This window comes from Cibotium barometz, chromosome 47, assembly GCF_041138505.1.
Source record: "Cibotium barometz isolate CiBa-2024 chromosome 47, ASM4113850v1, whole genome shotgun sequence".
Taxonomy (NCBI): Eukaryota; Viridiplantae; Streptophyta; class Polypodiopsida; order Cyatheales; family Cibotiaceae; genus Cibotium; species Cibotium barometz.
In genome coordinates, this window is record NC_141092.1 from 13099185 (window position 1) to 13243363 (window position 144179).

Below are 144179 nucleotides of genomic sequence, written 5' to 3' on the forward strand. Positions count from 1 at the left end.
GTATTTTGGCTACAAAGTACTCAACTCTGATGCTTATGTTGCCAACAGTGGAAATTGCAGTGACTTGATTTGACTTACTGACTCTTGTTTAAGAAAGGTAGCATATGGTACAAAAGATTTACCAAAGAGCTAGACTTGAAGCATGACTTCTCTTTTCTATATGGTCAGCGTTTCAAACTAGGTATAGAAAATTGTGTCGTTAAGTTTCGTAGATTTGGATGACCCTCGTGTCTTGGTGTGATACTCTAGTTGGTGACTAGTAGTGACTAGTAGGGGCATTTTTTGAAGTAGATGCTTGATTTTGTGCTACTATTAGTAGACATGTGGCTACTACCAGTGTTAAAGTTGCTTGGGTCTACGTTGGTTGTGTCCCTTTTTTAGCAGGAGTTAGGATCTGTTGTGGTCTTTGTACTCACTTGTCTCCATTGACATATAATTTATCTTTGATGATTGAGTTTATCCTAGAGGTGGACTTATCACGTTTTGTAGACCTGTTCGTCTTTTAAGCTTGATCTTGTTAAGGTGCGAGAGTTTACCTTAATGACGTAATGTCACTTAATCCAGACAATTTGGCAGTTTGTTCTCTTTATCCAATGCCTGCTTAGGATCACATCTTCAAGAGATTCATTCTTATTAGCAAAATAAAAAAGAGTGTACATTTGTTCATCCTAGACCCGAGTCTTAAAATAAGTACATGCAAGACAGACTGTTTCAGTTTGTGAAAAGCTATGAAAGTTTAACTTTGTTGGACGTAATGATGGTTGGCGTAATGCATTCTAGACACCCCATGAGAGCACATTCAAATCCACTATTAGCGTGTGTGCACTAGATAGACGTAGTCTTCTCGGTTAGTAATTGTAACAGAATATAGAATGGCTCTACAAATTCCTCTTCCTCGTCTAGGCTGCTCATTGAAATAGGCAACATCTTTGCCTTAAGCTTCCTTGAAGAAAATATAGATTTTTTCTTGCGCTTTCTTTTCTTCTTCTTTGGGTTTCCATTTCCATTTTTGTTCAAATTCTGAAACAGTTGGAAGCCATACCTCCATTTCACTTCTTCTTTAATACAATCTTTAGCTTCCACATAGTATAGAAATTCATTTTTTCATTGGAATTCAAGAGGAATTTTGGGAGGGACAAAATGCTCTTTATCAACATCCTTCAATTCCTTATGTTTCTACCACTTTTTCTCCCTAAGAGCTTGCTTCCAAAATTTCCTATGACTTTTGCAGATCTTATGTTTTGGTTTGTCATGAGGAACTTCCAGCAATAACCTCCTCTCTACCACATAGCAACATTTTCACTTTTTCTAGCTCCTCTTCAGAGACTATAGCATCATCCGAGTCATATCCATTTGAGCTATCCAGACAATCATCCTCCTCATCATTACTTGCTGTGTCATAGTCAGAATGAGATATGTCTTTGATAGACACGATATCACCTTGAAACATTTCTTTGTTCTAACTCCTTCATGTTGAAGATACAGGTATTTATAACCCCAATCCTCGATCATCTTGAATTGCCTCATAAAAGGCCGCCCTAGAATCACCTCATAATTGGTGTTTTTCCTAAAGTCCACTATGGCAAAGTTGTAAAAGTACTCAATGCCCACAAGACTTAACTTTTATATTCTCCAATAATCCAAACGGTGCTTCCAAGCTCCCATTTGCCAATTGTAACCTCATTCGGGTTTGCCGAATTGCAAGTTTACCCCATTATTCCCATATCACTTTTGTTGCAATACCCACTCCTGCTCCGCTATCAAGGATAGCTATCGAAGTCACACTATTGATAGTGATTGACAAAGTAGAACATCCTTCATCATCCTCACAGTACTCTCCAACTTTGTTGACTAGGATTGGAACTATCGTGCTTGGCCATGAGGCTATCGTCCTAGGCTTCAACATATATTCTAGCTGGAATTTCTTGTTCCATAGTCCATGGTCACTCAAACATTTGGCAATGCTCTCCCATAAATCAGGTCTAATTGTTAATACTTCAGTTAAAGGGAGTGTGCAAGTTACTAGAGAGCAGAAAACGATGCATGCAAATTAGCTGTGTCCTCTGCTTTGTACACTGAGCTCTCCAAATCGATGGAACTTTCATACAATGAAAGAGTTAGGTTTGTACTCCTTGAGATACAAAGGCATCAGGGTTTGTTTGCTCAAAAATGAGTTCTCTGAACCCCGTTCTTCTATGTAAGGGATAGCTCCAGCTTCAATGGACTGATGTCCACCAGTGAAGTCTACAGTAGAGAATGGTGGGGATCTCGTAAATGAAGCTAAGTCATATGTTTTTTCTATACAGTCTCCCACATTTCTTGAGCTACCATCTCTTCGATCTCTGGGATTTCGTCACTGAAATCCACAGTTGTCAATGGTCGTTCATCCTCATGTTTAGGCTCATTAATCTCATCATAATGTTGAGATATCTCATCTACAAAAGGAACAATAGGTTCACTTCCGCATTCCATACTTGAAGTACCTTCCAAAATTGTCTCAAGTGTAGGTTTTGGAGGAGTGGGTCCATGAGTAAAGGTCTTTGGTGGTCCCTCCAACATTGCTTGGGTATCTCTAATCATCTATTGGTGCTCTTGTAATTTCTTAGGAAACTTAGTTTGAGCCATAATGCAGCTTTTGTATGCTTTTCGTATGGCATCAAAAGGCTTATTGATTTTCTCGACAAGGACAGATCCTCTCGCACTCACGTTTAAGATAGATATGTCATCTTTTACATCAAGAGTGGGTTGGCAATCGACCTTAAGTCTCAAAAACTCTGTAACATTCTTCACAATGGTTAAGAACTTTTTGCAGACTTCTTGCGGTGTGATTTTATACTCCTAGGCCTCCTTCTCCTTGATTTTTGAGAAGATTTCTCTTGTAGTTCTGTTTCTTTTTGCCTAGTGTTGTTTTTTAGTTTCCTCTTGTAAAATTCCTCCCTCCGGCTTTTGAGGTGTGCAGGTGTAAAAACCTCCCCTTCTGATCTTATAATTATTCCCCTCTCTGAAATAAAAGAAAGATCCTGTTTTACCTTGTTTTGGCCTAGAGAGAGAAAATGTCTAGAGGGAGGTAATTCAAAATTGAGATATTTAATTGGAATAAATTGAAATCAAGTAAAAAGGACCTTAGCCTAGGGTCCAGATTTTTTGAAATTTTTGAATTAAGGTTCCTATGGACCAATTAGATTAATCCAAATGTAGGGAGGAGATAAATTGAAGAATAAAAGGAAATCTCCCCAAAAATGAGTAAATACTCACATAAGATGAAGAGTTGACTAAGGACAAGGTTATTAGTTAAAAAAGAAGAGATATTTAGAAGAAATGATGCATTTTTGACACCTCAATGTGGGGGAATTCCCCTCATGAATGAGGCGCCTATTTCACATGTGTGGTTGAGTTTTAAAATCACAAATAATGAGATATTTTTATCTCTCCTCTCTCTTGCTTCAACTAGATCCAAAAAGTAAGCAAAATTGATCTAAAAATGGTCAAAAATTTACCAAACTGATCTGGAAAATTCTAGAATCAGTTTGCTTGGTTAGAGGCTCACTTTTTACTATAAATGAAGCCTACCCCTTTGTAAATGGTTAATAGTGTTTTATGCACTGTTACTCTACTCCTCCCTAGAGCCAAAAACAGTGAATTTATTGATAATTCATTAGTTTTTGACCATTTCCTCTTCAAAAGAACTGGTTGCCACTCTTGTTGCAAACAAGAGTAGATCCCTCAAACCATCAAGCCAAAGGAAAGCTCACAAAAATTCATGTAAGCTAGAAATCCTACTTTTTTTTAATTCCATTAAATGGTTTTCTAATTTTTGTTTTCTTTAAAATGAAAAATGATGCTATGCCTTGTTGGAAAGGCTTTCCCCCTCTCTTCATTCTTGAATTCAGCCTTTCTTTATCCTAGATGTGTAATCAAATTGTTAGAATTAAACTTTTTATATTGTTTATCTTTAAAAAGTGTAATTTGATTAGTTTAGAATGCTTTAAACCATTTGGGATAATTTCTAAGTAACTTGAAAATGAAAAAAATTGAAAAATGGTCAGCCATATAAAGGAGGTTATGGTAAAATTTTCTTAAATTTTATGAAATAAGTTTTATCTTTTATTATTCAAAAAGAGTAATCCCCACCGCTTGTGTATTCTAAAAGTGTTATTTTTATTCTATGCATAGAAAAATGCATATTAGAAATATTTTTATAATAAAAGTGTTATTTTCATTAGAATTAATTTATATGCATAGAAAGATGCATATTGGGAATATTTTGATTATAAAAGTGTTACTTTCATCAAAATTGATTTTTATGCATAAAAGAATTTTTTTATTATAAAAGTGTTACTTTCATCAAAATTGATTTTTATGCATAAAAGAATTTTTTTATTATAAAAGTGTTACTTTCATCAAAATTGATTTTTATGCATAAATAGATGCATAAAAGAATTTTTTTATTATAAAAGTGTTACTTTCATTAAAATTGAATTTATGCATAAACAGATTTTTATAAAAGTGTTATTTCCCACTGAAGTCGTTCTTATGCATAAATAGATGTGTAAAGAATCTTTATATCAAAAATAAGAATTCTCTTACATTCTATAAATAGATGTGATATGAATCAGATAGATGAGAATGAATAGAAATCTTTCCCTAAAGTAGTGAAATTTGTTAGAGGACCAGGTTCCTGGTTTTGAAACCAAGATAAAGCTTTTCCCTTAAGAGTCAAGCCAAATCTCTCTATCTACATGTGTTGGTCAGACACTTGTGGGTCCCCTCGTAAATGTCCCAAAAGACAACTTAGGTCTCTCTCTACCAATGGTCATAGGTTTTGGAGGTATATTATCCCCAAAAAACATTGAATCCTCAGGTTTAATTGTCACTCTTTCGCGAAGCATCCGAGTGAAAGGGTTACCATTATAGGAAAAATTCAAGATCTCGTTCCAATCTAATTTCTTATACTCATTCCTCCTATTGTCTACAATTCTATCCTCAAAGCCCGATCGCCTCTCCATGAAGAGTGCATGCCATTTTGGTAGGGTGAATGGGAATGGTGTGGATGTGGAATAGTAATTCCCCCTAGCATCTATGAATAATTCCTTTGTAGGGTTGTCCTGGGCCACTTTCATAACATATATTTCCATGAAAATTTCCCATGTTGTTTTTTCCGTTTCATGTGCACCATTCATTTCTTGGGCCACTTTCATAACATATATTTCCATGAAAATTTCCCATGTTGTTTTTTCCGTTTCATGTGCACCATTCATTTAAAACTAAATGAATAACCAGGTGCATCATTGTTAATCCCATTTTGGATTAACAACATGATCCTCAATTGAGGACATTAATAAGTGTCATGAAAAGGTACTATAAAGGTTGTACATTATGAGATATTGGCCACCCAAGGCCTAGTAAGTAAGTTTTGGGCGTCCAAGTGTGAATAAGGGCCAAATGTATATAAGGCATTTTCTCATAATGTAAAGACACAATCCCCCTTTGTGTTATTGAGAGCTCTTCCCTTGTGACTTGAGAGAGATTGAAGGAGTGAGAGAATTCTAGCATTGTGCCTCTTTCATGCTTGTGTGTACTTATGCTTGTGTGAGAGAGTGAGAGAGAGAGAGTGATTGGTCTATGTGATGGTGGTGTGAGTGACTCCACGGTGACAGTGTGGAGGTGAAGCTTGGAGCTTGACAAGCGAGCTTGGAGTCCTTAAGGGACTCAAGATCGAAGCATTGGTAAGTACCCTACGATGGTTGTGATCTATTGCTCATCCATTAGGTTAATGTGTAGAGTTCCCTCTTGGAGGTGTGGTAGCCCATAACATTTTTGGTGCCGCTTCTGCTGGGGAAACACCTTTGTTGCTTCCATCCTCTTTGAGTTTCAGCTCTCCCATTGCATAGGATTCATTATTGCCTTTGCATTCTGGTAGTGCATTGTGTGGAAAATGAAGGGATAAGGTATGTGTGGTAGAAAAAAGATATGGTTTATGATGCTGTGTATGTTGTGGTGGAGTAGTTTAGGAAAGGATTCACTGGTTATTCTTGATAATTTTGATTCTCGCATCACTGAAAACACCAACGTGAAGGAGCAGGTTGGGTATGGTTTTCTTCCTTTTTCAAAAAATTCATAAAAATAAAAAACATAAAGGACCATTGATTGAGCTAGGAACTTGCATTTCATTCCTTAGGAAAGGCACAATCTAATTGTCATCATTTGGATAAGTATTATGCACCCAAAATCACAGACTGCTGAGACGAAGCGGGAAGTTCCACGTGAAATTGTAGCAAAGTCGTTCACACCATGAACCATTTTCTATAGTTTCACGTTGCAAATTGCTCACGTAATCAGTGTCGTGATTCTCGTTGGAAATCACGGGATTACCTTCCAAAAATAGAAAACCCTATCCTGACACCCTTAACACGGTGCAATCTATTGAAATTTTGAGCACGTGAAAGTTCAGTAAACCGTTCACAGTGTGAACCATTTTTGAAGCAATTCACAGTCTAAAACACTTACTGTTTCACGATGTGAAATATTTCCTATAGATTCATGTGTAGGACAAACTAACGGATAGACAATACCAAGGCTGCGAGTTCACACTGTGAACCATTTCTTACAGTTTCATGACGTGAAACATTCTCTGCTGTTTCACGGCTCCTGAACAGAGCGATAAAATCAGAAGTGAAATAAATTTGGGTTGATTAATAGCTTATCAAACCGTATATACATGATCGTATATACATGCACTTAAGATCTGGAAACTCATCAGAGACGATCTTACGCCTGACGATAGTGCATCAAACCACCCAAGAACTTCCTACCAAAGAAGTGTGGGATCAGGATATTCCACAAAGCACACACCTGAGTGTTTTGAGAAACCTGACTGCCACTGAAACTAGTAGCGAAGAATCCATGGAAGAAGGGCTGAGGTACGTTGGGTTTGGGGAAGAGGATAAACCACACTCCCCAACCAAGTCCATTGGGATCATTGATATCGCCCAGGGATTTTTTGGTCTCCAAACTAGTCATGATGAAGAAGCACAATCTGCGGGCATGGGTCCATCAACGCTAGCCCGACCATCTACTCTTGATGCATGCTGCAAATTGGCAATCAAATATGAAGATAATATGTTAGAATTGCCACAACCCGAAGATGTTAAAACATCTGCAGCAACCACGACTTCGTGTGTCTCGAGTCACCAAGAAATTGGAGCTCGAAGTAAGCAAGTCAAAAACATGACTGTGGATGAGCTCAGTAATGCCATATTAGAAAAATTAAAAGTCAGGGAGGCAAGAGAAATATCTGGGCATGGGCATAACCACCTTTACCCCTGCAGGGAATTGGTGTGGTGCTCTATGTGCAAATTAAATCATACCACCACTGAATGTCCACAATTAAGGGCAAGGCCATTACTCTATTGTGCTCACTGTGTAAAATTGGAAAATCATGACACTTCAATGTGTAGATATCCAAGGTTTCAAAATGTGGCACAACTACCCGCAATTAGAGCCCCATTGGCTTTGCCGGCACCACCTATGCAGATCATCGCCACTACTGGACAACCCAACTCTTCCTACTTACCTAGGAGGATGTTCCGCGTACAAGACGCTTCGCCCTTGCCACCACCACTTCTACCGCCACAACCACCACATGTGAAGATCAATCAAGTAGTGATTGAAGAGCCATCAGAAGATGTTGACATGATGTGGGAAATAGAACTTAGTGGGGAATACTACGGGGACACGGCTGAGGTTATGCCAAAATACTACGTCCTATAGAATAACACGCCAGTACCTATGTTTCAAACCATGGTACAATGGAAGGGCGAGGACATAAACTCAAATTTGAGAAGAGGACCTTTACAATGCTTTGGTTGTGGAGGGCCACATCGAGTAGCCGAGTGCCCAAACAAGAATATGAATCATACACATTAACCACAACAAGTGGTGGCCTCGCCCTCGCCCAATGGCATGCTAGTGCTCACCTGCACTAAATGTGGAGTTGATCACTTGATCAAGGATTGTCCCTACCGAGCAAGTGGCTCTGCTTCTAGTGCTAATCAAGCCACCATCCGGACCATTAGTGTACAATCTGGGAAGATCACACCGCTCAATGTCCTAAACAAGAGCTCAAGCTCAACTAGGAGAAAAGGGAAGAAAGCGGGAGGATGCGACTATTTCCAGATCTGCTGGCCGCAGGAGAAGAGTGAAGAAAGTAGGTAAGGGGGACACATGGGTTACAATCCAAGACAAATCCGAAGAAGATATAATTGATACCGGATCCACCCAATCAAAGGAAGAGGGGGGTCAAGGGATAAATCTTGGAGGATTAGACCAGGGAAAGCAAGGAGAACAACCAGCAACTCCTAAGGGGGTTGGCGAATATCCCAATGCCGACAAAGAAATAAGAAAGCTCAAAGATGCCAAGGCCTTAGTCGAAGAGTACCACGACTTCATGAAACTAAGCTAAGGCCAGCCGGGTAAGGGATACCATCTATCCACGAGATGAGCCAACCCGGAATAGGGTATTGATCATACCAGCCCCGATTTTAGAAGGAACAAAAGAGGACTCCCAAACAAACAAACACAATGTCTAGATTGTTTGAGGAAAATGAGTTGGGGGGGTCCATCCATTCCTTCCCTATGGAAGAATACAAGACACCTACATGGGAAGAACCCTCTATATCCAAAGAACCAAGGGATATAGGAAGCCTCGCGGCTGTGCTATCCACGCCTGTCCAAATGCCATTGGGGCAACTGTTACACAATTCACCAACCTTATGGACAAATGTAAAAGAATGGGTCGAGGGTAGTCTAAGGCCAACTGAGACTATAAATGAAACTCTGCCACCCTTGGCAGAAAGAACCTTGAAGGATACAAGGGAAATCTGAGTCGTTAAGATACCGGTTAACAAACTGGGATGCTACTATGAAAGCGATGACATGAACGCTACCGTCCCAATTCATCATAATGGATATACCAGGCATTGGCTATCCTGGATGGTGGAGGCGGGGGTTAGCATCATTACCAAATGTTGCTGGGAAAACTGGGGGAAACGTGATCTAAAACAAGTAGATTTAATCGTTCAATTGCTAATGGAACATCTTCAAGACCCATTGGGCTCTTGGAAAATGTTAAATTCAGACTTTTTACGTTTCGCTCTATCGTCATACGTTTGTGGTCATGGACTTCCTGCGCCAACCCGATACATATGACATAATATTGGGAAGACCTTTCATGAGGGAATCCTAATTGGTGCATGATTGGGCCTTGGATCACGTGTATGTATGTAGGGATTCACAAATCTTGAAGATTGATCTGAGAGCATGGAAAGCACACCCCATGGAAGGGCAATTGTTTGGTAATCATATTTGGTTACAACGGAATGAACCACATCCATACAGATATGCCAACCTGTAGAGTGGGAATCCAAGGATGAGGAGGAAACGAGAATGTATACGTCACTACCTCCTCCGGACTTCAGTGAAAAGTGGATGCATGTGTTGGTTACCGTTGATGTAATACAGCCCAGGGGAACCCAGTATTTAGAATCTGGAACCGTCCCCCTACAACCTTTATCTGCATGGTTAATTGGCAGACCATGGATGAGGAATCAGGAGGGGAGACATCAAGTACGGAAGGTACTGTGGCACAAAGCCGTACCAGTGCTTATCGCCTCAGACGATGGCGGAGACAGAAACGGTATATAGCCCGACGAAACATCTTGCTATACGAAGCAGACCTATGGATGCCCAGTGGTTGAGATACCTTGAGGATACTAAGGTACATGATGAATTCTCAAAGGACTGGGGTGAGGAGTTGAGTAAGATATTGTTGGAGGGGAGGCATAAAGAGAAGATTGTCCTTCAAGTGCCAGACGCGCCCAAGCTTACAAAAGTAGGATGTCAAAAATGCAACAAAGCCCTAGCCGAGGCAGAGCGTAAGGCCAAAAAGACCATGGCAAAAGCCAAAAGTGACAATGAAGACAAGCCAGACTTGCTTTCAGTACCCGACCATTTGAAGAACTACACGGTTGATGAACAGAGAGTTTTCCGACTGATAGCTAATAGGGTGAAAAAGGAGGGGCTGTCTGTATCATACGATGGTCTGACAGAAGTCAAGGAGGTTGATATTGCGGGACCAGGGGAAGAAACACGGACTGTATACATTGATAAAGATTTGAGTTCTATAGAGGAAGAGGAGCTCATTGTTCTCCTTAAGGAATATAAGGATTGTTTCGCTTGGAATTACAAGGAAATGAAGGGGGTACCGCTTGAGGTGGTACAACATAGCTTCCAATCATGGAAGGTTTGAGACCAACCAGGCAGAAGCCATACCAGATGAATCCTAAGTATGCAGCAATTGTACACACAGGGAGAAAATTGATAAGCTCATTGGCTACGGACTTTATCTATGAGATCGAACATACGGATTGGTTGTCACCAATTGTGATAGTGCCTAAAAAGAATGGGAAACTGAGAGTATGTGTCGATCTTAAAATAGTAAATCTAGCCACTCGGAGAAGGACCATTACCCACCATTACGAACATGTTTTGGAAAGAGTGGCTGGGAGGGAAGTGTACAGCTTCTTGGATGGTTTCTCCGGTTACAATCAGGTGTCCATAGCACCAGAAGACCAACATAAGATAGCCTTCAACACAATGTGGGGGACATTTGCTTACAAGGTTATGCCGTTTGGTCTCACAGATTTCCCTACAACCTTTCAACGGTTAATGTGCACAGCTTTCAAGGACTACTTACAAAAGTGGTTGGAGGTATTCATTGACGATCTATGTGCGCATTCTCGATGGGAAGATCATTTGCCCTGCTTGAGGAAAGTGTTCGAGCATTGTCAATTATATCGTATATCACTAAACCCCTTGAAGTACCAGTTTTACTGGGTCAAGCATGGTGTGATATTGGGGTACATTGTCTTAAGGAATGATATATCCACTGATGATAACAAGCTGCCACCACACCTACCAACTACAAAGGAGTGCAAAGGTTTATGGGCCATGTGGGGTATTATCGACGCTTCATAATTTTTTATGCTGATATAGCCAGACCCTTGTACAAACTTCTCATTGTCTTTGAGTGGACTGAGGAGTGTCAAGAAGCATATGATCGTCTGAAGCAAGCATTGGCGAGTGCGCCTATTCTACGACCCCCCAATTGGGATCTCATATTTCACGTGCACATCGATGCATCAAATTTTGCTATTGGTTGCGTGCTAGCCCAGCCTAGTGAGTTCAAATTGGACTATCTAGTTTGCTTCGCTAGTCGTCAGTTGAATGATGTAGAGGTGAACTACACCACCACAGAGAGAGAAGGATTAGCCATGGTCCACGCGCTGTCAAGAAATATCGACATTATCTCTTGGCCAACAAATTCATATTTTTTGTAGACCATCAAGCCTTAATATAGCTAGTAAATAAACATTGCACCATGGGGAGAATCACCCGATGGCTACTATTGTTGTTGGAATTTAACTTTACTGTCACAGTAAGGAAGGGAACACAGCATGTGTTGGCCGACCACTTGTCCAGAATTCTAAATGGGGAACCAACAACTGGTGTTGATGATGACCTTCCTGATGCTTGTTTATTCAAGTTGGACATGGTACCTGAGTGGAGCAAAGAAATTTCAGAGTATCTAGCTTATGGTTTTCCGTGGGACATACCTTTGAACAAAGATAAGATGCGGCGGCTTATTAAGCTTGCAGCACCTTATCAATTGATTGTGGGAGAACTATATAGGCTTGGGAAAGACAATGTGCTCAGACGGTGCATAAGAGAGGATGAATTCGTAACCATATTGGAAGAGTCTCATTCACGGATAGCAGGCGGGCATTTTGCTAGAGAAATTACAGCTCGAAAAGTGCTTCAAGCAGGACTATGGTGGCCTACATTATTTGGGGACGCCATGGAGTTTGTCAAAATATGCGAGGAATGTCAACGTTTCGCTATTCCACAACAGAAGGACAAGATGCCACTAAACCCCATCATTGTAAGGCAACCATTTGAGAAATGGGGGATAGATTTTGTGGGACCAATTAGTCCAGCGGCACGTCCATCCCAAGCCTGGTACATAATCGTGGTTCACAACCTATTTCACAAAGTGGGCAGAAGCCAGAGCTTCAAGGAAAGCTGATACGCGAACAACTGCAAAATTTGTATATGAGCAAATCATATCGAGGCTCGGTTGCCCATTAGAATTAGTGAGTGATCGCGGCTCACATTTTATCAATGAGGTGATTAATCATTTACTTGTAGGTGTGAGACCCCTGTCCCCTCCATGCACCAAAATTTGGGGAGCTAGCAACGGAAGTAGCAACCTCTTGCGTAGTGCAGAGCTTCCCACTCGGGGCCTCGCCCACAAATGTCCGGGCAAGGGAAGAGTCCGGCTGTTCCTTAAAAATCGAGACTGGAAAAAACTTTGCTTACCCAGGAAGCACGAGCGGTTCCTCTAGGAAAATATTCTAATGCAGTCAAGAGCCTTAACTTCCCTTTTGCATTCCGACCAAACCCGTGGATAACATGGCTGGATCAAGGGAGGAACTTGCACTTGGATCATAGAGACCAACACTTTTTTCCTCTTCGTCAAGAGGCACATTCGTTGATTCTTTCCATAGAACAAGGATTATCTATGATTTACTTTAACTATCGTGACTTTTAGGAATCCATCAGTCCAGCCTAACCCCATCTAGTCCCATGGGTTAGCCAACCACCCAACCATTGGGTTAGCTCACATAAGATGAAGAGTTGACTACTGAGTACAAGGTTTATTAGTTAAAAATTAAGAGATATTTAGAGAAAATGATGCATTTTTGACACCTCAGAGTGGGGATCTCCCCTCATGAAGGAGGTGCCTATTTCACATGTATGGAGGAGTTTAAAACTAAAAAATAATGAGATATTTTCATCTCTCCTCTCTCCTGTTTCAACTAGATCCAAAAAGTAAGCTAAACTGACCCAAAAATTGAAGATTCCTCCCCAGCCTCTCAAGATATCCAGCATCTTCCCCTGTAATCAATCCCCTCTTCAGAAATATAAAAGATCTTATTTCTAACTGTTTTAACCTAGAGCGAGAAAATATTCTAGAGAGAGAATCTTCAGATTTTGAATATTTTTAGATAGAAAAATTTCTCATATTATTAAAATGAATTCCCCTGAAACAGAAATTCAAAAAGAACTTTCCAATGTGCAATTGGAATAAATTAGAAATGGGTATAAAGGACCTTAGCCTAAGGGTCTATATTTTCAAAAAAAATTGGATTATGGTCCAATTAAGTTTCCTATGGGCCAATAAGATCAATCCATGTGTGGGGAAGAGATAAATCCAATTTGTAAAAGAAATTACCCAAAAATGAGTAAATGCTCACATAAGATGAAGAGTTGAATATGTACAAAGTAAGAAACTATGAGTAATATCAAAAATATGAGATATTTTGGGTATCCAAAAATGAGTAAATGCTCACATAAGATAAAGAGTTGAATATGTACAAGGTTTATTAGTAAAAAACTATGAGTATTACTAAAAAAATGAGATATTTTGGGTATAATCATTCCATTTTGACACATATGTAAGGAAGGGGAGTCCCTTCAAGGAGGTGCATACTTCACATGCTTGAATGAGTTTTAAACTCAAAAATAATGTGATATTCTTATCTCTCCTCTCTCTTGAACCAAACCAAATCAAAAGAGAACCAAACCAAATAAAAAAGGAACCAAACCAAATCAAAAGGGAACCAAACCAAATAAAAAAGGAACCAAACTAGGTCCAAATCTAGTCCAAATTCAACCAAATTGAATCTGGAAAATTCTAAAAATCAGTTAGCCTTGGTTAGAGCCTCCCTCTCCTATAAATAGAACATGAGTCCTTTGAAAAAAAGGAGGAGAATTTTACTATACTAGAACTATGCTGGAATAATGCTAATTTTTACTATTCTCTAAAATTCTCTCCAAATTGAAGAAATTAGAGCTTCCCTCTTTCTTCAATCCCCATTAGTGGCTCCATCAACATACTTAACCAATTGATTGGTTGGGGGCCTCTACCGTGAACAAAGAATCAAGCAATTTGTAAGGTAAATGGTGAATTTTGATCTTTTCTATAATTTCTCAATGTTTCTCTCTTCTCAACCCCTCTCAAGCTTGAGAAGCTTAATTGGAATGGTTTTTGAATGCTATTGAAGTTAATTGATGAATGGTAGTGAAGAGCTACATAATTTGATGAATGCTATTGAAGTTAATTGATTAATGATAGTAAAGAAATACATAAATTTCCATTTATGCTTAATTCTAATGGTTTTTATGTAATTTCTCTCTCTCACTCAAGAAATGGTCATACTCATGACCCATTCTCAATCCAAATGAAGCTTTTCATAAAGCTTTTCCTTAATCTAAGATTAATCTATGCTTGAGGCCAAATTAATGGCTTTTTTCTATGCTTTTAGTTTATGTATTTCATGAATATTGATGATTCAATCCATTATGGATTAATGATCCAATTAGGGATCATTCTAATTATTTCCTTAATGATAAGCTTTATCCCTTAGAATAATTGAGATTTATCAGTCATAGCAGCGGAGCTATGGCAAAAATTTTTAAAAATTACACATAAAATAATTTCATTCAAAGCATGAAAAGAGGACTTCCTACCATATTCTAGGAATTATCATCCTAGATTAATTGAAAGATATTCAGTGTAATCATAGAGAAATTGATTTTTATATTATGCATAATTGATTTTCATGCATAGAGGTATGCATAAAAGATTATTATTTTAATGTAAAAGTGTTACTTTTATCATAATTAGATTTCATGCATAGAGGTATGCATAAAAGATTATTATTTTAATGTAAAAGTGTTACTTTTATCATAATTGGATTTCATACATAGAGGTATGCATAAAAGATTATTATTTTAATGTAAAAGTGTTACTTTTATCATAATTGGATTTCATGCATAGAGGTATGCATAAAAGATTATTATTTTAATGTAAAAGTGTTACTTTTATCATATTTGAATTTCATGCATAGAGGTATGCATAAAAGATATTTTTTTATACTAAAAGTGTGATTTTCATCATAAATGGATTTTATGCATAAATAGGATGCATAAGAAAAAAAAATTTATTCTAAAAGTGTAATTCCTACTAAATTGGATTTATGCATGGATAGATGCATAAAGAATTTAAATTAATCCAAAAAGTGTTATTAATTCTGAATTTATGCATAGGAAGATGCATAAAAGATTGAATTTTAATTCAAAAGTGTCATTCTCATTTAAAATGAGTTTATGCATAAGAAGATGCATAAAAGATTGATTTTTAATTCAAAAGTGTCATTCTCATTTAAAATGAATTTATGCATAGGAAGATGCATAAAAGATTGATTTTATTTTGAAAGTGTTATTCTCCTTAAAATGGAATTTATGCATAAATAGATGTGTAAAGAAATCTTATATCAAATATAAGAATTCTCTTGTATTCTATAAATAGATATTAGGATGTGATAAGATGCATATGAGAAGCGATAGGATATGATAAGATGAGTTAAGATGTGATAAGATACATATGAGATGTGATAGGATGTGATAAGATGTGTATGAGATGTGATAAGATGTGATAAGAGGTGTATGAGATGTGATAAGATGCGATAAGATGCATATGAGATGAGTTAGGATGTGATAAGATGAGTTAAGATGTGATAAGATGTGTATGAGATGTGATAGGATGTGATAAGAGGTGTATGAAATGTGATAAGATGTGATAAGATGCATATGAGATGAGTTAAGATGTGATAAGATGAGTTAAGATGTGATAGGATGTGATAAGAGGTGTATGAGATGTGATAAGATGCATATGAGATGAGTTAAGATGTGATAAGATGAGTTAAGATGTGTAGGGGATGAGGTAAGAAGTGTATGTGATGGGATAAGATGTATATGGGTTGTGATAGGGCGAGAATGGATGTGAGGTAAAAGAATAGATGTGAAGGCGTATGTGGTTATATGAATGGGAATGTGAAAATGGATGTATGAATGTGAATGTGGATGTGGATGTATGAATGTGAATGTGGATGTGGATGTATGAATATGAATGTGGATGTGTGGATGTGAAAATGAAAGTGTGGATGTATGAATGTGGATGTGGATGTATGCATGTAGATGTGTATGTATGAATGTGAATGTGGATGTGGATGTGGATGTATGGATGTAGATACGGATGTGGATGTGGATGTATGAATGAGGATGTGAAAATGGATGTATGCATGTAGATGTGGATGTATGGATGTGAATGTGAATGTGGATGTGGATGTGGATGTAAATGTGAATGTGGATGTGGATGTATGGATGTGAATGTGAATGTGGATGTGGATGTAGATACGGATGTGTATGTATGTATGTATGTGGATGTGGATGTATGAATGAGGATGTAAAAATGGATGTATGCATGTAGATGTGGATGTATGGATGTGAATGTGAATGTGGATGTGGATGTGGATGTATGTATGTGGATGTGGATGTATGAATGAGGATGTAAAAATGGATGTATGCATGTAGATGTGGATGTATGGATGTGAATGTGAATGTGGATGTGGATGTGGATGTATGTATGTGAATGTGGATGTGGATGTATGGATGTAGATACGGATGTGGATGTATGTATGTGAATGTGGATGTATGAATGAGGATGTGAAAATAGATGTATGCATGTAGATGTGGATGTATGGATGTGAATGTGGATGTGGATGTGGATGTGGATGTATGGATGTGAATGTGGATGTGGATGTGGATGTATGGATGTGGATATGGATGTGTATGTATGAATACGGATATGGGATTGGATGTATGATGTGGATGTACGAACATGGATATGTATGTAGAATAATGAATGTGAATGTGTATGTGAAATAATGTGTCGTCGATATGAGTGAATGGATGAGAATGAGTACACATTGAATGGAATGTGGAATAAGTAATGTGGACTGAGGAGGGATAATGTGGAAAGACGAGAGTTCGATATAGAAACTGTATTTTGTGACTGTTTGTAAATGACTGTTTTATGTCAAGAATGCTGGGGAAGCATTTTGACCGTCTTATGGATTAAGATCATGGAGACCTAACTGATAAAGTTGCAACTCTGCTGACGGAGAGTCAATGGAGGACGTCTCGCGTAGCAAGGTCGACCGAGGTCTTCTCCTCGGTTCGATTTAAATGGTGAGCTTCCGGTACAGTGGATGAGGGACCAAGGAAGCGGCCTATGAGTGAAGCGCTAGGTCACCTGCGAAGGATCCTAGAGGGTGCTGACCATACGGTGCTCGGGCTCTGGGTCGCCGAAGATACCCACACGTGCGTCGTGAAAGATATTGGAACAAGGAGTAAGAGTTGTTTTTTTGACACCGGGCATGGATCTGGTCGATTGACCTTGCTGGTCCTCAACGGATGAGTCCATGGCTCTCGTATATGGATCTGTTGATTGATCTTGCTGATCTTCAACGAGAATTTCATCTTGATTTTTATGTGGAAATATTGTCGGGTACTATGAGAGCTAGGAACTATCAAAAAGGCCCCTGGAGTGAACAGGTGGTGAGCATTCTAGTTGCCAGTGATGCCATAAGTACATCGATGAAAGAATAATTGGAAATATGGATTCAACCAGAGAATTCAAGGACTACAGTGGTTGGGCGGTTGGCTAACCCATGGGATCGGATGGACTGATGGATCCGTAAATCGAGACTCAATTTCTGTTATTACAATAGATAAAGTAAATCCCTGATAGAAATTGTTCTATGGATAGGAATCAACGACTGTGCCTCTTGATGGGGAAAAAAGCGTTGATCTCAATGATCCAAGTGCAAGTTTCTTCCTTTTTCTGACCGAGTATCTTTATAGGTGCAGTCGGTTCAACTTGATCAGTAATGGTCTTGACTACGTTAAAGTAATGGAGTTATCCTAGTGGAATTGCCCGTGCTTTCCGGGTAAAGGAAGTTTTTCCGGGTTCGGTTTTGGAAAAACCGACGGATTAGTCTCTTGTCCGAATATCCGTGGGCGAGGCCCCGAGTGTGGGACCCTGGCCCGGGTAGAAGTGCTACTTCCACTGCTAGCACCCCGAATCCATTGCGCGGTGGGAACAGGGATCTCACAAAAATGGTCAAAAATTGACCAAACTGATCTGAAAAATTCTAGAATTAGTTTTCTTGGTTAGAGGCTCACTTTTTCCTATAAATAGAAACCTCCCCCTTTGTAAAAGCTTAATGGTGTTTATGCACTGTTACTCTGCTCCTGTCCTGAGCCATTTACATTGAAATTTTTGATAATTCAATTGTTTTTGGCCTAATCCTCTCCAAAGAGAATTGGTGGCCACTCTTGCTTCAAACAAGAGTAGAACCCTCAATTCCTCAAGCCAAAGGAAAGCTTACAACTCCATGTAAGCTAATTTTTCTAACTTGTTTAATTTTTAAATCTATGGTTTTCTTGATTTTCATGTTTTTCTGTTGATTGAATTAAATTCTAATGTTATGCCTTTGAGGAAAAGGCCATCCCTTCTCTTCTTTACATTCCAGCCTTTCTTAATCCTAGAAATATTAACAAAAAGATTAATTAAACTTTTCTTATTGTTTACTCTCTTGAATTTTGAAAATTGAGTAGATTAGAGTCCTATACATCTAGATTGGGTTAACTTAAGTTGAAAATAGAATGATAAAAATGAGAAATGGTCAGCCATACAAAGGAGGTTATGGTAAAATTTTCTAGAATTTTGTGGAAAAGAAAGTTTATTTTTATGTTATTCCAAAAGAGTAAAATTTTCCATGGAAAAGAAAGTTTATTTTTAGGTTATTCCAAAAGAGTAATTCCCACCGTTTGTGCATTCTAAAAGAAATATTCTAATTACTTCATGTACATATTCACCTATGAATATGCATGGATATCACTGATATTAAATATTAAATTTAATTTCTATTCATAGAAAGATGCATAATGGAAATTTTTTTATTATAAAAGTGTTATTTTCATTAAATTTAATTTCTATGCATAGAAAGATGTATAAAGGAAATTTTTATTATAAAAGCGTTATTCTTGCAAAATTTGATTTTTCTGCATAGAAAGATGCATAAAGGATTTATTTTTATTTCAAAAGTGTTACTCATTAAAATTGATTTTTATGCATAAAGGATTTATTTTTATTTCAAAAGTGTTATTCTCATTAAAATTGATTTTATGCATAGAAAGATGCATAAAGGATTTATTTTTATGTTCTCATTAAATTTGATTTTTATGCATAGAAAGATGCAGAAAGGATTTTTTTTTAATTACAAAAGTGTTATTCTCATTAAATTTGATTTTTATGCATAGAAAGATGCATAAAGAAAAATTTTTTAATTACAAAAGTGTTATTCTCATTAAATTTGATTTTTATGCATAGAAAGATGCATAAAGGAATTTTTTTAATTACAAAAGTGTTATTCTCATTAAATTTAATTTTTATGCATAGAAAGATGCATAAAGGAATTTTTTTAATTACAAAAGTGTTGTTCTCATTAAATTTGTTTTTTATGCATAGAAAGATGCATGAAGGAATTTTTTAATTACAAAAGTGTTATTCTCATTAAATTTGATTTTTATGCATAGAAAAATGCATAAAGGACTTTTTTTAATTACAAAAGTGTTATTCTCATTAAATTTGATTTTTATGCATAGAAAGATGCATAAAGGAATTTTTTTAATTATAAAAGCGTTATTCTTATAAAAATTAATTTTTATGCATAAAGAAATTCTTTTGATTTTAAAAGTGTTATTTCTATTAAATTTGATTCTATGCATAAAAGGATTTTTTTTATAAAAGTGTTTTTTCCACTGAAGTTGAATTTTATGCATAAATAGATGCATAAATTTTTTTTATATCAAAATTAGTTTTCTCTTAAATTCTATGTTTAAATTCTGTGAATAGAGGTGATGAGATGTGATGTGAATGAATGGATGGATGGATGTGATGTGAATAGAGGTGATGAGCTGTGAGGTGAATAGAGGTGATGAGATGTGATGTGAATCAGATAGATGTGAATGAATGGATGGATAGATGTGATGTGAATAGAGGTGATGAGATGTGAGGTGAATAGAGGTGATGAGATGTGAGGTGAATAGAGGTGATGAGATGTGAGGTGAATAGATGTGAAGAGATGTGTATGTGAAGAATGGATGTGAATGTGTATGTGAAGAATGGATGTGAATGAGTATGTGAAAGAATGGATGTGAATGTATGTGATGAAAATTGATGTGAATGTGTATGTGAAGAATGGATGTGAATGAGTATGTGAAAGAATGGATGTGGATGTATGTGAAAGAATGGATATAGATGTGTATGTGAAAGAATGTGATGTGATGTGACATGAATATATGTGGATGTGAAGTGATAGATATGAATGTATGGATAGATGTGAGAAGTCGTACATGTGAACGATTGGATGGATGTGGATGAATAAGATGAGATGTGTATGAATGAGATATGATGTGGATAGAAGTGATGTGATATAATGTGGATAGAATGTATGTGATGGGATGGTTATGAGAATGTATATGGTGGATATGAATAAATGAATGTGATTGGATATGAATGAATGTGATGTGATGTGATATAAATGGAGATAGATGTGATGTGTGATGTGAACGAATATGATGTGATGTGATGTGAACGAATATGATGTGATGTGAAAGAATGGATGTGGATGTATGTGAAAGAATGGATATAGATGTGTATGTGAAAGAATGTGATGTGATGTGACATGAATATATGTGGATGTGAAGTGATAGATATGAATGTATGGATAGATGTGAGAAGTCGTACATGTGAACGATTGGATGGATGTGGATGAATAAGATGAGATGTGTATGAATGAGATATGATGTGGATAGAAGTGATGTGATATAATGTGGATAGAATGTATGTGATGGGATGGTTATGAGAATGTATATGGTGGATATGAATAAATGAATGTGATTGGATATGAATGAATGTGATGTGATGTGATATAAATGGAGATAGATGTGATGTGTGATGTGAACGAATGTGATGTGATGTGAACGAATATGATGTGATGAGATGTGGATACGGGTAGATGCGAGTGGATGAGATCCGATGCAGATAAATGAGAAAAGATGTAATGAGATGGAAAATGATGTGATGAGAATGGGAATATATATGAAATAAATGAGAATTGATATGAATAAATGAATGTGATTGGATATGAATGAATGTGATGTGATGTGATATAAATGGAGATAGATGTGATGTGTGATGTGAACGAATATGATGTGATGAGATGTGGATACGGGTAGATGCGAGTGGATGAGATCCGATGCAGATAAATGAGAAAAGATGTGATGAGATGGAAAATGATGTGATGAGAATGGGAATATATATGAAATAAATGAGAATTGATATGAATAAATGAATGTGATTGGATATGAATGAATGTGATGTGATGTGATATAAATGGAGATAGATGTGATGTGTGATGTGAACGAATATGATGTGATGAGATGTGGATACGGGTAGATGCGAGTGGATGAGATCCGATGATGCAGATAAATGAGAAAAGATGTGATGAGATGGAAAATGATGTGATGAGAATGGGAATATATATGAAATAAATGAGAATTGATATGGAACAATATGGAAAGACGAGAGTTCGTTATAGAAACTGTATTTATGACCTATTTTTAAATGACTGTTTTATGTCAAGAATGCTGGGGAAGCACTTTGACCGTCTTGTGAATGAGGTCGTGGAGACCTAATCTGATAAAGTTGCAAAAGCTGACGGAGAGTCAATGGAGGACGTCTCGCGTAGCAAGGTCGACCGAGGTCTTGACCAGCCTTGGTTCGATTTAAATGGTGAGCTTCCGGTACGGTGGATGAGGGACCAAGGAAGCGGCCTATGAGTAAAGCCCTAGGTGACCTGCAAAGGATCCTAGAGGGTGTTGACCATACAATGCTCGAGCTCTGGGTTGCCGAAGATACCCACACGTACATCGTGGAAGATATTGGAACAAGGAGTAAGAGTTGTTTTCTAAATTCGGGCATGGATCTGGTTGATTGACCTTGCTGGTCCTCAACGGATGATTCCATGGCTCTTTTATATGGATCTGTTGGTTGATCTGCTGATCTTCAACGGAGATTCCATTTTGATTTTTATAAGTGAATATATTGTCGGGTACTATGAGCTAGGAACTATCGAAAAGGCCCCTAAGTGGACAGGTGGTGAGCGTTCTGGTTACCAATGATGCCATAGGTACGCTGATGAAGGAAAAATTGAAAATTAGGATTCAACTGGATATTTTGGAAATTAGGATTCAACCGGATATTTTGGAGGATTATGATCAGTGATACTATAGTTTCATTAAAAGATTATTTTAAAGATAGTTGAATCTGTGAAAAAGGCAATTTCATATTGGGTGTGTAAGTGGTGTGACTAGTTCTAAGTTTGCATGAATATCCGACTAGGGGGCCTAGGAACTCTTTTCCCTGGTACTCGGGACAAAACCTAACCAAATTCTTAATTGGATTCCATCACTACAGTGGTTGGGTGGTTGGCTAACCCATGGGACTGGATGGGGTTAGGTTGGACTGATGGATTCCTAAAATGAGACTCAATTCTGTTATGGTACGATAGATGAAGTAAATCCCGGATGAAAATTTTTCTATGGAAAAGAATCAACGGATGTGTCTCTCAATGAGAAAAAAAAGTGTTGGTCTCTATGATCCAAGTGCAATCTTTTCCTTGATTTGACTATGGAACTTACGGGTTCGGTGTCAGATTAGTTCAGTTAGTTAAGGCTCTTGACTACGTTAGAGTAAAAATATCATGGAGGAATCGCCCGTGTTTTTCGGGTGAGGGAAGTTTTTCCGGGTTTGGTTTTGGAAGAACCGAGGGATTAGTCTCTTGTCCGAATATACGTGGGCGAGGCCCGAGTGAGGGACCCTGCCTCGTGCAAGAAGTGCTACTTCCACTGCTAGCACCCCTGAATTCGTTGCATGGTAGGGACAGGGTTCTTTCAGCTGGTATCAGAGCAAAGTTGGCTAAAGTGGATCAACCGAGAAGCCAAATGTCAAAAATTTATGAAGTAGCAGTAAAAGGTTGTAATTATGTGATGAAATTCATACAAATTAATATTCAGACTGAAATTCATAAATTAGTAATTGGGTCTTCAGATGGAAGTATCGTAATTGCATGGAATCCCTGACTTGCTTGAGGCTTAGACATGATGGTATTTACGTTAAAATTTCAAGGACCGTGACTACCCGTATATACCGAGGGTATAACTGCAGCTCTTTACTTGCAATATATACGAGTAAATCTAAGACTTGAAATTATAAGCAAAAATGCTATCCAGATGATGAATTCGAATGTGGTTGATATGATTTTAAAAACTCTAGTTGAGAACTGATGAGTTGATTTGGATTCTGATTCAAAAAATTATGATTCCTGAGTTTTGGTTGAAAAGCGATAAGCTGAGCAAAACCACAATGAGGATGAATGGGACGAGTCCCTGTGATGATGTTCGTAACTGGAATGACGTTTATGAATTCAGCAAATTACTATGAGATTAGTGGATCGTGCTTTGATTGATTTGCTACTGTTAACACTTGTCCCAGTGGATCAAGTTAAGGGATGTCAAATTAAAAATCTATATAATTGAAAATTTCCATGGAGGACTGTTCAGATGGAAATTTTGGTCTAATGGACCATTATTGTGTTAAGGATATGAATGATATGATCTGAAAGAATTGTTATCTGATGATGAGCTCTATATAAGGGATCTTTATCCCCCAGGATTTTGTTGGGTTCACCAGACTATAAGGAACCCCAGAATCAGCTGGATCTTAAGGGAAAGAGTTGTCCTCTAGTTTTTGCGAGATGAGGACATCTCGCGTTTTTTAAGTGGGGTAGGATGTAAGATTCCTCCCTCCAGCTTTTGAGGTGTGCAGGTGTAAGAACCTCCCCTTCTGATCTTATAATTATTTCCCTCTCTGAAATAAAAGAAAGATCATGTTTTACCATGTTTTGGCCTGGAAAGAGAAAATGTCTAGAGGGAGGTAATTCAAAAATGAGATATTTTTGGATATAAAAATCCTCCTAGTGTCTAAAATGGTTTCCCATCAAACAAAAATTCAAAAACAACTTTCCAATGTGCAATTGGACCTTAGCCTAAGGGTCTAGATTTAAAAAAATATTGGATTATGGTCCAAATTAAGGTTCCGATGGACCAATAAAATTAATCCAAATGTAGGGAGGAGATAAATTGAAGGATAAAAGAAAAACCCCCAAAAATGAGTAAATGCTTACATAAGATGAAGAGTTGACTGAGTGCAAGGTTTATTAGTTAAAAATTAAGAGATATTTAGAGGAAATGATGCATTTTTGACACCTCAGAGTGGGGATCTCCCCTCATGAAGGAGGAGCCTATTTCACATGTGTGGAGGAGTTTTAAACTAAAAAATAATGAGATATTCTCCTCTCTCCTCTCTTCTGTTTTAACTAGATTCAAAAAGTAAGCTAAACTGACCAAAAAATGGTCAAAAATTGACCAAACTGATCTGAAAAATTCTAGAATCAGTTTTCTTGGTTAGAGGCTCACTTTTTCCTATAAATAGAAGCCTCCCCCCTTTTTAAAAGCGTAATGGTGTTTATGCACTGTTACTCTGCTCCTGTCGTCCTGAGTCATTTACATTGAATTTTTTGATAATTCAATTGTTTTTGGCCTAATCCTCTGCAAAGAGAATTGGTGGCCACTCTTGCTTCAAACAAGAGTAGAACCCTCAATAAGGAAAGCTTACAACTCCATGTAAGCTAATTTTTCTAACTTGTTTAATTTTTAAATCTATGGTTTTCTTGATTTTCATGTTTTTCTGTTGTGATTGAATTAAATTCTAATGTTATGCCTTTAAGGAAAATGCCACCCCCTTCTCTTCTTTACATTCCAACCTTTCTTAATCCTAGAAAGATTAACAAAAAGATTAATTAAACTTTTCTTATTGTTTACTCTCTTGAATTCTGAAAATTGAGTAGATTAGAGTCCTATACATCTAGATTGGGTTAATTTAAGTTGAAAATAGAATGATAAAAATGAGAAATGGCCAGCCATACAAAGGAGGTTATGGCAAAATTTTCCAGAATTTTATGGAAAAGAAAGTTTATTTTTATGTTATTCCAAAAGAGTAATTCCCACCCTTTGTGCATTCTAAAAGAAATATTCTAATTACTCCATGTACATATTCACCTAATGAATATGCATGGATATCACTAATATTAATTATTAAATTTAATTTCTACGCATAGAAAGATGCATAATGAAATTTTTTTTATTATAAAAGTGTTATTTTCATTAAATTTAATTTCTATGCATAGAAAGATGCATAAAGAAATTTTTTATTATAAAAGCCTTATTCTTGTAAAAATTGATTTTTATGCATAGAAAGATGCATAAAGGATTTATTTTTATTTCAAAAGTGTTATTCTCATTAAAATTGATTTTTATGCATAGAAAGATGCATAAAGAATTTATTTTTATTTCAAAAGTGTTATTCTCATTAAAATTGATTTTTATGCATAAAGGATTTATTTTATTTCAAAAGTGTTATTCTCATTAAAATTGATTTTTATGCATAGAAAGATGCATAAAGGATTTATTCTTATTACAAAAGTGTTATTCTCATAAAAATTGGTTTTTATGCATAGAAAGATGCATAAAGGATTTTTTTTATTTCAAAAGTGTTATTCTCATTAAATTTGATTTTTATGCATAGAAAGATGCATAAAGGATTTATTTTTATTTCAAAAGTGTTATTCTAATTAAGTTTGATTTTTATGCATAGAAAGATGCATAAAGGAATGTTTTTAATTACAAAAGTGTTATTCTCATTAAATTTGATTTTTATGCATAGAAAGATGCATAAAGGATTTATTTTTATTTCAAAAAGTGTTATTCTCATTAAATTTGATTTTTATGCATAGAAAGATGTATAAAGGAATTTTTTTAATTACAAAAGTGTTATTCTCATTAAATTTGATTTTTATGCATAGAAAGATGCATAAAGGAATTTGTTTTATTACAAAAGTGTTATTCTCATAAAAATTTATTTTTATGCATAGAAAGATGCATAAAGGAATTTTTTTTTATTACAAAAGTGTTATTCTCATTAAAATTAATTTTTATGCATAGAAAGATGCATAAAGGAATTTTTTAATTACAAAAGTGTTATTCTCATTAAATTTGATTTTTATGCATAGAAAGATGCATAAAGGAATTTTTTTATTACAAAAGTGTTATTCTCATTAAATTTGATTTTTATGCATAGAAAGATGCATAAAGGATTTTTTTTATTATAAAGCGTTATTCTTATAAAAATTGATTTTTATGCATAAAGAAATTCTTTTTATTTTAAAGATGTTATTCCTATTAAATTTGATTTTATGCATAAATAGATGCATAAAAGGATTTTTTTAATAAAAGTGTTTTTCCCACTGAAGTTGATTTTTATGCTGCATAAATAGATGCATAAAGAATTTTTATATCAAAATTAGAATTCTCTTAAATTCTATGTTTAAATTCTATGAATAGAGGTGATGAGATGTGATGTGAATCAGATAGATGTGAATGAATGGATGGATGGATGGATGTGAATAGAGGTGAGTAGAGGTGATGAGATGTGATGTGAATCGGATAGATGTGAATGAATAGATGGATAGATGTGATGTGAATAGAGGTGAAGAGATGTGAATAGAGGTGAAGAGATGTGAAGGGATGTGTATGTGAAGAATGGATGTGAATGTGTATGTGAAGAATAGATGTGAATGTGTATGTGAAGAATGGATGTGAATGAGTATGTGAAAGAATAGATGTGAATGTATGTGATGAAAATGGATGTGAATGTGTATGTGAAGAATGGATGTGAATGAGTATGTGAAAGAATGGATGTGGATGTATGTGAAAGAATGGATATAGATGTGTATGTGAAAGAATGTGATGTGATGTAAAGAGATGTGATGTGACATGAATATATGTGGATGTGAAGTGATAGATATGAATGTATGGATAGATGTGAGAAGTCGTACATGTGAACGATTGGATGGATGTGGATGAATGAGATGAGATGTGTATGAATGAGATATGATGTGGATAGAAGTGATGTGATATAATGTGGATAGAATGTATGTGATGGGATGGTTATGAGAATGTATATGGTGGATATGAACGAATGAATGTGATGGATATGAATGAATGTGATGTGATGTAAATGGAGATAGATGTGAATGAATATGATGTGATGAGATGTGGATATGTGTAGATGTGAGTGGATGAGATTTGATGTGGATAAATGAGAAAAGATGTGATGAGATGGAAAATGATGTGATGAAAATGGGAATATATATGAAATAAATGAGAATTGATGTGGAACAATATGGAAGGATGAGAGTTCGTTATAGAAATTGTATTTATGACTTGTTTTTAAATGACTGTTTTATGTCAAGAATGCTGGGGAAGCATTTTGACCGTCTTGTGAATGAGGTCGTGAGGGATTAGTCTCTTGTCCGGATATCCGTGGGACGAGGCCCCGAGTGAGAGGACTTGCCCTGCACAAGAAGTGCTACTTCCACTGCTAGCACCCCGGAATTCGTTGTGTGGAGGGGGCAGGGATCTTTCAGCTGGTATCAGAGTGAATTGGCTAAAGTGGATCAACCGAGAAGCAAGAAATGTCAAAATTTTATGAAGTACTAGTAAAAGATTGTAATTGCGTGATGAAATTCATACAAATTGATATCCAGAATGAAGATTTATAAATTGGAAATTGGGTCTTCAGATGGAAGTTCCGCAATTGTATGGAATCCCTGACACTTGCTTGAGGCCTAGATATGATGGTATTTACCTTATAGCTCCAAGGACCGTTGTGTGGACAAAAAATAGAGACTGATGATGTGTATATACTGTGCAGAATACTAAGAGTTTCAGGAATATGTAAACAGTTTGGGTCAGTTTTGAGTTTTGATTGAAATTAAATTTAATGTACAGAAGGGGGAAAGTAAAGAGAAAAAAATAAAAAGATTTTGGCACAATTTTCAAGGTTTTTGAAGAGGGATTAAGGTAGATTGTGTGATGGATGTTGATAATGTGATTGGGCACCTATGTGTCATGCAGGAGTTGATTTGAATAGGTGGCAGGCATGCAAGCCAATGCCAAGTGTCAGCTCAGGGAGCCTCCTGGAGAACTTGTCCGTTTTTGGAGCCGTGGAGAGTCGATTTGGGAGTTTTTTTTGGGTGGCGACGATGAAGCAGGCGTCTGTGTTTTTTTGAATTTGGAGGTGCTGTAAGCTGTGAACGCAGAAGAGGTCGACAGTGGGCTTGCTACGGATGCCCAAAGAGAAGATGGCGATAGGAGGCTACTGATTTCGCTGTAGGAGGCTAAGGGAAGCAAGAGAGAGCTGGTCGAAGTACTACATCTCCATCGCAAGGGAAAGTGGCTTTCGAAGATTCCAGAGTCAAGAACCTGAAGAAGAAAGGCGACCTGCATGGGCCAGGCTGGAAATTTTCAGAGGCAGTAGAGTTGGTGTGGAAGCTGGAGGGGAAAGAGGACAAGAGAGTGCCCTTCTGTGATATGGTGGTTTGCAGAGTTGGCTGGGAGACACCCTTCTTTAAGCTAGAGCCATGGAGCTTAGGGACTTGCTCGTCTGCTGAAATGGTGAAAGGGTCAACTGTATGAGGTGTTGATGGTTTTTCTTGAGATCGTGATGCTATTGTCAGTGTACCACCAGTGCCCCAAACACTTACCACACAGGCTATTTGCAGTGTCGGGATGTTTCTAGAAGTGGATGTGGTGCTGCAAGGTTTCTTTTTCCCTATGAAGTTGCTGGTTTATTGGAGTTTTTGAAGAAGGTAGCAGCTTAGAAGGCAGTGGCAACTCCCTTGCTTCTTTGAGAGAGAGTATTCGCTAGTCCTTTGGTTTGATACACCCCCTTTGCCTGAATAGAAAACTCTCTCACAACACTACTTCTAGTCATGATCTTATTGATAATTAGCCTCTCACTTCATGTAAAAATCAATGCTAGCCATGAAATCAGAGACTGTGGAGTGCTAAGAGTAGGCCTGCAGTGGTTAAGTTTTGTCTGACTGTGAATGCAAGGGTTGGTTGCCATAGCCCGGGCCTTTGTTAGGACTGTATTGCTGCCCTTGTGGGTTGAGGACCTTGGTGCATTCTATGGCCATGGTGATGATTATGATGATGATGGTTGCTCTGATTTTGTGGAGGTGTTCCCAAGGTGTTGCAGGCCAGGAGCTACAGGAAAAGAGGTGTTTTCTGAATTTTTAAATTGGCTGCAGCAAAACAATAGTAGAAGGAGTTTTGAGAAGCTTAGAGACGGTTATATGCAGGTTTTGTGGACTATTTTGGAGCTGAATTGTATACTGAATGTAATCTCCTGTGTGAGAGCATACTGGACAGGTTTTTTGGGAAGATTTGTGTAAAGAGTCAAAGCTGGAACTGAACTCTTGAATGCATGCTTGTAATAGTTGCTGTCCTGAAATTACGGTTTTGTATACTTGAAGAAAAGCTTTGAGGATAGCCCACCTCAGATATGTATCTTGTCCTGGAGTTTGGTCCAGACATCGAAGAACTGTATCTTGAAGATGCTTCTATGTTTGAGGTTGTTTATTCTGAGAGTGATGCAGGGTACTGGTCAGTCATAGTTCATATCAATGAAGGGGAGTGGGCTGATTATGAATGGGTGCTAGATGAAGATGGTTATGAGGATGTAATGGATGTTCAACTCTATAAAGACGAAGACTTGTATTGAAATAAAGTTTTGTTCATACTCTTGGGTCTGGTGTTCTGGGTGTGTTTGTATCAGTGTGTGGAAGTGTGACACTCTATAAAGGCATATATAGCTATACCGCTTCTGTGTCATCACTTTTTGGTGCCTCCACAGAGGAAGAAATTTCCTTCGGTTTGTGAAAGAAGACAAGGGTTTGTGTGAAGAAAGATTGAAGAGATGGCTCAGGACTTTCCAGAATATTTCTGGAAAAGATGGAATTTATAGCTTTGATGAAAGACAGGGCAACCCCGGAGATCCTCTCTCAGATTTTGACTTATTGCTTACAGGGTGATGCAAAAGCATGGCTATAGATGTTTGTGACTACACACAGGAATGCTCATCAACAAGACCCTAAGTACCGTGTAGCTAGAGCTGCATTTTTGACATAGTTTGCCCGTGTAAGAAGCCCGAATGATGTGTGGAAAGAGTTGTGTAAAATTCAGCAGAAGGATGGATAGGATGTGGATCAGTATTTGATTGAGTTTGGTAGACTGTGGAGTCTATGGTGTGAGGCTTTGATTCTTGAAGTACCCCCGCAGATGATAAAGAGAGACCGGTTTGTGGCTGGTCTGGAGCCTACCCTCCGTCTGAAGGTGGAGCTGAAGAATCTGGATAGCTTTGAGGAGGCTGTCAGAGTTGCTCGAGAGAAGGAGTGGAAGGTGAAACGTTTGAGGCAGTTGGGAATACAGGAAGAGCCAAAGAAGTTTGTGAAGATGCCAGAGATTGAGAGTATGCATCCTGAAAGAGAGGCTGCTGTTGTTCCTGAACAGGAGCATACTTTGAAGAGAGACATTCATGATGCAGTGGAACTCATGAAGTCTTTAAGTTTGAATTGGATGGAAGCAGGTGGAAGGGGAAGAAGCCGATGTCAAATGCTGGAATTGCAGGGAGCGGGGACATATCAGCCCTCAATGTGATAAACCGCCCAGGGTGGGTGGTGAAATGTATCTCGTAATGCAAAGAACTAATGATAGATCAGGAGATCACAGTATTGAGGTAAAAGATCCAAGTCAGCCCTCTACCAGTGGAGTTAAACGAGAAGATAAAGGAAAGGGACCGGCTCTTAGCTTGATAGGAGTGGAGACCATTCTAGAGATCATGCCTGTGGCCAAGAGGACAAGAAGTACAATGGCGAAAGCTGAACCATCTTCTAAGAAAGGAAAACATGTCCAATTTGACATCAGCCCTCAACCAGAGAAGAAGAAAAGGAAGCCAAGAAGACGCTATAAAACTTCGGATTTGCGTATCGGTCAAGGTCAGGAAGAATACACCCTGATGGGAGATTTAAAGGGAAGGGCAGCCAATATAACTTTTGCCCAATTGCTTGGATTGTGTCCGAAGCTCAAGAGAGAGTGGAAGAGGTTGGCAAATCGGAGGAAAGCAAATGAGCAGGAGCCCACACAAGGTGAAATGGAGTTGATGTCTGTGGAAGACCTTCCTGATATCTGTCCATCGATTGATGCTTGGTGTGGAGGTGTGAGTGTTGGAGAGGTATATGTAAATGGCGGTGCACAAATCAGCGTAATGACTCAGTCCTGCATGGAGAGATTGGGGTTAAAGCTGAATGCTAATTCAGATTTTAGACTTTGATTGGCGAATCATGCAAAAGTGAAGTGTCTGGGTATATGTACAGGAGTACCAGTGACTGCTTTTGGTGTGATTTGCAGCATAAATTGCCATATTATGCCGGCTGGTTTGGGAGCTTATCCACTGATTTTAGGTAGGCCTTGGCTCAGACAGGTGGGTGCCATCCAAAATTGGAGGAGGGGTACTATAACTGTACATAATAAGAGAGGAAGAGCCAGGAAGTTCAATATGAGTAGCAAGCTGGAAATGAAGAGTGAGCCTGAAGAAACAAGTGCTGATGAATATACAGATAGTGAAACTGAGGAAGAAAGTTCTACTTCTGATGATGAAGGTCAGGTATAGTGAAAGAAGAAGATGAGTATATAATGCAAGCTGAAGAGATGTTAAAGGAGGAAGAAGAGAGTAGACTTGAAGACATGGACAGTCTGATGCAGCCTCCATCACCCAACCTCCATCACCCACCAGTGCAGAGAAAGAGAAGCTGTTTACAGGGTATGTTGAATCCCAGTTTGCAGCCAGTGGAAAAAGAGGAATATATGAAGGTAATACATAAATTTCCATATTTGTTCATTACCTCATATGAAGAGATCCGAGGATTCAAATGTGAACCAATGCCTATAGTATTGAAAGAGGGTGTGAAGCCAGTATTCCAGAAGCTGAGAAGAATAAATAGAGAGCTATTGCCCGTGTTGAGAGAAGAGTTGAGTAAATTATTGAAGGCAAGATTAATTTATCCAGTAGATCACTCAGATTGGGAAAATCCAGTGGTCATTACTCCAAAGCATACAGGTGGGTGGAGAGTCTGTATTGATTACAAGTCTTTGAATGCTGCAACAAAAAGCAATCACTATCCTCTGCCATTTATTGATGACATTTTAGACAGGGTGGTTGGGTATGAGAGGTATAGTGTATGCGATGGCTTCTCTGGGTATTTTCAGATCTCAATTGCTGAGAAGGACCAAGATAAAACCACTATCATTACACCGTGGGGTTGCTATTGTTATCGAGTAGTACCATTTGGTTTGAAAAATGCACCCTCATGGTATCAGAGGAATACTGATAGAGTACTTGCACCTCTTACAGATGATTTTGTGAGAGCTTTTTTGGATGATATATGTGTATATAGTTCTCAAAAAGAGCATGGCGATAAATTGGAGCAAGTATTTTCTAAAATGGATGATGGAGGTGGACAGTTGAATCCTAAAAAGTGTCATTTAGGATGTTCAAAAGTGAAGCTGTTGGGCCATATGATATCTCAAAATGGAATTGAACCTGATCCAGAGAAAATAAAAGCTCTTATCTTATTATCTGCACCATCAACATCCAAGCAGACTTTTGTCCAGAAGGTAAAGTATATGGCAAGATTTATTCATTTAGTATCTCAATTGCTTTATCCTCTTCAACAGGCCATGAAGAAAGAACCGTTGCAATGGAATGAAGAATGCGAGGAAGTGTTTGAGAAAGTGAAGGAGATATTTCTAGTGTAAAAGCCCCAGATTTCTCCCAGGTCTTTTATGTGAATCCATCTTTTGGTCCGGATGATGTGGTTGGAGCAATTTTAATGCAGAGAGGAGATGAGTCAAGATACATGAAACCTATATATTATGCAAGTAGAGTGAAGACGGAAGCAGAGAGGAAATATACAGAGGCTGAATTGGTTTTGTCAAGTCTGGTATATGCTTACAGGAAGTTCAGGTCATATCTTCTGATGAGACCATTTGTGGTTCTGACGAACTATACTCTTCTCCCTCAGTTGGTGAATGGTACTTCGCTCTCAAAACGTATGATGCGATGGTTGGTGGAGCTTCAAGAATATGATTTCTCATTTTTGATTGAAGATACTTGCAAGGCAACTCTGGCAGATCTTCTGACATATAAGGAAGGCCCGATCCTGGTGAAGGAAGTGGATTCAAAAATAGAAAAAGAGGAACAAATTATCATTCCCGGAGCTCATGTCTTGTTCTTTCATGGTTCGTATAAGAGAAGTATACATCAGGCCACCGGGGGTTATATAATCCACGATTCAGAAGGCGGCGGGCTGATTCTAAAAGATGAAATACGTCTGAAAGCCGAAAGTAATAATGAGGCTGAATACGCAGCATTGTTTAAGGGGCTACAGGCTGCTCTAAGACAGAAAATTCAGAAGCTAATTGTAAAAGGAGATTCCCTATTAGTAGTAAAGCAAGTCTTGGGTAGTTGGCGGGCGAAGAATCCGAGATTAAAGGGATGTCTGGCTGATGTTAGAAGGCTGTTGCTTCAATTTATTGCATGGAGTATTCAACATGTGCGGCGGGAGGACAATCATATTGCACATGAGTGCAAAAATTGAAGAGCCATTATACAGAGGGAGAGAATACCTGTCTAAGGTGGTGGATTACTTACTCTTAGGTCGCTTGCCTGAGGAGCTCAAAAAGGGCCAAAAGTATCATTTTATAAGGAAAAGTAAGCATTATGTCATGATTGGAGATGAATTGTACATGCAAGGAGCTGATCAAGTATTGAGAAGAATTCCCTGGTGGAGGGAAGAAATATATCATATTCTATCTTCAAATCATGAGGGAGCTTGTGGAGGTCATTATGCATTTAAGATCACTTTGCAGAAGATATTACTGGAGGGTTATGTGTGGTCTTCCATCCAGAAGGATATTCAACACTGGTGCAGGTCTTGCCATGAGTGCTAGAGAATGGGGGAAGAGAATCTTAAAAATGGAGCCGAGAAATATCATGCTGGTATATGACATTTTTGAGAGGTGGGGGGTGGATGCAATTGGACCATTTCCCAGGACGGCCAGAGGGAGGTGTTATATGCTTACTGCAGTGGATTACCTATCAAAATGGGCAGAAGTGAAGGCAGTGAAGAGAGTAGATAGTAAGGAAGTGGCTGATTTTGTGTATGAATATATATGCTGCAGATTTGGTATTCCTCTGGAGTTATTATCAAACAACGGTCCTGAATTTCGAGGAGAGGTAGTTGACCACTTATGCAGAAGACTAAACATCAACCACAAGTATACCACTCCTTATCACCCTCAACCACAAGTATACCACTCCTTATCACCCTCAATGCAATGGTTTGAATGAAAAATTCAATGGTGAATTTAAGCTGATGATGATGACTAAAATGACAGAAAGTCATGTCAAAAATCGGGATGTAGAGATGAATCGTGTGTTATGGGCATACAGAGTGGCGGTGAAATCTGGTACACAATTCTCACCATTTCATTTAGTTTATGGGAAAGAAGCACTCATGCCTATTGATGTAGAAATTCCAGCTTTGAAGTTTCTGGTTGAAGAAGGATATGAACCTATCAACTGTTACAAAGAAAGATTATTGGCTTTGCAAACATTCCAATTAGACAGAGAACTAGCTTTTGATCACTATGCCACTATGCAATTGAAGAGACAAGAAAAAGAGAATAAGGAGGTGAAGCAAAAAGAAATTGAAGGTGATCTGGTTCTCAGGTATAATAGCAAGCTGGACAGTATATTTCATACTGCATTTCAGACAAAGTGGGAAGGTCCATACAAAGTTGAGAAAAAATTTGATAATGGAAGCTATCAGCTTACTGATTTAAATGGAAAGAAGCATAAAAGAAGGGTGAATGGTCTGCGATTAAAGAAATATTTTGCTCGGTTGATGTTAGCCTTGAAAGAAGAAGATCAGGAAGCTTGTGATGCATGTCAGGAGGTTGTGGAGAGTACAGAGGAAGATCTGAATATTACATCCCTGTTTGTACAGCTGCTCGACATGAATGTCTTAGCAGAAATAGGGGGTTGCCAAATATGTGTGGACAAAAAACAGAGACTGATGATGTGTATATACTGTGCAGAATACTAAGAGTTTCAGGAATATGTAAACAGTTTGGGTCAGTTTTAAGTTTTGATTGAAATTAAATTTATTGTACAGAAGGGGGAAAGTAAAGAGAAAAAAAAAAGATTTTGGCACAATTTCCAAGGTTTTTGAAGAGGGATTAAGGTAGACTGTGTGATGGATGTTGATAATGTGATTGGGCACCTATGTGTCATGCAGGAGTTGATTTGAATAGGTGGCAGGCATGCAGGCCAATGCCAAGTGTCAGCTCAGGGAGCCTCCTGGAGAACTTGCCCGTTTTTGGAGCCGTGGAGAGTCGATTTGGGAGTTTTTTTTAAGTGGCGACGATGAAGCAGACGCCTGTGTTTTTTTTGAATTTGGAGGTGCTGTAAGCTGTGAACGCAGAAGAGGTCGACAGTGGGCTTGCTACTACGGATGCCCGGAGAGAAGATGGCGATAGGAGGCTGCTGAATTCGCTGTAGGAGGCTAAGGGAAGCAAGAGAGAGCTGGTTGAAGTACTACATCTCCATCGCAAGGGAACTTGAAGATTCCAGAGTCAAGAACCTGAAGAAGAAAGGCGACCTGCATGGGCCACGCTGGAAATTTTCAGAGGCAGTAGAGTTGGTGTGGAAGCTGGAGGGGAAAGAGGACAAGAGAGTGCCCTTCTGTGATATGGTGGTTTGCAGAGTTGGCTGGGAGACACCCTTCTTTAAGCTAGAGCCGTGGAGCTTTGGGACTTGCTCGTTGCTGCTCTGAAACGGTGAAAGGGTCAGCTGTATGAGGTGTTGATGGTTTTTCTTGAGATCGTGGTGCTATTGTCTCAGTGTACCACCAGTGCCCCAAACACTTACCACACAGGCTATTTGCAGTGTCGGGATGTTTCTAGAAGTGGATGTGGTGCTGCAAGGTTTCTTTTTCCCTATGAAGTTGCTGGTTTATTGGAGTTTTTGAAGAAGGTGGCAGCTTAGAAGGCAGTGGCAACTCCTTTGCTTCTTTGAGAGAGAGTATTCGCTAGTCCTTTGGTTTGATACACCCCCGTTGCCTGAATAGAAAACTCTCTCACAACACTACTTCTAGTCATGATCTTATTGATAATTAGCCTCTCACTTCATGTAAAAATCAATGCTAGCCATGAAATCAGAGAGACTGTGGAGTGCTAAGAGTAGGCCTGCAGTGGTCAAGTTTTGTCTGACTGTGAATGCAAGGGTTGGCTGCCATAGGGCCTTTGTTACGACTGTATTGCTGCCCTTGTGGGTTGAGGACCTTGGTGCATTCTATGGCCATGATGATGATTATGATGATGATGGTTGCTCTGATTTTGTGGAGGTGTTCCCAAGGTGTTGCAGGCCAGGAGCTACAGGAAAAGAGGTGTTTTCTGAATTTTTAAATTGGCTGCAGCAAAACAGCATTAGAAGGGGTAAAACAGAAGGAGTTTTGAGAAGCTTAGAGACAGTTATATGCAGGATTTGTGGACTGTTTTGGAGCTGAATTGTATACTGAATGTAATCTCCTGTGTGAGAGCATACTGGACAGGTTTTTTGGGAAGATTTGTGTAAAAAGTCAAAGCTGGAACTGAACTCTTCAATGCATGCTTGTAATAGTTGCTGTCCTGAAATTACGGTTTTGTAAACTTGAAGAAAAGCTTTGAGGATAGCCCACCTCATATATGTATCTTGTCCTGGAGTTTGGTCCAAACATCGAAGAACTGTATCTTGAAGATGCTTCTATGTTTGAGGTTGTTTATTCTGAGAGTGATGCAGGGTACTGGTCAGTCATAGTTCATATCAATGAAGGGGAGTGGGCTGATTATGAATGGGTGCTAGATGAAGATGGTTCTGAGGATGTAATGGATGTTCAACTCTGTAAAGACGAAGACTTGTATTGAAATAAAGTTTTGTTCATACTCTTGGGGCTAGTGTTCTGGGTGTGTTTGTATCAGTGTGTGGAAGTGTGACACTCTATAAAGGCATATATAGCTATACCGCTTCCGTGTCATCACCGTGACTACCCGTATATACCATGGATATATCTACTGACAATATATACAAGTAAATCTAAGACCTTGAAGTTATAAGCAAACATACTATCTAGAGGATGAATTTGAATGCTGGTTGATATGATTTTTGAATTTTGGTTGAGAATTGTTGAATTGATTTGGATTCTGATTGAAAGATGATGATTTCTGAATTCTGGTTGAAAGAAGATAAGTTGAACAAAGCCACAATGAGGATGAATGGGACAAATCCTAGTGATGATGTTAGTAACTGGAAGACGATTATGACTTCAGCAAATCACTATGAGATTAGTGGATTGTGCTGACAGATTGTTGCTGTTTGACCTTTGACCCAGTGGATCTAATTAAGGGATGACAAATTGAGAATTTGCATAACTGAAATTTTCGTGAGGAATGTTCACTGGCAGATGGAATTTCTAGTCTGATGGACCATTATTGTGTTAAGAATATGAATGAATTATTCTCCTGATAATGAGTTCTATATGTTCTTCTTGTAGAAGGGATCTTTATCCCAAGATTCTGTGGGGGGCTGACCAATCTAAAGAACCCCAGAATCAGTTGGATCTAAAGTCAGATTTGAATTATAAATAAAGTGATCCTTTCACCTGAGCGTCTTGGTTAATTTGGGAAAAAGGAACTTAACAAGAATTTTCGTATTGATAGGATCATGGATCGAGGTTGTCGTGGTAGAAATGTTAATCCCCAAATCGATGAGGAAGAGCTTGACCCGGATATTCATAAAACTCTTCATAGATCGCAGCCTAGACCTTTTAAGGGTGAAGGAGAAAACTTGGGTGTGAGGCTATGGAGAAGTGGATCGAAGCAATGGAAGAATACTTCGATGTCACCGGGTACAATGAGAAGAGTAAAATGGCTCTTGCAAGGCTAAAGATAGTAGAAACAGCTAGAGTGGCATGGAGAAACCACTGCGAGACAAACCGTCTGGATCGGAACACCCAAACATGGAATGATCTTAAGATTTACCAAAGGAAGAGATTCTGTCCTCCCGGCTTTTTGGAAACCAAGATGAATGAATTCTTAGAATTAACCCAGGGGAGCAGAACTATTGAAGTGTATCACCAAGCGTTTGCTCTCCTCCTCAAGTACTCGGCCACCGCTGGAACACCTGATGGCCAGGTTCATTCGAGGACTGAATGAACCTTTGAATGTCCTAGTGAAGAATTCCAAGCCAATTTCCATGGCCGAAGCAGTGCGGATGGCGAAGGATTTCACCAAGGCCTTTGATGTCAAGGTCCCGCCAAAGCCAACACCATCAAAAGATTTCTAGCTTCGGAAGGTGATTCCAACTTTCCACCGCCTAAGAGACAACAAGGTCAATCTTAGAAAATGGAGAGTTCCAGAATGGAAGAAAGGTCCTTTTTCCAGAACTCAATCCCCTGGAATTCAACTTCAGAAGTTCCACCCTTGAACAAAGAAGTGAAATGCTATAACTGTCAAGGATTTGGACATCGCAGTATGGATTGCCCAACTCCTTTTGGATCAAGGTTTGTAGGGTAGGACCAAGATTCCAGACTCCAGCTCCTTCCTTCCAGAGTAATCAGGTTCCTTTATGTCAAAATCAGGGAAATCCCAGAGGTAGACCCTCTAACAACCCCTCAGTTTCAATCCAAAGTAATGCAAAATTGTTGGTGGTGCTAATAGATCAAACCAAAGAAGCCTACGATGGCTTTGAAGCAGTGAACCTGAAGTTCGACATGAATCAAGGGCTGTCGGATAGAGGTATCATGCTGTACACTGATACGATGTCTTCCAGCATACATGCATGTTACATTTGAAGACATGGTGGACACTGGATTTTGGACATCACATTCAGCATTTGGAAGCTCCAATCCAGGAAAAATTTCTACCGACCATGAGTTTGTGACTAGGCTTTCCGACCTAGGTAACAGGTTCTGAAGACAGAACTTACATCAGGAAGGGGGGGATGTTAATCCCATTTTGGATTAACAACATCATGCTCAATTGAGGAAATTAATAAATGTCATGAAAAGGCACTATAAAGGTTGTACATTATGAGATATTGGTCACCCAAGGCCTAGTATAAGTAAGTTTTGGGCACCCAAGTGTGAATAAGGGCCAAATGTATATCAGTCATTTTCTCCTCATAATGTAAAGACACAATCCCTTTGTGCTATTGAGAGCTCTTCCCTTGTGACTTGAGAGAGATTGAAGGAGTGAGAGCATTCTAGCATTGTGCCTCTTTCATGCTTGTGTACTTATGCTTGTGTGAGAGAGAGAGAGAGAGAGAATGATTGGCCTATGTGATGGTGTGAGAGACGCCACGATGACAGTGTGGAGATAGAGCTTGACAAGCGAGCTTGGAGGCAAGGGACTCGAGATTGAAGCATTGGTAAGTACCCTATGATGGTTGTGATCTATTGCCCATCCATTAGGTGAATGTGTAGAGTTCCCTCTTGGAGGTGTGGTAGCCCATAACAATCATTCAAATCCAAAAACACTAAATCCTTAATTGCAAGGTTAGTCGCATCTTTTGTTGACAAGTTAGATTCAACTCAGCAATCCATCTTGTCCACACTCCATGGCTCCCTGGTGACCAAGTATCTTGCTCCATCCATGCCCATGTAGGAATCCTCTTGGTGTTGAGAAGTTTGGTGCCATAGAGCACATGTAGTGGCAGGGAGTGAGTAGGTAAGGAGGAACCATATGGCAAAAGTGGATTATCCCACATGCAAGGACTAATCAAAGATGTACTCTACCCATATAAAAGGGGTCATTTTCAAGCAATGGAAGTACAAGCACTTGCACACATCTCAAGCCTCTTTATGAGAGTACAAGTCTTAATCTTGTAACCTAATTGTGCTTGAGTCTAATGCATACACTCATCACTATGAGTGCATTTAGGCACCATCCACTGTAGGTTTAAGTTAATCATGTCTGATTAGTGTGTGCTTAGTGTGTCACTAGACTAATTAGTTTCTTGTAGGAGGTGCCAAAATCTCAACATGGTATTCGAGCCTTCCCTCTCTCCTTGAGCTTCCCATAGCTTAGCCTTAACTCATATTAGTCTAATCTCTTCATTAATCACCTAATTAGCTACTACTCTCATCTTATTCTTTCTTTCTCTTTGTGGCCCAAACTTCAAATCCTTAGCATTTCTTGTCCTCTCAACCGTTAGCCAAGATTTTTTAGGAGAGTGTTGCTCAACCTTAGGCTAATCTATAGCAAGTTTCTCACTCCACAAGCAGAAAACGGTGCAGCTTTGTCGACTGGTTTTTTCCTCAGTTCTCCGTCCGTGCATCAAATTGGGCCAAGCCCTTCTAGCATAAGGTACCTCGTGTTATAAGCTATAGCTTTACCAAAGGGATCTTCAAATGATGTATATCGGTTGGGGCAAGCTAAACTACAGTCTCCCAAAATCAGCGAATTTTGACCGTTTTAAAGGTTGAGTTGAACTTTTCTATACAGGCCTCTTTTACTCTTCAAGTGCAACATCCACATGCAAAAACCACCTTCAATGTTTTCTTGCACAAGTTCAATTGGAAGCTCCAAGATTCAGCTCATTTAATAACTGTGATTAAGACTAATCAAGAAGATTAATATGTAATTAGCAAAAAATAGGTGAAATTAGGGATACAAGTGAGTAAGTAGAGTTGTATTTATTGTGTTTACACATCAAGAGCACTAATTTTCCATTGGGGCTATCATCAAGAAGCTCTAAAATTAAAAAAAATAGAATTTGGAAGCACACGCACTACTTGTATTTCATCCTGTTTAAAGCATCCACATTTGCCAAGTTGTATGAGAATAGACACAGCCAATTGAAGCATCATAAGCATTGGTAAGACCTTCTCATTATGGAAACATCAACAAGCATCACTTCGAATGTAGAGAAGTATTGGTAAGACCTTCTCATTATGGAAACATCAACAAGCATCACTTTGAATGTAGAGAAGTTCAATGGGGAAGGGTTCCACACTTGGGCTACACAAATGAAGTACCTCCTAATGCATAAGAAAATTGTGTGGAAAGTCACTAAGGAAAATATGCCGAAAGTACCGAGTGAAGGGTGGGTTGAAAAAGATGAGCAAGCATTGTTACTCATTGGTTTATATTTGCATGCAAGCCTGCTTAGTTATCACATTGACTCTATGGAACACACAAAAGATGCATGGGATACATTGAATCTCGTGTTTGGAGCTAAGACAAAGAACTAAGAAATTCACTTAAAGATTGAGTTCTATGGTATAGAAATGAGCTTTAATGAATCTTTGGCTCAGTTTTTGTTAGTAAAATGAAAAGCATCATGACCCAGTTAGATGGCATAGATGCTACGATTGAAGATAAAGATGCAGTTACCATAATCTTAAAAAGCATGCCAAAGGAATACAATGCACTTGTCACAACCTTGAAGAATCTACTAGAGCCAACATTTGACGGATGTTTCTCCTCTCTTTTGGATAAGGAGAGAGAATTAAAAGGAAGCAATCATAGCACTGTTGAGCATGCATTGTTCAACAAAATCAATTTAAACTGTCATAATTGTGGCAAGAAAGGGCACTTTCAACATGAATAAGTGTAACTTCTACAACAAGTTTGGGCACAAAGAAGAAGATTGCAAATTGAAGAAAAGCGAAGGCAACTTTATGGGGACTACTTTGACCACCAAGTACGAAGAGACCCCCAAAGATCAGCCCTTCTAAACAGAAAGGAGGCAACCACCACCACTACCCTAGCCATTTGTTGTAAAAGAGAGGTCACCATATGGATAGACACCCATCTTATCACCTTATTTGTTGTGTGTATCTACCCAACCACCTGAGAGTAGCAAGTTGAGCACCCAGGGGGGGTAATGATTGTGGTAACTCATACCCGACCACCTGAGAGTAGCCAGTTGAGCACCCAGGGAGAGTAATGACTATTGTAACTCACATCTGACCACCTTGAGTAGCCCAGAGATATGAAACCAAGGGGGGGTATTGAGAAGTGTGGTGCCATAGAGCACATGTAGTGGTATGGAGTGAGTAGGTGTGAGGAGGAAGCCATATGGCAAAAGTAGATTATCCCACATGCAAGGACCAAGAAAAGATGTACTCTACCCATACAAAAGGGGTCATTTTTAAGAAATGGAAGTACAAGTACTTGCACATATCTCAAGCCTCTTTATGAGTACATGTCTTAATCTTGTAACCTAATTGTGCTTGAGTCTTAATCTTGTAACCTAATTGTGCTTGAGTCTAATGTATACACTCATGACTATGAGTGTACTTAGGCACCATCCACCATAGGTTTGAGTTAATTAGGTGTGATTAGTGTGTGCTTAGTGTGTCATTATACTAGTTAGTTTCTTGTAGGAGGTACCATAATCTCAACACTTGGTAGTTGACACATGGCCTTGGGTCAAAAGGAGTCAATTTTAACGAAGAATCTCCCCATAGGATCCATGTAAATGAGAGCATTATGCACATTAGTTGTTTCAAACTTTAGCCTTACATAAAAATCCATTTCAATAGGTAAATCATTAAATGGATTTTTAGTTGACACACGGCCTTGGGTCAAAAGGTGTCAAATGATCTGCAATTTTAACCAAGAATCTCCCTATAGGATCCATGTAAATGAGAGAATTATGCACATTAGTTGTTTCAAACTTTAGCCTTACATCAAAATCCATTTCAATAGGTGAATCATTAAATGGATTCATATGCTTTTTCCCTAGATTTGACATAGATGGACCATGCATATCTTGAAACTGGGATGGTCTCAAGTCTTGTTGTGTCGTGAGAAATCTCGTGAAGACATCTCACTTCGTGTCAATGTGATTGGGATTCCGAATATTATTCGAAAGACAGGTCCTTGTGAATACTTTCTAAGTTCCCAACTGATCTTGTACTACTGCCCTAATTAGGTACTCTCGATGCAATTATTGATCCCAGATCAGCACCAAGATGCAGTCTAGATCTTAAGTTCATATGTATTATTAGTCCTTTTTTGTTTCTTTTGATTTTTTGGCGTTTTTCCTTGAAAGTGCAAAGTGTTGGGATGCTTTTTAGGTCTTTTTGAGTAACTTTTGTAGGAAAAATGTGGGTTTAAAGTTGGTGCAACTTTTGACAATTTCTGAGCTAAATTTGTGCGGTAGAGGGGCCAAATCTGGAAGTCAATACACTACCGCGGCAACATATAATAGGGCAAGATGCAAATTGCTAGGTAGATTTTCAAAATCGCCATCTTTGAAAATTTGCCATCTTGACACCGCGCTCCGCTACAGCGTTTCTGACACTGGTCAATACCCTATTGGGTTGGCTTGTCCCTTGACACTTCTATTTTAGCTCAATCAGCCCTTCTGTCAAGATGGAAATTTTGAAACTGGGAGGTGCTATGACAGCCCCACACACCGCTCAAAATTGCTCCAACCACAACACATACGGAGCCTCAAGGTCCTTGGAGAATTCACCTCAGCATGGATGAGCTTATGTGCATGCAAATCTTCAAAAAAATAAAATCACAACCCGGCATGGATTCTGCCTTTTCCTACGTGAAGCACAACGGAAAATGGTTCTTCTCTTGCCAAGAAGTGACTCACTTCTTAGAAAAAAATTTACTCACTTCTTAGAACAAATTTTGGACATTTTACGATCCCCCTAATCTACCCAAAATATCATCAATAGCCTTTCAAGGCCTCGGGGCCAAAAATGTCGAATAATAAGAAATAAATGTGGCCTCCAAAGGCCCTTACCTTACCTGCAACATGACCATAAACATGTCAACACACAACCACAAGCACATGTTCTACCTAATCTACTACTAAATGTATAAATGTAAGGATGTGGGAGTAGTCTCACCGCTGCCAAAGAAGTAGAGTGAAATAGATCTCCACACACTTATACTCAACTCAACTCTTTCTTTCTAATCTACCATAATTAGCCTAATCACGGCCCTTGGCCACACGATGCCCTTGGGACCACATACCAAATGCTTGTATCTAAACCTATTTGCCGGTTTTGCAACCAAATGAAGCTAACAAGGAAGGTGAGTAGAAATGATTTGTTGGCACTCGACTAACCATAGGTTATCGTTCCTCGACAGCAATGGAAGACCCTCAAGTCCCTTGCGTTATAATATGAGGAAAGTAAAAACCCAAGTCGACCATAGAGTTTTTCAACTCCTATCGATCCAAGGAACTTTAACCTGGATTAGTGCATGGAGGCTATTTCAAAATGGGAGAATGCGCTACTCAACCTACACACTCAACATGCACACACACATAGGATTCCACAAGGCAAGCACCTCTCAAGCAATGCATACACACAAACAAGTATTTCTCTCTCTCAATCCCTATTCCACACAATCAACCTTATGCTAATCATGCACCACATTAACATCCATTCTTCCATCTTCTTAAGCATACACATAATCACTCAAGCTAAGCAACTAAAGCAAAGAGCAATCCAACATGCTACAACTCTACTTTAAATCTAGCAAGGATTCGTGTACACAATCAACTTCAATGCAAGAAAGCCAAATCAATGTAATGGGCAAGAAAATCAATAGGGTTTCATTGATTTAAGCCAGCACATAAGCGACACATACACATAAATCAAGAAGCTTAAGATAATTCAACAATTCTTAGATTAACATAGAGATTTAAGACAAGAGAGAGTAAGAGACTTCTTTATTTTGCAAGTGTAGCATCAAGCATAGAGAAGCTTGAGCTCATAGGCATCAAGCATAGAGAAGCTTGAGCTCATAGGCATCAATGATAGAGATAGAGTGGCAAGGAGATAGCATGGAGCTCTAGAGTGCTCTCTTTGCAAGGCAAACTCAATAGAATGCTCGCACAAGCTTAAGCTTGGTGCTCTAGAGCACTCTTGCTAGGCTAACTCAATAGAATGCTCACACAAGGTAACCTAATCTCTTATCATTCTTGAGTTATATGGACACTTCACTCTAGGGTTCACATTCTAGTGTCCATGAGCCAGTGAGCCCATAAAAAACGAAGGAAAAATCCAAAATATAGATACAATGCACTTTGCCTTTAATTTGAACTACGAGAATCCTAAGAAAAATAACTTGATAACGATTTTCCATTCCCGCGAGACTGACACTGCACCTGGAGATTTCTCATACTTTTCACTGGAATGTCTATGGTGGCAGGAGGTTAGATACTTAAAACGGAGATGCTAACATAATCTTTACAAATGATCCCATGACCACTCCAATCTAACTCTGTTTGAGGTTAAAAATAGTATATACCCCCATTTTTTGCTATTATGGCACTTGTTCTGCCATTCTCGGAACATCATTCGTCTCTAATATACTAAACTTCTAATTTATTTTTTAGGAATCTAGTGCAACTGGATGTAAAGAGCACAGACCCAAGTTTAACTCGGGTACAATACTCTTCATTTATTTCTTCCGAAATAGCGAAATCAATCATGGATGCTGACAAGTCTGAAGGTATAAAAAGGGATATAATGCAACCAAGTAAATCTTCTTGATATCCAAAAAAATTCAGATGATTGTGGAATAAGTAGAGGAGGTATACACAAATCTATCATGTAATAAGTTCAAAGTTAAAAGGGAAAGAGATTGCATCAAATATACTTCCAAAACCTTTTCACGTAAGAAAAGAAAGGTACAATTTGAACAAGATTGTTGCAGAGATTATAGGAGAGACAGATCATGTGAATGGATGGTTCAAAAGAGGAAGTAGAACCATTTCCTTTAATTATTCTAATAATATCTTCTATAATTTACATACTTTACAAAAAAAATGGTGAAATATGATAATTTCACACCATCAGAGACAAATAGTGTGTTGAAATTGTCATAAAGTTAAATGAGTGCAAGGTGGTGAAGCAGAAAAAAATGGAAAGGGTAACCATTACACTGATGAACCAAGCCTTATCCCCACCACTAACCAAGGAAGGAAACATAAACAAAAGGAGTGAAAGGTACTTCAATGTTCAATCTGAAAATAACATTTGGTGGCTTGGATGCTTCCAGGTTTGTGCCTAGAACTTTTAGACTTAAGCATAAATTGCATGGATCCTTTGGTATATTGGTCACTAGCCCTTTTTTGCAGGTTGACAAAGAGGATCATAATATATTATCATGGATTTTAACCACATAGATATTCCAAGAACCATCCAAAACACAATAAGAAAGTCTTCAGGTTGATGGTATTAGAAGTTTCAAGGTGGAATGGCACATGGCTGGTGACTTGAAGATTCTAGTGCATGTAATATTACAAAGGGCCCAACTAGCAAGACTCCATGCATTTATTTCATGGATCCTGTCGCAACATTAGATAAATCAAATCAGTGTAAGGAACCTAAAAGGGGAGAACAACAGATACAAGCTTAGAGCCCAAACTTGATATACCATTAAGAGTGCATATATGCACACTTGATGCACTTTGTAGGATTATTGAGAAGATCTCTTTGTACATTGAGCTTGCATGGACGGAGAAAGATTTGGATCTATACAAGGAAAATATAACAAAATGAGAGGAGATACTTTCAACCATAGGGCTTCATGGAGGAAATGTAAAGACTGTTGGGCTAGATCAACTGACAGCCACCAGGTACCTTCCAAGCCATCAATTGGAGGAGTGAAAGCACAATGCTTTCTAACTTTCAATGGTACAATAGGAAAAATTAACAAGAAGCATGGCTCTACAATCCAATATGGTGTTTGGAGGCAAATTCACAATGTAAACAAAGATCATGCATCTAGATGAGGGCTATGCAAGAACTAGAAAAGAAGAAGTGTGGAAAGTGTTGGATAAAATCTTCTTCTATTGTGATAAAAAACTTTGGAAACAAGAGTTCAATAATCCTTTGCAAGAGGCACTACTCAACTTTGGAAAAAACATGACAAAGGCATGGATAAGTCAAAGTATCACTCATTACATGGTATGCCCTCTCATTTCAAACTATTTAAACAATGTACTAGTAAAGAGAATGTGGGGGAGAGGGAGAGCTTCAAACACTAGCAAGCAAACACACACACACACACAAGAGAGAACAAGATACAAGAGAGAGATAGCTGAATTTTCTTCTATCTTCTTCTTCTCTACTCAGCCAACATAACATAAAGATACGAGTACACACTATATAGGTTAGTACTCAACTGCTACAACATACAAGGGTCGGTCCATAATGTGAACCCGACTAAATGAGCTGGCGCTATAACTATGCCAGTCTCTAGTAATCCAAAATGGCTGTCACACAGCCTGTCATCCCACTGGCCACATATCACCCATAATCTCACCAATCATGCCAGTGGTGTAAATGCAGAAGTTATCACCCAGGCGGGTCATCAATGTTCACCGTAGCACTAATTGAGCTCGATATCTCAACACTCCCCCTCGAGCTCAACTCCACACCCTACACTCCAAGTAAGCTCCTAAACCTGTGGAGCTTCTCTGTGCCCAATGCCTTCGTGTGAAGATGTCAGCCACCTGATCCTCTGTGCTGACATATACCAGATCTATATCTCCTACTACTACTAGAACCTTCTCCCTCTCACAAAGTGATAATGCACCTCAATGTGCTTCATTCTAGCATGATATACTGGGTTACCAGCCAACTCTATGCTGCTCATGTTATCACAATATATGACAACTTCCCTATCCATGGGCTCTCCCATGTCACCAAGTAGCTTTTGAAACCAAGCTACCTCACAAGCTACCATAGCATCACCCCTGTACTCTGCCTCTATACTCGACAAGACAACTGTTGCTAAATATTGCTCCAACTCACAACAGCACTCCCAAATGAGAACATAAAAACCATTGGTAGATCTCCTGTCTGCAATACGACCATCCCAATCAGCATCTGTGTACCCATGCAATTGTATCTCTGCACCAATCTCATAGAAAAGTCCATAATCAACTGTGGACTTTATGTACCTAAGGATCTAGCTGCATCCAAGTGTGGCTTCCTAGGGGCCTGCATAAATTGACTCAAAAGTCCAACAACATAGCTCAAGTCTGGCCTTGTAATGGTCATGTAGATCAAACTACCACTATGTGTCTGTATGTAGTGGGGTCCTCCAAAAGCTCACCTGTATCTGCGGAAAGCTTTGTGTTTTGCTCCAATGGCACTGAAATAGGCTTACAGCCTGTCATACCATACTTGGATAACATGTCCAAGCCATACTGTCTCTGCAATAACAAAATGCCATGAGGTGATCTCACCACCTCTATGCCCAAGAAATACTGCAGGAGGTCACCCAAATCCTTCATCTCAAACTTCTGCTTCAAAAGCATCCTGGCATCATGTATGTCTGCATCACTATCACCAGTGATAATCAAGTCATCCACATAGATGACTAATAGCATGATCCCTCTATCTGTCTTTTTCACATATAGTGAAAAATCTGCATTGGATATCTGAAATCCAATGGTAACAAGATACTCCTCGATCTTGTTTGACCATGCTCTGGGTGCTTGCTTTGTGTAAACTGCACACAAAATCTGGATGTGCATCACTCTCATAACCTAGTGGCTGCATCATGTACACTTCTTCTTGTAAATCACCATGCAAGAAAGCATTTTATACATCCATTTGATGTAAAGACCAACCCTTCACAGCCATAGCAATGAAAGCTCTCACAGTTGCCATTCTTACAACTAGGCTGAATGTCTCCTCATACTCTATGCCATAAGTCTGCGCATAGCCCTTGGCAACCAATCTTGCCTTGTACCTGCTCACTGAACCATCAGCATTGTGCTTGACTTTATACACCCACTTACATCAAATTTCCTTCTTTTCCTTAGGCAAAGGCACTAACTCCCATGTTGCATTTGCATCCAATGCTGCCATCTCCTCATCCATGGCATCTTCCCATTTCTTATTTCCAAAGCAAGTGGGCTCAACCTCCTGTATTGCTTTTACCATCATGTAAACATAATGATCAGCTATATATCCATCATATCTCAACCTGTAAACATGGTATCTAACCCTCGTAGACCTACGTACACCTGGATCACTGCCAAGTGTCCTCAAAACAGTCCTGGTTCTCCTTACACCAGGAGTAACCACAAACAGAATGCTAAGCTCCTCATCAAGGCTCTGCTTAGAGCCATTAGAGTCACCATCCACATATGAGTGACCTGCTGACAGATTAGGCACAAAAGGTTGATCTACCTTTTCCTTCCCATTCCCTGATACATGTGTATCTGCATCATTCCTCAACCTGCCTGACCATGGGCTAACATTGGATCCACTGCTCGAGGACTCCCTAGGTCCACTCAGCACCTGTGGTGGTTGTTGCTCTACATGTGGTGCAACATCAGCACTTCTTACATCTGCATCTTCTGTTGCCTTCACTACTAGTGTGTACCAGCTACTCATCTCATCGCTCGAAGACAACATCTCTGCTTACTCGCATCTCACGAGTGGTAGGGTTATAGCATCTATAACCTTTTTGCTCCATATCATAACCAATGAAGATGCATTTCTTTGCCTTTGGATCCAACTTTGTTCTCACTTCATCTCAGGAACATGTACATATGCAATATTAGAATATAGGCATTGTAACCATTAGTCTCGGGCACAATATTGGATGGTTGAAATTAAGGTTGTGTGTAAAGACACCCCAAAGGGGTGGCCTCCTCCTATTTAAAGGATGGGAACTCTTCACAATTGGTGTGAGAGTAGAGCCCAATTGCATTTGTAAGCAATTTAATAAGCAAGAGATTTCTTGTATGACTGTGTCTTCTCTCTCCTCCACTTGTGTCACCTAGCATGAGCACCACAAATTCTTAAGATGGTATCTAGAGCTTAGGTTTACTCTTGTGGTGTAGAATAGGTCGACTTCAAGCCAATCTGTGGGAGATTTGGGCCAGATTTGGACATTTAATGCCATTTTTGCTTTTTTCACTAGCTTTCGAACTGGCCAGCCCATACCACAGCTCATTGGAGGGCTCATAGCATGCATTGTAGGGCTCATACCACAGCTCATTGGAGGGCTCATAGCACGCATTGTAGGGCTCATACCACAGCTCATATAGCACGCATTGTAGGCGTTTTTGGCTTGAGGTTTGCTCTAGAGTTTTGTAAATTAGGTCATTGCTAAGCCCATGGCCCATCAATGCCTCTGATTAGCCCAGTGAAAAGCCAATCCTCCAGGCGTTTCCGGGCATGTACACAAAGGCACAAGTCCCAGCGGAAAGCCAAGTCCTCCAGATATTCCGGGCATGATAACATCAAGTCCCAGTGGAATATCATATCCAACTATACAGCATAGGCACATTCCATAAGCCATGGACACCAATCCAATATGCACATAGTGTGAAAGCAAGAGTGAACCATTCGGGTGGCCAAATGGTGACATCCCCCTCCCCCGCTTCTAAACAGTTGTCCGCAACTGAAATGCATCCAAATATGTCTGAAGCACATGCGGGCAATCTTTGAAGAACTCTTCATCTACCCATTTAGCATCAATGGGAAGATAGTTCCTAAACTTCACAAGGTAACGCCTCACAACTTTGCCTGCAGCAAGCTTGCGTTCCTTGTGATACACAATCTACTCTGGTTGCAAGATCTCCTCAAGCTCATCCACTTGTGGTGGATCCTCAATGACCATTTCAATGGGCTCCGGCCCTACATACTTGCGAAGGAGACTCACATGAAAAGCATTGTGTATGTGCCAAGGACTAGGTAATGCCAATCTGAAAGCCACTTCATTGATCTTCTCGATCACTCGAAAAGGTCCATAGTACCTGGTTGCAAGCTTAGGATATGCACCCTCTTTGCCATGCCTCTTTGCAAGTCTTGCTTTCTCAAATTTCAGCAATACCCAATCATTCTCTTTAACATCCAATTGTCTTCTATGCTTGTCGGCAGCCTTTTTATGCTAGTCTTGTGACCTTGCAATGGCTGTCCGCACCTGAGCAAAAGCAATATCCAAGTCTCTTACATACTCATCAACTGCAAATATCTCATCCTTTGTGCGAAGGATGGGTGGCAAAACCACCTTACCATAAACAATCTCAAACGGGTCCTTTCCCGTAGATGCATGCATTGTGTTGTTGTATGCGAATTCCACAAGGGGTAAGTACTTCTCCCAAGAAGACTTCTGATCCGCCACATAACATTTCAAGAGATCCAACACAGCTGAATTTGCAGCCTCACTTTGCCCATCCATTTGAGGGTGATAAGCTGATGAGAAGTCCAATTTGGTACCAATGTTATCAAATAAGACCCGCCAAAAGAGACTTGTAGTCCTGGGATCTCTATCCCCCACAATGGACTTCGGCATTCCATGATGAACACTTGTGCAAGATATATTTTAACCATATGCTCAGCTTTGATGGTCTTTTTGACCGGCAAGAAATGAGCTTGCTTGCTAAACCTATCCACAATTGTCCAAATTGCATCATTACCCTGTTGGGTACGTGGCAAGTCCATAATGAAATCCATTGTAATACTTTCCCATGGCTGCGTGGGAATAGGCAATGGCTGAAGCAAACCTGGTGCCTTTTTCCTATCAAATTTGACCTTTTGACAAGTAATACATGCACGTACATGTGCCTCTATGTCCTTCCGCATACCTAGCCAAAAGAAATACCGCTCAATCATGTGCGTAGTAGGCATTATGCCTCTATGACCAGCATATGGAGGAGCATGGCACTCATCCAAAACCTTTTGCCTCATGTCAGACACCACACATAGGCAATTATCTTTCATGAGATAACCCTCTTTGATCACATATGAGGCATGTGCATGACCAGCCATCAAATCAGCCCAAATAGTGGCAAAATCAGCATCCGTATGATACAAATCACGCATGGTAGACAAGTCCCCATGAGAGGCAACCGAGATAGCTGCTACATACGGCTTTCGTGACAATGCATCGGCCACTACATTCTTCTTTCCCGGGGTGTGCAAGATCTGAAAATGAAACATAGAGAGGAAATTGGCCATCCTCATATGCTTCTCTGATAACTTAGTTTGAGTAAGAAAATACCTCAAACTCTGGTGATCTGTCTTCACAGTGAAATCAGCCCCAAGAAGGTAATGTTTCCATATAGTAAGTGCATGAATTACAGCCAAGAGCTCTTTCTCATAAATGCCAAGAGATAGCTCTGCATCATGCAATCTACGACTCTCATAAGCCGCGGCATGTCCCTCTTGATTAAGGACAACTCCTATGCAATTTCCAGATGCATCACATTCCACACAAAAAGGCTTTTGCGAATCCGGAATGATCAACACTAGACCATGAGTAGTTGCATCTTTCAATTTGAGGAATGCATCTCTCTCTACATTAGTCCATTTGAACACGGCCTTCTTCTTTGTCAAATCATGCAAAGGAGAAGCAATCCATGCAAAGTGCCGAATGAACCTGCGGTAGTAAGAGCATAATCCAAGAAAACTACGGATCTCATGAACCGAACTCAATTCGGGCCAATTCCGAATTGCATCAATCTTTGCAAGATCCATCCGCACTCCATCTTTGGACACAATATGCCCAAGATAATGTATCTCTAACAAGAAGAACTCACTCTTCTTTGCATTTATGAAGAGTTTATGCTTATGGAGCTCTTCAAAAACAATAGCCAAATGAGCTTTATACTCTTCTTCGGTCTTCGAGAAGACTAGGATGTCATCAAAGAAGACACCTGTAAATTTCTTGTACCCACGGAATATGCGATCCATCATTCTATTGAATGTAGCCGGGGCATTTGTAAGACCAAAAGGCATAACAAGATACTCATAAAGCCCAAATGCTGTCCTGAAAGCAGTTTTGTGTACATCCTCAGGCACTACACGCACTTGATGATATCCACTCTTGAGATCGATTCGGCTAAAGCATGCCGATCCATCCAACTTGTCAAGGATGTCGTCTATGCGTGGAATCAGAAACCGATTCTTGATGGTAAGCTTATTCAAAGCTCTATAATCCACACACATACGAAAGGATCCATCCTTCTTTTGAACTAAGAGGACGGGTGAACAATATGGGGAAGAGCTTGGCTGAACCAAACCCTTCTCAAGAAGCTCATTTAGTTGCTTCATGATCTCCTCTTTTTGGGATGCACTTACACGATAGGCTGGCCTATTAGGTGGTGAGCTACCCGGCACAAGATCAATGCGATGATCTTCCAGTCGTACAGGTGGTAACTCATCAGCAAAACAATCATTGTGCTCTTGCAAAAATTTCAGCCTATCATTACAAAGAGTGTTTACATGTACATCATTTTCCTCAACAGGATCTCGTACAAAAATCAAGTACGCAAAAATACTCTTTTTCATTACTTTCTTAATTTGTACATGAGATACAAGGGGAATGGTATCACCCTCTTCACCAGCATCAATTACATGTTCTCAGCCTTTATGCATGAAGGTGATCCTGTTAGTCTTGTAAGCCTTGCACACGGATCAATACGTGTATGCCAAGGCTTTCCAAGCAATACATCACAGCCATTCAAAGGCGCCACAAGAAAATCCTCATGATCCACATAGCCTTGAATGTGTATGCGCAACTTGCCAAAAATAGGCATGACCTGCACTTCTCTACCAACAAAGACAGCCCCTGCTTCAATTTGAGGACGCATGTCCTCCACTTCAATACCCAAAGCAGCTGCCATCTGAGTGGATATGAAATTCTCCGTTGCACAATCATCAAACATAAACAAAGCGGGCTGATTCTTGAGTTGTCCCCAAGCTTTGCATACAACCCTATCTTTGCTATCATGTGAAGTGTTGCCCTGCACATCCGGAACCATATGCACATTAGGCTTCGGTACATTAGCATTTTCAACTTTGTTCTTCTTATCTGGGCATGCTCTTGCCATGTGCTCAATGCACATCCGGAACCATATGCACATTAGGCTTCGGTACATTAGCATTTTCAGCTTTGTTCTTCTTATTTGGGCATGCTCTTGCCATGTGCTCAGTGCTGCCACAAGTAAAGCATTTGCCTTCACGCATATATTGCTCCTTCTTCACAGCACTAAGACCAAAGTTTGCCGGCTTATAAGGGCGCTTTTTAGCAAACTTATTTTCAGCTTTTGGACCTAATTTGGCTTGGTTTTGGTCCCTTTTAAGTGGCTGTCCATCATTTTGCAGGTTTTGGACAGCCCTCTCTTTGTCTTGAAATGAGGGTTTAGCCTTATTGGTGTAACGGGAGGCGGACGCGTGTATTGGAATGTATAAATGTGAACTAGATTCTGAGCACTTAACACTTGAGCATTACAACCACAAAACTGAAAATGACAGTACACCACATAAAGGGGCCGATGATAGGCTGACCCCCCCCCTTTAGGTTATATTACCAAAAGAGTCTGCAAAGTACAAGATTACGGGTGCCTGGGGATTCACCACCAGCCTGCACCTGATTCTTCCAAATACATCATGAATGAATACATTTCAAACAAGAGAATCTGTAGGTACATCCGCCCTACACACAGGTACATCCGCCCTGCACAAGCCTCTTCACAGGTACATCCGCCCTGCACAAGAGTATCACAATCCTCACAGGTACTCCGCCCTGCACAAGATGTAAATGGATCTTTAGGCCCTGTTTCCACGCGAGAAACTGATCCAGAAACCTGTGTTCTCCGCGAGCAAGTGTCCCCAATGCTTGCCCTAAACACCTGTTACACAAGGAATCCTTGAGACACATCCATGCTCACATATTCCATTGCTGTCCAGCCTGTTTTATGCAATAACCAGTCCAAAACAGCAGCTTTCCATCGCGAGAAATCCACCTGTAAAGGGTCCTATAGCCCTGTGGAGGTCCCTAGAGCTGTCCTGTATTGTCCAAGTTGACTTTGGACACCTGTAACCAGCCCAAAACTCGCAATAACCAGAAAATACAGGTCTGAAATTTACCAACCAGCCCTTTAGAAGAGTGTGGGGATCGATATCCAAGCTTGTGTGAGTCCGGGAAGCAAGCAACCAGCCCTGTAGCAACTCCCAAAGCTTCAACCAGCTCTCCAATGTGTTGAGTTATGAATAAAACAGCCCAAATGGCCTCTTGAAGGAGGCGCCTTTCTCCAGTGCCACCTATGGGGCTTGGTGGGTGCACAAACTGGCTGACATGTGTCCCCCATAAGGTGTCCAGGTAGGTGTCCAGCCCATAGTGCTCCATTTGTCCTGTTTGTATAAGTTTAGGTCCAACCAAATGGGAAATGGCCATAAGTTGTCCGGACTTCATTAATTTTGGTCCAACCAAATGCGAACGCATTATAAGTTGTCCGGCCACTTATTAATGAGTGTGGACCTGCAAACCAATAAACCTTGGTAGTAAATGAAATAAGCTGTAAATTGAGTGTGGACGCACTTACCACCTGCAAAACTCATAAGCCCACAGTTTTAGGCCCAAACAGGTGTGCACACACGCGTCCACAAGGTGCCCGGGCGTCCCCGGTCCCTCGGACTTCACAAGCCAAAATAACAAGCATTGTCCAGGCAGCAAGACAATGTCACGCAAAGTAAAATAAAGTTATGGCATGCATCATTTATGCAATGTGCACATGTAAACTTGGAGAACCACCTATCATCATTCTTGTACTTGAAAATATTCCGCCTGCCATCATAACACACCATGTGTGCATGGCCGGAATCCACACGGGCACCGCCCGAAAGTCCACAAATGTCCTGCCATGTCCTTGGACTCATATGCATCCACTCATATGATCCATACACATGCCCAGGTATAATACATACATGCATCCGCATGTTTCTAGGCCTGACACGCATCCGCATGTCCCTAGAATATAGGGGTTTGTGACAATTGGATCGACTCAATTTGAGTTCCAATTGCTCGGTGGCGGTGGCGGCTGCGATTAATTGGTGTAAGGTATGACGAGGATACATTTGTAATCCCGCTTTGTACACGGGTTGTAATCCCGATTGAAACCTTCTCTTCCTTTCCGTCTCGGTGACATGCATAAATGGAGACACCTCCAAGAGCACTTTCCAAAACTTTTGTACATATGCATTTACCGATTCCCCCTCATTTTGCTTTACCCAATCCCACTTCATTGTTATCTCATTCAATGCATTGGGAGGCAAGAATTGAGCATAGAACCTCTCCTTGAACTCTTCCCATGATCTAATAGGATTCGGTGAGAGCTTCTCCGTGAGCCACCAATGGGCAGCAGTGCCTTTCATGAACATGCTTACATGCCGGATCATGGATTTCTGAGTGAAATCCTCATCACTGAAAGCAATATCAAACTGGGCAATAAAAGCAAGTGCCTATCATGACCCTGTGAAAATGGAACAGCACAAGTGTGGGCATGGTGGTTGCTGAGCAAAATAAATATTAAATGATTTATATTTGGGGTGTCCGGACAAATGTGATGAGGTGTGGACATCTTCAAATGTGAAGGGGGACCATAACATTAATATTTTTAATGTTTTATCCATGGGTGGCCCCTAGGCATAAGTGGCCCCTAGGAACTTTAATGAATATTAAAGTAAGGGGCCTAGGATATTTTTGGAGAGAGGGGCAACTCCACTTTTGGAGTTACACACCTCTCTCATCTCTCCCCCTCTCTCTCTCTTGCTTTTTGGGAGGCGTGTAAGCAAACCTGCGTGGAGGAGAAGAGGGCCTGGTCGACTAGCTGCGTTGAAGAGTGTGGGCTGCTGGTTTTGCTGTCAAGAGTCCAAGCTCTACTAAATACAGGTCGTACAGACCACGTGGCTGCAGGCCGTACAGTCAGGCGGCTGCAGTACTATTAGTTACTGGCTCAGGCGGCGTTTGCAAGTACAGACAGCAGGCTGAAAACAATACAGACAGTACTGTACGAACAGAGCAGGTGGCTGCAGTTCCGTACAGCCAGTACAGGCGGCATCTGTTGTACAACAGCAGGTACAGTCTACTGGGCATCATCTGGTTCAGGTGGCGCAGGCGACCAGAGTCCAGACAGCAGGCGGGCAGATTCAGGCGACTGAAAGGTACAGTCCGTACAGTCCTGTAGGGACAGGTACAGTCAAGTACTGCTGACCTGTACGAACAGGTATAGGCAGGAACAGTTCTGTTTAGTCTTGAACATTAACAGGCGTTGAATCTCCAACTACAGGTGGTGCTTTATCAGAGCTTAGTTGGTGCATTAGTCAAGTGGTTGCAGGGAGGAAAGTACAGACAGTTTTTGGCAAGCACAGACTGGTACAATCGGTCCCACGGGTGCAGAACCACGCACTGAATTGGTAAGCTCTGAACTTGTCCATCTTTCTTTCTTTCCATTGGCTTATGTCTGCTGCAGAGTTGTGTCATCTGGCCCCTTGTGAGAGGAGGGGTATGGCAGTTTGAAGGGTGGAAACAGAGACTGGACAGTGGATGTATATGTGTGAACTGAGTTGTGAGACCATGTTCATAGAATATGCCAGATGTGTGCTCGAGGCTGCCCTGCTGAATGGTCATGGTTGATCAGAGGGAAGCACAGTGTGTTGCTTTTGTGGGACACAGATCTGTGTGTGAATCCTCTATGCTAAGAGGTCTTGAGGGCTGCCAGATTGGACATACAGGTTTATTCTCCTAGCTGGTTTTGTTGTACTCAGTTTTACATCTCATTGAATTTGAATAAAGAAATACCGAAAGGGGCACCAAGCTTTGGGGCCAACAGGTGTCGATATCATTTCAGTTTTGGGGCATTCTAGCTCCAGTTAAATTTGTTATTTATTTCGACTACAAGTGGAAGGGTGACTGCTAGTCTACCGCACTTTGGTTTCTACCAAAGGCCGGTTTCAAGGTTCCGTTGCCGGGACCCATCATCAACTTTCTTAAGGGGGTGAGCTCGTGGTTGACTCGAGGAAAGTCATTGCTGAAAAATTCAGCAACATGTCTGATACAGAAGATGAATATTTTTATCATGAAGAGGAAGAACAAGAGACCTCTCCTGAGAGAAATGAATCTGAGGATATTCTTGCAGGAGAAAGAGGCTGCAGATGATGAACAATAAGAGGATGTAACACAGCCAGAAGATATGCCTAGTAAAGAGGAAGATGATGCTCAGTTTAAAAATCGTTTGGCCGGTGTAATGGATGTGTTTATGCAGCTCACACAAAGTGAGAAGTTTGCTAAATTTATGAGATCCCGTTCTGAGCCTGAAAAGAAGAAGAAGAAGGTGCGTTCTAAGAACCTACCTCAGGGTCATAGTGGTGCCTTCCCACGGGATCCATCTTTTGGACAGTTTCCGAACATGCAACATGCTTTTGGTGCTAACTCACAGAGTTCGTTTTCTGGACAGCCATCTATTCCTCAGCAGTCTATGCATCCAGGTTATTTTGGTGGTGGCTCTGTGTTCCAATTTATGACTGGGGGTTATCCTCAGGGAGGCATGGGTATGCCAGGGACTTTTGGGAGCTAATTTTCAGCCTGGTATGCAAGGGAATATGTATGGTGGTATGCAGTCCGGAATGCAAGGAAACATGTTTGGGGGCATGCAACCTGGAATGCAAGGAAATAAGTATGGGGGCATGCAGCCCGGTATGCATAATGGTATGTTTGGAAACATGGCTGGAATGTATGGCATGCCAGGTGTTGGAATTGGTAATGTTGACCCTATGATGGGCATGAATGCTGGGGGTAGCAATCTTGTGAAGCCACTTCCTTACAATAATCTAACGCCTATGGGTAAGGCGAAGGATTATAAGGAAATGGGAGCTGCTGTGAAATTTGATACATTCAGTGGGGCCAAAGATAAGTTAAAGGCACTTACCTTCTTACAACAGTTTGATGCTGCTTTTTCTAGTGGTAATTACACGGAGTTCTCTAAGGTGAGAAAAGCTGCAACTTTTGTCAAAGGCAATGCTTTGCAGTGGTGGTCTACTCTTCTTTTGCAGGGCATAGCACCATCTACTTGGGTACAGTTTAAACAGGTGTTCTCTTCCGTATGGCTCACATCTGTTAGAAATCTAGCATGGTATCATACTAAACTAAAACATGAGGAAGACTGCAAAGGAATGAAGCCAAACTGAGAGATACTTTCCATTGATGTGACCCCTGAATAAATAGAGCCAAGTACAAGACCATGAGCGAGAGTGCTTATGGGATAAATGTAGAGGTGCCACATGGCACACACTCAAGACTCAAGACAAAACTGAAACTAGACAAATGTAGACTAGAGAAATAGTACACCTAGTGTGCACTTATTTCCAACACCCTCCTTAAGTGGACACTAGGAGGAAGACAAAAGACAAGACTGAAAGACAGACAAGACAAGACCAAGACTGAAAGACAAGATAGAAGACAAGATAGAAAAGATCCTGAGACACCCCTCCTCAAGTGATATCCTCATATGGGTCCACAAGGGTAGGGACAAGAGTGGATCATAGACAGACAGAGAGAGAGGCAATCAGCCAGTAGAGTGGTCCCACAGAGAGAGAGAGAGACTGTCAGATAGACATGAGAGAGTCTGACAGATAGAAGATAAATGGGGACATAGACAGAAAATGCCAAGAGAATGTGGGTAGCTAATCCACAAAAGAGAAGCATATAGACTGATAGACAGAGTGTCAGAGACATATGACTGTAAGATCACACAAGATAGACACATAGACAGAGAGACTGACTAATTGTAGATAGACAGAGAGATGGACCTTGATAGATAATCCCTCCTCAAGGGCAATCCTCCTGCTAGAGTGGGTAATGCAGGGGTGCCTCTTGGATAGGGACAAAGATAAGTCCATGTAGACAAATAGACATGACATTACCCCATGACATACATCATTGGTGATCAATGGTGGTAGATAGCATGAAAGCATAGACAATTATGAGAGAGATGGGAAGGTCTTACCATATTTGGCAGTGTCTAATCCCGTACAAGATAGAGAAGTAAATGAAATTCAGAACTGAGATTTTTGATTTTTCAAGAAATAGAGAGTAGGCTGAAAATACTTCTTAGATGGAGAGTGCCTTGAGCTGCTGCTGTAGAGGTTGCTGGACTAGAAGATGGAGACATGGAAGTTGGAGTGGAGGCCGGAGGAGAAGATGATGAGGCACAAACTGACTGAACAGCAGCACCCGGCCTGGTATAGACAGCAGCTCCACGAACACGCAGCAACGAGAGAATGGCGGGGCAGACAGGAGCGGCCAGAGGCTGAGGAGACAAGCGGGTAGTTCCAGCAGGAGATGGCGGGGCAGATGCAGCGCAGGCCTTGCTGGAGATGAAGAGGCAGAGGCGTAGAAGGGGGCGCGGTCCAGGGGAAGATGGCGCAGATTTGCAGCAGGCTGGAGCTGAATCATGGCGACAGAAATATGGCGGGGCAGAGATTGCGCAGGAGCAAGAGCAGCACGAACTGCAGCTGAAGAGGTGCGGCCAGATGTAGAGGCCAACAGGAGCAGCCAACAGGAGCAGCCGGTGGGCAGAAACAGGAAATGGCACGCAGATTTTTGGGGCAGATGTCGGAGAAGGATAGCGGGGCAGAGGTAGAGGATATCTGGGAGAGGTAAACTGAAAGGAGAAGATGGAAATGACGCAGCTATGGTTGCACCCTGCCCTTCTACTGAATAAGTAATGACAACACATTGTCTAATTAGCTTACCAGTCTTCATAGAAGTTGTTGCAAGCGGAAGCCTTCGCGTTGGAAGCATTAGAAGTGTTGATATCTTCGATTTGCCGCAATCCTTCGCGACAAAAGTCTTCAAGAGGATGAAGGGAACCCTGGGAAAGCTTCCCCTATGGTTCAACTTGAGAAAGGAAGGCTGAAATTAGGGTTTTCTGCAAAAAGACCAGAAATTACAGCAAAAATGAGAGCTGTTTTGCTGAATTTCAGTCATTGGGAGTGAGTAGGAGAGTGATTAGCACTTGGAAACACTCATGGAAGCTTGGAAAACACCCTAGCAAGTTGGGTATGGCTATGGAGAGCTTGGAAATGGAGAAAAATGGTGGAAAAACAGAGTTTTCAGCCTCCAAAAAATCCTCATGAAGAGAAAACACGAATTTTCTCTTAATAAGTAAGTGAATTGGGGTCCAATCAGGTGAGGGGACATGGGGAGATGCCCATTTATGAGTAAAAAGGGAGGATCAGGTCCTGAACATTGAGGCTTGCCCACCTCGGGACTTCAGTGAGTGTGAACTTGGAAGCGGTCATAATTTATAAGTGACTTTTGGGCGCCCAAACTTTAATGAAGTGGGAACGCACTCACTTATAAATATTGGCCAAGTCCTAAGGGCTATTTGAGCCTAGATTGGGTAATACTTACCACCTGTTCACATGCCACACAACCATGTCAACAGACAGTTTCACACGCACGGTTCACGGGCAGGTGTCCCCTTACCCGAAACTACACATTGGTCAAGCAAGCATGAAAACAGCATGCAATTTCAATTGCAAGCAAGCACATAAAGATGCTATGCAATGCAGCATTGGCATGAGCAATTTCCGTTCATGAAACCATATAAGACCAACCTGCTCAGCCCACCAATCGGCCAGCTACTCCCAGTCCGCCGCCAGCACACAAGTCAAATCGGCCAACTACAGGGGACAGCTGGGGGGCAGCAGAGTCAGTCGGCCATTATCTAGATGAGCCAACAACCACAGGACAGCCTCCCACACCTAAGGAAGAATAGGGAAAAAATAGAGAAAAATATGGAGAGTGGGGAAAAATGAGAAAACACCTAAATCGGACGGGCACACCCACAACAGAGGCCTTGGTGTAAATATACTAACAGGAGATGACTGCTAACACCCCCTCTCAACTCCTGGATGTGGAACCAACCCCAGTGAGCTGGAGTGCCGCCAGATTAAAGCTTGAGATAGAGACTTCGTGAAGAGGTCCACTGTACTGTTCTCCGCCGAACAGAACTCTAGCAAGATGTCATCAGCAACAATCTTTTCACGAACAAACTGCCTCTGGATGACCGTGGGTTCCACCAGTGGAAACCCAATCCCGCCAAGTAACCTTTGCCATCTCACCACCTCGCAAGCAGCACCACAAGCAGCCCGGTACTCTACCTCTGTCGACAAGGCAATAGATGGCTGCCTCTTACTGCATGAAATTGCTCCTGAGCCGAGGGAAAAACTGTAGCCTCATGTCAAGGTCCTCGTGTCTGGCTCTCCTCTGCTGCAGAAACCACAAGATATGCAATCCTGCCTCCAAAGAGTCCTTTGCAAACATGAGCTCAACAACCTCATTAGGAAGCTCCCATCCAATCTGGTATGCATCAACCAAATCAATGAACCATTCTGCTTCCAAGTCAAGGAGGCACCATACTGCTCACAAGGATCAACAACTGTTACGGTGGGATGCCAAGTTCTGGAAACCTGTTGAAGACCACTCAAGGCCTTCAGAAACATGTAAACCACCCCCTCTGAATCCGGAACCACAAAGCCTGGAGAATGTGCAACATCCACCTCCTTCTGCAAGTAATCAACTGCCACCTACCTAGGCTTCCAATAGGCCCCCGTGGAAAGAACTTCCTCAACTACAGGAGTTTCTTAGTCCTGAATGCTACGAGACATCAGAGCATAGGTTACTTGTAAAATTTCCTCTGACTGACAAACACAAGAACTACCAACATCTCTACTGGAAAGTTCCTGCCAACTACTGCCATCATCTGGCAAGCCATCCACCATCTAGTCCGGGAAAGCCTGCACCTGCAGCGTATCCACACTTAAGTGACCATTACCAGACTGCCACTAATCACTAAACTGAGGACCTGGGTGAGAGAGTGCTGAAAGTTTGTAAACTCCATTCTCCACTCCGCCTTCCAAAACTACATGGCCTGTTACTTTGTCCCGGAGAGCAACAAAATGCTCATCAAACTCCACCCATATGCCAGTCTTGCAAACCTGATGCACTAACAACAGAGGAAAACCAAGTGATGGAACGTACAACACCTGGGAGGAATACTTCCCCCCTCTGCCATCGGGAACTATCACCAACCTGCCCTCACTTTGAACTTGGATAGTGGATGTATCCCCAATAAGGATGTGACCAGAATACCTGCAAAGATCCTGTAAAGCCGAACGGGAAGGAGTCATGTGCCTGGAAGCACCACTGTCTAGAATCCACTCCCGAGTATCCATAGCGGAGTGTCCTCCAACCTCCTCCCTACACGAAGAAAATGAAACATCAATGTCCATTACCTCCACGTGCACAAAAGCTGTAGTCTTCACGATTGCTGCTGAGCATTCTGCACCCTTCTCGGTGCTCCGCTTGGGACACCGCCTCCAACAGTGGCCTTTCTCGCCACAATCATTATTGTTGGTCATGTCCACTCCCGGCTAGTCTAGATGTGAACCCAGCTTACTCACGGGCATTTCTTCCCTGTGCCTGGACACAGGCTTTTTCCCCGTGTGAACATACTTATGTGTGTTGGGCACTTTAACCTAGGTCTTTTAGTACTCACTTGTACTTTCATTTCATATCATTATTGAGTACATCTTTTCCAGCACTCTCACGTTTCTCTGTGCTTGAGGTTGTGTGTGTGTGTGTGTGTGTGTGTGTGTGTGTGTGTGTGTGTGTGCAGGCTAGCTTCCCTCCTACCCAACATTGGTATCAAAGCTTGGTTAGGGTTAGCATTAGGGTTTTCCCCCTGCTGCCCTTCAAAGCTTGAGCCTATTGCACACATCAGGGCATTAGGGTTTTGCTGCATTAGGTTAGGGTTAGGGTTTTGCCTTCAGCCACCCTGGCGCCGCCCTCAGCCGCTTCTGCAGGTCGCCAATCGCATTAGTAGATTTACAGGATTTGCGCACTTGCAGCTCTTACAGGTGTCAGCGGACTGTGTTTTTCACGGCACATGTATACATTTGTGCTTTGCTGCAGTATATGTATGCCATTGTGGACACTTTGACAGATTTGGATCATCGTGCAGTACACCTGCAGATTTGGGACGTTCATATGTATTTCTTGTGGTGAAAGAGTTCCCTTTCAGTCTATTCGTTATCCTGCTATTTATCTCCCGCATTCTTACGGTTTTGCTGGGCATTGCCTACTCTTGGTGACTTGTGACAGATTTGTTGTGCTATCATGGCCAACAGTAATAATGACCTCTTTGGAATGCTATCTCAAGACGACAAGCTCAATGGGGACAACTACCCTATGTGGGCTTATATGATGCATCATGTTTTGGTTGCCAAAAATGTATGGTTGTATGTGGATGGCACTGAGAAGCGTCCTCTTGCACCTGCTCCAGTGGAAGGTGAAGTGATTCCCGCTCACCCTCATGCAAGTCCACCTCCTTGTCTTCCTCCTACTCAGCAGCAGCGTACTTGGGATGCTAGGGATGCTCAGACCCATGCATTGATTGCTCTCCCGTGCCGCAGGCATATCATTCCGCAGATTTGTTCTTGCACCACTGTAAAGGGTGCTTGGGATACCTTGGCGGCATTGTATTCAGGTCGCAACAATGAGGCTCATGTAGCTTACCTTCCGGGCAAGCTTGAGACAGACCACATGCTTGAAGGTGACTCTATCGATCAGTACCTTACGCATGTGAAGGACCTACGAGAGCAGCTCATTAACATTGATGAGGTCTTGATAGATAGCTATCTTGTTCAGACAGTTTTGCGCAACTTGCTTAACTCTTATCAGACATTTGGCACCACTTTGCGGTTGTTGGCTGGCAATGCACCTAATGCCGTCACTTTTGACAACCTTGTGACACTCTTGCTCAGTGAAGAGCAATCTCGTTCCAACAGGAACAACATGATGTCTACTGAGTCAGCAATGGTTGCTCCCTTTCGTGGGAATAGATCTGGGCCTCAACCTAGCCCATCGAATCCTCCCAAGACAGAGGACAAGCCTGAAAAGAAAAAGCGTTGTAACTATTGCAAGAAAACAGGGCACACCATAGAAGAGTGCAAGAAGCATATTGAGAGTGAAAAAAAAAAAGAATTGGTAGGCTTAACCTGTCACGCTCGCTGAAGCTTCCGCTCCCCCCCCTGCTCGCGCTGCTGCCTGCACGCCCTCCCCCCTTCCCGCCCTCGCGTCTGTTCCCCCCCCCCCCCCCCCCCCCCGCCTGCCCTGTGTTTCTGCCGCCCTCGCGTTCCCCCCCCGGCCTGGTTTTCTTGCGCCCCCCGCCCCAGCGCTGTAGCGCCCGCCGCCACTTGCTCCTCTCCTTCGCGCCCCCCTCCCTTCTTCAGCGCCCCGCCCTCCCTCCGCCAGCCTCCGCCCTCTCTTCCCCCCCACCCCCCTTTCGCGTTGCTTCCGCCCCCCCCTGGTTTTTTCTTCGCCGCCGCCTTACCCCCCCCTCCCCTTCTTTCTGCTTTTTTCCCTGGGGGTTTTTTGCCTTCCGCCTTCCCCCTCCGCCCTTTGTGTGCAGCTCGGTTCTTGCAGGACTCTCCGCATTCGCTCCGCCTTCGACATAGCTTCAGACTCTGATGGAGGCTCCTCCCACCCCACCTCAGAGGGACTCTTCCGCAGCCCCCTCGCCCGCCCCTAAGGATACCCCCATCAGGCTTTCTCTTTCGCCAGAAGAGGAAGCGAGCCTCGCCACAGAGGTGGAATGCCTCCAGGCACATTCCACCATCTGCCCGTATAGTCGGCACTCGCCCCAGCAGAGGGGAGATCCGGGATCTTCTCCATGCCCGCCTTCTTGCAGATGTGGGCAAGATCCTGGACGTTCAGTTACAGGGCCATGGACACTACCAGATTGAGTTCGAGACAGCCCAGAGCGTGGCCCAAGTCCTAGCCATGAGTCCCCTTGACATCAAGGGCGCTTGGGCATTCTTCAGACCTTGGCAGCATGGCTTTGACCCAGCAGCGGCCGAGCAAGGAGAGCGCCTATTTCATGTTACAATTTGCTTCCCTGGACTCCGCCGTGAGTACCTTCCGCTCCTTTCTAGGCTAGGAGCATTGGTGGGCTCGGTGCTTGAGACTGGCCCCACAGATGCGGCTCAGCCGACAGCTCCGGGACACCTGCTCAGCCCACAGAGACCTCGGAGTAGCAGCCTGGACAGGGGCGCCGTTTACTACTTTGACCATGACCTTGCAGAACCTCACTTATGAGGTCTATCTCCAGAAATTTAGGGACTTGCATGTGAAAGCTACGAAGATGGATTCCACAACTCTTTTGGGTTTCTTCGTAGCCGGTTTACTCGACTCATACCGTTTACAGGTTAAAAACAACAAATGCAAAACTTTGCACGAAGCCATTCATTCCGCTCGTATCTATGATGATACAATGGTCTCTTCCAAGTCTAAACCCGTTACCGAGCAGGGGAACGGGGAACAAGCACAAAAGGAAGTTCTCCGCACCAATGGCTAGCACGACTGAAGGAAACTCTTCGGACCAACCTTCGAAGAATTCAACTTCGATACCAACGAAGAAGAAACGTCTCCTTAAGGCTTTGAAGCTCAAGAAGGAGGGACGTTGCTTCACCTGCGGAAAAAAAGGACATATGCGTAACGAGTGCCCGAAGCAAAAGGGTACAAAGACCAACGCAAGACCCAAGCCAAAGGCAGCTAGCTAATTGTCTTTTGACACATACGTCAGTTACTGTACTTTCTCGCCCTAGTTCATGTTCTGATTGTCTGTTCAACTCTAAAGTTTTTGGCTTGCATGATCTTCTCCGAGTTTATGGAGAAGTGAATGGCCATAGAATCCACATTGTTCTAGACCCTGGCAGCTCACACAATTTTGTTAATTACAAACTTGTGCAGAAATTGAGTCTTGACACAACACCCAGCGATCATACCTATGAGATACGCCCACCTGCGGGTCGGCAAGTATGGGATGGAAAGGTGGAGACGCTACCGATCCGGATTCAGGACTACAAAGATACTCTAGAATACTATATTATGCACCTAGAACATGTAGACTAGTTATTAGGGATTGAGTGGTTTAAGACTCTTCAAGTCCAGATAGATTGGTCTAGTCATATTTTTGCTTTTCAACATAGGAACACCCAATATAGTATCTTAGGTGATTGTATACATTCCTCTCAGGGACCTCTTGTAAATACAGTTAATTTTGGTAAGATAATGGATTCTTCTTTGTATACTGCTTTCCATTGTGTATTGATTCCACTTTCTTCATTTCTCATACCTTCTATGGATGTCAATGAATTAAGTGTATTTGAAAGCAAAGAATTACAGAAGATACTTGATTCCTTTCAAGATGTATTTCCTAAAGAACTGCCATCGAGCTTACCACCTGAAAGGGCAGTAGATCATCGTATTGACCTGATACCTGGTGCTCACCCTGTTAGTATTCCACCGTACAGGATGAGTCAAGTTGAGGAAGATGAGTTGGCCAAACAACTCGAAGATTATTTGAGGATGGGACAGATCCGTCCAAGTAAATCACCTTGGGGTGCACCTGTGTTGCTTTGGAGAAAGAAGGACAACACCTGGAGAATGTGTATAGATTACAAGAGATTGAACAAGCTGACAATTAAGAACCGTTATCCTCTCCCTAGATCATGACCTGATTGACCGGTTAGCAGGAGCGAAATATTTCACGAAGATAGATTTACGAACTGGCTATCACCAGATATGTATCCATAAAAGGCATGTCGAAAGAACCGCCTTTCGGACTAGTTATGGCCATTACGAAGTTCTCGTATTACCTTTTGGGTTAACCAATGCTCCAGCCACTTTCCAGCAAATCATGAACGATCTTTTTCGTGAAGATTTGGGAAAATTTGTGGTTGTGTTCCTGGATGATATTTCGATATATAGTCGTACTCTTGAGGATCACGTTAGACAGCTCACGATTGTCTTAACTATTTTAAGACAGAATCGACTACATGCTCAATTAAGTAAATGTGAGTTTTTCATGACAGACATCATTTACTTGCGACACAAGATCATTAGAGATGGATTGAGCATTGACTATGACCGAGTTCAGGAGGTTCTAGCCTGGCCTATACCGCGAACAGTGAAACAACTTCCTTCTTTTCTCGGTTTGGTTGTTTTTCTTCGGAAACCTGTGCAGGAGTACTCTCAGCTCACACTACCGATGACCGACTTGTTGAAAGGTCGTGGACGTAAGTCAAATCAGCCCATCAATTGGAATAATGATCTGGATATGGCCTTCAGACTTTTGAAAGATAAAGTCAAGGAAGCACCTATCTTAGCATTACCCGATCCTAGTCGGCCTTATGCTCTTGAAACTGATGCCAGTGACTATGCCAACGGGGCTGCTTTATTTCAAGATGGTAGACCTGTCGCTTTTGAAAGTAAAAAGCTAGACGACACTCAATCTCGTTGGCCAACCCTTGAGAAGGAGCTTTATGCTGTGATTCATGCTCTCAATGTTTGGAGACATTATTTATATGGCTCTAAGTTTGTGGTATTGACTGATCATCAATCAATCAAGTATGTGTGTGATGCGGATGATTTGAGAGGAAGGAAAGCTCGTTGGACTGAGTTAATGCAAGATTTTGATTTTGAGATTCGTTATAGAAAAGGGTCCATGAATAGTGTTGCAGATCCGCTTAGTCGAATAAACACAAAAGCAAAAGCTCAAGTTGCTTTTGGGGAATCTTATAGAAACCCCTTAAGTGGGCTTCTTGCCACACATCTCTTAAGTTTTCAAGCTCTCAAGCTCTCAAGTTCTCTAGCACTTTTCTTGTGCAAGATCGAATTTTCTCTCCGCTTGCTCTCTTCACGATGTCGACCCAAGAATCCGAGTTGGAGCCCCTTATCGAACGCGAAGGCTTGCCGGCTACAGAAGATACCGATGCCGATCTTTTTGACGATTATGTGTCAAAATCAGATTTCCAAGAGTTCAAAGTTGCTCTCGAAGCTTCTTATTCGGAACGTCAGGCACAAATCGCCGCGCAGATGCAAGCTTTGCAGAACTCCATCTCTCTTTTGACCACTACCCTATCTACTAGCATATGTATCCAAAAGACAGAGTTCATGGGAGGATTATCTTCCTATGTTAGAATTTGCATATAACAGTACTAAGCATGCGAGTACAAGTTTTAGTCCTTTCATGCTTATGTATGGTTTTCAACCTCGATCACCTGTTACAGTGGGATTCTCAGGACTTCAGCATGATGCAGCACGCAATTTTTTGCAAGATATGCAAGAAATGTTACAAGTTGCGAAGGAATCTATTAGAAGTGCTCAAGACCGAGACAGATTTTATTCTAATAGACATCGTTCACCTAGAGAGTTCTTTGAAGGAACGATGGTGTATTTGCGAGTTTCGAAAGATTCTGAGACTTTACGGACAGGTCGATCTCCGAAATTATCCCCTAGATACTGTGGACCATTTCGTATTACACGACGGATTGATTCAGTTCCATATGAATTGGATTTGCCTTCTCATGTGAAAGTTCATCCTGTATTTCATGTCAGTAGACTTAAGGAAGTACTGGGTGGAACAGACCAGTTAGTTACTCCTCAAGAAATCATAGATGTCGAGGACATGACATTTGTTTCACACGAACCTGAAAAGATTCTTGGATTTCGTGAAAGAATATTGCGTAATACGCTTATCACGGAATGCAAGATCAAGTGGAAGGATCGTGTTGAGGAGGCTACATGGGAGACATTGACTACTCTTTAGAGAGATTACCCTGGCTTTTTAGTGAGCTCAGGAGTGAGCTCTTAGAGGAAGGGGAGTATGTCATGTGCACAGTGTGTATCTAGCGTGTGCTACATGCACACAAGACTAGCTTCGAGGTTTGGGGAAGCTTGGAGCTAGGCAGGCTGATTGGCGAGCTGAGTTAGGGATAGACTAACAGGCGGGCGCCCAAGTGTGGACGCCCGATGACCGGCCAAGAGCCTATAAAAGGGTGGCCTAGGTTAGTCATTAGATATATAGAGTCTTGCGTGATTTGTGAGAGCTCTATGGTCTGGAGCCTGGATCTAGTGTAGACGTGCACCTGCTTTATGCAGCCGAGGTCGGTAGTAGTCTCGAGGCCCGCAAGGGTAGCTTCGTGGCGGTATGGGACGTCACGAGGTAGAGATTGGTCGGTACGTCCATCTAGTTAGCTCAGCTCGTGGCTCGGTGGGGACAGCCAAGTCTGTGGACCCCACGGCTGTCGTGGTTGGGAGGTGAGTCAGGCTTGCACCCCCTTCTTGTTTGTTTGGTTTGTTTGCAGGTTTCGAGTCTCGTACCAAGAACGTTCCACGAGGAGATTCTTTGAGGTTTTGACAACACCTCAATTGCTTCTTGTTCCTGGCTGACTACTTCTTGTCCTTTGTGTCTTTTCTCCTGAGCTTCATCTTTAGCTTTTGCTCTTCACCTCATATAGGCAAAGACACACAATCTTGTACTGTCTCCTGTACTTCCTTTCCACTTTCCTCGTGTAGAAGCTTTCGATGTGACAACCACGAGCTCACCTTCTTGAGAAAGTCGACGATATCCCGGCGATGGAACCATGTAACCGGCCTTCAAAAACTTGACGGGCGGTGGAACAAACACTTGCACACAAAACACTTCATCACCCATGAGAACCTGGAAAAGGAAAACAAACAGGGGAGCTAGAATGCTCCTGCAAATAGTACAAGGACACCGATTGGCCCCAAAACGCAGTGGTGCCCCTTGCAGTATTTCTTTACTGGAACAAAATTTGAGTACAAAGTACAACTTGTCGAATCCTTTACCATTAGGATCCCTTTATAGCTTTTCACCGAGGACTTTCCAAAGAAGATCTCTCGCTTAGTACAGCAAAGCATTCTATAGAGAAGGCACACCTGTACGACACCTCCCTTCTTGAAAAGGTCCTCTCCATCTCAACCATGGATTCCCACAACCCTTTCCCAAACAGCAGTAGGGCTGTACCAAACCATATGTCCTTCCTATAGTCACAGCTTGCATGTAACCTCGAGAAACTACAACCTGTTCACATGAATCCAAAGACATGTTCTCCACATGAAACCAAAGACGTGTATGTGATAAACCATAGACCTATATCCATAAACCATAGTCTTGTATCCTCAATACCAAACTCCTGTTTCTTCACGAAAGACCAATGTCCCGTTTCTTCACGAAAGACCAATGTCCTGTTTTCCATGACAGATAAATCCACATATGCACCATTGTGATATGCAACGGAAGTCTTTGTATTGGAAGATCCTGTCACACAAATGCTCACACCGTCTTCTGTATCCTGAGTTTCGTGAGTTTAGCAATCCATTTTAATACTTCAAACTTTAAAGAGATGAGAGAGAGATATATGAGAACTGCACACCAGATTGGGCCCCCTATCCCGATAACGAGATAGTATTTGCTTTATTTCTTTAGAGAGAATGATTGTGGACTGTAGATAAGCCAAATGCAAGATCTCGGAGGATCGGAAGCCTGGCTGAACTGTACACGGCTGTAGAAACACCTCGATGAACTGATCTGGAGTCTATGCACTCTTCCCAAGGGCATGAGGAAGGGCTGCACACCTGAGGCTGAGAAAAGGAGATGGTGGACTGTTCTAAGCTATGTTAGAATGCTGTAAATGCTTATGAATGCTTGGTTACCTTTACCAGAGGGCTGGTGTATGCCTGGATGATGTACTGAAGGCTGGTTACTGATGTAAACTACTGTAGGACTGAAAAACGCATGGAAGAACTGCTGGAAATCTGCAAACGCAGGGCTGTAGAGCTGTTTTCTGGCGCAGGACTGATGCTGGACTGAAACGCAAGCTGCAGGGGCTGCTGCTGGACAGAAACGCAGACTTGAAGGGGCTGAAGATCTGTAAACGCAGCCTGTAGGGGACTGAACTGCAGGCGGCTGTTTCACATTCAGAAAACGCAAGTGTATATGCTGATTTGGGGCTGTAAAGGTACTGTATGGCTGCGCTTATTGCTGTAGGAACTACTGAATTGCATGCGTTGGAGAACCAAGGTTGGCTGAAGCAAACTCTAGCACTCCAAGGGCTGGATGAGACTAGTCTAGTGCTGACGGCAAGGGAACTCCTAGGGCTGAGGAGGAAAGCTCTTAGCACACTGAAGACTGAAGGAGAAACTAAGCCCTATGAAATCCTATTTATACTAACTAGAGGTTGGTCAAGTTGGCTGGTCATTTATTTAATAAAGTTTATATTTATAAATGACAATAAATGCTAAATAAATACCAGAAAATATGGGAAAAATACCAGATAAATCCTAGTAAATTCCCTAAGGCTTCTGGGATGTTCTAAACGATGCAGAGGCACATGAATGCATATTATGCAGAATGCAGAGTGCTTTTTGATGCAAACCCTAAGGCTTCTACTGACTCTACATGCATGAATGATTCTCTCCAAGTGGGTTAAGGGACTTGACTGATTGACTGACCCGCTTGGGTGGTCTTAGGAATGTCCCAATCTAAGATCTCCTGAACCTTTGATGGATCCAGTCTAATCCCATTGGAACTGATGATGTAGCCCAAATACTGAACTTCCTTAACACCAAAGATAGACTTTTTGGCGTTTATGTAGAGCTGATTATCTCGCAAAAGTTGCAAGACTTTCTCCACATCTTTCTCATGCTGCTCCAAAGTGGCTGAGAAGACTAGTATGTCATCAAGGAATATGATAACACACTTCCCAATGTGGAATGCGAAAATCCTAGACATCATCTTATTGAACGTTGCGCGTGCATTTGTAAGCCCAAAAGGCATGACTACGAACTCGTAGTGATCACGCTCTGTCCGAAAAGCTGTTTTTGGAATGTCAGCTTAAAAAATGCGGACCTGATGGTAACCACTCTTGCGATCGATCTTAGTGAAAAACTTAGCACCGTCTAAACGCTCCAAAATGTACTCTATCCTTGGCATAGGAAACTTATTCTTGATTGTGAGTTTGTTTAATGCTCTGTAGTCTACACAAAGGCGTGAAGACTTGTCCTTCTTTTGGACAAATAGGATAGGTGCAGCAAATGGGGAGGAAGAAGGCCGAATGAATCCGGCTCGGAGAAGCTCAGATAACTGCTTTTCTAACTCGCCCTCTAAAGTCTTGGAAAGACTTTAGAGTTTAGGGTTTAGGGTTTAGGGTTTAGGTCGATTGTCCTGCTGGAGGACTGCACCTATGGCTACATTGCTGGCATCGGTGATGACCTCGAAAGGTTCATCCCATGATACTAACTTTAATACAGGTGCTTCTGAGGCAGCTTTCTGGAGTGCACGGAATGCATCAAGTGCCTTGCCTGTAACTGAGACTTTCTGCTTGCGAGTCTTCACCCCCTTGAGCAAGTCGGTAAGAGGTGCTGCAAGGTTGGAAAACTGATGGACATGGGTACTATAGGCCTGACAAAGACCTACGAATGAATGGATTTCTTGGGCGGTCTTAGGAATGTCCCAATCTAAGATCTCCTGAACCTTTGATGGATCCAGTCTAATCCCATCGGAACCGATGATGTAGCCCAAATACTGAACTTCCTTAACACCAAAGACAGACTTTTTGGCGTTTATGTAGAGCTGATTATCTCGCAAAAGTTGCAAGACTTTCTCCACATCTTTCTCATGCTGCTCCGCAGTGGCTGAGAAGACTAGTATGTCATCAAGGAATATGATAACACACTTCCCAATGTGGACTGCGAAAATCCTAGACATCATCTTATTGAACGTTGCGGGTGCATTTGTAAGCCCAAAAGGCATGACTACGAACTCGTAGTGACCACGCTCTGTCCGAAAAGCTGTTTTTGGAATGTCAGCTTAAAAAGTGCGGACCTGATGGTAACCACTCTTGAGGTCGATCTTAGTGAAAAACTTAGCACCGTCTAAACGCTCCAAAATGTACTCTATCCTTGGCATAGGAAACTTATTCTTGATTGTGAGTTTGTTTAATGCCCTGTAGTCTACACAAAGGTGTGAAGACTTGTCCTTCTTTTGGACAAATAGGATAGGTGCAGCAAATGGGGAGGAAGAAGGCCGAATGATTCCGGCTCGGAGAAGCTCAGATAACTGCTTTTCTAACTCGCCCTCTAAAGTCTTGGAAAGACTTTAGGGTTTAGGGTTTAGGTCGATTGTCCTGCTGGAGGACTGCACCTATGGCTACATTGCTGGCATCGGTGATGACCTCAAAAGGTTCATCCCATGATGCTAACTTTAATACAGGTGCTTTTGAGGCAGCTTTCTGGAGTGCACGGAATGCATCAAGTGCCTTGCCTGTAACTGAGACTTTCTGCTTGCGAGTCTTCACCCGCTTGAGCAAGTCGGTAAGAGGTGCTGCAAGGTTGGAAAACTGATGGACATGGGTACTATAGGCCTGACAAAGACCTACGAATGAACGGATTTCTTGGGCGGTGTTAGGAATGTCCCAATCTAAGATCTCCTGAACTTTTGATGGATCCAGTCTAATCCCATCGGAACCGATGATGTAGCCCAAATATTGAACTTCCTTAACACCAAAGACAGACTTTTTGGCGTTTATGTAGAGCTGATTATCTCGCAAAAGTTGCAAGACTTTCTCCACATCTTTCTCATGCTGCTCCGCAGTGGCTGAGAAGACTAGTATGTCATCAAGGAATACGATAACACACTTCCCAATTTGGACTGCGAAAATCCTAGACATCATCTTATTGAACGTTGTGGGTGCATTTGTAAGCCCAAAAGGCATGACTACAAACTCGTAGTGACCACGCTCTGTCCGAAAAGCTGTTTTTGGAATGTCAGCTTAAAAAATGCGGACCTGATGGTAACCACTCTTGAGGTCGATCTTAGTGAAAAACTTAGCACCGTCTAAACGCTCCAAAATGTACTCTATCCTTGGCATAGGAAACTTATTCTTGATTGTGAGTTTGTTTAATGCCCTGTAGTCTACACAAAGGCGTGAAGACTTGTCTTTCTTTTGGACAAATAGGATAGGTGCAGCAAATGGGGAGGAAGAAGGTCGAATGAATCCGGCTCGGAGAAGCTCAGATAACTGCTTTTGTAACTCGCCCTCTAAAGTCTTGGAAGGACTATAGGGTTTAGGGTTTTGGGTTTTGGGTTTAGGTCGATTGTCCTGCTCGTGGATTGCACCTATGGCTACATTGCTGGCATCGGTGATGGCCTCGAAAGGTTCACCCCATGATGCTAACTTTAATACAGGTGCTTTTGAGGCAGCTTTCTGGAGTGCACGGAATGCATCAAGTGCCTTGCCTGGAACTGAGACTTTGTGCTTGCGAGTCTTCACTCCCTTGAGCAAGTCGGTAGTAAGAGGTGCTGCAAGGTTGGAAAATTGATGGACATGGGTGCTATAGGCCTGACAAAGACCTACGAATGAACGGATTTCTTGGGCGGTCTTAGGAATGTCCCAATCTAAGATCTCCTGAAACTTTGATGGATCCAGTCCAATCGCATCGGAACCGATGATGTAGCCCAAATACTGAACTTCCTTAACACCAAAGACAGACTTTTTGGCGTTTATGTAGAGTTGATTATCTCGCAAAAGTTGCAAGACTTTCTCCACATCTTTCTCATACTGCTCCGCAGTGGCTCAGAAGACTAGTATGTCATCAAGGAATATGATAACACACTTCCCAATGTGGACTGCGAAAATCCTAGACATCATCTTATTGAACGTTGCGGGTGCATTTGTAAGCCCAAAAGGCATGACTACGAACTCGTAGTGACCACACTCTGTCCGAAAAGCTGTTTTTGGAATGTCAGCTTAAAAAATGCGCGCCTGATGGTAACCACTCTTGAGGTCGATCTTAGTGAAAAACTTAGCACCGTCTAAACGCTCCAAAATGTACTCTATCCTTGGCATAGGAAACTTATTCTTGATTGTGAGTTTGTTTAATGCCCTGTAGTCTACACAAAGGCGTGAAGACTTGTCCTTCTTTTGGACAAATAGGATAGGTGCAGCAAATGGGGAGGAAGAAGGCCGAATGAATCCGGCTCGGAGAAGCTCAGATAACTGCTTTTGTAACTCGCCCTCTAAAGTCTTGGAAAGACTTTAGGGTTTAGGGTTTAGGTCGATTGTCCTGCTGGAGGACTGCACCTATGGCTGCATTGCTGGCATTGGTGATGACCTCGAAAGGTTCATCCCATGATGCTAACTTTAATACACGTGCTTCTGAGGCAGCTTTCTGGAGTGCACGGAATGCATCAAGTGCCTTGCCTGTAACTGAGACTTTCTTCTTGCGAGTCTTCACCCCCTTGAGCAAGTCGGTAAGAGGTGCTGCAAGGTTGGAAAATTGATGGACATGGGTACTCTAGGCCTGACAAAGACCTACGAATGAACAGTTAGAAGTCATCTCCTGTCCAGTTTTATACACCAGGGCCTTTGTTGTGGGTGTGCCCGCCCTTATCAGGTGTTTTATCATTTTTCCTCACTCCCCGCATTTTTTCCCCTATTTTTCCCATTTTTTTGTGGGTTGGGAGGCAGTTCTGAGTTGGCAAAAGCAGTGAGTAGCTGGCCGACTGACCCAACAGCAGTGGTGGACCCTTGTGTTGCTTGTCGACTGGGCATATTCAGTCGCGTGGGCTTCATTCAGTGCTGGCCGACTGATGCTACAGTCGTGGAGGCCTCTTCAGCAGGCCGACTGCCTATCTGGGGGCATTTAAATAGTCCCCCAGCCCCCATACCACATTTGTATCATATTCGGGATCTTCTTGTGTATATCAGAGCAGAGTTACACGCCTACTTCTCTCTCTCTCTTGTGCTATTTTTCTGCATGCGTTTTTTGCCCTTGTGTTCCTAGATCTGGTCATCATCTCCGCTGCATATTCTGACATGGTATCAGAGCCCTAGGCTCTAGATAGGTCTTGGGATTTGTGTGAGCAAGAGGGGGACTGCTTTGTGGCTGATTGGTGGACTGTTTTGGGCTGATTGGGAAGAGAAGATGCAAGAGGAAGGCGGGCTGATTTGTTGGACAGCCACTTGCAGGTATTAGTTCTTCTTTGTTCCCACCCACCCACCCTTTTCAGAGTACATCCCCGCAATGGCAGACTTGTTTGAGATGGCCGAGAGACATGTGAAGATCCCGACACTCCCCACGTTCCCGGTGGACCGTCAGTTGGACGGGAGTAACTACGGCATATGGAAGGCTATGATGGAATCTGTTCTGGAGTCTTACGACCTCGCCGATTTCGTCGTTGTTGGTGTTCCACGGTCGGAAGTAGAGGAAGGGGAGTTACCGTCGACCCGAAAGGACCGGGAGGCTCAGACACAGATGTGGGATCGTGTCAACGCCAGGGTCCATTCGTTTATTTTCCTCAACTGCACACCGCAGGTAATCAATCATATAAAGCATATGACGCTGGCCAGAGGTATATGGCAGCATTTGGCCTCACTTTACAACAGGGTATCGCCCATGAAGAGGATTTCTGTAACGGGAGGCGGACGCGTGTATTGGAATCGTATAAATGTGAACAAGATTCTGAGCACTTAACACTTGAGCATTACAACCACAAAGCTGAAAAATGACAGTACACCACATAAAGAGGCCGATGATAGGCTGACCCCCCCCCCTTTAGGTTATATTACCAAAAGAGTCTGCAAAGTACAAGATTACGGGTGCCTGGGGATTCACCACCAGCCTGCACCTGATTCTTCCAAATACATTATGAATGAATACATTTCAAACAAGAGAATCTGTAGGTACATCCGCCCTACACACAGGTACATCCGCCCTGCACAAGCCTCTTCACAGGTACATCCGCCCTGCACAAGAGTATCACAATCCTCATAGGTACTCCGCCCTGCACAAGATGTAAATGGATCTTTAGGCCCTGTTTCCACGCGAGAAACTGATCCAGAAACCTGTGTTCTCCGCGAGCAAGTGTCCCCAATGCTTGCCCTAAGCACCTGCTATACCAAGAATCCTTGAGACACATCCATGCTCACATATTCCATTGCTGTCTGGCCTGTTTTGTGCAATAACCAGTCCAAAACAGCAACTTTCTGTCGCGAGAAATCCACCTGTAAAGGGTCCTACAGCCCTGTGGAGGTCCCTAGAGATGTCCTGTACTGTCCAAGTTGACTTTGGACACCTGTAACCAGCCCAAAACTCGCAATAACCAGAAATTGCAGGTCTGAAATTTACCAACCAGCCCTTTAGAAGAGTGTGGGGATCGTTGTCCAAGCTTGTGTGAGTCCGGGAAGCAAGCAACCAGCCCTGTAGCAACTCCCAAAGCTCCAACCAGCTCTCCAATATGTTGAATAATGAGTAAAACAGCCCAAAAGAACCTCTTGAGGGAGGCGCCTTTTTCAGGTGCCACCTCAGGGGCCTGGTGGGTACACATGCTGGCTGACATGTGTCCCCATAAGGTGTCCAGCCCATAGTGCTCCATTTGTCCTGTTTGTATAAGTTTAGGTCCAACCAAATGGGAAATGGCCGTAAGCTGTCCGGACTTCATTAATTTTGGTCCAACCAAATGCGAACGCATTATAAGTTGTCCGGCCACTTATTAATGAGTGTGGACCTGCAAACCAATAAACCTTAGTAGTAAATGAAGTAAGCTGTAAATTGAGTGTGGACGCACTTACCTGCAAAACCCATAAGCCCACAGTTTTAGGCCCAAACAGGAGTGCACACACGTGTCCACAAGGTGCTCGGGTGTCCCCGGTCCCTTGGACTTCACAAGCCAAAATAACAAGCATTGTCCAGGCAGCAAGACAATGTCACACAAAGTAAAATAAAGTTATGGCATGCATCATTTATGCATTGTGCACATGTAAACTTGGAGAACCACCTATCATCATTCTTGTACTTGAAAATATTCCGCCTGCCATCATAACACACCATGTGTGCATGGCCGGAATCCACACGAGCACGGCTCGAAAGTCCACAAATGTCCTACCATGTCCTTGGACTCATATGCATTCACTCATATAATCCATACACATGCCCAGGTATAATACATACGTGCATCCGCATGTTTCTAGGCCTGACACGCATCCGCATGTCCCTAGAATATAGGGGTTTGTGACATTCCCCCCAGCTTCTAATCAGTTGACCGCAACTGAAAAGCCTCCAGATAGGCCTTCAAAAGATCTGGGTAATCCTCGAAGTAGGCCTCATCCATCCATTTCGCATCCAAAGCTGAATAATTCTTGAACTTCACAAGGCACCTATGAACAAGTTTGCCTCCCACAAGCTTTCGTTCCTTGTGAAAAACAATCTGTTCAGGATGAAGAATCTCTTCCAGCTCATCCACCTCGGGTGGGTCTTCCAAACGGTGTCGGTTCCACATAAGGCCTCAATAGGCTCACATGAAAAGGATTATGCATGTTCCAATGATCTGGGAGTACAAGCCGAAATGCAACATCATTGATCTTCTCCAAGATCTGAAAAGGTCCATAGTACCTGTTGGAAAGTTTAGGGTACTTTCCCTCTTTCCCTGGCCTCTTCCGAAGGCGTGCCTTTTCAAATTTCAGCAAGACCCAATCACCTTGTTTGAATTGTACATCCCTTCTATGCTTATCAGTTGCCTTTTTATTCTTGGTTTGAGACCTCTCTATGGCTGTCCGTACCTGTGCAAATGCAGTATCCAAGTCTCTGACATACTCATCTGCTGCAAAAATCTCATCCTTTGTACGAAGGATGGGTGGTAGTACCACCTTGCCATAGATAATCTCAAAGGGCGCCTTGCCCGTAGAAGTATGTACCGTATTGTTGTAGGCAAACTCCACAAGTGGTAAATACTTCTCCCAATCCGATTTGTGGTCGGATACATAAGATTTCAGCAAGTCGAGGACGGCTGAATTTGCTATTTCACTTTGCCCATTTGTCTGTGGGGATGGTGGTAAGCTGATGAGAAGTTCAGCTTTGTACCCATATTGTCAAACAATGCGCGCCAAAATAAGCTTGTGGTTCTAGGATCTCTATCCCCCACAATAGATTTAGGCATGCCATGGTGTTTGAATATCTGTGCCAAAAACATCCTAGCTATATGATCTGGCTTTATTGTCTTGCGCACGGGAATGAAATGTGCCTGCTTGCTAAACCTGTCAATGATGGTCCAAATAGCATCATTTCCCTGTGGCGTCCTTGGCAAATCCATAATGAAATCCATAGCAATGCTTTCCCATGGTTCATTTGGTATAGGTAAAGGCTGAAGCAATCCAGGTGCTTTATGTCGGTCAAACTTGACCTTTTGACATACCATACATTCACGTACATATGCTTCAATATCCTTGCGAATATCTGGCCAAAAGAAATACCTCTCCAAAACTTGTGCTGTGGCCAAAATGCCTCTATGACCTGCATATGGAGGAGCATGGCACTCATCCATAACCTTATGGCGAAGGTTCTTTACCACACACATACGATTTTGCATCATGAGATATCCATCTCTTATGACATAAGATGGGACAGCAATACCCTCTTGCAAATCAGCCCATACATGTGCAAAATCCTCATCCAGATGATAAGTATTACGCATATCCGATAAGTCCTCATGGTATGCAACTGTAATAGCATGAACTTGTGGTTGTCTAGATAAGGCATCTGCCACCACATTCTTTTTCCCTGGAGTGTGTAAAATCTGAAAATGAAACATTGAGAGGAAATTTGCCCATCTCATATGCTTCTCTGAGAGCTTACTTTGAGTCAAAAAGTATCTCAAACTTTGATGATCAGTTTTGACCATAAAATCAGCCCCTAAAAGACAGTGTTTCCAAATAGTAAGGGCATGAATTACAGCCAACAACTCCTTCTCATAAACCTGTAAGTGAAGCTCTGCATGTTGCAAGCGTCTGCTCTCATAGGCAATGGCATGTCCTTCTTGGTTCAAAACAGCCCCTATGCAGTCCCCACGTGCATCACATTCCACCACAAAAGGTTTGTGCAAATCCGGAATAATGAGTACCGATCCCGAGATGATTGCACTCTTCAACTTTTGAAAGGCATCTCTCTCTTCTTGTGTCCATTTAAAGATTGCTTTCTTCTTCGTTAACTCATGTAACGGAGCGGCAATGAAAGCAAAATGCTTGACGAACCTCCTGTAGTAAGCACATAAACCAAGGAAGCTCCTCACTTCATGGATTGATTTCAGCTCTGGCCATTCTTGCATGGCTTGTATCTTTGCGTGATCCATGCGCACACCATCCTTTAATACAATGTGACCAAGATAGTGAATCTCTGGGAGGAAGAATTCACTCTTTTTTGCATTTATGTAGAGCTGATTTTCCTTAAGCTCTTTAAACACAATAGCCAGGTGCTCACGATGTTGGGCTTCATTCTTTGAGAATACAATAATATCATCAAAGAATATATCCGTGAACTTTCTATGCTTTCTGAACACCCTGTCCATCATCCTGTTGAAGGTAGCGGGTGCATTTGTAAGGCCAAAAGGCACCACCAAAAACTCATAAAGACCAAAGGCTGTCCTAAATGCAGTCTTGCGTACATCTTGAGGTGCCACTCTCACTTGATGATACCCACTCTCGAGGTCTATTCGGCTGAAACATGCCGAACCTTCAAGCTTGTCCAAGATGTCATCAATGCGCGAAATCGGAAACCGATTCTTGATGGTTATCTTATGGAGGGCACGGTAATCAACACACATCCTGTAAGTACCATCCTTCTTTTGAACAAGGAGTACCGGCGAGCAATATGGCGAGGAACTAGGCCGAATCAAACCCTTTTCCAAAAGTTCATTCACCTGTGCCATAATCTCTTCTTGTTGACTAGCACTCACCCTGTATGGTGGCCTATTAGGTGGAGAGCTACTGGGAATTGGATCTATGCAATGATCTTCCGGCCTCTCGGTTGCTGGCAAAGCATTCGCAAAACAATTTTTGAACTCATTCAAAAAGTTAAGCTTGTCTTGATCTAATGCAGTAACATCAACACTAGAATGTTCAATGGTATCACGTACAAAAGCCAAGTAAGAACAAGCTGATTTCTTTATTGCCTTATTAATTTGTACATGGCTTACAAGAGGTATGGTACTTCCAGTAGTACCAGCATCTATAGAGTGCTCACGGCCTCTATGTACAAAGCTGATTTTCTTCTCTTTGTAAGCCTTAATAGGCTCTAAACAGTGATGCCAGGGCATCCCCAACAAAACATCACAACCTGCAAGAGGAGCCACTAAAAAGCTCTCATGGTCGAGGTAGTCCTGTATATGTACACGAAGCTTACCAATGACCGGAGTTACATCAACTTGTTTGCCCTCAAAGGCAGCATCTGCATTCATTTGCATTCCCATGTCTTCCACATTGAGACCTATGGCAGCAGCCATTTGTACGGATATAAAGTTATCTGTGGAAGCATCATCAAAAAGAAACAAAGCGGGCTGATCCTTCAATTTGCCCCAAGCCTTGCATATGACTCTACTCTTGGGCTCATGCCCTGTATTACCCTGCACATCGGGTACAACATTCACAAGAGGCTTTTCCACATTAGGCTCAGCATTCTTAGGATTCTGTGGGCATTTAGGATATATATGATCTTTACTACCACACTTAAAGCATTTTCCAGCCTTCCTGTACTCTTCCAATTGCTGTTTTGAGAGCCCAAAATTGTGACGTTTACCCCCCGGCTTCTTTTCGGAGTCATCCTTTGCATCTCGGCCATCTTTGGGAGCATTCTTAGGTGACTGTCCACCCTTTTTCTGGTCATAACCAACCCTGAATTTGCTCTTGTTTTGACCTGCAAATGGCTTATTTGTGGGTGCTTTCATGTGCAAGTTCTCCGCAATCATGGCCGAGTGTATAAGCTCTTGTATGGTCTTATTTGGGTACACTCCCAAGCTTTGTTGGATGATGTGATGGAGCCCCGATTCAAACTTTCTCTTCTTCTCGTCCTCTCCAATCTTCATGAAGGGAGTAACCTTGAGAAGGACTTTCCAAAACTTTGCTATGTATGAAGCAACGGACTCTCCCTCATCTTGGGACAACCAATCCCACTCTTTGCGTACATCCTTTGCAAAGTTTGGTGGTAAGAATTGATCATAAAACTGAATTTTGAAAGAAGACCAAGTTGGGGCAGCACTTCCATCAAGTATTTTTGCAAGCCACCAATCACTTGCCGTATCCTTGAGATGCATTCCCACATGCCTGAGCATAGACTTTTCCGAAAAGTCTTCATTGCAAAAAGCTATCTCAAACTGTCTAATGAAAGCAAGTGTTTTGGTAGGGTCCATCCGTCCCTGAAAGTTTTCAAACTTTACATCCTTGTCACCGGACTTGAACTCTCGAGGCTTCTTCCTTCTATGTGCATCCCTATGTACATCCTGTTCATCTCCATGGTGATGATGCCGCGATGAAGATTCACGATCCCTCTTCGTTCTCTCTTGAGCCACACTCTCCGAATGAGTGGAAAGCTCAACACGAGAACGGATATGTCCTCTTGGAGCAAAGCGGGAATGAGTAGAGGATCCCTCATCCTTACTCTTCTCTTGACCTGCATCAAGCCTAGCACCAGGGACTCTTGTCCTTTCAGCATTTGGCACTTGTTGTGCTCTTCCTGCTCGTTGTGCATCATGTGCACCACCACGGGCAGCCATGAGGGGTTGCTTCTTGAAAGCCAATCTACCATCTGCTTCCGTGTATACATCACCCTTAACCATTAGGTATGCAAGTGCAAGCTCTCGGGGTTTCTCAACATCCATTTCCTTTGCAATTGCTTCAAAAGTGACTTCATGGACCGAAGCCTTTGCCTTCGCAGCCAACACCCTTTGTACATCCGGGTCATTTTTCAATGACCTGAGCTCTTCGGTTTCAGCCCTATAACGTCGCACTTGACGCCTCAAAGATTCCAAATCAGAATGCACAGTGTCATGAGTACCTGCATCTCCATAGACATCATTGCCTGCAACATCTCTTGCATCCCTTGTACCATGAAATTCACGGTCCTTTGTGTTCTCCACACTGTCAGAAATGTGGCTGTCCATGACACTCAAATCAGGTCACCAGTTATGATTCCAAGCCTCGGACCGTTTTCCAATGAGGGGAAAAATTGAGCTCTGATACCAATGTAACGGGAGGCGGACGCGTGTATTGGAATCGTATAAATGTGAACAAGATTCTGAGCACTTAACACTTGAGCATTACAACCACAAAGCTGAAAATGACAGTACACCACATAAAGGGGCCGATGACCCCCCCCCCCCCCCTTTAGGTTATATTACCAAAAGAGTCTGCAAACTACAAGATTACGGGTGCCTGGGGATTCACCACCAGCCTGCACCTGATTCTTCCAAATACATTATGAATGAATACATTTCAAACAAGAGAATCTGTAGGTACATCCGCCCTACACACAGGTACATCCGCCCTGCACAAGCCTCTTCACAGGTACATCCGCCGTGCACAAGAGTATCACAATCCTCACAGGTACTCCGCACTGCACAAGATGTAAATGGATCTTTAGGCCCTGTTTCCACGCGAGAAACTGATCCAGAAACCTGTGTTCTCCGCGAGCAAGTGTCCCCAATGCTTGCCCTAAGCACCTGCTATACCAGGAATCCTTGAGACACATCCATGCTCACATATTCCATTGCTGTCCGGCCTGTTTTGTGCAATAACCAGTCCAAAACAGCAACTTTCTCTCGCGAGAAATCCACCTGTAAAGGGTCCTACAGCCCTGTGGAGGTCCCTAGAGCTGTCCTGTACTGTCCAAGTTGACTTTGGACACCTGTAACCAGCCCAAAACTCGCAATGACCAGAAATTGCAGGTCTGAAATTTACCAACCAGCCCTTTAGAAGAGTGTGGGGATCGTTGTCCAAGCTTGTGTGAGTCCGGGAAGCAAGCAACCAGCCCTGTAGCAACTCCCAAATCTCCAACCAGCTCTCCAATATGTTGAATAATGAGTAAAACAGTTTAATGTTCTAGTTCCCCCCTTCACACCTAGGGATGTCCACACATCATTAACTCTGTCCGGGCACCCCACATGTGAATCATTCAATATTTTGTCTCAACAACCACCATGCCCACACTTGTGCTGTTCCATTTTCACAGGGCCATGACATACCCCCCTCGTGAAAATTGGCAAGCGTCCTCGATTGCATTCTGGTGATACAGCAAAATATCCAAAGTGAAATATACAATATGGCAAGATCAGCGTCCCAATCTCTCTAAGCCATGCTCATGTATCAACATTCACTGCAAACCAATAGCATAGTAATAGTCCAAGTTGTATACCATTGTGAACCATACATATCCACAAAATCCCATGTGACTAGTACACATATATCATAGAAGTCCCATAAACAGATGTACTATCAGCCATCAGTACCTTCGGGTGAGATAAAAACTGCACCAAGCGACCTCTAGATGCCATCTGAGCCTGTCTGTATCAAGGGAGTGGAGGTGCTACCCCCCTCTTGAGCATCAGGTAATGCTCCAAACCCCTGCTCTGCTGAACCTGAATGAGCCACAACAAGAGTCGACTCTAACTCAAAGGCATCGAGATAAAGCTGCAAAACCTGAGGTGAATCTGTTAAGTCACCTTCCTCCATCCACTTCGCATCCATCGGTGAATAGTTCTTGAACTTCACAAGAAAGCGACGGGAAACTTTACCTCGTACCTTTCTTTTCTTGTGTGCCAGTATCTGCTCTGGAATCAGAACCTCATCAAGTTCCTCAACTTTCGGCTGAGCCTCATCTGATACATCCTCAGGCACATCCGCACGGAAAGGTCTAAGGAGACTCACGTGAAAAGCATTGTGAATCCTCCAGTGATCTGGTAGCTTCAAGCGATAGGCTACCTCACCAATCTTTTCCAATACCTGAAAAAGGCCCATAATATCGCATGCTCAACTTAGGGAATAAGCGCTCTTTACCCTTCATCTTCTTGAGTCTAGCCTTTTCAAAGCGCAAAAGAACCCAATCACCCAATGCAAACTCTAAAGCACGTCTGTGACGGTCTGCGGCTTTCTTTTGCTTCTGCTGAGTTTTCTGGAGTGCCAACTTAACTCTCCGATAAGCTTCATCCATACTCTCCACATACTGATCAGCCTCAAAGATCTTGTCCTTTGTATGCAAAATGGGTGGTACCTTCTTCCCTCCTTCCACAATCTCAAAAGGCGCCTTGCCTGTCGAGGCATGTATAGTGTTGTTATATGTAAACTCCACCAAAGGAAGATACTTTTCCCATTGTTGCTTGTGCTCTGACACATAACATTTGAGAAGATCCAACACTGTCGAGTTAGCCTCTTCTGACTGACCATCTGTTTGTGGATGAAATGACGATGAAAACTTGAGAGTTGTACCCATGTTGTCAAACAACCCTCTCCAGAACAAACTCGTCATCCGTGGATCACGGTCACTAATGATAGACGTAGGCAAGCCATGATACTTGAAGATGTTCGCCATGAACAACTTCACCATATGATCCACTTTGATCGTCTTACGCACGGGAATGAAATGAGCCTGCTTACTGAACATGCATATGATAGTCCAAATGCCATCATTGCCCGTTTGTGTCCGTGGAAGATCAAATATAAAATCCATGGCAATGCTCTCCCAAGGTCTATCTGGAATAGGTAAAGGCTGTAATAACCCTGGCGTCTTCTGACGGTCAAACTTTACCTTCTGACATACGATGCATTGCCTGACAAAGGCATCAACATCTCTTCTCAAGGTTGGCCAATACAAGAAAGTCTCCACTGCTTTTACCGTGGCTCAATACCTCTATGACCTGCATACGGTGGAGCATGACTTTCAATCATAACCTTGAGTCGCAATGGCCTGGTAACACACAGTCTGCCATGCATCAATAAAAATCCATCTCTGAGAGTGTAGTGCTCATGCCGCTGACCCTCAGACATCTGATCATACAACTTTTCAAAGTCCTCATCATGGGCATACTGCTCTTTCATTTCATCAAGCTCATGATGATAAGCAAGTGAAACTGCAGAGACCTGTGGCTTGCGTAACAAAGCATCTGCCACTACATTCTTTTTGCCTTCCACATGCACAATCTGGAAGTGAAACATAGACAAAAAGTTTGCCCAACGCATATGCTTCTCTGAAAGCTTAGTCTGCGTGAGGAAATAGCGCAAGGTCTGATGATCTATCTGCACAGTGAAATCAGCCCCAAGCAAGTAGTGTTTCCATGTAGAAAGAGCGTGAATTACAGCCAACATCTCTTTCTCATAAACCTGTAAATGCTTCTCGGCATCTTGCAATATTCTACTCTCATAAGCTATCACATGTCCCTCTTGCATGAGAACTGCACCAATGCTACTTCCACATGCATCACACTGGACAACAAAAGCCTTTCGGAGGTCCGATAACACCAATACTAGGTCCGAAGTAAGATTTTCTTTGAGCCTAAACAGAGTTGCCTTCTTTGTCAAGGCATGAAGAGGCGAAGCAATTTCAGCAAAGTACCGTATGTAACGCCTGTAATAGGAACACAATCCTAGAAAGCTGCGTACATCATGCATGGTCCTCAAATCTGGCCAATTTAGAATTGCTTCCACCTTTGCTGGATCCATACGGACTCCATGCTCAGACACAATATGCCCCAAGAAATGTATCTCCTGCAAAAAGAACTCACTCTTCTTGCCATTAACAACCAGCCTATGGTTTCTGAGTTCTGCAAACACAATGGCCAAATGCCTTCTATGCTCTTCCTCAGTTTGTGAATGCACAATCATATCATCAAAGAATGTGCCCACAAACTCTCTATGAGGTCTGAAAATCATGTCCATCATTCTGTTAAATGTGGCAGGTGCATTTGTCAAACCAAAGGGCATAACCAAGAACACATACAACCCAAACGTGGTTCGGAATGCTGTCTTATGCACATCCTCAGGTCTAATTTGTATCTGATGATACCCGCTTTTCAAGTCAATACGACTAAAGACTATGGAGCCCTGTAAGCGGTCCAAAATGTCATCGATCCTCGGTATGGGGAATCGATTCTTGATGGTGTTCTTGTTCAGCGCCCTGTAGTCAATACACATGCGCCAAGAACCATCCTTCTTTTGCACCAAGAGTACAGGTGAGCAAAAGGGTGATGAGCTAGGCTGTATCAACCCCTTATTCAAAAGCTCCTTCACCTGACTCATAATCTCTTCCTGTTGGGCTGCACTAACACGGTACAGCGGTCTATTCGGTGGAGTACTACCAGGAATTAGATTAATGGCATGATCTTCTGACCTCTCAGGAGGAAGTTCTCCTGGCAATGACTCGGAAAAACAATCTTGAAACCCACATAAGAAATCAGTCCTGTCCTTATCTAACATAGACAAATTAGACTTAGACTCATCATCTTGTGCATCCTTTACATAAATCAAGTACGCGGAAAGATGCTTTTTCATTACTGATGAAATCGCCGAAGCGGATACAATAGGAACAGATTCCCCTTTGAGTTTCACATCCAATACATGTTCTTTCCCTCTATGAGTCGGAGTAATTTTCCTATTGTAAGTGTCCACCACCGCATGTACTCTATGGCACCATGGCATCCCCAACAAAACATCACAGCCATCAAGTGGCATGATGAAGAACTCTTCGCTGTCCACATAACCCTGCAAATGAAGCCGAAGCTTCCCAATGATAGGAGTAACGGGTTCTGCATACCCTGGACAAGCCATATTAGCCTCATGTAACGGCCCCATCTCCTCTGCACGAATCCCCAATCGACCAGCCAAATCAGGTGAAATGAAGTTGGCTCTAGCACCTGTGTCAAAGAATATCAAGGCATTCTGATCTCTCACTTTGCCCCATGTCCTGCACAACTCTGTCTCTTCACCACCTGGCTGTTCCCCCACAAGATCAGGAACTAACCCTGCAGAAGGTTTTGGTTTCTTTGACTTGGGCTCTCCTTTATTGTCAGAGTCCTTTTGGGACTTTCTCTTGGGACAATTAAATGACATATGTCCCTCTTCAGTACAGTAAAAACATTTACGAGCATCTCTCAAAGCCTGTCTTTCCTCAGAAGTCCTCTTGGGCATTGGCAACTTCTTATACTTCGTCTTTGAAGACCCTTTAGCATCACGAGAAGCATGCCCAGATTTTTCAGCTTTCTTGCTCAAGTTCTTACTGCCTTTAAACCCAGATGATCCTCCAGTGAGTAACGCATTAGCTGTCATAGCATTTTCAATCATCTGTGACATGTTCGTTACTCTCGTCTTGATACAATAATCTCGCACCTCTTTGGGCAGCCCACAACAATACTTCTCTACCTGCTCAGACAATGGCACTGCACGGTAAGAAGTCACTGGGAGTAAAGCTTCCCAAAACTTCTTGTTATAATCCTCCAAATTCTCACACTTTGAAGCATCCAATTTGTGCCATGCGGTCATAACATCCACCTCAAATGTAGATGTGAGCCATACGGAAGAGAAAACCTGTTTAAATTGTACCCAAGTGGTGGGTGCTATGCCCTACAAAAGAAGAGTAGACCACCACTGCAAAGCATTGCCCTTGAGAAAAGTGGCAGCTTTCCTCACCTTAGAGGACTTTGTGTAATTCCCACCAAAAAAAGCAGCATCAAACTGCTGTAAAAAGGTAAGTGCTTTCAATTTATCTTTGGCCCCACTGAATGTATCAAACTTCACTGCAGCTCCCCCTTCCTTGTAATCCTTCGCCTTTCCCATAGGCGTTAGATTATCATATGGAAGTGGTTTCGCAAGATTGCTGCCCCCAACATTCATGCCGATCATTGGGTCAACATTTCCCATTCCCACACCTAGCATACCATACATTCCAGCCATGTTTCCAAACATTCCATTATGCACACCTGGCTGCATGCCACCATACATATTGCGTTGCATTCCAGGTTGCATGCCTCCAAACATATTTCCTTGCATACCGGACTGCATACCACCATACATATTCCCCTGCATACCAGGCTGAAAATTAGCTCCAAAAGTCCCTGGCATACCCATGCCTCCCTGAGGGTAACCCCCAGTCATAGATTGGAACACCGAGCCACCACCAAAATAACCTGGATGCATATTCTGCTGAGGAATTGATGGCTGTCCAAAGAAGGAACTCTGTAGTTTGCTCCATAAGCATGCTGCATGTTCGGAAACTGGCCAAAAGATGGATCCTGTGGGATGGCACCACTATGACCCTGAGGAAGATTCTTAGAACGAACCTTCTTCTTCTTCTTTTCGGGCTCTGTACGGGATCTCATAAATTCAGCAAATCTCTCACTCTGAGTGAGCTACATAAATACATCCATAACACCAGCCAAACGATCTTTAAACCGAGCATCATCATCCTCTTTACCAAGCACATCTTCTGGCTGTGTTACATCCTCATATTGCTCAACATCTGCAGCCTGTTCTCTTGCATGAATATCCTCATATACATCTCTCTCCGGAGAAGTCTCTTGCTCTTCCTCTTCATGATAGAAGTACTCATCCTCTGTATCAGACATGTTTGCTGAATTTTTCAGCAATGGCTTTCTTCGAGGCAACCACGAGCTCACCCCCTCTAGAAAGTTGATGATTGGTCCCGAGGATGGAACCTTGAAACCGGCCTCTGATAGAAACCAGAGTGCGGTGGACTAGCAGTCACCCGTCCACTTGTAGTCTAGATATGAAAACAAAACAGATTGGAGCTAGAGTGCCCAAATCTGAAAACAAAGCGACACTTGTTGGCCCCAAAGCTTGGCGCCCCTTGCAGTACTTCTTTATTCAATTTCAAAAGTATGAAAGGCTGAGTACAACAAAATCAGCCAAGAGATTACACCTGTATGTCCAATCTGACAGCCCACAATACCTCTTAGCACAGAGGATTCACACACACAGATCTGTGTCTCAAGCAACACACTATGCCTCCCTCTGATCAACCAAGGCCACTAAGCAGGGCAGCCATGAGCGTACATCTGGCATATCTCAAGCACATGATTCAACATCTCAGCTCATACGTGTAAAAGTTTTCCATGCAACCTAACATGTGTAATCTTTTTCTACTTTGAACTAAGAAAGCTTTTTAGAAAGGAATTCACCTGTAAAAGGAGGTGATTCCCTTCATTTTGGAGGAAGAGAGTTCATGTAAACTTGTGCATTTTTGAGAGCAGGAAGGCAAGAAGACTAGCTTCTTCTCTACCATGTGTAGAGAACCATTTTTCAAGAGAGAAGGCTATCATGTGAAGACGGAGATGCTACTCAAGAAGAGGCTTTGAAGAGTTGAAGAAGAGCTTGCTAATTATCTTCATCAAAGGACTTCACTCTTGTGGGCATCCTTGCCACAAGAGAACCGGTTGTGTGACCCGTTGGTAGGCCATCGGGGTGGCACACAGACGGTGAGTTTTTCCAACACGTGTGTGGTAGGCTGTCACCAGCCTGGACATTTCCCAGTCTGAAAGGGGTCTGGTGGACTCCAGGATGTTTAAATATTTGGAAAGTACAAGCTTTGGGAATGGGGGATTATCCTAGAATACAAAGGACCACACTCCTAAAATTTAGGAGAGTTGCTATTTTTGGCCCGACTCCGATGGAAATTCTGTTCGCGTCATTACATCTGGAATTGAGCAGATACCAAGAGTTGGCAAAGTGCCTATGACAGAATGTCTACTAGTTGGGATATTTTTAGAGCTAAAGATTATGGGAGAATCCATCTCTTAGATTGGGACATGTGGCAAGAAAGTGGATCAAAGTGAGACAAGTGGCCTGACACTTGTTAGAAAATGGATCAAAGTGAGACAAGTGGCCTCACACTTGTCACTTCGGCTATTGTGTGGCTCTCCACTTGTCATCGTAGCCTTCTCTTGCCATTTTAGCTCATGGGAGGCCCAAATCTATAAATTGGAGCCCTCTCTCTTCATTAAAAAAGGCTCTCTTGCTGCACACTAGCCTCTACCACCGTTGAAGGCTTCTCTAATGATGGCTACTCTCTTTCTCTCTCACTTTAAGGCTGCCCATGAAGAACACCGGCTGTATGGGACTGTTTTGGAGGCTTCCATCCGAAGAAATACTGAAGGCAAGGGTATTCAATCATTTATTATGATTTCTAGCCATTGTATGTGTTGTACCAGCATTTGTGCTTGCTATACCTGCTGTACCAGCCACCGTACCGGCTGTACCAACCACTGTACTTGCTGTACCAGCCACTGTACTTGTTGTACCTGCTGTACCAACCACCGTACCGGCTGTACCAGCCACTGTACCTGCTGTACCAACCACTGTACCGGCTGTACCAGCCATTGTACCTGCTGTACCGGCTGAATGGAGAGTTGTACTTGTTGTACCCTCTCTATTGCATGAAGACCCGTGGTTTTTGGGGAAGAATCAGTACCCACACGGAGGTATATGGATTATATTGTTGGCTCGACATTTCTACAGCCTATGTTCCGGCTCAGTTGCCTTGTGTTGGGCTGTGTTATGGCATTTGTATATGGATAATCCGGCATCTCCCGTGGGGAGAGTAAGGCCCTCAAAGCTTGTACATGATATTATTCTCCTTGGGTAATAAAATACTCCAAGGGGGGGGTCGGCCCATTCCGGCCTCTATGTGGTGTCACATGTGCAAGATCCATTTTCAGCATTTGTGGATGTTTTGTCCAGCTTTATATTTTATGCAAAGTGATGATGGATATGTGTTAAGGCTGTGGCCATGTTTAAATGTTTTAATATGCATTGATGGTATCAACAAGTGTGTCAAAGGCCCTAGTCCCCCGGGCACCGCCGCCGCGAGTTACATTGGTATCAGAGCATAGGCTTTCTTGGAAGCGGAGGCTTCCTTCTATCAATAAGGAAGAGAAAAGATCTCGAGTGGGGACCACACTTACTATCATTGCTATTAAGCATGGCCAGCCACTTCAGAGCCTATGAAGCAAGAGCATGAGCAATAGACAGCTTGGTCTAAGGATTTATGAATTCACAAAATTTATCTTGGAAGTATGGAGTTGGCTTTATGTGCACACGTTTAGCACTCTTTCCATATGGATATTGTGGATTATATTATCAAGCTTACAGGCAAGCTATATGGAGATATATCTCAAGATATCTTAAGGATATGGTGACGAGATATTTCTTTTGGCTTCATGACCAACCTGGCAAAGAAAAGCTAAGTATACTTTGAGTTTGCAAAGTTGGTGCTTTGGCTATTTACTATGAAGTGTTTTTGATGTTCACTAACCCTTGTATAGTTATGCAAGGAGAAAGGTGTTGTTGTTTGCCTTGAGATGGTTTCAGGGAAGCATTGTTTATCGCTCCCTTTAATGGGATGAATTCTTTTCATGGCTCCCTTTATTGGGATGGATTATATCTATGGAGATTTCTTTCTTGGACGAGATTTATATAGATATTGGGCTTCACAAGCAATTTCTATGGACGAATCTGTCCGAGTTTATAGAGAAGAAATCTTTGGTTATCTCATGGATATGATGCTTTTATGGATAAAGTCCACCTCTACTCCAAGGTGTGTGGTTAGCACGGAGTATGTGGTAAGAGTTTTGGTATACAAAGATTATGGTATACAGGTGTATGGATTCCTGGACTTCTTTTCTAGGAATTTGAATCCATCCTCAGGTTTATGGATTATGTTTATGGCTCCCTTTACTGGGATGGATTATTCTTTTTGGCTCCCTTTATTTGGGATGCATTGGACTTATGGAATGTTGGGGTAAAGGCGTTATGCCCACCCTTATAGTGTGTACAAGCCCATAAGTTATAGTACATAGTACACTTAGTACTTTTAATGTACTAAGTGCACTATGTGTGTAACACGCGGAAGCTCTGGGTAGTCTTCTTTCAGCCCTAAACACTCTTGAAGACCTCCTGATGCAAAAACGCACCATGATGCAAAAAACGCAGGTAGAGAGAGAGTAGAGAGAGAGTAGAGAGAGAAGTGCTGGAATTTCAGTATATACTATGTACAAAAAAGGTACAAATCTGTACAGCACTTGGCTGCCCTCTTGAAAAGGTGATAAACCCTAATTCTGGCCCCCTATGGGACCCTCCTACTGACTCACACCCCTAGTGGGTGGAATCACTCAAACATTGAGCAAAGGGGCTATTTATAGCCCCTTGGATTAAATGATGAACTGGCCGACTGCTGGTCGGCCAGTTACAGCTTCATTAAATGCCCTTAAATGCAGCCGACTGGATGTACTTGTTGTCCTGGCTGCGCCTGCTGCTGCCACTCCTTCCTGGCCTTGCTGATGTCAGCCGACATGTCTTCTGGTACAGCCGACAGCTCCTAAACTCAGCCGACTGCTCCCTGGTGCTTCTCCAAGTCCAACCTGTCCACTACTGCATCTTGTGCTCCACAGTCTGACTCTATCTGGTTCCTAGTCTTTATCTGCTTGCCTCTTCTGGATCTAGCCCTAGAAATGTCCATGGCATCTGTGATGCACATGACATCCCCCTCTGCTAAACTTGATGACGGGAATCCAATCTGCTCTTGGATGACTGGCATCATCCCAATCCTGTTCCGAAGTCCCTCTGTCATCATCCATCCCTGGCAAACCTTTTTCTCTGAAAATCCAATCTGTTCTCCAAACCACTCTGTCTCTGATGAAGATCTATGCATCTGGTCTTCCTCTAGTCCACAATCCATTCCTGCCCTGGCTCTGAACACCGTCTTGGTCTTCGTTCCTGGAACTGAGTCTGGCACTCTCACATCACCCTTGGAGGATCAACCTCCCTTGGGACCGTTCCCTTAGAACCCATCTGGCTCACGGAACTGCCATCCCCATCTGGCACTGTGGAACACCACCAACAAACCTCCTGGGAGTTCTTCCCGATCTGTGTTCCCGCCTTGGGCTTCGAATCCGTGTACTTTCCTGTACCTTGGACCTGTACACCATCATATGGGACTGAATCAGCGTTTAGCTTTGCTGAGCCTGATGCTCTGATACCAATGTAACACGCGGAAGCTCTGGGTAGTCTTCTTTCAGCCCTAAACACTCTTGAAGACCTCCTGATGCAAAAACGCACCATGATGCAAAAAACGCAGGTAGAGAGAGAGTAGAGAGAGAGAGAGAGAAGTGCTGGAATTTCAGTATATACTATGTACAAAAAAGGTACAAATCTGTACAGCACTTGGCTGCCCTCTTGAAAAGGTGATAAACCCTAATTCTGGCCCCCTATGGGACCCTCCTACTGACTCACACCCCTAGTGGGTGGAATCACTCAAACATTGAGCAAAGGGGCTATTTATAGCCCCTTGGATTAAATGATGAACTGGCCGACTGCTGGTCGGCCAGTTACAGCTTCATTAAATGCCCTTAAATGCAGCCGACTGGATGTACTTGTTGTCCTGGCTGCGCCTGCTGCTGCCACTCCTTCCTGGCCTTGCTGATGTCAGCCGACATGTCTTCTGGTACAGCCGACAGCTCCTAAACTCAGCCGACTGCTCCCTGGTGCTTCTCCAAGTCCAACCTGTCCACTACTGCATCTTGTGCTCCACAGTCTGACTCTATCTGGTTCCTAGTCTTTATCTGCTTGCCTCTTCTGGATCTAGCCCTAGAAATGTCCATGGCATCTGTGATGCACATGACAATGTGTACTAGTGCAATATACATGTGTGATAGGGGAGTCACACACTCATGCCTCATGAGTTGACTTATCCCCACAACTCTCTCTCTCTCTCTCTCCCTTGCTTCTCTGTGTATGTCTCCCATGAATGAACTCTAACCCTAATTCTGTTCCTTCTCCCATCAACTGGTATCAGAGCCCTTAGTGATCCCTCCCTTCCTCTTCTCCTTGATGGTAGCAAGGAGTCAGGCGCAGCAAGGCAGTGCAACAGGTTGCAACAGGCAGCAACTTCAGGCGTGTAGAAGGCACTTCAGCGTGAACGAAGGCAGCAGCAAAGCGAAGCACAAGGTGGCGAGCTTTAACACAAAAGCGTCGACTTCAAGCGTGAGCGAGTGCTGGGCGTAATAGGCGACAGTGGAGAGGCTGGTGTCGTCGATATCAAAGACCCAAATGTATTTGCCACCATTGCTCGTCTTGTTGTAGGCTTTGGCGTAAGCTATGGCCTGCTGTGTGGCACCTTCAGAGTCGTCAAGGTAGGCGGAGCCCGTCATGTAGGCTGGCGCTGGGTGTAGACTGGTGCTAGGCGAGCGAAGAAGTTGACGGGCGACAGCCGATGGTGCGCTCAGCAGCGAGCGAACACAAGCGAAGGCAGGCGGACACGCGTAAGACTGTAAGAGCGCTGCGATTCAAATCGTAGGCTTTTTCAACACCTGCCCGACTAGCGATTCAAAAAAGTCGCCTAGTCGACTTGCTCAAGCCCTACTGGCAAAGCGGCCATCCAACATCAGCTTCAGCACAGCACCCGGCAGCACCAGCCCAGAAGCTAAGCGTAGGCAGCCAGCAGCGTGGGTGTGCAGCACAGCAGGCGCATCTCCATCAACATCAGCAAGAAGCCCCCCCCCCCTTTCTGCAACAGCATCAACACAAAATTCAGCCTGCAAATTGCAACAGAAATTTAAAAAAAAATCAGAGGTATTTTGCTTCAATTTTGCGAATTTCTTATCAATTAAATCAATTGAGCAGGTACAGGTGCTCAATTGCTCAATTTTTGAGCAAAATTGGCAAAATTGGGTGACATTGGTCACAATCAGGATAAATTTGCAGGAAATTGGTCAAATCAGGATCAATTTGCAGGAAATTGGATGTCGAAATTTGGGGCTTTTGATGTAATTGTGCAATTAAGCACTCATACATGCTGTATGATGTGAAAAATCGCACATTTGGGCAAAATTGCAGCAAATTGCAGTGCAAATCAAGGGGCTTTTGTGCCGATTTGGTTGATTTGCATGCAGGCAATCGCATTTGATGCTGTGGATAATGTGCTGATGCCTTACAAGCACTCAATGTGCCTGTAAATCAAGGGGCTTTCATGTATTTGATGTATATGTGGCCAGGGGGAAGCATCGTGAACACTCTGAATGCCTTCATGTGCGCCAATGTACCATGCATGATCAGAAATTGATCTCAAATCAAGGGGCTTTTCAAGTTTTCATGCTTGTTGAGCTTGGCAAAGCAGTAGGCAAGACATTTATGCCTTGAATCCTCAAAAATCAGCTTGCAGTCAAGGGGCTTTTGCCCAATTTCTGTTCAGAACTGTTGTATGCAGTGTACAGGACTGTAAAAGTCTGATTTTCACTCATTTGGACAGCCAGGAGAGCATTTATTGCTATTGTACCTGCTGGTACAGATTTGGCACAGCTTTGTGCAAGTTTTGGCATGGCTGTACACTGTTTTGAGTGACCAAAAGGTTCAATTTCAGCTGTTGTACTTGCCGGTACAGGTTTGGTACATTACACGTGAGCACTTAGTACTGCTGTACAGTACTTTGGAAGGGCAAAAGAGTACATTTAAGGTGCTGTCCAAAATCTGCAGCAACCAGATTTTGGTGTTTTCATCACATAAAGTGGGAGAAAAGTTGCATTCTTGCTTCCGCAGTGGGAGATAAAGCTTGGGAGCAAAACATTTGTGAGCACTTTGTGTGCTTTGGGTGCAGTGTTTGCACATTTGCAGGGAGTCAGACATTGACAGGTTGCATTTTGCTATGGCAACCACAGGTGAGAGCTCTTCATTGCTTCACATCAAGAAGCTTGAAGGCTCGCATAACTATGATATTTGGCAAACCCAGTGCTACAATGTGTTGCTCCAGAAAAAACAGCACAAGCCTATCAAAGAAAGGGGTGTGATGCCCGCTTCTCTTACGGCTGAAGAGTGGGAAGATATGGATGAGCTGGCAAGATCTACTATCATGTTGTCTGTGTCAGACTCTTTACTTTTCAGCATTCGTGAAGAGAAGACAGCTTGGGGAATGTGGCAGAGATTGCAGGACTTGTATGCCCAACAAAGTGCCTCAAGCAAAGTGTATTGGTTGAAGAAACTCATAGGTCTTCAGATGAAGGAAGGGGCATCTATGACAGCCCATCTCAATGAGTTTAATGGTATTGTCAGCCAAGTCATTAATCAAAAGTTGGCAATGGACGATGAGTTCAAAGCCACTTTTCTGTTATGCACTTTGCCAGAGAGTTGGGACACATTCAGGACAGCCACTAGCAATTCGCATGCTATGCTGTCATATGCAGATGTTGAGGGTGCTCTTCTTCAAGAAGAGATGAACAGGAAGAACAACTCTGTTGGAAAGTCCAATGCAATGAATGCACGTGGGAGATCCCAGCAAAGGGGGAAAAGCCAAGAAAGGGGAAGGAGCAAGTCTCGCTCCAAAAAGGATTTGGAATGCCATTATTGTGGCAAGAAGGGACACATCAAAAAGCAATGCTACAAATGGAAAAATGATCAAAAGGAAAAGGGAAAAGGCAAAGACAAAGAGAAAGATGAAGCCAAAGATGTAAAGCCAAAGGGCAAAAGTGGAGTCAAAATTGAAGAAATCAATGTGTCACATGCAGGTGGCAGTGAGGATGAGGTCCTCTTTACGTCTTCACTTGATGCCCATTCACTTCTTACAGGTGGTCATGGTATGCACTCATGGATCATTGATTGAGGTGCCTCCTTTCATGTCACAGGTTGCAGAGACTTGTTTGTCAGGTACACTGTTGGCAATGAAGGAGTGGTTTATTTGGGTGATAACCATCCATGCAAGATATATGGCAGAGGTGATGTAAGGCTTGTATTTTCAGATGGCTCACAGCTTATGCTCCATGATGTCAGGCATGTGCCTGAGATCAAGAAGAATCTGCTTTCTACTGGACAGCTTGATGATGCTGATTATGTTACCACATTTGGTAGTGGAAAGTGGAAAATTAGTAAGGGCTCACTGGTTGTTGCCAGAGGCTCTAAGGTGGACACTCTTTATTTTATGCATGCAGGTGTTTGTCACCATGCTAATGTAAATGCAACCGAGCTGCCGGAAATCTCTATGTGGCATAGCCGGTTGGGACACATGAGTGTCAAGGGAATGGAGCAATTGTCTCGTTTGGGTTACTTGCCTTCTTTAAAGTTTTCAAGTTTTCAGTTTTGTGAGCATTGTATATATGGTAGGCAACTACAGTGCCCCCACAAGAAAGCTCTTGGACAGAAAGATGCTCAGTTAGAGCTTGTGCATACAGATGTATGTGAGATGCCTCAGCTTTCTTTGGGAGGGGCAAAATATTTTGTCTTTTATAGATGATGCCACACGCAAGGTGTGGGTCTATCCTCTTCGTTTGAAGAGTGATACATTCTCAGTGTTTCAGAAGTTTGTTGCTCTTGTTGAGAATCAAACTGGCAAAACACTGAAGGTTTTGCGTTCCGACAATGGTGGAGAATATATGTCCAAACAGTTTCAGGACTTTTGTGATGCTAAAGGCATCAAGAGGGAGCTCTCTACTCCTTATGATCCTCCACAAAACGGGACAACAGAGAGGATGAACAGGACCATACAGGAGAAGGTCCGTTCTATGTTGTCACATGCTGCATTACCTCATGGTTTTTGGGCTGAAGCTGTTATGACAGCCGTTCATCTTATAAACAGGTCACCTAACACGAGGCTTGGTGGGAAAGTGCCAGAAGAAGTATGGACAGGGAAGCCTCCGTCATACAAGCACTTGAGAGTGTTTGGTTGCGTTGCGTACGTGCACATACGCAGGGAAATGCGCACCAAACTTGATCCTAAGTCTCACAAATGCATATTCCTAGGATATGGTGACAGAGGTGAAATGGGGTATAGACTTTGGGATCCCACAAATAGAAAGATCATACGCAGCAATGATGTCATTTTTGATGAAACATGCATGTATAAGGAGCCTGCAAGGCAACAGGAGCCTGGCAGAGTCATCTTTGATGATGATGGACATCATGGACAACAACAAAGGGCTGTAAATCAGCCATTACAGCAGGAAAACCAGCCCTTAAATGGTGCTGAAAATGGTCCAAATGGACAGCCAGAGATGGCAGAAGATATCCCTATGGATATACCACAGTTGGAGGAAATACCGGGCATGATTTTTCAGCCTTATGGCATGGAACAGGAGCCACCAATGGGTGATATGCAGGCTGGACAGCAACCTGCAAATGATGGTCATTGGGTACGGAGGTCCACAAGACCCTCCAGAGCCCCTGACAGGTTTGTTCCAGGGGTTGACTATTTGATGCTTACTGACTGTGGGGAGCCCTCATGTTATAAAGAGGCTTTACAGAGGGCAGACAAGGCTCTTTGGGAGCGTGCCATGAAGTCAGAGATGGATTCTCTGCATAAAAATGGAACTTGGAAGTTGGTGCCTTTGCCTGCAGGCAAGAAGGTTTTGCCATGCAAGTGGATATACAGGCTCAAAGTTGCATCAGATGCTAAGCCAAGATACAAAGCCAGGTTAGTGGCTAAGGGCTTCAAGCAGGAATATGGTGTGGACTTTGATGAGATCTTCTCTCCAGTGGTCAAAATGACCACACTTAGAGCTGTGTTGGCTTTGGTTGCGCATGATGATCTGCACTTGATTCAGATGGATGTGAAGACTGCTTTTCTTCACGGTGATCTCCATGAGGAGATATATATGCAGCAGCCAGAGGGTTATGCAGTGAGTGGAAAGGAGAAGCTTGTATGCAAGCTGAAAAAGAGTCTTTATGGGCTCAAACAGGCACCAAGAGAATGGTATCATAAATTTGATACATTCATGAAATCTCAGAAATTCAGGAGAAGTGACATAGATCACTGCTTGTACACCAAGAAAGCTTTGGATGGCAGTCTATTGATTCTCATTTTGTATGTTGATGATATGTTGATTGCCGGGAAATCTCATAAAGAGATGGATGCTTTGAAGCAGAGGCTGCATCAAACCTTTGATATGAAGGATTTGGGTGATGCTAATCACATCTTGGGTATGCGGATACTTCGGGACAGAAATCAGCATGTGTTGTATTTGTCTCAGAAGGAATACATTGGCAAAGTCTTACAGAGGTTCAATATGGACGGGGGGAAGAAAGCTAGTACTCCTTTGCCTCCATATGTGAAACTCAGTGCTATGGACAGCCCACAGTCAGATAGAGACAGGGCTGATATGGCCAAGATTCCGTATGCTTCAGCTTGTGGCAGTCTCATGTATGCCATGGTTGCTACTAGGCCGGACATTGCATTTGCAGTGGGAGTGGTTTCTAGATACATGGCCAACCCTGGCAAGAAGCATTGGGAAGCAGTGAAAGGTGTCATGAGATACCTGAAGGGCACACAGGATTTGTGCATTTGCTTTGGCAAACAGGATGCATTAGTGCATGGTTACACGGATTCGGATTATGCCGGTCATCCAGATAACCGGAAGTCTACTACCGGTTATGTATTTACATTCACAGGAGGTGCTGTGTCATGGATATCCAGGATGCAGAAGTGCACAGCCTTATCTACTACAGAGGCCGAGTATATTGCAGCCACAGAGGCTTGCAAGGAGGCATTATGGCTATCTCGGTTAGTGGTTGATTTGGGCTATACAGGGGATATTCCATTGTTGCATTGTGACAGTCAGAGTGCCATCCAGTTGGCAAAGAACCCTGTCTTTCATGCAAAGACGAAGCATGTGGATGTGAAGTATCACTTCATCAGAGAGGTGATAGAGAACAAGCAAATTCAGCTTGTTAAGATTCACACGGATGACAACCCGGCTGATCTGTTGACAAAGAGTTTGCCTCCGGAGCGGTTTGCTCATTGCAGACACTTGATGGGCATTGGATGAGGCCAGTTTCAGCCTTGATATGGCCTTGTATATTATCATGTACATGCTGATTTTTTCTTTTCCTTTACTTAAGGGCACTTTGCCTTTAAGTGGGAGGTTGTTGGGGTAAAGGCGTTATGCCCACCCTTATAGTGTGTACAAGCCCATAAGTTATAGTACATAGTACACTTAGTACTTTTAATGTACTAAGTGCACTATGTGTACTAGTGCAATATACATGTGTGATAGGGGAGTCACACACTCATGCCTCATGAGTTGACTTATCCCCACAACTCTCTCTCTCTCTCTCTCCCTTGCTTCTCTGTGTATGTCTCCCATGAATGAACTCTAACCCTAATTCTGTTCCTTCTCCCATCATGGAACTCATGATTCACATACCCTGTGTAGTGTTCTCTTGTCCTACGTGCTCTCTTGAAGATTGTTTCTACCATGTGAGGGTGGAACAATAGAGAGCATATGGAAGGGAACCATGGGCACTTCAAAGGGTAGTGACAAGCACAACATACCCTGTGTAGTGTTCTCTTGTCCTACGTGCTCTCTTGAAGATTGTTTCTACCATGTGTGGGTGGAACAATAGAGAGCAGATGGAAGGGAACATGGGCACGTGAGAGGGTAGTGTGAGTTGGTGGCCGAAATGCCTATAAACTATGTGTAGCAGAAATGCGTATGGAACACCAGGTTATCTATGCCTGCGAGTGATTGTTTTCAGGACTCCTTGTTTAGCCGCCCTGTGTAGTATTTCTCTTGTCCTAAGTGCTCTTCAAGATGTTGCTACCTTGCTTGGTAGAACATAGAGCCAATGGTAGAGAATATGGGCACTGAAGTCGGGCCGGGCGTCAAGGCAGCTCCTTGGTGATCTACATCGACGTACCATTGTTTTCTAAATGCTGAATTTCATATGCATTGGCATGGAGGATTTGGCAATGGATGCCCGTGAAGCTATGTATTGAATTTCTCCAATAGTAATACAATTTACTCAAGGGAGGGGTCGGTCGTTCCGGCTCATTGTGTGTCTCTTGTAAGCCCACCTCTCGATGTGTGGTCAGAGTACCAACACGGAGTGCAAGTGGTAAAGTGGACATGACAGGACTTATGTCTATGCCAAGGGTCATGTGGACCGATGTCTTGTTCGCAGGAGACTTATTTTGTCTCGCCCATTTACTTGGGACATGGATTATGATATCTGGACTTATGGGACTGTTTTGTCTCGCCCATTTACTTGGGACATGGATTATGATATCTGGACTTATGGGACTGTTTTGTCTCGCCCATTTATCTTGGGACATGATTATGATATCTGGACTTATGGGACTGTTTCTGTCTCGCCCATTTATCTTGGGACATGATTTTGATATTGGTATTATGGAGACTTATTTAGTCTCGCCCATTTCTTTGGGACATGGATTCTTCAATTATATTGGATTTTTGAGACTGTCTCGTCTCGCCCAATCGATGGGACATGATTATATCTTGAATATATGGCTTGAAGCTTAAAGTTGCGGACAACTTTTAAGAAGTTGGGGAGGATGTCACCAGCCTGGACATTTCCCAGTCTGAAAGGGGTCTGGTGGACTCCAGGATGTTTAAATATTTGGAAAGTACAAGCTTTGGGAATGGGGGATTATCCTAGAATACAAAGGACCACACTCCTAAAATTTAGGAGAGTTGCTATTTTTGGCCCGACTCCGATGGAAATTCTGTTCGCGTCATTACATCTGGAATTGAGCAGATACCAAGAGTTGGCAAAGTGCCTATGACAGAATGTCTACTAGTTGGGATATTTTTAGAGCTAAAGATTATGGGAGAATCCATCTCTTAGATTGGGACATGTGGCAAGAAAGTGGATCAAAGTGAGACAAGTGGCCTGACACTTGTTAGAAAATGGATCAAAGTGAGACAAGTGGCCTCACACTTGTCACTTCGGCTATTGTGTGGCTCTCCACTTGTCATCGTAGCCTTCTCTTGCCATTTTAGCTCATGGGAGGCCCAAATCTATAAATTGGAGCCCTCTCTCTTCATTAAAAAAGGCTCTCTTGCTGCACACTAGCCTCTACCACCGTTGAAGGCTTCTCTAATGATGGCTACTCTCTTTCTCTCTCACTTTAAGGCTGCCCATGAAGAATACCGGCTGTATGGGACTGTTTTGGAGGCTTCCATCGCGAAGAAATACTGAAGGCAAGGGTATTCAATCATTTATTATGATTTCTAGCCATTGTATGTGTTGTACCAGCATTTGTGCTTGCTATACCTGCTGTACCAGCCACCGTACCGGCTGTACCAGCCACTGTACTTGCTGTACCAGCCACTGTACTTGTTGTACCTGCTGTACCAGCCACCGTACCGGCTGTACCAGCCACTGTACCTGCTGTACCAGCCACTGTACCGGCTGTACCAGCCATTGTACCTACTGTACCGACTGAATGGAGAGTTGTACTTGCTGTACCCTCTCTATTGCATGAAGACCCGTGGTTTTTGGGGAAGAATCAGTACCCACACGGAGGTATATGGATTATATTGTTGGCTCGACATTTCTATAGCGTATGTTCCGGCTCAGTTGCCTTGTGTTGGGCTGTGTTATGGCATTTGTATATGGATAATCCGGCATCTCCCGTGGGGAGAGTAAGGCCCTCAAAGCTTGTACATGATATTATTCTCCTTGGGTAATAAAATACTCCAAGGGGGGGGTCGGCCCATTCCGGCCTCTATGTGGTGTCACATGTGCAAGATCCATTTTCAGCATTTGTGGATGTTTTGTCCAGCTTTATATTTTATGCAAAGTGATGATGGATATGTGTTAAGGCTGTGGCCATGTTTAAATGTTTTAATATGCATTGATGGTATCAACAAGTGTGTCAAAGGCCCTAGTCCCCCGGGCACCGCCGCCGCGAGTTACATTGGTATCAGAGCATAGGCTTTCTTGGAAGCGGAGGCTTCCTTCTATCAATAAGGAAGAGAAAAGATCTCGAGTGGGGACCACACTTACTATCATTGCTATTAAGCATGGCCAGCCACTTCAGAGCCTATGAAGCAAGAGCATGAGCAATAGACAGCTTGGTCTAAGGATTTATGAATTCACAAAATTTATCTTGGAAGTATGGAGTTGGCTTTATGTGCACACGTTTAGCACACTTTCCATATGGATATTGTGGATTATATTATCAAGCTTACAGGCAAGCTATATGGAGATATATCTCAAGATATCTTAAGGATATGGTGACGAGATATTTCTTTTGGCTTCATGACCAACCTGGCAAAGAAAAGCTAAGTATACTTTGAGTTTGCAAAGTTGGTGCTTTGGCTATTTACTATGAAGTGTTTTTGATGTTCACTAACCCTTGTATAGTTATGCAAGGAGAAAGGTGTTGTTGTTTGCCTTGAGATGGTTTCAGGGAAGCATTGTTTATCGCTCCCTTTAATGGGATGAATTCTTTTCATGGCTCCCTTTATTGGGATGGATTATATCTATGGAGATTTCTTTCTTGGACGAGATTTATATAGATATTGGGCTTCACAAGCAATTTCTATGGACGAATCTGTCCGAGTTTATAGAGAAAAAATCTTTGGTTATCTCATGGATATGATGCTTTTATGGATAAAGTCCACCTCTACTCCAAGGTGTGTGGTTAGCACGGAGTATGTGGTAAGAGTTTTGGTATACAAAGATTATGGTATACAGGTGTATGGATTCCTGGACTTCTTTTCTAGGAATTTGAATCCATCCTCAGGTTTATGGATTATGTTTATGGCTCCCTTTACTGGGATGGATTATTCTTTTTGGCTCCCTTTATTTGGGATGCATTGGACTTATGGAACTCATGATTCACATACCCTGTGTAGTGTTCTCTTGTCCTACGTGCTCTCTTGAAGATTGTTTCTACCATGTGAGGGTGGAACAATAGAGAGCAGATGGAAGGGAACCATGGGCACTTCAAAGGGTAGTGACAAGCACAACATACCCTGTGTAGTGTTCTCTTGTCCTACGTGCTCTCTTGAATATTGTTTCTACCATGTGTGGGTGGAACAATAGAGAGCAGATGGAAGGGAACATGGGCACGTGAGAGGGTAGTGTGAGTTGGTGGCCGAAATGCCTATAAACTATGTGTAGCAGAAATGCGTATGGAACACCAGGTTATCTATGCCTGCGAGTGATTGTTTTCAGGACTCCTTGTTTAGCCGCTCTGTGTAGTATTTCTCTTGTCCTAAGTGCTCTTCAAGATGTTGCTACCTTGCTTGGTAGAACATAGAGCCAATGGTAGAGAATATGGGCACTGAAGTCGGGCCGGGCGTCAAGGCAGCTCCTTGGTGATCTACATCGACGTACCATTGTTTTCTAAATGCTGAATTTCATATGCATTGGCATGGAGGATTTGGCAATGGATGCCCGTGAAGCTATGTATTGAATTTCTCCAATAGTAATACAATTTACTCAAGGGAGGGGTCGGTCGTTCCGGCTCATTGTGTGTCTCTTGTAAGCCCACCTCTCGATGTGTGGTCAGAGTACCAACACGGAGTGCAAGTGGTAAAGTGGACATGACAGGACTTATGTCTATGCCAAGGGTCATGTGGACCGATGTCTTGTTCGCAGGAGACTTATTTTGTCTCGCCCATTTACTTGGGACATGGATTATGATATCTGGACTTATGGGACTGTTTTGTCTCGCCCATTTACTTGGGACATGGATTATGATATCTGGACTTATGGGACTGTTTTGTCTCGCCCATTTATCTTGGGACATGATTATGATATCTGGACTTATGGGACTGTTTCTGTCTCGCCCATTTATCTTGGGACATGATTTTGATATTGGTATTATGGAGACTTATTTAGTCTCGCCCATTTCTTTGGGACATGGATTCTTCAATTATATTGGATTTTTGAGACTGTCTCGTCTCGCCCAATCGATGGGACATGATTATATCTTGAATATATGGCTTGAAGCTTAAAGTTGCGGACAACTTTTAAGAAGTTGGGGAGGATGTCACCAGCCTGGACATTTCCCAGTCTGAAAGGGGTCTGGTGGACTCCAGGATGTTTAAATATTTGGAAAGTACAAGCTTTGGGAATGGGGGATTATCCTAGAATACAAAGGACCACACTCCTAAAATTTAGGAGAGTTGCTATTTTTGGCCCGACTCCGATGGAAATTCTGTTCGCGTCATTACATCTGGAATTGAGCAGATACCAAGAGTTGGCAAAGTGCCTATGACAGAATGTCTACTAGTTGGGATATTTTTAGAGCTAAAGATTATGGGAGAATCCATCTCTTAGATTGGGACATGTGGCAAGAAAGTGGATCAAAGTGAGACAAGTGGCCTGACACTTGTTAGAAAATGGATCAAAGTGAGACAAGTGGCCTCACACTTGTCACTTCGGCTATTGTGTGGCTCTCCACTTGTCATCGTAGCCTTCTCTTGCCATTTTAGCTCATGGGAGGCCCAAATCTATAAATTGGAGCCCTCTCTCTTCATTAAAAAAGGCTCTCTTGCTGCACACTAGCCTCTACCACCGTTGAAGGCTTCTCTAATGATGGCTACTCTCTTTCTCTCTCACTTTAAGGCTGCCCATGAAGAATACCGGCTGTATGGGACTGTTTTGGAGGCTTCCATCGCGAAGAAATACTGAAGGCAAGGGTATTCAATCATTTATTATGATTTCTAGCCATTGTATGTGTTGTACCAGCATTTGTGCTTGCTATACCTGCTGTACCAGCCACCGTACCGGCTGTACCAGCCACTGTACTTGCTGTACCAACCACTGTACTTGCTGTACCAACTTCTGTACTTGTTGTACCTGCTGTACCAGCCACCGTACCGGCTGTACCAGCCATTGTACCTGCTGTACCGGCTGAATGGAGAGTTGTACTTGCTGTACCCTCTCTATTGCATGAAGACCCGTGGTTTTTGGGGAAGAATCAGTACCCACACGGAGGTATATGGATTATATTGTTGGCTCGACATTTCTACAGCCTATGTTCCGGCTCAGTTGCCTTGTGTTGGGCTGTGTTATGGCATTTGTATATGGATAATCCGGCATCTCCCGTGGGGAGAGTAAGGCCCTCAAAGCTTGTACATGATATTATTCTCCTTGGGTAATAAAATACTCCAAGGGGGGGGTCGGCCCATTCCGGCCTCTATGTGGTGTCACATGTGCAAGATCCATTTTCAGCATTTGTGGATGTTTTGTCCAGCTTTATATTTTATGCAAAGTGATGATGGATATGTGTTAAGGCTGTGGCCATGTTTAAATGTTTTAATATGCATTGATGGTATCAACAAGTGTGTCAAAGGCCCTAGTCCCCCGGGCACCGCCGCCGCGAGTTACATAGGCCACCACATACAAACTAGGAGATTCCAAAGGCTTTGTTTTCTATCTTGTTTGATGGCGGTACCATGCTGATTCAAATCAGCCCATACACTTGTAAAATTCTGGAGAAATAATTCATATTCCTGTGAAGGGGCCCGGCCGTTCCAAGTCTATGCTGTGCCGTCTCCCTCTCTCATTTATTCTTCCATCTATTTAGCTCAAGTATTGTTGGCTGAAAATTCACAAGTTTTACTTCAATTTTCAGCCATGGTTAAAAGTGGATTAATGTGATTTGGCAGTGACAAGCTTGTTACGCAACCTCAGCGAGTTTCAATGCACTTGTGGATGTTGCTCAAGGAGATAAGCAATGTTGGTGGAGGTTTTCTTTTTGTACTTCACATGGATTATGCACCTATTGTTATGTGCATGAAAATGCCATGGACAAGCGCACGACTGCTGCACGACTTCGCCTGCGAGCTCCGCCTCTCCCCCCCCCGCTGCTTCTCGCCGTCGCGCCCCCCTCTCCCCCCCCGCCAGTCCCCCGCATTCTCCTCCGTCCTCTCCCCCGCCTCCTTCATTGCGCCCTTCCTCGCCTTTTCTCCCCCGCCTTCTGCCTCGCATCCTCCCCCGCCTTCGCTCCCCCGCCTCCTTCCTCGTTACCTCCCCCGCCTTCTTTCCCCCCCGCCTTATCCTCCTCCGCCTCCTTCCTCGCTGCCTCTCTCGCCATCCCCCCCCCCCCCCCCCCCCCCCCCGCTTGCTTCCTTCCCCCGACTTCTCTTCCCCCGCCTCTCTACCCCCCTCGCCTTCGTCTCCTCCGCCTCTCTTCTCTCCCCCGCCACCTCTCCCCCCTCCGCTGCGCGCTGCTTCCCCCCCCCCCCCCCCCTCCGCCTTCTCCCTCTCCTCCCCTTCCGTCTCGCCCCTCCCCCCACCGCTAGCTCCCTCCCGCCTCAGCTCCCCCCTCCCCCCCCCGCCCCGCCCCCACTATCTTGTAGCCCTCCGCCTCTCCTTTTCCTCGCAGGGCTGTGTCCCTCCCGTTGGTGACCCCGGTTTCTGGCCTTTTCCCTCTGGAGGACTCCATGGAAGCCGCTCCGACTACCCCTGCCGATTCCGGTCTCCGTCTGGAGTTCACAGCTGAAGATCTTCAGTTGTTTGTTTCCACAGTATTCGCTCTTGAGGCCTCCTCCTTGGTCTGCAAGATAGTGGGTAGCCGTCCGATGCGGAGAGAGCTTCGTGACCTTCTGCAAGGCAGCCTTGTTGGCGTGCCCACCAAGATCGTCAGCGTATATTTTTTGGGACGTGGCTACTACCAGGTGGATTTCGAGTCCCCCCAGGCAGCTCAGATGGTGCTGGCTCGGAGCCCCATTGCCCTCCGCTCATCCCGGGCGTTCTTGGCGCGATGGACTCATGGTTTCGACCCCGCTTCTGACCCGCTAGCAGGCGACAGGTTTCCCCGTCACTATCTGCTTTCCTGGACTCCGTAGGGAGTACTTGCCCCTCTTGTCATCCATTGGCAAGGCGTTCGGGCAGGTGGTGGAGACGCCTCAGACAGCGGCTTCAGTGATTGCTCGGGCAGCAGGACTCCCGGCCATTCGTGTTGTGGTTCCGTCACCGGAGTCCCTCCCGAAGACGATCCTCCTCCCTTGCGAGGACATCTGATACAACGCGTGGAGTATTCGGGCCTCCCCGGCCAGTGTTACACATGTCGGGAGATGGGCCATCTCGCACGCGCCTGTCCCCGCAAGGGGGTTCATCCTTCACGCTATGCCGCCTCTGGACCCCCTGCAGGAGACCCGAGTGGTGGCCATCCACCTCAGAGACCGGACATCCCTGGCTCGCCACAGCAGGCGCCATCATCTGACGAGCAGGCCCCGGCGGAGGATGCCGCGCAGACCCAGGAGGCTGGCGGATGGCAGGAGGTTCGCCGGCGGAAACGCCCGGCCCGCAGGGACCGTCGCAGACGCCAGCAGGCAGCACAGGCTGGCGGACAGGCGACTCCGGCTGGCGTACAGGCACCTACCCGCACTTATGCTCCAGTCAGGGATAGGCGGCCAGCAGGTCCCACCCCGATGGACGAGGATTCAGACTCAGTGCGCGTTGAGGCCGCTGGTGGAGCCTCCCACGTGGAGACCTCGCTCCCGCCTCCCCCCACGGGGGGCCCCGCCCCCTCCTTGGAGCAGATTCCTGAGGATCCCGGGCCGCACTCTGCGACCCCCGGCTCCCCTTCCCCTCACCCGGAGAGCACTCCTCCCACCCCCCCCTCTCCCCCCCCAGCCCCCCCCCCTCCCGCCTCCCCCGGCGGCCCCCCCTGACACCTATCCTCTCGCAGATGCCTCTCCATCCTCTCCTCGCTCTCCCCCCTCCTCGCCGCGAGCCCCCATCCCCACCTCGGCCTCTCCAGGATACTTCGCCAGACCACCCACTGCCCCGGGGCAGCGCAGCTGGGTAGGCCAGAGTTCAGTCCAGCGGCTGTTCCACCGCCACTCCGGGCCAGTGGAGATGGCGATCCTAGCTTCGCCCGCCACAGAGTTCTCTCCAGCCTCCCCTGGGGGGCCCCTGCGAGTGATGGGACTACCAGTGGATTACGGTTTTTTCAGGTGCCTCCAGCTGGATGCTGGCCCGTTCGAGACACTGGTCGCGCCCTTGCGAGTTTGCGTGGTGTGCCATCCCTCTCGTTCTCCTTCAGTGGTGAGCAGCATGGTGGCCTTCTCCTTTCCTCTCAGTGTTGCCCCAGACACAGCATGGGATTGCAACTCTGTAGAGGAAGTTTTGCGTGATCAGATACTGGAGTTTTCTTACCACTTCAGCGACTTGGGGCTCACGGACCTACTGCAGACCCGATTACACTCAGCCCGCATGAGCTTGTTTGGTATAGGAGATTGGCGGGCGGATCCGGTCCACACCTCAGTTGAGGCGGTGCTACTGATTCTCCTCCATGCCGCCCCGAGGGTGCAGCCGACCTTTAGATACATATATGCAGAGGATTGGTCTCACGCCTATGCCCTGGACAGGGCGAAGGCGGAGTGGGGCTGGACACAGAGACAGGTCACCCTCTTTTTGGAGAGACTCCGCACCCGGACAGACAGTGACTATTCTCCCTCCAAGCCGGCGCCCAAGACTCACAGAGTGGAGGGCAGATCATCCGGGCCGGCTGAGAGGGGTGAGCCAGTGGGTGGCGGCTGCTTCACTTGCCATAGCTCATCCATGAGGATCCTCTCATGGAACATCCAGGGTCTCGATGGACATCGCTGCTACATTGGTCGGGGCAGACTTCGCCAGGAGATCCAGAGGGCTCTCGTTGGAGGACCCATAGATATCCTTTTCATCCAGGAGCACCACCTTTCTGCCGGGCGTACCCGCACCTGCGGGAAGATCTTGCCAGGCAGGAGTCACTTTTTGGTCACCGGCATATGGCTCCAAGGGGAACCAGGGTGGAGTATGCATCTCAGTCAGCGAGCAGCTTCTATCCGAGGTTGTGGACTCTGGCACTCTGGTCCAGGGTCGAGCGCAGTGGATCATCCTTCGGGTTGGGGAAGACCGCATTGGCTTCCTCAACTTCTACGCCCCTAATGGGGCGACCGGGAGAGCCGAGTTCTGTAGCACCATTAGGAAGTCCCTCCCCTTGGCAGACCACTGGTGCCTAGGAGGGGATTGCAACATGCTGGAGGATGCAGAGGACAGGATGGGGGGCAGCCAGGAGACCATTCATGGGCCGGAGCTCGCTGCCTGGGAGGAGCTAGTGCTGCAGGTGAGAGGCCAGGATCCGTGGACTCTCCCGGAGTTTGGCAGGTTGCAGGGGAGTCTATCTTTTTCGCGCTCGGATAGACGGGCCACAGGAGTTAACCTTTCCCGCATCGACAGGTTTTACATTGATGAGTGGGCTTGTGATAGAGGTGGCACTGTGGGCATACTTGCAGGCTCCTCGTTTTCAGACCACTTTCCAGTGCTTCTCCAGATCGAGGACCCTACGAGAGGAGAGCGGGGCCAGAGCGTCCGGATTCCAGATTGTCTCGTAGAGGAGCCCGAGATTGTGATCAGAGTTGAGCAGGTCTGGCAGGAGCTGCAGTTCAGGAGAGGAACGGCAGCCAGCGATCTTGCTAGTGGCTTGCAGGAGATCAGTCGGATGCTCAGACAGGCTGCCTTGGACCGTCTGGAGGCCTTCAGAGAGCAGGAGAGGAGCCTACGGAGGAGTCTAGCGTCCCTCCAGAGACTCCAGGAGAGGGATCTTACGAGCCCTTGGATCTCAGAGCAGATGGAGTCAGCTCGCATTGAGATCAGATCCATCGAGGAGAGGAGGGTGGAGTTCCGATTCCATGCTCGGGCTTCTTTTTGGACACAGGCTGGAGACAGAGTGACTCGAGATTTCTTTGAGGCGACAGGGCCTCGCTTCAGACGAGAGGGTCTCAGGCGTCTTCGGCAGGCTGATGGCCAGGTTGTGGTGGATCCCCCCAGGGTTCGGGCGATAGCCACAGATTTTTACAGGGATCTTCTCTCTGCTGAGCCAGCAGATGACAGGGTGAGAGAGGCTCGGGAGGCAGTCTGGAGCTTCACGAGACCGGTTGTGCCGGCCCATTTGCAGCACTCCCTTCTCTCCCCCTTCTCGGATACGGAACTGGAGGAGGCTCTTCAGGCATTACCTCGGGGCAAATGCCCAGGAGAGGACGGTCTCTAAGTGGCTTTCTTCCAGAGGTATTGGGGCCTATTACATAGGGGCTTCAGATTGGCATTCCAGGAGATTATGGAGTCGGGAGTCATGCCGGACAGCATGGCAGAGGGGTTGATTCACTTGATCCCCAAAGAGGGAGGAGACAGACTGGAGATTAGACAGTGGAGACCGATCACCTTGCTAGGCACGGCCTACAAGGTCCTAGCTAAGGCTATCAGCAGGCGACTTCAGCCTCACCTTTCGGACATCATCCACTCCACGCAGACAGGCTTCATCCAGGATAGGAGCATTCTGGATAACATTTTCTCTTTCTGGGAGGCTACGGCTTTGGCTAGATTTCGGCAGGAGGATCTGGCAGTGCTCCTTCTCGACTTCGAGAAGGCATATGATCGGGTGGACTAGGCCTTCTTGGAAGGCACTATGGAGAGGATGGGCTTCCCCCCTCAGTGGATCCGTGGGGTCTCTGCACTCTACACATCGGCTCATAGCCAGGTGCTGATACAGGGCGTGCGCGGAGAGAGGTTCCAGCTCTCGCGCTCGGTGCGGCAGGGGTGCCCCTTGGCGCCCTTTCTTTTTTTTTTTGTGGCGGAGGCCATGATCACTTTTTTGACGGCACAGGATACAGGTTTGGGGGGCCTCCAGCTTCCCATCCGCACCTCGGAGGAGCTCCTAGACTCGGAGTTTGCGGATGACACTGCTGTCTATCTTCAGGGAGGTGAGGAGAACCTCCGCCGCTTCGCCTCAGCCATGGACAGGTTTTGCAGAGCTTCGGGTGCTTTGATCAACTGGCACAAGTCGTGTGGGTTGTGGGTCGGTTCTATGCCCCCCCCGACTTGGAGGCCAATTGATGGTTTTCAGTGGCTGCCCCCCGGCACTACAGTGCGTTATTTGGGATGCTACGTGGGCATTGACATATCTCCGGAGCAACAGATAGCCCCCCTTCTTCTGAGCATTCGGAAGAAGCTTCTGTATTGGAGTACCGCTCGTTTATCTCTGGCTGGCCGAGTAGTTGTGGCCAACCAAGTTCTGCTTGCTACCATGTGGTACATCACTTCTTGCTGGGCCTTCTCGCGGGCGTGCATTGGCCAGGTGCAGAGGCTCATCAGGAACTTTCTTTGGTCCGGTGGCGACGGGCGGCCCGCCAGGGCCAAGGTGGCTTGGGCTGTGATCACTCAGCCGAGGGAGAGAGGCGGCCTGGGCATTGTTGATCCTATCTGCCAAAGCCGAGCTTTGCTTGGCAAGTTGGTAGTTCGTGGCCTCCTGCCAGGCGCTGAGCCGTGGAAGGAGTTTCTTGTTTCCAGGATGCTCAGCCGCACTCCTTCTCTTAGCGGCCCCTGGACCCCCAGCATCAAGTGGATCTTTACATAGCAGCGATCCAGAGGAGTAGGCCTTGGCTTTGAGGAGCGTTTTGCAGCTAGCCTTCTGAGGGCCTGGGCGCATCTGAGGCCGTCACTCTTCCAGACTCCCCCGGGCACCGATGAGGAGCGCCTGAGGCAGCCATTGATCTGGAACCCCTTGATTCGACTTCCCAGCGGCCATATGGTTGGATCGCGGCCTCACGTGTCGTGGGGCCTGTTGAGCTCCGGCCCAGCCCAGTCCCTAGACGACTGGATATGTTTTCAGCAGCTGCCTCTAGAGGCTCAGGAGAGGAGACTCAATGGGATGAGGGGCAGAGAATCGATGAGACAGGACATTGAGGCGGCCATCCCCCGGGAGTGGCGGACCCCAGTACAGGACCCTCCACCTCCACAGTGGATGGGTGTCTTTACTCGGCATGAGATCCTTCTAGCGGTCTGCGGCACAGCGGAGAGAGTCGCCCCACTCACTTCCGAGGTGGGAGAGGGTGGCCAGCTTCAGAGGACACGACTGGATTTGGATGGGCTCCAGGGTTGTATTCTTCAGAGGGTGCGGGTGGTCGGCTTTCATCAGAGACAGTGGCATGTAGACCCCTCACCGGCCTCGATAGGGGAGGACTGTTCTTGGAGATTATGGGCTTGGGACAGCAGGCCTCTTATTCGCCTTCAGTGGGATCCAGGTGAGTGGTTTTGGCGAGATCCCTACTCGGCCCCCACCAGCCCAGGCATCCCCTTTTTTCAGTACACAGCGCGGCTGGGGCGGCGGATTCAGGCACAGGATAGCGAGCACCCCGGCGGCGGCCGAGCATTGGCGGCTCTCCCCTGCCTTTCTTAGGGACTTCTGGCAGCGCCTTTGGGCCAGCTTCCGGCCCCGGAAGGTGACGCTTTTTCTCTGGCTCACAGCGCATCGAGGACTGGCTGTGGGGGCTTGGCTAGCTTTTGGCAGACACCCAGCGTCCTGTCCTCGGTGCGGCCATGCACAGGAGTCGCAGCGGCACTGCTTATGGGATTGCCCACAGGCACAGCAGGTCTGGCAGTGCGCTCTCAAGATGGTTTTTGCAGGCTCACCAGGTGAGATGCTGGTGACGTGGGGTGCGGTGGCTTGGGCCACGGACAGCGGCCCGGCCCTTGGATATGAGGACGTCCCTGGCAGTGCGACCATCCATGTCTCTGACAGGGCGATGGCGGTGGTTCCGACGCCAGACTTCTCTTCGGCAGCCCCTCAGGAGGGGGTCGGGCACAGATGGGAGATGATCAGCAGCATGACGGCTTGGCACATATGGAGAGCCCGATGCAGGGAGGCCATTGACCGTCAGGCGACTCCACCGGCGGAGGTCATACAGGCCCTCTGGGACATCATTCACACCTTGAGAGGACACTGGGGGAAACTCCAGGGCGACTCGGACCGCATGAGAGGGCGCCGCAAGGCTTTCCTCCGCACGTGGCAGCCTGGCCCTTTCCTCACCGCGAGGGGCGAGGATGTCACTTGGCACTATAGGCCTCCAGTTTGGCTTTTCTCACCTCCCACATGTACTACTAGGTAGCACGGGGGTGGAGCTCAGGTGTTCACTGTGTTTTTATCCCTCCTTGCGAGGTGAGCTTTGTAGCCTTATGGCGTTTTCTCATTAACTAATAGAAGGATCGTTTTTCCGGAAACAAAAAAAAAATGCCATGGACATTCTCCGGAGCTAGTCCAGAAGGGCAGCCAGAAAAAGATCAGAAGAAGACCAGAGTTAGGAGCAAGCTTCAATTTGGAGCCAGTGTTGGACTTGGAGCAAGGCATGGAAAGGATGAAGGCTCTGTCGGCTGCACAGGAGGCAGTTAGCTGCAAGACAGTTGTCGGCTGCACACAAGAGAGGGCGGCTGGACCAGATACAGCAAATCGCTTCAGCGTTTATGGAGAACAGGTTTAGTCGGCTGCCCGACCGCCTTCATGGAGAAGATGCCAAGTTGGCTGGCCGACCAGCAGTCAGCCAGTTCTCCTTGTGTCCAAAGGGGCTATAAATAGCATATGTGCTCATTGCATAGATCATTCGTTCCCTTAAGGAATGGGTCCTTAGAGTAGGACAGATTTTGGTGTGTTACACCTTTTTTACAAGGCAGCCTAGGGCTGTAGACTGAGTACCTTTTTGTACCATAAGAATAAACTGAATTTCCAGCATCTCTCTCTCTCTCTCTCTCTCTCTCTCTCTCTCTCTCTCTTTCTCTCTCTCTCCCTTCTGTCTGCATTTTTTGCATCAGCATGTTCTCAGTAGTGTTTAGGGCTGAAAGAAGACCCCAGAGCTTCCGCGTGTTACACCTATGTTGGTTCTCATGAGAAACCACTTATTAAGATGCACCCTCAAATGGATGGAGACATTAAAGGCAAAGCATGTAGATCGGGAGATCAATAACCATACTGATGGTCTCATGGAAACCTCAAGATAGAGGTACATGGAGAACAATTAGGAAGCTAGAGAACTGAAGGCATCAATGAAAGTTGTACAAGCAAGTACCTCTGGCTACAAGCATAACTTAAACTTAGACAAACTTAAAAATATTGTAATAGAGAAGACAAGTTCTTGGATATGGTAATAATAGAGTAGTAGCCTAATGAAGAAGGTTAAGGGAAGAGCTTGTGCTGCAATAGGCAACTAGTGAAAGAAGATGCTCAGCCCATATAGCATTTTTATCATGGTCAGCACAGAAGAGTAGAAGATGCTCAGCCCATATAGCGGTTAATTAAGCCAATTAGCTCAGAAACCTATAGAGACTACCATGGCAACAACTAATAAAAGGTTGAAGCATGGAGGTGGAGCCATGGCAATGGTCATAGCAGAGGAAGAGGCTCAAGAGGAAGTCGATTAGTGTGGGACCGGGGATGCAGAGCAGCAAAATTGAAGGAGCGCACCTGTTGCAAAGCATAGAAAACTTCAGCCATGGCATTGAAGCTCACAGGTGCACAGTAATTTGATAGAAGAAGAGTAGCATGTGAAAGCTTTTAGTTGAACAAGGTCAGACCTAGAGATGAGAAATCAAATAAAAAGGCTCGACCCTCATTGTATATAAGGGTCTTCACACACAGATCCATCAAGTTATAAATCCTTGTTTACACACACAAGGAATTTGGTTTATATCCCTTAAGAGCTAGTTCTTGTGGACCTAGAACAATGATTTGAAAGCTATGTTCACACACACACACACTTGTTGGCCTTGAGAGAAATTTCACACCTTCTATGGTTTTGATGCTTAGGACTTGTTCACATGTGGCCATCGTCACAAGTTGGATGTAGTCTTTACTCTTTGTGCACTCATGCATAGCTAGCATGATAATAATCCTGGCCACCATCTCCCCCCTAATACCTTCATGCACCAAGCCATCTAGGCAAACCTCCGTCAGCTTGTCTAGAAAATCACCCAGAAACTTATCATTCTCGGCATGCAGCAACTTAGCAGCACCAGCAGCAAGAGCTGGCTCCACAGCCCACTGCCATGTAGACTCTTCGACTGTCCTCTGTTATCTTCACGATAGTTCTGATGTGCTTTGCCACAAGTTGCTGTGGAAGAGTCCCCACACAACCACATCTAATCCCACAATACAGGCAAAAACAGCTATTGCTATGTCCCGAGTCACCCAGCCTGGCTTTGTGATATCAATGTTCTTCCCAAGCAACTTCATCTATGCCAACAAAATGGTTGCGCCCAGCTTGTCAGTTGTGGTGTCGACTGAATCATAGTATGCTGCCCAGAGTGGCCTCCCATATCGTATCACATGTGTTGCATCTGTGCTTACGTCAATCTCACTGCTGCTGCTTGTGCTGGTCTCACTGCTGCTAGCCATATCACTCTTTCCAATCAAATAAATGGGATGGTAAACAGTGAAAGGGTGAGCCAATCTCACAGGCGCACTTGCATCTTCCTCTGTTGCTGCTGCTGCTGCTAGGTCTGCCACTTTTCTATCAGTGCCCAGCACTAGACTGAAAAAGCTGCTACCTCTCGGGATACTTCTTAATGACCTCCTAAACTTCGTAAAATTGTCACCTAGCTCTTCTGCTTCGTCTACACACAAAAGAAGCCTCTTATTCTCCAGCTTCTTTATGTCTTCCTTGAAGAACTGCTCATACTTTTCTTCATCCCATTCCGGAAATTCTAAAGATCTGAGAATTTGCTGGAACTGATTAAATATTTCAGTTTGGAGGGACTGTCCTTTCTCCTGTGCCTGTATCCATGCTTCACATGTCATGTCAGTATGCTGATTGAGGACTGCCATGATGCTAGCAACAAGTGCCACAAAGGTTTTCTCACTGGATTGTGGGTTCTGCATAATGTCTGCTAGCTGCTCAGTGCGTCTGGGGAACCCAGTCTGCTCCTTTCCCATGTGAGATTTAAGCACAGATCCAACACATGTGATACGATATGGGAAAAAAAACCCACGCCATCCGCTGCTTTGAACCAAAGCAACCAGCGGCGCCATGAACTGGCATAATTCTGATGAGTACTGAATATCCCAGGCACGCTTTGCAGTCTCCATGTCCTGATCCCAGATCTATCCTTATCCTTTCGCTTGACAGACGTAGATTTTAGATCGCTGCAGTCGACAGACTCCAAGTCAAGTCTTATACCAGTGCAAGAACTTCGCAAACCTCTCCTGATCTCTGGTTCCCTGGGTGAAGGGTCGCCATGGCTTCAGAACCCTAGAACGGCAGACAAAGGGCGATTTAACCCACAAGATTAAGCATAACCTCACACAGCATGAATGGCTTGGTCGGTTGTTCCTTTGACTTGTTCACAGCCACTCAAATAGAATCCCCTTACAAATTTGCTACAAACGTTTGTTTTTTTATAAGGTCCAAATTTCAAAATGTAAATGTGGTGTTTAGATGCTTTCTATTTATGTAAACCTCCATTACTTTCTATTTAGGCAACATCAACACTTGTCCGTTGTTTCTGCCTCACTCTGCCTTGCATGCTCTCGGATTTATTATAGTCTAATTCCTTTCCCCCATCGTGCATGCCAACCCATAGAAGGTTCTCTCTTTCTCTCTCGCATCGTGGAGGCTCCTCGTAGCCTCGGATTTCCTCTTCTGTAATTACGAAGGGTTGCTTATAAGCGACCCAATAATTAAGGTTTCGCAGATCCAATAAATCCCAAGCTTGGGTTTGATCGATGGATGGCATAAGATGCTGAGCTGTGATGGAAGAGTCAACGTTGTGTGCATCCTCGTGGTTCTCGTTCTTTCAAAATTTCAGCTTGTTGTAAAATTGTTGTGATTATAAAAACTTTAAGTTTGTGTAAATTTCTAGATTTCCAGCTTACTATAATCTTTCTGATTTTTTTGCTTTATGTATTTTTTGGTTCCGAGTTTGTTATATGCATTCTCTGGTTTTCAGTATGTTCAATTTTTAAAAAAATATAGTTTCCAATACGATTATTTCTTCCTATGTCTTGCTGGTGGTTTTTCTTTTAGCTAGAAGGATTAAAATTTGAAGTTCTATTTAGAACATTTGAAAGACTGGAAAAAACAAACAATAAAAGGTATTAAATGAACCTTACACCTTAGTCTTAGAATATATTTTAGGATACACGTGAGGTTACTCTAAGGTTACCAACTTTGGAAAACGTAAAGGTTCAAAAAAAATCAAAAGATACCCGAAAAATAATAATTAATGTTGAAGAGTGAATAAGACACCCGAAAAAAATAATAATTTGTTTTGTTCAAGGTGGCTTACATAGATTAGGGCATGTGGCTAGTTTTATCAAAACTTTGACCTTTTCATGAATCTTAGGTCGGTAGGTCGGTACTGATTTTAGAGCTTCTACACGAGGTATTGGGACCACTGCCACACCAGTGTTAGAAAGGATTAACAAGGATCACTCTAGTTCCAAATCTGAGATGTTTACGCTGATGAGGACGCACTCAAAAGCTAGTTTACATAGAGAAGATCTCCCTAACAAGACACAATAGGATCCTATGGCCATTGCAAGAATGCACGTTTCCTCACCTCAACAAAGGGAAAATATTACTTGTGTTTAAGGTAGTAAATGACTATGAAGCTAGCATTTTCATAAGTTGTGACCATAAACACTATAGGTCTTCGAAGAGTTTCTTGGTTAGATTTCTAGGGTCAAGCAAAGCTACATGGTCAATATGCTAGATGAGGATAAACGTTGCATAGCTGATGGTGGAACCCCGTTCACCCATATGACACAACTAGCACAATTCAACCCATGTAGCAAGTTGGTGGGCCCACATGAAGCCTCTTTCTCAAACTGGCAAGCCGACATGTCAAGTACAGTGAGAACGAGAAGGAGCAACAAGATGGACAACCAAGATGCAATGAAAAGGAGGCTAACTATGCTACAATGCTAGGTACAACCTAACCATGTACTTCCTTGTTCTATATTTTTGGAAGGGCTTCAACTCGGGGAGTGCACTATATAGAAGTCGTAGATACAACATGCGTTCAAGAGGTATTTGAAAACCCCCTTGCTTGTAAATCTGAAGTAGATAAAACTAACCCATTTCTATTAAGGAACTTATGGATTTTTTTCAAATTTAAATTTAAATATCCCTCGTGTAAATAAATTTCTAAACAATTATCTTAATTTTTCAATTTAAAATGTTGGAATTGTTACCATATTATAGTAGTGATGTGTGTGAACACACTTAGGACCGCCGGGGCACTTTTTCCCTCACTAGGAGGTTTTTTCCCCCGTGCATTGTATATACGCCCATTATCTTCTAGGGCTTGTTATCTTTCATTTTTGGCACTCATAATACACTATTGTGTTGTGCTCAAGCTTCCTCATCTTCTTGAAGTTGTGTGTGCATTCCTGCAACCCTAATTCCAACAATTGGTATCAGAGCAGGCTTCCTCCTCCCGGGCAGCATCACCGGCACCTGCCGCTTCATCTCCTCCGATTGCGACGAGGTTTCACGAGCGTCTGCAGGTTAGTATATGCTTTGGGCGAGCCCGTAGGGCTCGGTCGTTTCAGAATTTTGATCTGAGGTCATTTCGCCCTCCGTTTTTGCATTCCAAGTACTGCGCAGGCAAAATCGTCCTACTGTGCAGATTTTCTGTCAAGATTAAAATCTGCAGGACAGGTGCCCATTCGTCTGTTTTGGGCTGTGCTACATAGCACAGGTCGATTTTATACAGGTTTTCCTCTTACAGACAGCATTTACATCTAGTAATACAGTCATTGGCCATGGCTGACAACAATGATGTATTCCGCATGTTGGCTGCTGAGGATAAGTTGGATGGCACCAACTATCCATTGTGGGCATATATGATGCGACATGTATTGGTAGCAAAGGGGTTATGGAACATTGTGCAGGGTATTGATGCACGTCCTATTGTGGCTGGGAATGCTGCAAACACATCAGAAACAGGTACTGTTGATGATGGTGCAGGCACAAGTGCTGTAGCAGCTGTTCGAGAACCACCACTTTCAGCAGAGCAGATTCGTTGGGATGGTAGAGATGCGCAGGCTCATGCCTTAATTGCGCTGTCTGTCAAACGTACCATTATCCCACATATTCGCTCCTGCAGGACTTCTAAGGATGCTTGGGATGTACTTGCCACATTGTATCAGGCAAGAAATGAGGCTCGTGTTGCTTATCTCCGAAAACAGTTGGAGAGTGAGCATATGAACGAAGGTGATTCTATGGATAGCTTTTTGACAAAGATCAAGGATTTCAAAGAGCAGCTCATTTCTGCAGATGAAATCCTATCAGACAGTTCACTTGTGCAGACTGTTTTGAATGGTCTACCAGATTCTTATCAGGGTTTTGCTTCCACTCTTCGCTTGATGATGAAAGGCAATCCCAATGCCTTATCATTTGAGGAGTTAGTTTCTGTTTTGCTGCAAGAAGACCAGTCAAGGCAAAACAGGAATATTATGCGTGTCGCAGATCAAGCTTTCGTTGCTAGTCAGAGAAGCGGGAAAGGTAAAGCAGGCTTTTCTTCTAGTAAGCAGAAATCTGCAAATGCTGCGCAACCAAAGAAGGAAGACAAAGATGAGAAGAAGGGTGACAAACAGAAGACATTTTGCAAGTACTGTAAGGGAAATGATCATGTCATCAAAGCGTGTCCTAAGCTGGCTGCGAAAGAGGCTAAGAAGAAAGAGGCTGGTATGGCTGTTGCAGATGCCTCTCCTTCTAACAATGAATCTGCTAATGTTGTGCTAGATACAGAATGGGCATTCAATGCGCAGTGCAGTTATGACCCATCTTTGCATGACACATGTATGTCTGCAGTAGATTCAGATGTATGGTACTTTGACAGTGGTGCCACTAAGCATATCACCTCGCAGCGCAGTTTATTCACTTTCCTTGAGTCTGCTCCCACAGGGAATACTGTCACTTGTGCCAATAACTCCTCTTATCCCGTTGAAGGAGTTGGACAGATTGTGCTGAATGTTGCAAATGGCAACACCTTTACACTTTTTGATGCATTGTATGTGCCAGGGATCAAAAAGAATCTGCTGTCAGTCTCCGCATTTGCCAAAACAGGTTTGGTTATAAAATTTGTGGATGACAGATGTACTGTTCATGATCTCTCTTGTGGTGACATCATTGTAGCATCTGGTTCACTATGTCGAGGGCTGTATAAGCTCAATATGGATGGCAAATGTGTAGAGGATTCAGCATGTGCTATTATGGATACGCAGGCTATTTCAAATGCAAAACTGTGGCATGCACGTTTTGGTCATCTGAATTTTGCAAGTTTGCTGCGCCTGCAGAAATCTGAAATGGTGTCTTCCTTGCCTAAGCTTGAGGCACCTGTCAAGCATGTTTGTGAGGGCTGCATATTGGGTAAAATGCAGCGTGCTTCCTTTCCCAAAGATGGATCAGTGAGAGCTGAACGCAGATTGCAGCTTGTTCACAGTGATGTTTGTGGTCCCATGCAAACTCCATCATTTGGAAACTACCTTTACTTCGTGACTTTCATTGATGATTTTACCAGGCATGCATGGGTATATCCTTTGAAGGCAAAGTCCGAAGTGTTTTTGTGCTTCAAACAGTTTTTGGTTATGGCTGAAAATGTGTCAGAAAGTAAGATGGGCACCCTCCGTTCAGATCGAGGGGGGGAGTATATGTCTTCAGAATTTAATGCATTTCTGGCTGAGCGTGGGATAAAACACCAATGTACAGTGCCGTATACACCACAGCAAAATGGTGTGGCTGAGAGAAAAAACAGGTCTCTCATGGAAATGGCAAGATGTATGGTTAAGAGTCAAAGTCTACCACATGGTTTTTGGCTTGAGGCTGTCATGTGTGCCACTTATGTACTAAACAGGTGTCCCACCAAAGCATTACAGGTTGTCACTCCATATGAGGCTTGGCATGGCCGCAAGCCATCTGTTGGCCATTTACGTGTTTTTGGTTGCCTGGCATATGCATTAGTGCCTGTGCAACATCGCAGAAAATTGGATGACAAAGCTGTCAAATGTATTTTTGTTGGATATAGTGCTGAGAGCAAAGGCTATCGTTTGTATCATCCACAGACAAAGCGCATTTTGGTTAGCCGTGATGTTGTATTTGTGGAAGATGCAGTTCAGCCTTTGGTTTCATGTACTAAGGAGACAGATATCAGCTCACGTGATGTCTATGATACATTGTTGCCTCTTTTCAGTGGTGCACAGTCAAGTGCAATACCTCATGAGGCAGTTTTTCAGCCTATGCAGGTTTTAAATGATGGCACAGATCAGCCTATATCTGATGCAGATGTGCATGATGCACTTGAGGATGAGAGACAAGAGATTGAGGGCTCTAAGAATATGCCTAGATGGCTGGTGCAGACTTTGCGTGACAGCAAGTTGGATGCCCCTTTGTCTAGTCGCACTCGTTCTGGCTCTCATGGTGCCTCTTATGCGTCAGATTGTTATGCATTGGCTGTTTCTAGTATGTGCGATGAAAGTGAGCCTGTTTCATTTGATGAGGCACAAAGTTCAGAAAATTGGATGGCTGCTATGCAAGCAGAATACGATGCTATTATGAAGAATGGTACATGGTCTTTATGTGACTTGCCCCCTGGCAAGAAGGCCATTGGCACTAAGTGGGTTTACAAATTGAAGTGTAAGCCTGATGGCACAGTGGATCGCCATAAGGCTAGGCTTGTTGCAAAAGGTTATGCTCAAGAGAAGGGCATTGATTTTGATGAGACTTTTGCTCCCACATGTCGTATGACCACTGTTCGTAGCATCTGTGCATTAGCAGCTCATAATGGTTGGAATGTACATCAGCTGGACATAAAGACTGCGTTCTTAAATGGAGATTTGCATGAGGAGGTGTATGTATCGCAGCCTCGTGGTTTTGTTCAAAGAGGGCAGGAAAACAAAGTGTGCAGGTTAAAAAAGGCTTTATATGGTTTAAAGCAAGCTCCACGAGCTTGGTATGAAAAAATACATGCATATTTGACTGCACATGGGTTTCAGAATAGTCCAACAGAAAGCACTTTGTATGTTAAACGTGTGGATGGTGTACATCTAATCATTGCTCTCTATGTCGATGACATGCTGCTCACAGGACCAAATGAGAGTCATATTGCTGATTTTAAGGCTGATTTGAATGCCTCTTTTGAGATGTCAGATTTGGGGCATTTGCATCATTATTTGGGGATACAATTTAAGCAGTGTGATGGAGGTATTGCTTTGTGTCAGACAAAGTATATTGAAACATTGTTGCGGAGATTTGGCCTTGAAGACTGCAAGCCTATTGCTACTCCAATGGAGACAGGTTTGAAGTTGAGTCTTCATGATGCTGGAGATCACTTTGATGTCACACTCTATCAGACAGCTGTTGGTTGCCTCATTTATGTATGCATTACGAGGCCAGACATTCAGTTTGCAGTCTCACAGGTGAGCAGATTTATGCATAGCCCAGGCATTAAGCATTGGCAGGCAGTGAAGCGTATCTTTCGCTATTTGAGTGGTACTCGGCATCTTGGGTTGTTTTATCCCAAGGGGGGATCATTGCCGCCAGATTTACATGCTTTTTCAGATTCTGACTGGGCTGGTTGTTATGACACACGCGTGTCCACGAGTGGTTTTTGCTTCATGCTTGGAAGCTCATGCATATCATGGTTGAGCAAGAAGCAGCCTACTGTGGCCACTTCTAGTTGTGAAGCTGAGTACAGGGCAGCTTTCACAGCTACGGTTGAGTGTGTGTGGCTCAGACGCCTTATGGCTGATTTGGGTGTTGGGCAGCCATCTGCCACCACCATCTTCACTGACAGTCAGAGCGCATTGGCAGTTGCGCGGAACCCAGTGTTCCATGCTCGTACGAAGCACATTGAGGTGCACTACCATTATGTCAGGGAGAGACTCTCTGCAGGAGAGATCAGTTTGGCTTATGTGCCAACACAGGATAACCTTGCAGACCTTTTCACAAAGGCTCTGCCTCGTGAGAAGTTCGAAGCTTTTCGCAAAGCTTTGGGCTTACTCCCTTTTGTGGATTCGTCCACATAGCTAGGCACTTCCCTATACATGAGTGCTAGCTCTTGTTCACCGCATCACTCCAGGGGGGATTTGTTACCATATTATAGTAGTGATGTGTGTGAACACACTTAGGACCGCCGGGGCACTTTTTCCCTCACTAGGAGGTTTTTTCCCCCGTGCATTGTATATACGCCCATTATCTTCTAGGGCTTGTTATCTTTCATTTTTGGCACTCATAATACACTATTGTGTTGTGCTCAAGCTTCCTCATCTTCTTGAAGTTGTGTGTGCATTCCTGCAACCCTAATTCCAACAGGAATATTGATGTTTAACATGCCTATGATGTGTTAATGAGCACTAGTGCTTAAGTGAATTCAAAGAGAAAATGAATAATTGTAAAGGGGGTCTAATAGCATTGCAAGGGAATGGACAAACCAATGAGGGAAAGGTTAGAGTCTAAGTGGCACCAATGGGTGTAAGCTATATTGTAAGCAAAGGCCTATTTAATAAGGCAAGTGAATGAATGACAATCAAGTTCCGTAAAATCTGAGCTCTCAACTTGCATAACTTGTGCATCTCTCTTAACCTAACAATGAATGCTACTCTTTCTCTTCCTCCATAGCTATCTCCTACATCATCTACTTGCTCATCAAGCTTCCATGAAAGCTTTCATGGTATCAGACCAAATGGAGCTCTTAGCAAACACCTAGCCTAACTCTGTTTTATTTCCATTAACAATAAGAGAGCAATAATAATCTCATTACCTACATTAACCATCACCCTATCCATTCAACCCACTTTGTGGCCGTAATTTTCAAAGCTTGGTGTGGCTCATAGGCACAACCCATTTGCCACCAAACTTTGGAAGCATGTAGCCATAGCCATATCCCACCAGAGAAATTGGTCAATTTTGACCTGAAAGGCTTGAATTTGTGCCACAATCCTGACTGCGTTACACAGCCCTTTTAGCCAAAGGTTTCTCATAATACAAGGTACTTCCAGCTCAAATCTCAAATCATATGGTGGTGCACTAGGCAAGCCGAGAGTAGCTATTCAACAGTCGGGTTTTTCAAAAAATTTGCACCATTTTGAGAGGGGTGGAGATAGAGTTTTTGGCTTAAGAAGTGTCAATACCATCGAAGCCAAGAAGGCTATATAAAAACTCCCATCAAATTTTCTAAATTTCACCCTCGCACTAATCACTATCATTAAAGAGTGTTTTAAAAAAATCAAATTATTTAAAACTCCAAATTGGGAACAATTGTGTGTTGGGTAGGGAAATCCTCATCTTGATTGTTCTCCACATTTCCCTTGCCACCATTAGCACTCACTTCCTCCTCACTTCTCACCTTCTTAGTTTCCTACTAGTTTGGGAAATCTCATTAAAGAGCTTAATTTGAGTGAAGCGTTAATCTCTAGCTACCTCATTATAGTTTTAAGCAACTCTTTAAGAATTTCATCACTTGCATTATCACAAAGCTTAGCGCTCACTTTGAATCTTGAATTTTATGCAAAATTTGTAAAGCAATAAACACTCCCTCGAGAGTCTCAAGGTAAGACTTTGCCATGTGCAATCTTAACTATGGCACCCACCATGGAGGTAGAAAAGTTCAATGGCTTTGGATTTCATAAGCTCATGTACCTACTCATGAGGAAAAACCTTTGGGGGCTAGTGAAGGGAAGGCATAGTCAAGAGAGTCTAGGAGAAAGATGGGTTGAATTGAATGAGAAAGCACTTGGCACTATTGCCTTTGCCCTAGGAGATGAGATCATACACAATATTACTGGGATTACCAATGCTAAAGAAGCATGGGATGAGTTAGAAAAAATATTTGGCACTAAGTATAAGGAGAGTATAAGCACTCAAAGGTTAAATTGCTTCTGCAATGATATAGTCTTAAGTTGAAGCCTAATGATTATATGATGAGGCATATTAATAAGTTTAAGAGCATTAAGCAACAGCTTATTTTCAATAGAAAAGAAGCTTGAGGATGATGAAGCTAAAGCTATACTTTTAGCTAGTTGTGATATTGAGGGCTATAGTGATCTTGTTGAATGTTCATCAAGTATGGATAACCTTTCAATGAATGATATAGAAACTTCACTCCTAGAAAAAGAATCAAAGCTAAAGAATGCACTTAAAGCTTCTACACCAAATGTTGGTCAAGCCTTCTATTCAAGAGAAGGTAGAGCATCAGCACCAAGAGGACAAGCACAAGGAAGAGGACAAGCACATCAAGGCTCACTTGTGACTATTGTGGCATGCAAGGCCACATAAAGATAAGTTTTTTCGGAACAAGGGTAAGCCCCAATGTAAGAATTGTAACAAATTTGGTCATGATGAATCAAATTGTTAGTATGCAAACTATGTAAATGCCCGATCTGATGATGTAATTGATGTACCCCAAGATATTTTTTTTAAAAGCTTATGAGCTAAGAGACTTATGAGTCTATTTTCTTTTGTTGTAAGAATCCTACACCCAAAAGTGACACCATAGTGCTAAAGGCCTAAATGGGCACTATGGAGGGGATTTTCACCTCTCAAATATGGTGATGACCATGCACACACATCAAGGGGGGGTGTTGGAATATTGATTTTTAGCATGCCTAGGATGTGCTAATGAGCACTAGTGCATGAGTGAATTCAAAGAGAAAAGGAATGGTTATAAAAGGTTAGGTCCTCGTTAGGTCCAAGCGTCACAAATGGGTGCAAGCTATGTTGTAAGCAAAGGCCTATTTAATAAGCAAGAGAATGAATGACAATCAAGCTCCCTTGTGCAAAAGATGAGCTCTCAACTTTCATAACTTGTGCATATTTCTTAACCAGCAAAATGAATGCTACTCTTTCTCTTCCTCCATAGCTATCTCCTCCATCATCTTCTCGTTCACCAAGCTTCCATGAAAGCTTTCATAAAAACCCCTTCTATTTAATGCACGTGGTATGCTTACATATTTATAGGTGGATTCGCTGGGGGGCTTCAAAACAAAATGCTCCACATCACATCTATGTGCTAGAAGGCCTAAAAGTTTTAACAAATGTTGTCTTAATGCTATGGATTTTTATGACAACTTTGAGTGCATAGAGCACAAGTATAATCCAAAATCTGTGTAATTAGACACCTCTGAGAGAAACTTAGAAGCAAGACATTCAGTCACAAGGCAACCCTTAGGTCAACATTATCTTCAAAAGGGTATAAGGACTTTTGAAAATATTTAAACCACCTTCGACCATGACATGTGGCATCTATGCAAAATCACATCCAACAAAATACTGCTCAATTAGAAGGCCTAGAGAGGACAACCCCAAGTGGTGTAACTTTTTCCACTATTACATCATGAATCATGTAGAGGAAAAGTGTTCTTTTAAGCAAAGACAGTTTGGAAGAAAAGGTCACCTTGCACTTCCACCTTCAAATGAGTGATCAATGGTTTCTTACCATGCCATAGAGAAAACCACATAACAACTAACTCTGGTGTTGGGAACATAACCCCATGCATCTTGGATGCAATTCATAGGTACCAAGAGAGAAAGTCCGCATGTGAATATGGATACTATGTTGAGGAAAGTTAAGACTTAAGATACTCTTTTGAGTAATCATGCGGACTATGGATACTATGTTGAGGAAAGTTAAGACTTAAGATACTCTTTTGAGTAATCAACAACAATCCTCAACTCGTACCATAGCCATGAATGCGAAGACGTTCTGGCATATTCAAGCTGGAGCCACAGGCAGGGAACCTTTATACACAAATATACATACAAAAGCCTATGACAAGAGAGAGGTTCATTCTATCAATGTGGTGGATCACATCAAATAGCAGAGTGCACTATGCAAGAAGCTTTAATGAGAGACAAGGGAAGGTATATACCCTTAATAAACATTGCATAGTGCATAGTGCACTATGCACTATGCAAGAAGCTTTAATGAGAGACAAGGGAAGGTATATACCCTTAATAAACATTGTAAAATATGTGCCATTGATCACATAGACAAGAGGTTCATGCTATCAATGTGGCGGATTGCATCAAATAATAGAACGCACTATGAAAGAACCTTTAATCAGAGACAAGGGAAGGTATATACCCTTAATAGACATTGCAGAATATGTGTCATTGATCAACTTGTGAGAAATTACCTAGATAAACCACAAGAAGAAAGTTGAGCCCCCTTAGGTAAGCTTTTTGTACCTAAATGTAATTCCATCACCATCATCTTCAAATGGGGAGGGAAAAAATCATTCCCTTGAGAGTACTTATAATAATGCAAGCATGGTGCATGATTGATGAAGTGGCTTCTTTACATAGTAACAAGACTAAGAGCACATCATGCAGTAGCCAAGCTAGTGGATCTAGAAGCCAAAAGAACACTAAAGATTGATCATTCTACTAGAAAAATAGAACAAAAAAGCCAAGAGAAAGAATTCAAAAAATAATGGAAGCTGAGTTTCTAGTAAAACCACCTCAAGTAGGTTAGATACACTAAATCCTATTGTTCTAAATGCACCAAAAATTCCTATCCCAAGAGACATAGTCACTATAGAGGACATAGTAGAGCCCAACCCACACCTCGCAATCTCAGATGATGAAGTCCTACAAGGCTCAATGCTTGTCAAGTGCGCTAATAAAACTCTAGAGCAACCTTGCAAGATTTTGAGAGATGTATCACTAGGATATTGCAAGATTTTGAGAGATGTATCACTAGGGTATTGCAATTCCAATAACTGTTTAGAATACTTGAACCCAAGGGAGGAAAATGAGTGGCTTAGGGAAATGAAAAATATGATGAGGGACACACAAACAATGCTAGAAGGACCCCCTCCCAAAATAACTGTTTAGAATACTTGAACCCAAGGGAGGAAAATGAGTGGCTTAGGGAAATGAAAAATATGATGAGGGACACACAAACAATGCTAGAAGGACCCCCTCCCAAAATAGTGGTCATGCCTTTTGAAGCACGCCCACATTAGAGACAATTCTAGAGGAACATGGAATCTGTAGCGCTAACAAATCCCAAGAGGGAAACACATAGTCAAATCAAGTACAAGGATTCTATAAACATGACACAACTCGAGTGTAAAGAAGAGCATAATGGAACGCAAGGAGTACAACAATGACATCCCTATAGAGGATGAGAACATGGGCAATTGAGATGATATTATGAGATTCCAAACGTTTGATGAAAGAGACATATTCATTGAACCTCTTTTCTCAAAAATCAACCTAGACAAAGAAGAAAAACACAAAGATGTTGTAGAGACCGAGACCATAGTGTTGAGTGACGACAATGAGTCCTTACACACATTGCGCTTATACTTTCACATGGATGAGAAAGTAAAATCACTAGTGTCTGAGAAAAGTGTATCCCAAATTTAAATTTTAAATGATCATTTGAATTTTTGATGGAACATTAGAAAACACATTTGCAAGCGATAAATTGACATTTAGATTGTAGATCTTTTTCCCCTTGTAGCATTGCTCAAGATCATGACTTTTAGGTTTTCATTAGAAGAGAAAGACATAAGATTTATAAGCAATTAAGAGGACATAGTAGCACAAGAGAGTAGAGAGACTCTGGAGAGAATTTAAAAAATTCTGATTTATAAGCAATTAAGAGGAAATAGTAGCACAAGAGAGTAAAGAGACAATGAAAATAGAGATTATAGAAAATTTAACAAATTTTGATTATACCAACAAGTAGCAAGGTAAAATGTGATGGCGTTGTCCACCTGTGCGCTTTGAACTAGAGCTTAGATGGTAATCTAGATAAACTCTGGATGGAGGATGTACTTTAGGTAGAAGGGATATGTGCTCACTTGCACTGGACCATCTTAAATAGGCAAGATATGGATGATTCCACCTTCCTAAAAGTTGATCCTATATTCTCTCCAAAGAATATATTGACTTTGAAAGTAGAGCCTATATTCTCTCCTTGATTATAGGCAAGATATGGATGATTCCACCTTCCTAAAAGTTGATCCTATATTCTCTCCTTGATTATAGGCAAGATATGGATGATTCCACCTTCCTAAAAGTTGATCCTATATTCTCTCCAAAGAATATATTGACTTTGAAAGTAGAGCCTATATTCTCTCCTTGATTATAGGCTAGATTCTATCCAAGAATCTTGGCCTTAATTGTGGGCTAGATTCTCTCCATAAATCCAGACCTTACGTATGGGCTAGATTCTCTCCATGAATCCAGGATCTGATTGTGGGCTAGATTCTCTCCAAGAATCCAAGATCTGATTGTGGGCTAGATTCTCTCCAAGAATCTAGGCCTTAAGTATGGGCTAGATTCTCTCCTAGGATCTAGGCCTTAAGTATGGGCTAGATTCTCTCCTAGGATCTGATTGTGGGCTAGATTCTCTCCAAGAATCTAGGCCTTAAGTATGGGCTAGATTCTCTCCATGAATCTAGGCTTTGATTGTGGGCTAGATTCTCTCCAAGAATCTAGGCCTTCACATGGGTTAGCTAATACTCTTTAGCTAACATTCACTCCCTCATCATCTCTTAACCATAAATGGTCCCAATATGACCCCTTCCACAGTGTCTAAGATGGGGTGCCCACCAAGGTCATATGCACAATGGCTTCTCCTCATATGGGGGCCTTACAAGTGTGCAACACATAACCAAAGTAGAACAATGCTAAGAGGTGGGCATTGAGTGTATACTAACACCCCCCCTCAATGTTCACGTGAAGATGAACTATGCTGATCTTGGCCCAACGCCAAGCTGCTGAAGATGTTGAGTAAGCAGATCCTTTGGAAGAGCCTTGGTGAAGATGTCGGCACAGTTCTCATGTGTAGGGCAGTAGTCCAGCTCCATAATCTCATCCTCAATGAGCTCCTGCACATAATGGTAGTGTATCTCGATATGCTTTGGAAATAAATATAATTATGAACCCGTAACAATGAAACGGCACAATGTGACGCCAATGGTCATGACCTCATGTAAAAATAACCCAATTCGGGTTTGATTAATATAATAGAATTAAAAGGTGTCTATGCGTACTGTAAGTTTATGATAATCAATGAAATACAGGGTTCTTGGCTATGGCCATGCAAGTTTGGTTGTCGCACTTCAAGGTTGTAGCCCCTCCAAGTTAAACTCACATATCAGCTAGAATCCTCCTCAACCATACTGCTTCACAAGTAGCAAAACATGTTGCTTTATACTCAGCCTCAATAGAAGATAGTGCCACAGTTGGCTGCTTCTTTCTAGCCAGTGAAAATGCTCCTAAACCTAGTGAAAAGCAATATCCAGAAACTGATTTTTTTGGGCTCACAATCTTCAGCCCAATCCGAGTTGCAATAACATGTCAAGGCATCACCTGAGCCATATGTGATGCCATTCTCTAAAGTCCCTCTGATATACCTAAGTATGCGCATCCCTGCCTTGACTCTCATGTGGTTTGTTGGCAAACCTTCTTATCACTCCAACAGCAAAACAAATGTCAAGCTGAGAGTTGGTGAGAAAAATGAGACTTCCCACCAACTTCCTATATTTTTTGATGTCCAAACTAAAGGTGAAGCATCCTCAACCATAAGCTTCTAGTTAACCTCCATAGGTGTACTAGTTGGCTTACACTCTGTCTTGCCAAATGCCTTGTGAAATGAAGATTTTACCTGCCTGCTGTGCCAGACTTCGATTCCCAAATAGAAGTGCATGAGACCCAGGCCTGTCATTTCAAACTCTGCTCCTAGCCTTTCACATGTTTGTTGAATTAAATCTTCATGATCACTAGTGATGATCAAATCATCTACATATAAGACGATCACCACATACTTCCATCCTTCTTGAGAACATAAAGGTTAGCAGCATCAGACACAGTGCTCTTAAGACTAAGTTTTTGAAAAAACTTATCTATCCTCTGGTACCATGCCCTTGGGACCTGTTTCAGCCCATATAATGCTTTAATCAGCTTGCATACCTTGTTCTTTGAATTGGGAAGCTCAAACCCTGGAGGTTGTGCAACATATACCTCCTCCTTGAGATTTCCATTCAAGAACGCTGATTTGACATCCATCTGGAATACTAGCCACTTTTGTGAGCAGCCAGTACCGAGCGAATAGTGGTCATCCTAGCTGTTGGAGCAAATGTCTCGCTCACATCAAGCCCTTGAACCTGTGAAAAAACAGGTGCAACAAACCTAGCTTTGTACTTTTCGAATGAACCATCAGCTTTATACTTAGCTTTGTAGACCCAGTTGGTACCTATTACCTCGCGTTTTGGCGGCCGACGGTCTACAAGCTCCCACGTACCATTCTTTATGATGTTGTCATATTCTGACTACATTGTCACTTTCCACTTTGGATCGGCACAAGAGCTTCATCCAATGTGGTTGGCTCCTTTATGGAACCCATTATCTCAACCATCAAGGATATGTTGACAATGTGTTTAGAAGCCCTTCTTTGCGCCTCTATTCTCCTTGACCTACGTAAACCATGCGTAAACCATCTGTTAATATTTCTGGAACATCAACATGGGGATTTCAATCATTAAAGAGCTGTTGTGCCCACTTTGGTAGTGGCTTTTCCCGTGGTGCAACAATAGGCTGGTGTTGTATATGAGAGTCATCATCATCATATAACTTTTCGTCCTCAAACTTTACCTGGCTTTGGGTTGGCATGAATTGAGTTCTCTCTCTGGTTGATGAGATAGTGGAAAAACTTGTATTCTCCACTGAGTGTGGCTGTACCACATCTCGGCTTGTGATGATCTTCTTGGCCTCGAGATCATAGAATCTATAAGCCTTAGACTCTTCACACTATATCTAAGAAAGATACATTTCCTACTTTTGGCATCTAACTTTGACCCACTAGAATCTAGAACATGTGCATAACAGAAATAGCCAAATGTTTTGAAATACATCAACTGAAGCTTTCTTACCCGAATAGGCCTCTTGGGGCATGATACCTTTGAGTGTGTTTGTGTAGCTTCAATTGAGGATGTAGATTGCGCTATTTACAACTTCTATCCAGAATGAATCTGGCATATCCTTTTCCTTAACGTGCAACGAGCCATCTCCACGATTGTGTGATTACGATGTTCTACAATGCCATTTTATTGAGGTGTGTGAGCAGCTATGAGTTGGTGCTTAATGCCATGCTCCTTGCAGCAGTATAATCACTAAATTCTGTTGATAAGAATTATCCTCCTTGATCGGTGTGCAAAACTTCTTCACTTTCTTCCATGACTCATTTTCTACAAGCTTATGCCACATCTTAAATTTGCCAAAAGCTTCAGCCTTCTCACGAAGAAAGTACATTCACATCTTTCTACTAAAATTGACAACTAGCAGCATAAAATAGAAAGACCCACCCATAGCAATAGTAGTAGACATTTTACCACAGAGATCAACATGTACTAGCTCTAGAGGAGACTGTGCTTGGTTGTTGCTTCTTGTGGAAATGCCTTCCTTTGTTGCTTGCCCATCATGCAAGCCTCACATGTGTCCTGCATATCTGCAATTGTAGGCATATGAGCTACCATGCTTGATTTCTACATCTCATATGCCTGCATATATGCAATTGCAGGCATATGAGCTACCATACCTGATTTGTGCATCTCATTGAGCACATCATAGCTTAGATGCCCAAAGCGCTCGTGCCAAAGCTTTCTTGTGCCATTTACTGCCATTGCTGCTACAAAGGCACTCAGCTCATAGAGATTGTTGCACCTTACACCTTTGTCAACAAGTTTACCTGCAGAATCCAAAATCTATGTTTCCGCCTTCCTAAAGCAAACTTCAAGACCACGATCTGTAATTGCTGCAATTGCCAATAGGTTCCTATTGATTTTAGGAACGTACAACACATCCGTTAGCTGCTTGTTTTCACCTGTATAGATGCTAGAAAAGAGATGTTTCCAAGCCTTTCGGCTGGAATCTTAGCATTATTATTGATCACAACATTCCTGTAGAAGCTTTCAGGAACTATACCAGTCTTCTTACTGGTCATGTTATGGGATGCACCACTATCCAAAATCCATGAATCATCAACAATAGGAGTTTGAGCTAATGAGCATACCTCTTCAATGGCAACTCATAGCTCAAGATTTGCTTTCGCGCGTTGTTTGCAGATTCTTTGCCTTTCCAAGAAGACTTCATGGTGTCATTCTTCTCATCAGCTTGCTTCTTTTGGCAGTCTTTAACTGCATGACCCTTCTTGTCCGTAGTAGTAACAGCTAACTGAAAAATTCTTCTTCTTTGAATCGAAAGAAGCCATGCCTTTACCCTTTGTGTTGGCAGAGAATGCAACATCATTGCCACCATCACGGGTCTTGAATTGTAGCTCCTCCTCAAGTAACATAGCACATAATTCCTCAAATGTAAGAGCTTGTGGTCTAACCTGAGTCTTGAGCGCCGTAACCAGGAGACCGCCTTATCTAGGTGGCAGGAATTCATATACACCTCTGAGCCAAATCTTTGGGGGGTTTTGGCTACACGTAGCAGAGCCATTTGATCCTGCAAGTCCTTGGTACGTTTAATGAAATCTTCCACCTCCCCTTCGACCAGCTTCTTAGCAGCAAGTTGATTTTCTAGGTTTTGAATTTTGGTGTGATTCCTGGTCTCATACTACCAATTTAGTATGCCCCACGCATCACACGCCTTAGTAGTGTATTGAACTAAGGTGAGGACAAAATCCATAACATTGGTGTGGCGATGGCACAAAGTGCATCTGCATTACGTGGCTTCCATGCTTAAAGAGGAGCAACATTAGGTTGAATCATCATATTTGGAAAGTTTGGGTCTGGTGTTGGTATGGGCTCTTGATCAGCACCACCTGTGGGCCCCGTGACATTGTTGAGTAGCTCATAGGAATCCAAGATAGCACTTATCTTGAACTTCCAAAGAGTGTAGTTGCTTCCATCAAGTTTGCCTTTTGAAAGGAAGGTGGTCAAATGCGGAGTAGAGAAGCAGCCAACAACAGCATTCGAAGTTTGTCTTTCGAAAAGCCAAGTGGTTAAATGTGGAGTGGTGCAGCAGCAACAACATTCGAAGTTGAAGCCATCACACCAAACTAGTGTATTTATAGTACAAGATGAGTATTTCTCGTACACTCTTAGCTACAAGCACCTGAGTGCTCTGATACCATATAAGATTTATAAGCAATTAAGAGTACAAGATGAGTATTTCTCGTACACTCTTAGCTACAAGCACCTGAGTGCTCTGATACCATATAAGATTTATAAGCAATTAAGAGGAAATAGTAGCATAAGAGAGTAGAGACACAATGCAAATAGAGATTGGAGAGAATTAAAAAAATTCTGATTATACTAGCAATTAGCAAGGTAAATGTGATGGCATTATCCACCCATGTGCTCTCAAGTAGAGCTTAGATGGCAATCTAGACAAACTTTGGATGGAGGATGTACTGTAGGTAGATGGGATATGTGCTCACTTGCATTGTACCATCTTAAATAGGCAAGATATGAATGATTCCACCTTCCTAAAAGTAGATCCTATATTCTCTCCAAATAATATATTGACTTTAAAAGTAAAACCTATATTCTCTCCTTGATTATAGGCTAGATTCTCTCCAAGAATCTTGGCCTTGATTGTGAACTAGATTCTCTCCATAAATCTAGGCCTTAAGTATGGGCTAGATTCTCTCCATGAATCTAGGCTTTTATTATGGGCTAGATTCTCTCCATGAATCTATGCACACGCACATACTTCACACACTTCACACAAGGTTTTAACAAAGAGCTACTTCAATGGCAAAGATTCTCCATTGCTACAGTCGACAGACTCCATGTGAAATCTTATACCCAACAATTGCAAAATGACCACTAAGGTCTCTTGTTCTCTGACAGTTTCTAATCTGAAAGCTTGGTTCACCGAGTGCAAGGTCGAATTTATCACCTTCATTCTTCCATGGGATAAGGGTCACCCATGACTTCAAAATCCTAGAATGGAGTGCAAAGGGCTTTTATCTTGACCTTAAATGAATCTTGAGGAGGTCACTATTTGATTGCTTATGTATAATGTGCATTCAATGGGTAATTATTAAAAATACCCTTATCTATGAATTTTGAGTTTGTTCAGGGATTCCTTGAACGGGTGTAATAATGGCTCAATAATGGTGCAACGGGAAGCAAATAAAGTGCTAAAATAGGTGTTGTGAGTATGTAGAAATGTAATTTTTACTATTTTTAGCCTCAACCGGAGTCGGATTCGAGTGGTGTTCGATTCGATGCATAGCTTATATCGGCCTCTTTGATGTGATCAACTTCATCAAATGGACTCATGAGCTAAAAATAGGAGAATTACTTGTCTGTGTAGCCTGTCCCATGGGAATGTGTGAAGTGTGTAGAAACGTCTTTTTAATGATGAGCTTGTAAGTTGGGCTCATTTGAGTTCCAAGTTGTATCTAAAATTTCCCATTCAACTATACTAGCACTTAATTTTAAGTGAGTGTTTAGTCAAGTGTGAAAAGCCTAGTAAGTTTTGACCTAGATATAAAGGTGAACAATCATTAGATATAAAAGTTTTGACCTAGATATAAAAGTGAACAATCATTAGAATTGAGGCCCTTTTGCCATTTCTTCAAGAAGGGGCTTTTTGCCATTTCTTCAAAGAAGCTCTCTACTCTCCATAGCTCTCTACATTGAACCAAGCTCCAAGCTTCCATATCTTGGTGTTGTAGCCTTCTCATTGATGAATGCAATGGGCAAGTGTTACCTCTCTTCTCTTCTATTTTCTATGAATCTTTGTGCTTTATGGGTGTGTGAGTCTTTGCCAATGGGTGATTTGGTAGTTGATTGCATGCTTGCAAGCACTTAGTGTACTCTCCATTAAGTAGAGTGTGTGTAGCTAATGATTAATTAATCGATTGTAGTCATTTCATGCATGCATTAACTAGCTTGTGGACTCTCCTTTGAATGTTTCCATTCATGAAATGGGCATATGATTAAGTGATTAAGCTCGTGGGTTTTGTGCATTGAAGTCGTTACTTTGTTTTGTGCATTGAAGTCGTTACTTTGTTTAATTAGTTGTGGGCTTGTGTTTAATCTCTAAGATCATTAGCATTTCTCGTAGGATCACTCACGAGTTATTAGGTGACCAGTGGGCTCATGTGGGTTAAGAAATAGAGCCCTGGGAAGTGTTAGCTTGAGCTTAGATTGAGTTAGAAAAGCTTAGCATCACTCCTTGATGGATTGAGTGGCCTTAGAGACTAGATTAGATAGATTGAGGTGAGTGACAAGCTAGCCATAGCTTAGCTACTTGTGTGGATTGAGCTTAGGTAGGTAGATAGAGCCTTGAAGTACTCTATAGCAAGTAGTGTGCACTCCCTCGCTTGACAAATGAGGTTTCTTCCATGAGCTAGTCGGGTTAGAGTGCTTGGTTTGACAAGCTACTTGGGATCATAGAGTGTAGAGCACTTGCTATATGTGATGCCACCCAACAATGGCATCGCTATATGGGATCGTAGAGTGTAGAGCACCCGCCATATGCAATGCCACCCAACAAGGACACCGCTATGGAGGACTCGCTAATGTAAGCTACTTGGGATGACAAGCTACTTGGGATCATAGAGTGTAGAGCACTTGCTATATGTGATGCCACCCAACAATGGCATCGCTATATGGGATCGTAGAGTGTAGAGCACCCGCCATATGCAATGCCACCCAACAAGGACACCGCTATGGAGGACTCGCTAATGTAAGCTATTGGGTCACTTGTATTGGGGATTTAGTTAGGTGTATTTGGTTGCAAAACTGGTGGATTGGGAAGAAGGGCTGGGTGTGTGATCCCAAGGCCTTTGGTAGATATGGTAGCGATAACTTAGTTGTTTTCTTGTTGAGTTGTGGTTTCTCCAAAAACCCTATTTGTGGTTGAGACACTCCCGTCCTTAGATTGGCATTTGCTTAGCACTAGATTAGCTTTGGTTCACCTTTAGCGTAGTATTAGCTTAGCACTAGTTTTGCTCTATATTTAGCCTTAGCTTTAGTTTGCCTTTAGACTAGCTTTAGCTTAGGCTTTAGCTTAGCTTTAGTTTGCTTTTAGACTAGCCTTAGTTTAGGCTTTTGATTTCCATTAGCATAGTCTTAGCTTACTCTTAGCTTAGACTTCTTTACCTTTGTTTTTGCATCCTTGTTATGTCATTTCAGGTTATGTTGTATTTAGTAGGCTTTAACTTATTTTTTGTATGGTGTTTTCTCTTTTTGTTTTGTGTGCTAGCAATAAGTGAAGGTTAGGTACACAAGAGCGGGAGAGGTAAGTGCTAATAAGTGAGCCATCATTTATTGCTTATACCGACATTGCCGAGGCCTTAGAAGGCTTTTACATGAGTTATATTGGGTAGATTAGGACCAAAATTGGTCAAAATCAGTTTTCAGGCGGTAGGATTGCTATTCTATTATGGGAGGACCAAATCTTCACCTCCAACTAAGGTTGGGGAGAGATGGGGATTCTGCAATTTGCAACTAACTTCTAACTACCCTCTGCACAGTGGTGGGTGGGCCTAGGTCCTAGGACCCTGTTAGAGTGAGGGTTTGTCATTTTGATCAATTTTGAGCTCCTAGCAGCATTGTAATTACGAAATCGCCATCTTATTTTGGGGAATTCAGGTATTGAAATAGAGGCGCAGAAGTGGTCTAGCATGATAAACATGGTCTACTAAGTGCCTTGCACAAGGCCATCTACTTAGATTTTAATTTGGAGCATTTTTCAAGATGGTGATTATGCACAAATGGCGATTTTACAATCTATGAGGAAATTTTTGAATCTATTTCATCTGTTGCATATAGACCATCCCCATAGCTCATATACCAAAGGGTTTCAAAAATAGACCTCATTTGACCTTCCAACCATCCATTTTAGCAAAAATAAGCAGTAAAAATAGCACATCACTAAAAGGGGATTCTAGAGGCCTTAACAAGGTTGCTGAAGTAATTTGACCTGATAGACATAGTCTACTAAGTGTCTTGCACCTGCCCACCATCAAGTCGGATTTTAATTTGGACCATTTCCCAAAATGGCAATTCTATAAAAGATGGCGATTCTGCAATTTGGTGGGAATTCTTGAGAGCTGTTTCATTTGGTGTGTATTGACTACCCATAGAGTCAAAGGACATCTCAAATGGACCTCATTTAACCCCCCAACCACCACTCATTCCAGAGAAAAATAGCCAAAACAACACAACTTTGAAATCTACTTTTTTTCCTGCAAATAACATCACAAGTACTTTTCACACACAAAGAAAAACATAAAAAGAAAGATCATATGTATTCTTAGACATCTTGCCATTTGGGTAACATTTGGGGCTTCTACTACACTTTTCTAATAATAAAGAATACATTTCACAGAAACGGGCATAACTTTTTCATCGTAACTTTGTTTGTATAAGTTTTTTGATAGAAATCAAGAGTGAGTCACTCTACAAAGCACTTCATGGACCAAAATATTCAATGTGGCTACGCCATCATTGGAATTTGCTTTTCCAAATTTGGACTAGAAGACCTCCGTTTGATGCCCTAAAAAGTTAGGGTGGTCTAGAAGTCTATTTTGGTACATTTTTTACTTAAAGTTGCTGCATTGTCTTGCACATAGTTCATTCAGATCATCAGATCAGGACTAAAAGGAACAACATCTCATATGAATTTGAGATCAAGGAGGATACTAGGCCCAAGTCCAACTATTGCTTCTCGGGTCTCTACCCAAGGTAGCAATAACAAGACCCACATACCGCTTGAACAAATCATAGTTACTCTTTGCACTCAAGCAAAACAAAAACAATGATTGCCACTAGAAGTGAAACATCCAATCTCATGGGTGATTGCATGAATTCTGAAAGACGTAAAATTGGGAACCAAGTTCCACCTTTAGACAAAATTGGGGGAATGGATTTTGACATGAGGCTTATCAACATGGGTACTAACAAGCATGGTGCAAAGTTGTATTCTGACCCCCTCAATAGGATAGCACTGAAGATGGAGGACATTGCTTCTCCAACAGAAATTATGGTATGGGCTAACTTCTAGGGTGACTAATACATGGGGATGAATGAGACACCGTATTTGTTGACAGACCACTATGAGCAAATGGATGCTTTTGAATGGATACAACGAAGAGACTATGGGTCAACCAACTCAACCATTGCCAAATTAGAAGGCTTTTGTTGAGGTAAGCTCTAAGCCTGCTAAAGTTTTAATTTATGACATGCCTGTGAGTGAGTCACATTTACGTTGATGCTAGGAATGTTATACTTTATCAAAATTTGACTAGTATCATTTATAGAGCCATGAGCCAAGGAGGGTATAATTGCCCACCTAAAACTATTTTGCATGTATATGAAAAGACTTGGGAAAAAATGATAGATTTGTATGATGATTAGAGTAACACATACTCTATCTTTGCTAGTATTGATGACGTAAAGCATCATACTTAGAAAGGGAAACCAGTCTCTTACAAAATTCTCAAGTGGCATCAACAGCTACGACTAGGCCAGGAGAAACTGGTCATTATGCATGTGCCTGTGAGAGAGAGGATTACCTTGCTAGGTGGTGCGAGCGAAAATTAAAGCAAGATTCTTGGACAACACAACCTTATTAAAATTAAAATCAAGAGGGACCGCCTAGACAGTACCGTTGCAGAGTTTGTAGTGGAAACCATCCTACACACAGATGTCCTACCATGAACATAGGAGGTTCTACTCAAAGTCTAGAAAAAAGTGGTGTGACTTCTGTCAAATCTGGACCAATCATGTGATGCAAGAGTACCACAACATGACTAGATACCTGAGGGAACACAATGATCAAGCATCTCACACTCAGCCAAGCGCGCGGCATTTCAAATGCAAATGAGGTGAAACCATGGCCAGTGTCAGGAGCTCAACCTATGACACTAGGTATGTCTTTAGGATATGTAGAAAAAGAGTGGAATGAGAATGAATTGGCATTAATGTTGCCAGTCCAATCTTATTATGCAAAAGAAAATCCATCGAAGGGTTCTCAAGCTCAATGAGTTGGGACTTCTTTTAAGTGCCATCGAAGGGTTCTCAAGCTCAATGAGTTGGGACTTCTTTTAAGTGCCATCGAAGGGTTCTCAAGCTCAAAGAGTTGGGACTTCTTTTAAGTGCCATGGACCGCATTGGACCAAGTTTTCCTCTAGAGCTAGAAGAAAAAGCTCAAGCCGATAGTTCTAATTGGCTGAGTATCCCAAGATTTTGTGCGAGATGTGAAATAGACCATTTAGGCAATAACTGTCCAAATAGGCCTACCACAGGAGGATCTGGGCCATCATCTCTCCCATCATTGTAGGACCTTCTCGCGTTGGCTCAGTTTTACCACCTTGAGCACCATGTCACATTGGCCCATGAGGGATGTATTAGGGTGATATGAGAGCTCTCTGCTCATGTACCTAGATCAAAGTTTATAGTTCTAGAATTTTGTTGTTTGTGGACCAAGCCTTGCAAACATTAGAGACCATATGTGCATCAACCAAGCATTAAACAGTATTAGTAAAAAATGTCATTTGCATCAAGATCAATCATCCCAAAGTAAACATTCAACAATCCAGTGAATGTACCCTATTCAAATTTACATCTTTAAGAAATGATCAACATTCATTTATGAAGCCTAACCTTTATATAATCTGAGAAATTCCTCAGAGCTCTAAATCTGCAGATATTTGAGGTCAATACACTTCATCAATGCAATGTAAATAGCAACAGTAGAAGGAGATGACATGTTAACAAACTAACAATCATCAGGAAACTAGACATCAAAAAAATTGCTCAATTTCATATCATGTGAACAAAGAGAGAGGTATGCCATACCCCTCCCTCTGATGCCATGCCCTTTTCACACCATCCACTTAGAGCCCTTTTCACACAGGGATCAAGACCCTCACGTGGGCACATATTAGACATGGCTTCCTCTTAAGAGGAAGGGGGGGACTTACTTTCAAGGACACACTTCCACAGGGGGGGCGGGGGGGTAACACTCCACTTACAAATCTTCTTGGAGGTTTAACTAGAAACATAGCAGTTCGTAAGAGGGGGGGGGGGTCAATTTTCAAAAACATCATGTCAATGTGGGAGTGCAAGTGAGGGTCCTTTTTAGATGTTCCGAAAATGGCATCGGAATATAAGCTTCATTAATGAAACTTCTATCAACAATGACCACATCCTCCTCCTTTAATTCTTTGCACAATGCACCATACATCCACAAATCCACTCTTCTTTCTGACAAAGTTGACTTTGAAATTTTTGAGGATGTAGAGTCAAACTCATCCACTGGAGAGTGTTTCACATCCTTGTAAGTATGGTTTTTTAAGTTAACCCTTGTGATGATGTTTTGATGTCTGAGGTACAAATAGTTGTAACCCCAATCTTGTATCACCATGAACTGTCTCATAAAAGGTCTCCCTAAAATCACTTCATAGTTTGGATCCTTTCCGAAATAAACTGTTGTAAATGTGTGCTCAAACTCTATACTACAGGATTTAAAGATTACATTTTCAAGTAATCCTAATGGTTTCTCCAAATTCCCATATGCTAGTTGAAGAACCACGCGTGTCCTTCTGATTTGCAGGCTTTCCCCATATTTCCCAAATTGCTCTCATAGCAATGCTTATACCCGCACACCACCAGGATATAATCTTTCCGTGCTCTATGGGTAATGTAGGATTGCCTTAATCCTCTTCACAGTATTTTCCCACTTTGTTGAGAGGCACTAGAGTGAGTTGTTTTGGTGCTTGATCGGTCGAGCCAGCAGTTAATAGACTCAAAAGTCCATTAAGTTCTCCTTCATAGCCTTGACTCTTTAACCGAAGTGCTACTTCACTCCATAGTTCTGGCCTCACTCTCAACACATCCAAAAATGGTAATGTACATGTCAGTACAGGTGTTGACAGCATTGCATGAAAATTCAAAGTATCCTTCTCTTCAGGGAGTAGCTTTCCCAATGACGGTACATGCAAGACTTAAGA

At 43.0% G+C, this 144179-nt stretch overlaps 1 protein-coding gene and 1 pseudogene across 2 annotated transcripts; both read right to left on the reverse strand.

Moving 5' to 3' along the window:
* Nucleotides 1-43862: 43862 nt before the first annotated feature.
* Nucleotides 43863-118594, reverse strand: LOC147611378 (uncharacterized; annotated as a pseudogene). Its single transcript, XR_015263744.1, has 2 exons — nt 117030-118594; nt 43863-43983 (listed from the first exon to the last, which is right to left on the reverse strand). The product of XR_015263744.1 is annotated as an uncharacterized LOC147611378 (transcript).
* LOC147611379 (uncharacterized) lies at nt 45938-50354 on the reverse strand. Its single transcript, XM_086784446.1, has 2 exons — nt 46627-50354; nt 45938-46537 (listed from the first exon to the last, which is right to left on the reverse strand). Exon 1 carries the CDS (start codon nt 49623-49625, stop codon nt 49005-49007), a length of 621 nt encoding a protein of 206 aa, XP_086640572.1. The 5' UTR covers nt 49626-50354; the 3' UTR covers nt 45938-46537; nt 46627-49004.
* Nucleotides 118595-144179: the final 25585 nt, after the last annotated feature.

Bases quoted from the DNA above. Each gene is read 5' to 3' on its own strand.
- LOC147611379 (XM_086784446.1), bottom strand. From the start codon at position 49,625: ATGTTGTCTTCGAGCGATGAGATGAGTAGCTGGTACACACTAGTAGTG.